The 117588-nt window shown below is 44.9% G+C and overlaps 3 protein-coding genes across 4 annotated transcripts; 1 reads left to right on the top strand and 2 right to left on the bottom strand.

Annotated features, from left to right (window-relative positions):
• The first annotated feature begins 9327 nt into the window (after positions 1-9327).
• LOC119825768 (cactin-like) lies at positions 9328-11541 on the top strand. The gene has a single exon (XM_038346868.1). It carries the CDS (start codon positions 9328-9330, stop codon positions 11539-11541), a length of 2214 nt encoding a protein of 737 aa, XP_038202796.1.
• Positions 11542-17048: 5507 nt separating this feature from the next.
• On the bottom strand, positions 17049-71645 carry Rabgef1 (RAB guanine nucleotide exchange factor 1). 2 transcript variants are annotated; one of them, XM_038346008.1, is made up of 9 exons: positions 71576-71645; positions 49995-50180; positions 45547-45713; positions 36943-37112; positions 26345-26426; positions 25216-25348; positions 24028-24119; positions 21823-22079; positions 17049-20789 (listed from the first exon to the last, which is right to left on the bottom strand). In XM_038346008.1, exons 2-9 carry the CDS (start codon positions 50171-50173, stop codon positions 20391-20393), a joined length of 1479 nt encoding a protein of 492 aa, XP_038201936.1. In that variant the 5' UTR covers positions 50174-50180; positions 71576-71645; the 3' UTR covers positions 17049-20390. The 2 variants fall into 2 exon arrangements, with proteins under 2 accessions (XP_038201936.1, XP_038201937.1); XM_038346009.1 differs by having other exon boundaries at positions 36943-37109.
• Positions 71646-84105: 12460 nt separating this feature from the next.
• Kctd7 (potassium channel tetramerization domain containing 7) lies at positions 84106-98214 on the bottom strand. Its single transcript, XM_038346334.1, is given in 8 exon segments — positions 84106-90276; positions 90709-90887; positions 94839-94855; positions 94857-94886; positions 94888-94962; positions 94964-95011; positions 97804-97885; positions 97887-98214. Coding segments are annotated over 8 exon segments (867 nt in total). The 5' UTR covers positions 97946-98214; the 3' UTR covers positions 84106-89899.
• Positions 98215-117588: the final 19374 nt, after the last annotated feature.

Raw genomic sequence — 117588 nt, 5'->3', positions numbered from 1 at the left:
TAAGACTGTTTCCCTCTGTCCTGTGCGCGCCAAGGGCAGGGTGCTCTCAGATGGAGAATGTGTTTCTTTCTCATTCGAGGGTGTCGGTCACACATAAGGAAGGGGTTTTGTGTATCTAGGAGGTTCAACTCCCTCTAGGGTGGTTCTTTGCACTCCAAACTCAATGCTTCTCTTTATCTATCTCTGACTGACCCCCTCTCAGGTTGGGGTCCTTTGTCAAGTGCTTTGAAGAAACAGGCACATTGGTACAGTCCCCCAGTCAGCACGGTCAGAAACAAGCCTTTATGAAGTCACTAGGGACAGCCATGGATCTTTGGATCTAGACCCTGTCCTCACTTCAAGCCAGAGACACCTTCCACCCTCATCCAAAATCCAGAAAATCCTAGCACCATAGAGCACTCTGCCATAATGCATTTCTTAACTGGATCTGTACACAGACTTTTCTTGGATACCCTGGTGTTTTCTGCTTTGTGAATCCTATCCTAGGATCATTACCAATACCAATTCAAAAGAGTGTCAATCACCTGAGCCCCCGTGGGTCAATGCAACAGAGCCATGGGACACATCTCTCCTAAGGGAGGGAGGGTCTGGGCATTCCCCTAGATGGACTTGAAATGTAAGATAAGCCATCAACTTGTTGGGGAAATAATCTTCGTGTCACATGAAGAAAAACACAAAGTGACAGTGACCCAAAAAAGAAATTTCCTTTTGTAAAAAGGGTACATCCCAGGACCCTAAACCAGGCCAGCAAGCACACCAGGGCAGGAAGTTCACTCAATAAAGATTCGATCTGAAGAAGAAACACCTCTTAATTAGAAGAGATGATAGTTCATCAAACAGCATGGCCATTTAATCTGTACTAACTTATAAAACTAACAAATGCTTTTTCATTTGATCAGTTATAACTTGCCAAAAGAGAATCTCCTCAAAATTAGTGTTGGGTAAGGGTTTTGTTTCTGTATTTTCAGGAGAATAAAGGTATCCAGCTAAAGAATCTAAACACCACCAGACAAATGAGACATCTGAAGAAAACGAGCAAATCATCCAGAAAAAGCATCTCAAAAAAAGAGTAAATTAGCATATTAGTATATCACATTCCCAACAGGATAAAATTTCGTAAATCTTCCCAAATGTTTGTTTCTGCTATTCTCTACAGACATATATGCAAGTGTTCTTGTTACCATCCCAGTCCAGTTAAAGATTGACGCTGGCTTTGTAGCTGGAGTGTGGCTCTCTCCTTCTCTAAAGCCAAGCATGTTTACTAAGTGAAATCTAAAACCTCTGTCTCATGTCAGAAGAACCACCTGATATGGGACAGAAGAAAAACAAAAATGTAAGGACTGTTTCATTGCTACTAATCTCATAATCCTTTGGTTATATACTGACTCTTTAGCAGCTTTTCTTAAGGTATAAAATTTATATATTTTTAATTTTTGTCATGCTATTAATAGTCATATAGAATACTAACTAATTCTAGAAAAAGGTTTCATCTCCCTTCCTGTACATGATTTCAGGTTCAAGTCTCTCTCAGTTTTCTGCAGTGAACCATGAACATACCTCATAGCGACCTTTGAAGTCTCCAAAAGGAGGAAGGGTCCCCCAATGATGATTCCTCCAAGACTAAGATAACACCACTAAGCTGAAAAACACAACCTAAAGATTGACTTTGGACTACAAACTGCTCAGAACGATTTCAAGGTGGCTAGTTGAGATGATCCTGCCTAACAGACTACTCGAGCCAGGATTTGAGACAAGCCCTACAGTTTTACATTATCTAGAGACTGGACCGCAAATGATACAGCTATCTCTCCCAGGACTTGTAAATTAACCCAAATTTTTCTTTACAGAATGTCCTAAAGGTGCTGTCACCGTCAGGCAATAGGAAGTAATTTTAAGAATATGATGCCACATTCCAAAGAGGTGGGGTGGATGATTTTTGATCATTCAATGAGTTATGGATATTTGTCATTGTTTAGGGGACTGGTTACAAGTTGTTATTGGTAATGGTCAGGAAAAAAAGCTAAACAAAAGAAATTTAATTCAAGGTTCTTGTTTTGAGAAAAAAGTGAGGATATACCTATGATAAGATAAAAAGGTAGATTATCAAATCTACTTTTAGAAAGCAACTACTAGCTTTAAAAGTTTTACATTGGATTGGATTTTTGTATATTGTATACAAATTTTGTATATTGATACAAATTTGAGATTCATTTTGTTAGAACAAACTGTACATACATTTCCACTCTTTTTCAAGGTATTGTACCTATACAACTCATTTACCAATGTAATGCAAATTTATAGTCCTTGAAAATTATTATTGTCAACTGTTTAGGATAATAAGGAAATACAGGATAGTAGTTAATCGCCTGTTATAAACAAACTTGTAGTCACATTAGGTATGTTTTCTAGGTCAAATAAAGATATGTTTTAGATAGACAGGTCATCTTCAAACACTTCAGAGATCTACAGAATATAGCATTTAAGATATTTTCATAGCATAGGTTATTTTTTCTTTTTTTCTGACAATGAGACATCTGGTCCTAGCAGCACCAACCTATGATGGAGGTGGGTCTTCTATCAATCTGTTGATTTCATTGGTTAATTAATAAAGAAAACTGCTTGGCCTAATAGGTTAGAACATAGGTGGGTGGAGTAGACAGAACAGGAAGAAGGAAGTGAGGTAGATGGCTCAGTCAGATGCCATGCCTCTCCTAAGTTAGTCAGACTGCCGTGCCTCTCCTCAGGGAGAGAGATGCGATGAAGCCAGCCACCAGGTCAGACATGCTGAATCTTTCCCGGTAAGACACCATTCGTGGTGTTACAAAGATTATTAGATATGGGTTAGTCAAGATGTGAGTAAGAGGCTGAAAATAATGGGCCAGGCAGTGTTTAAAAGAATACAATTTGTGTGATGTTATTTCGGGGTATAAGCTAGCCAGTGGCCAGGAGCTGGGCAGGATGAAAAGCAGGCCTGCCCGCAGCTCCTCACTACAGAATGGTGCCCAGACGTGGTTAATTGAATCCACAGAAAGCTTGAGAAAGCTTGGGAAAGAATAGAGTAAAGCACATTTTCTTGGTCACAGCAATTTCTCGGGTCTGCTCTGCTCATCTAAGAGAGGCTTCCTGACTCAGCTTTAGCTGTAAAACCCTGTAGCTGTTTTAAGAGGTCCTGCCAGGAAACACTTAAATGGTGTTGATGAAAAGCTGAATGTGTGTTTTTCCGTTTTCAGCCGTAGCAGGAATAAAACTACCATTTTAAAATGCCAGCTTTCTGGGCCATTCTGCCAGGGCAAACTCTGACTCTTTCAAGCAGGCGGTCCTGACTATGGAGCTTCTGATTGTTGTTTAACACTGTTGCAGCTTGCTTGCTGGCAGGGACCTTGAAACGCCACAGAATTGTGGTAATAAAAATGGCTCTAGCAGCCGGGCGGTGGTGGTGCACGCCTTTAATCCCAGCACTCGGGAGGCAGAGTCAGGCGGATCTCTGTGAGTTCGAGGCCATCCTGGTCTACAAGAGCTAGTTCCAGGACAGGCTCTAAAAAAAAAGCTGCAGAGAAACCCTGTCTCGAAAAACCAAAAAAAAAAAAAAAAATGGCTCTAGCAAGTACTTCTGCCATGAGGCTGGAAAGCTAAGAAATGGGATGGATCTAGCTGGCAAAGCTGCGGCTTGAATCCTACCCATATTGCTCAGTAATTTAAAGGCTCATGTGGTCAGAAAAAGAGAGAGAGATACAGTAAAGAGAGATTCAAAAACAAAGAAAAGCTCTAAATTGTTTACAATGTGTTAAAAATATATGCAGGCTAAAGGTTAAAGTTTTTAAAAGTAAAAAAGAAAAAGAGAGAAAGAGAGTAGTTTGGGTGTGGTGGTACACACCTTTAATCCCAACACTTGGGAGGAGGAGATAGATTGACCTCTGTGACTTCAAAGTGTGGTAGCACACACCTCTAAGCCCAATGCCTGGGAGGCAGAGACAGATAGATCTCTGTAAGTTCAAGGTGTTGTAGCACACACCTTTAATCCCAGCACTGGGGAGGCAGAGACAGAAGGATCTCTGAGAGTTCAAGGATAGCCTGGTCTATAGAGTTATCCCAGGACAAAGATATAAAGAGAACCTGTCTCAAAAAATAAAAGTAAAAATAAACGAAATAGATGTTAAAACAAAGCTGCACAAAGATGGAAAATACACAGAGAACCTTGATACTGTATACTATTATGCTCTCTTTGAATTGTTTGAATGCTGAGGAAGGAGCAACAAACTTAGATTTTTCATGACAATGAGACATGTCTGCTTCTGGCAGCACCAGTCTACTTCAAGAGGAAGATGGGCATCGAAGAGGCTCCTTATGGAGTTTGATAGCCATTTGGGCAAGAAACTGCTTTTGCCTGGACTGTTGCATAAACTGAACACAAAGAACCCATAGAGAGAGGACTGCTGAACTTACCTAAAGGTGAGATAATTCTTTGGGATTCCTGATTCATGAAAGAGTCTGCAAGACATTCTGCAGGACACAGCAGATACTGACTGAACTGCCTTTGAAATTTCCTGCATCATGGAAATGTCTGCTGGAAACTATGGGCCTTAAGGCCGAAGATGGATGCCCCAATGGTACAGAGGAACTTTGGGTGACTGGCCAGGCAGCGAGATGTCTTTATGATTTCTAGAGTTTTGGAAGTAGCTTACTTCTTGTTCACCTAGGTAATATTATATCCTTCTGGAGTCTTTGATAGAGTTGAAGAATAGATAGTTATATTTTTTCTTAGTTATGATAAAAGATAAAATATATATAAATATTGTAACTAATTCTTAATTGATAACTGTTTTGTTATATGTAATTTTACTATGTTAAAGTGAAAGCCTTTTTGTTTAAACAGAAAAAGGGGAAATGATGGAGGTGGGTCTTCTATCAATCTGTTGATTTCATTGGTTAATTAATAAAGAAAACTGCTTGGCCTAATAGGTTAGAACATAGGTGGGTGGAGTAGACAGAACAGAAAGAAGGAAGTGAGGTAGATGGCTCAGTCAGATGCCACGCTTCTCCTAAGTTAGTCAGACTGCTGTGCCTCTCCTCAGGGAGAGAGATGCGATGAAGCCAGCCACCAGGTCAGACATGCTGAATCTTTCCCGGTAAGACACCATTCGTGGTGTTACAAAGATTATTAGATATGGGTTAGTCAAGATGTGAGTAAGAGGCTGAAAATAATGGGCCAGGCAGTGTTTAAAAGAATACAATTTGTGTGATGTTATTTCGGGGTATAAGCTAGCCAGTGGCCAGGAGCTGGGCAGGATGAAAAGCAGGCCTGCCCGCAGCTCCTCACTACAAACCTACTTCAGAGAAGATGATGGGCACTGAAGAAATGCCACAGGGAGTTTACTTTCTTGATGGCAAAAGTAAGCCACTGGGCAACAAAATGCCCTTTCCTCAACTCATGACAATATGCTGTCCTAATGACAAGAAGGCCACTCTGTGAAATGGCATCAAGTACAGAAACAACCCAGAACCTCAGCATGTTTATCATTCACAGAACAGCAGGAAGCAGGCCAGCCTCAGGCGTGTGCACTTTGCAAACACTAATCAGTCCTTTGTTTTTTTGCACACGCGGTTCACATTCACACTCCAGAGGAAGGCCTTGACATCCCTCTGAGCCTCACCCCATGGAAGACTGCCAAGCCCCATGGGCCTGAGGCACTGGTCCTTGATTCAACAGCGCACACCTGCGCATTACCTCAGGACCTTAACTGCTATTTACACAGCCACACGGGGCTTCCTCAGTTCCCCACAAGAGGTGCTGGGTTGTTGGGTTGGGGGGGTGGGGTGGGCGGGCTTCATCTATGTGAGTATGGGAGCCCTTCTTCCTACTGGGTAAGGCTTTCCAAATGTGGCTCATAAGGAAGGATGGCCCACACCCTGTAATTAAACCCTCACAGATGCTCTGTAAGGAAGTCCGATAAATACTGTACTTGGATTGACCTGTGCATTGGTTTCTGGGGCACCTGGGAGGTAGACAGAGGTAACCTCTCCTCCCAAGAAGAAATGTTAGCAACATAAACTCTAGAAACATTTAAGAACCAGATCAGAGGGGCTGGAGAGATGGCTTGGCAGTTAAGCACACCGGTTGGTCTTCTAGAGGACTAGGGTTCGATTCCCAGCGCTCACATGGCATCTTACACACTACCTGTGACTCTACCTCAGCATCTTACACACTACCTGTGACTCTACCTCAGCATCTTACACACTACCTGTGACTCTACCTCAGCATCTTACACACTACCTGTGACTCTACCTCCAGGGGCTCTGACAGCCTCACACGAACACACATGCAAACAAACCACCAATGCACATGAAGTAAAAATAAATCATCTAATAATATTAAAAAAAAAAATTAGATCGGAGTTCAGACACCCCAAACACTTTTGGCATCTCTGGGCCCTTGGTAAGGATGCAGATGCCAATGGCATCTGGCTTTCACTCAAGAGGAAAACTGGTTGCTTTTCTTTGGGATCTTTTTTACCCTAAACTGCCTACTGCAATCTTACCTCCTGCCTTCTTCTCCCCTCCCTTTCTGAACAGGTAACCTTTCCTGCTATTATGGAGTTGGTGTACTGTTGTAACACAGAGAAACACTGTCTTGAAGAAAAAAAAATGGTTTTTCTCTATTTAAAATGTGTGTGTGAACATGCACAATGTCCATCAGGCTAGAAGAGGGTGTGAGAAAGCCTGGAATTGAGTTCACCAACTACTGAATGGAACCCAGGTCCCCTGAAAGAGCCCCCAGTGTTGTCAGACCCTTAGGTCACCTCCCTAGCCCCCGACTTGATGTTCTGATTGGACAAAATGATAGGTTGATTTGTTAGGAAACAAAGCTCGGCCCCATTCCTACCCCGTCCTATGGGATCATGGGATGGCGTCTTATTTCCATGCATGTTTGGGCTGTTGCTCACATTTGGAGGTCCAAGGACAACTCGCCTTCCACCATGTGTGAACTCAGGTCGTCAGGCTTGGCACCGAGCACTTGTAAGCCGCTGCACCATCTCACCTGTCCTCATGGATGGTTAATAGAGCCAGTGGTTCTCAACCTTCCCAAGACTGCAACACTTTAACATGGTTCCTCATGTTGTGGCGACCCCCCCCACAGAAAACAGAAAGTGAAAGTAAACCAGCCCCCCCCCCCAAATACTTTTGTAAAAAGGGTACATCCCAGGTCCCCAAACCAGGCCTCAAGCACACCAGGGCAGGACGTTCACTTCCTTCTGATTCTATTGCAGGGGGTGCCGCTTCCTTGCACATCTCCATTCTTGATCTGACGGGGGGGGGGGGCATCAGAGGAGCAGTGAGTGGCAATCCAAGTTCCAGGTGTCAGCCCACAGGAAGGAACTCTCTGATGGGCCAATCTTGCCTAGCCAAGGCCATGGGACTGCAGACCCTGAAAGGACTTTTGCTTCTGCTGTGCCTTCACATGTTTGCTGCGCCTCTCTCTCTGGGGTCTAGCCTGGTGTGAGCAGATGTGGGGAGATCTCCACTGCCTGTGATACTGTGTGTTTATCTCCGAAACTTCGCCTTCTATTGGATATCCTTACCTGTGGGTTGTCAAGAAGATGGGGGACCCCTCCCTAAGCTGTCCTGTCTAATTTGATAAGAATAATGAGAACTTTGATGAATACAATAAAATAAAGTAAAAATAAACACAAGAGTATGTTTCACAGCTAATGGCTATGAGTTCCACATTGGGAACTGTTCAGGTTAATGTTTAAATGGAAAGCACCTGAGTCCAGGAGCCAGGCTGGCTCTAATTCTCTTACTGCTGGAAAGAGGCAGTCACATGGCACTGGCTAAGGCAAAGCTTCCAGATAATGTCAGGTTAGACCAGATGCCTTGCTAACAGTTTTCAGAGAAATAACCCCGGAAAATCAGCTACGGTTCACAAGGTCGCACAGCTGAGCTGTCTGACTTACTAAGCTAGGGTCGAGGATAAAAATGGCCTGATTGTGGCTAGCTCCCCTTGCTAGGTCTAGTTAACAAGCTAAGGCTATGATTAATTCCTGATTCCCATTTTTACCCTCAATCTCCTGATATAAAAAACTATTGATGAGTCGGTGTGTGCCCTAAAGTTTTAAAGTAGAGCTGACTGGGGGCTGGAGAGATGGCTCAGTGGTTAAGAGCACTGCCTGCTCTTCCAGAGGTCCTGAGTTCAATTCCCAGCAACCACAGGTGGCTCACAACCATCTGTAATGGGGTCTGGTGCCCTCTTCTGGCCTGCAGGCAGACACACAGACAGAATATTGTATACATAATAAATAAATAAATATTTTAAAAAATACTCTTCATAAGATTACATTGCAAGATAAGTAATAAAGTAATTGGCCCTTTCTTTATGACTTCAAAGTGCTGCCTGCCACTGAAAGACCAGACCAGAACACCTTGTTTGCCAAACGGTTAATTTGTGCCAAGTTGCTTGGCTATGAATGTATGTGGGTTCTTGGTGTAGTGATATTTTGTTTGTAATCTAACAAATAAAACTTGCCTGAATGCCAGGTGGTGGTGGCGCACGCCTTTAATTCAAGCACTCGGGAGGCAGAGGCAGGCAGATCTCTGTGAGTTCGAGGCCAGCCTGGTCTACAAGAGCTAGTTCCAGGACAGGCTCCAAAAGCTACAGAGAAACCCTGTCTAAGAAAACAAGAAAAAACAAAAAAAAACCAAACAACTTGCCTGAAGATCAGTGTGCAGAGCCAAGCCACTAGTTAGCCATAGAAGCAGTGGTGGCACAAGCCTTTAATTCCAGACAGGCTGAGAGATCTTTGTGAGTTCAAGGTCACTCGGGGCTACTTGAGAGTAAATCCGACTACAAGAAAAACAGAGCTCACACCTTTGATCCCAGCATTTAGGGTAACACGCCTTTAATCCCAGGATTCGGGAGGCAGAGGCAGGCAGATCTCTCTGAGTTCAAGGCCACGCCTTTGATCCCAGGATTTGGGATGACACGCCTTCAATCCCAGCACTCGAGAGGACTCTATATAAGGCTGCGCTTCCGCGCAGTCTCCCTGCAGTCCCAGGTTTGGTGGAGACCCTTGCAGTCTGCAGTCACGCCGAGGACAGCATAGCTAGCCCCTTTGTCTGAGCCTTAGTAGAGTTAAGAACTCTCTAGTGATTTGGCTGCTATGTTTTTCTGATCTTCAGCTTTAATTCCAATAACTATCTCTGTGTTTTTTATTAATTGTGCTACCTCGGAGTCTATAAACTTGCTGGAAAAAGTATAGGATAGAAAGAACAAAGAAAGAACCTAGAAAGAACACAAAAGAGCAGAGAATAAAGAAGGTAGCCATCTGCTAAATGGGTCGCAACACTCGCTCGCGCTCAAGGTCCACAGGGCACAGAGGTCGGAGGCAGCAAAGGTGTAACCAGAGCCACAGCCAGAGCCATGGACAGAGCAGCCAGTGGCATCCGGAGGACAAGGGGAGGCATAAAGGCAGGCGGCACAGCCGGGGGCGCAGGTCAGATTTAGAGGGAGACCTGCTGCAAAGGTCTGAGAGGCGAAGCAGGAGCCCTCGGCCACCCCGATGCCAGTCCTCACAGTCTGACTCCAGGGAGGAGCGGGCACGCATCTCCTGGGCCCCGCAGAGTGGCAGGCGCTCGAGGTCCCCAGGGTCATGGGCATCTAGTTCGGAATCCCCGAGATGCTCTCCAAGCCCTGAGACAGCTGACCTGGCCCCGAGCCAGCCAGGGAACCTGCAGCAGGGGCTGCGGCCCCGTGAGAAGCAGAGGCAGCAAGAAGAGCTGCTCAAGGCCTTCGAGACACCAGAGGAGAAGCGTACAAGGCGACTAGCCAAGAAGGAAGCCAAGGAGAGAAAGAAGCGGGAGAGGATGGGCTGGGGTGAGGACTATGTGGGCTACACCAACGCCGACAACCCCTATGGAGACAGCAATCTACTGGGCACCTTCATCTGGCACAAGGCACTGGAGAAGAAGGGCATCAGCCACCTGGACGAGAAAGAGCTGAAGGAACGCAACAAGAGGATCCAGGAGAGCAACCGGCTGGAGCTCCAAAAGGTGAAACAGCTGCGGCTGGAGCGCGAGCATGCGAAGGCCATGCGGGAGCAGGAGCTGGAGCTGCTACAGAGGGAGAAAGAGGCCGAGAACTTCAAGACCTGGGAAGAACAGGAGGACAACTTCCACCTGCAGCAGGCCAAGCTGCGCTCCAAGATTCGCATCCGAGCCGGGCGGGCTAAGCCCATCGACCTGCTGGCCCAGTACATCAGGGCAGAGGACGACGACCTGGCCGTGGAGGTGCATGAGCCCTACACCTTCCTCACTGGCCTCACAGTGGCGGAGATGGAGGACCTGCTGGAGGACATCCAGGTGTACATGGTCCTGGAGCCGGGTAAGAACGTGGACTTCTGGCGGGACATGACAAGCATCACAGAGGATGAGATCTCCAAGCTCCGCAAGCTGGAAGCCTCAGGCAAGGGCCCAGGGGAGCGCCGTGAGGGCATCAACGCCTCGGTCAGCTCCGATGTGCAGTCGGTGTTCAAGGGGAAGACATACAACCAGCTGCGGGTCATCTTCCAGGGCATCCAGGGCAAGATCCGTGCAGGTGGCCCCAACCTGGACATGGCCTACTGGGAGAGCCTGCTACAGCAGCTGCGTGTGCGCATGGCCAGGGCCAGGCTCCGTGAGCGCCACCAGGATGTTCTGAGGCAAAAGATGCTCAAGCTGAAACAGGAGCAGGGGGTGGACAGCGAGACACTATGCTCCATCCTCAAGTCTGATCCAGAAGCCATCCACGGGCCCAGGCCCTCGGCGGACCCAGCAGAAGCCGAGGGGGCTCGGGTACCTGGGGATGGGGAAGCGGACAAGGACATGGACACGGAGGGCAAGGCGGTGCTGATGGAAGAGGACCCGATCCAGGAGAGCCTGGCAGACTACTACGATGCAGGCCTCTACAGCCCGCGGCTGCTCATGGCACACGAGCTGCCGCTGGACGCACACGTGATGGAGCCGCAGGAGGATCTGCAGCGCCTGCAGCATTTACGCCAGCAGCTCCAGGCCACAAGCGATGCGAGCGACAGTGCCGAGGACATCCTCTTCTTGCAGCGCGCTCGAGAGGGCATGGGGCAGGACGAGGCGCAGTTCAGCGTAGAGATGCGGCTGGGCGCGCGCGCCTACCTGTGGGCAGACAAGTACCGGCCGCGCAAGCCGCGCTTCTTCAACCGCGTGCACACAGGCTTCGAGTGGAACAAGTACAACCAGACGCACTACGACTTCGACAACCCGCCGCCCAAGATCGTGCAGGGCTACAAGTTCAACATCTTCTACCCCGACCTCATTTGCAAGCAAGCCACGCCGGAGTACTTCCTGGAGGCTTGCGCGGACAACAGCGACTTCGCCATCCTGCGCTTCCACGCTGGGCCGCCCTACGAAGACATCGCCTTCAAGATCGTCAATGGCGAGTGGGAGTACTCGCAGCGCCATGGCTTCCGCTGCCAGTTCGCCAATGGCATCTTCCAGCTGTGGTTCCACTTCAAGCGCTACCGCTACCGCCGGTGACACCCGAGGGGCAGGGCTGGCCCAGGACAGCTCCTTGGGGTAGGGATATGGGTGGGAGCCTCCGAGCTCAGCATCCTTTGGCGTCAGTCCCAGGCACTATGCCTGCAACAGCCCCCTGGGATCGCAGTCCACCTGGAAAGGATTTTAACTGTTTCTCTGAAAGAACTGCTTCAGCTGGGAAAGAAATCTTGTTCTCGTTTCCACGGACTTGTTCTACCTGCGGGACCCCTTGTGGTTTTGATATGTTTATTAGGAAGCTTCTACTAGGAGGAAAAAAAATAGGAAAGCTTCAAGAGAGTGTATGAGTGTTTCCTTTCCTATAACCCCCTCAGATACAAAAGTTTAACTTAGCGGACTCCTTTGGATGGATTCCTCTCAAAGCCCTGTGCTACGGGAGGCTGCTCCCTACCCTCAGACAGCAGTGTGTCAATGTATAGGATGGTGATGTTTGCATCCCCTAGACCTTCCTGAGTATGACTTTGGATGGATACAGCTTCCTTTGAAAGATGAAAACAAACAGAATCTGGATAGTCTATTTTATTGTGTTGCCGTTGAATTATTAAGACGGCTGAGGGAGGAGCAACAGCTGCTAAAAGGTTTATAAATGCTACTCACTTGATCCAACCTATATATTTTGAAAATGCCTTGACTTCAAATTTTAAGTAAAAGATATGTCAAACAGAAGTTGACTTACTGCTTTCTGCAGGGTAGGGAGCAGCCTCCAGTAGCACAGGGCTTTGAAAGGAATTCAAAGGAGTCCGCTAAGTTAAACTTTTCTATCTGAGGAGGTTTTAGGAAAGGAAACAATCAAAAACTCTCTTAGCCGGGCGGTGGTGGCGCACGCCTTTAATCCTAGCACTCGGGAGGCAGAGGCAGGCAGATCTCTGAGTTCGAGGCCACCTGGTCTACAACAGCTAGTTCCAGGACAGGCTCTAGAAACTACAGGGAAACCCTGTCTCGTAAAACCAACAAAAAAAAAAAAAAAAAAAAACAAAAAAAAAAAACAAAACAAAAAAAAAAAAACAAAAAAAAAAACAAAAAACCTCTCTTGATAGCTTCCCTCTTTTTTTTTCTAGAATAAGCTTCCTATTAAACGTATCAAAACCACGTGTGGTGCTTCAAGTAGAATAAGTCCGTGGAAATAAGAACAAGAACTGTTACTGTGGAGAGTAAGCCCATGGTCCTGCTTTCCCCGCCCCCACAAGGAGGAGTGTCTGATCCATGGGACCTGCCGATGCCATGATGCCATTCTGCACTGAGGGATGCTGAGCTGCTTCCAGACATTAGGGACCCACATGTGACAGGTCCTGCTACAATGGCCGCGATGACTACAGTTTTCTGCAGTCTGAATCCTGTTGGCAGTGGAGCAGGACTAGAGATGCAGGCTGAACATTTGACTGTTTTAATCTTTGGGACACAGAACTCATTGTGATTAAAATACTGGACCTGAGAACTAAGACCTAAACTTTCCCCTCATGAAAAAATGACTCAAAATAAGGAATGACTGAAGCCCTCTTCACTTAAGAAGGGGCAGCCTAAGGGTCTAATTGCTGCTCAGAGACTGGAACTGGTATTTGATAGCAGCAATGTCAATGGACTCTCACCCATCAGAAAAAACTTTTCTTGTCTTTTTATTAGAATGGATTTCAGAAAGCTGTGCTACGTTAAATTGTGGATTTATTGTTAATTCCCATTCTAAAATTATAGTATTGACCTGGTAATGTTTGGAACTGCTTATCAGATGTTGAGAATAGTTTGACATACTCTGTAAATGTTTGGATTTAATGCATGTGTTAAGAGTTCTAGATTTTGATACAGTATAAAATTGTTAAGAGGTTCTCTAGACCAGCTGAAGAAACACTTTCAACTCAAGCGACCTCCTCTCCTTTAAATAGGAGAATATAGTCTTTAGGAGCATGACTATTCTTAAAACATGATCTCTCCAGACAAGAAAGTACAGCTCAAAGGTATTTCTCTCCCTCAATCTCTTTTGTTCACAGAGGTCGGCAGTCAGAGACAGGTTTGAAGCTTCTTCTCCCCAGATACCCAAGACAGGAACTCGCATAATTAGAATGGCTGTTCCAAAAGTGGGTAAGTCTGAGTAAATGAAGGAGTCTTTGTCTAAGACAGACGCGATCATCTGTCCTGTTGCAGAAGCACAGGTGTGTTAAAATTAATAAAAAGAGGGAAGTGTGGAGGCTAAATTATGCAGGCCTGTATTCCACTGTGTCTGGCAGTCGGAGAATTCTGAGCGACCTACAAGGTGCAATTTGCACCTGCCACATAGGAGGTGGCTGCTTGGCTTTTTGATAGTAAAACATTCTGACACCATCCTATGCTAATGCTAACGTTGTTCTGCTCCTTCTCTTGTAAATTAGGAGGTCACCTGGGGAAGAGGTGTTTTCAGTCCATGTGGCAAAAGAGGCATGGACAGGAATGACCTAAGTCATTCCCCCACTACCTAGGAAATAATGCTAAGGAATTTTGTGTTACCTGCCCCCCCAATTTACCTTGATATAAAAACTGTTCAAAAATAAATGCAGGTGATTTCAGGATTATAGATTTTCAGGATTTGAATGATCCCTGAAACTCCCTCCCGATACTGTTGTGTGAACTGTGCCTCATTTATTCACATCTCTGCACTCAGGTATGAGAAATGGTTTATCTTAGGCTGGTCCCTGACATATTATTACCAATTGTTTATGATAATAAGGAAATGCAGGTTAGTAGTTAGTCACCTAGTATAACCAAACTTGTAGTCACATTAGGTATGTTTTTCAAGAGCAGACAAAGATAAATTTTTGATAGACAGGTCATCTTCAAACACAGATCTACACAATATGGCATTTAAGATGTTTTTATAACATAGGTAATTTTTCTATGACAATGAGATGTCTACTCCTGGCAGCATCAATTTACTTCAGAGAAGATAATGGGCACCAAAGAAACAGAGTTTTCTTTCTTTGTGGCAAAAGTAAGCCACTGGGTAAGATGTCCCTGCGTCGATGGCTGCCAGCAAGCTGTCCTAACAAGCAGGACACAAAATATCCTGCTCCACAGAAAAGTCTGTCAGATATGCTAGGCTTGTAGGCTGAAGATGGATGCCCCAACGTTCCACAGGAACTTTGGGTGACTGTCCAGGCAGCCAGCTGTTTCTGTCATCTCTCACATGTTTTAGAAGTTGCTTTCTTGCACTTCCTGCTTATTCAGTCAATATTATTTCCACCTTGGGCTTCTGAGGGAGCTGAAGACTAGATAGTCATAGTTATAGTCTCCCCTGTTTATGAGACACAGAAAAGAGATTCACTAAAGAAATGTAAAAGGATGAGATATCAAAACAGTTTTGGATGGCAATGCAAGTTGTGGTAGAAAGTAAATTAGGTACAAAATTTTGGACTCACCAAGATAGGATAGATGTGGAGTATTTTCTCTGAAATTGTCAAATGCAAATGGACTAGATATTGTTGATTTTTTTTAAACTTTAATTTTATGTATGAGTACTCCGCATGTATACTTGCGTGTCAGATGAGGGTATCAGATCCCGTTGTAGATGGTCATGAGCCACCATGTGGGTGCTGGGAATTGAACTCAGGACCTCTGGAAGAGCAGCCAGTGCTCTTAACCGCTGCGCCATCTCTCCAGCCCCCGATATTGTTGATGTCTATTGCCTCTATAAATTGCATTTAGTTATTGTACATATTGTCTATATTTTTTCTTATATTAGCGCTAGCCTTTTTTATTTTAGACAACAATGGGGAGTGAAATGGCATTTTAGTTGTATTTTAATAAGTAAAACTTGCCTGAGATTCAGAGTAAGACAGCCCCACTGATCAGTCTAACAGACCAGGCAGTGGTAACACACACCTTTAATCCCAGTAGCCACACTAGTTGCCACAGAAACTGGGCGGTGCATGCTTTTAGTCCCAGCCCTAGAGAGGATTATAAAACGGGAGGAAACAGCTCTCAGTCACAGTCTCATTCTGAGATCCTTGGAGGCAAGATGGCCATTTTAGACTGACATAGAAGTTAGAGCCAGTGGCTGGCTGCTTTGCTTTTATGATCTTGAGGATGAAGCCCAATTTCTCTGAGATTTTATTATTATTAATCGCGCTTCAATTACTTTGACAAACAAATGGACACAGGCACAGGAAGTTGGGCCTCCTAGTGGGAAAACTGCAGTAACCTGGAAGCGCCATGTGCTTATGATATAGTCAAACAGGGAGGCAGGGTTATTGCATACAGCTGATCAGGAGGTGTGCACGTGCAAACACACACACACAAACACACACACAGAGGACACAGCATCCAGCTGAGACGTGACCTGACACACACATACCCCAGAGGGCACAGCTGCCAGCTCAGCTGAGACTTGGCCTGACTTAGAGCAAACTTTTCTTTGGGATCTTTTTTGTCCTAAATCGCCTACTCCAATCTTACCTCCTGTTTTCTTCACCCACTTTTCTTTAGTTGTAACCCTAACTGCTATTATGGAGTTGGCATAATGTTGTGGAATAGCATATTTGTTAAGATGTATTAGATTTACATTGCAGAATAATTAACTATGTAAAGTGTGTGGCTTTTGTTTATGATGCATTTGTGTCTTTGTAAAGATGTGTTGCTCTCTCACCTTGCCTAAGGCACCTGATTGGTCTAGTAAAAAGGTGATCGCCCAATAGGTGGACAGTAGAGATACAGGCAGGGCTGGTGGGCAGAGAGAATAAATTCGTAGGAGGAATCTAGGCTGGAGAGAGAATGAAGGAGCGAGGAGGGCAATGCCTGGGGCCAGCCAGCCAGGCAGCCACCAGTCACCCAGACAGAAGCAGGAAATTGGGACATACAGACTGAAAGAAAGGTAAAAAGCCCGAGGCAAAATAAGTGAAGAGAACAGGTTAGTATAAGGTGTAAGAGCTAGTGGAACAAGCTTAAACTAAGGCTAAGCATTTGTAACTAGTAATGTCTCCATGTCATGATTTGGGGGCTGCTGGTCCGAGAAAGCCTCGGACAGTATGCAGCCTACCTCCCCAGGAGGTCTATCTAGAGCCCTGAAAGTACTACTTGTAGCCTTGTGAAGAGGATAGGAAGTCTTTGGTGCCTGGAGAGTTGTAAGGGGGAAATAACAGCCGTGTGAAATGTCCACACAGACAGCTGATGTGTCCAGCCCATGCTGATGGTTTAAGAGATTGTGGAGCCTCTTAGTGTTGGGGGTTCCCCTCGTGGAGTGGTCAGCACTTAGCATTCCAGCTGCTGCTTCCTGGTCTGCTATTATTATTATTATTCCTGGTCCATGTTAGGAGCCTCACTGTGTTTTCCTGTTGCCACAACAGACCAAGACTGAAACCAGAAGCCAAGGTAAACTTGCCCTCCCAGGAGCTGTAATGTTGGGTCTTCTATCATAGAAACAAAAATACAGCTGTCAATCACTGTTTTTGAAACCTCCCCACGTTTATTACAGAACTAAAAATTTAGTAATTATGTGTATTCCTGTAGTAAGGAGCCAAACAGCAATCTACTTGGAAGAAGGATGGATCATAAACTTTTATTGATATGGACATCTTTCCCAACACTTGATTTGAATCACATTCACAATACATAAATACCACACTTTCTTGCTTAGAAAACAATCTCTGGCCGCCGTCCTGATACTGACTGAAGAGAAACATAAGCCTCTATCTGAGGCATGAGACATTATCTCAAGCACTGGACCAACATGACATACCCACAGAAATTCAGTGAACCTGCTAGAAACACAGCCGTCAGCTTTTGTGGGAGGCTGACGGGTACTTCTTCTTCTTCTTTTTTTTTTTTTTTTTACAAGCTGTTATGTAGCCTAGGTTGGCTGTGAGCTCCTAATGTAGCCAAGGCTGACTCCAAACTATTTTTCTGTTTGTTTATACAGTGCTGGGGATCAAACTGAACTTGGACTGTTTTTATCCCACCAGCTTTGATATTATTCTATTTACCAATGTATAACTAAAAGAACTAGATGTTTCCAGGAATTTTAAGACGATGTGGGCCTGGATTAGCACCTAGAAAGGAGAGAAAATAAAGAAAAGGAAAGTGAGTCACTGCAATCACCTGGACTCACGTCACTGAGAGAGAAGATCCCGACTGGTTATATATGTATGTGGAAGCCAGATCAGACTTTTAGTTCCCCTGGACAAATGCTACCCACTTTGCTTTTTGAAAATACAGTATCGCTCATCGGCTTGGAACTCCCCAAGGAGAGTCGGATGGCTAGCCCAGGAGTGCAAGGATCCTCCTGTCTCCACTTCCTCGGGGCTGAGATTACAAGGATGCGCCACCAAGCCAGGTTTTTTAACATGGGTTCCGGGAATTAAAACCAGGGCCTCATGCTTGCAGAGCTAGCATTTCACCTACTGAGCCATTTCCTCAACCCTTTCACAGGCACTGAGTGTAATTCACCGCTTTGTGGTTGAACCTGGGGACAGCTGATTCAGCTGCTCTATGTCTTTAGTGACAGTCGATGTGTCAAATTTGGTATATTTAATACCAGCTTAAATAAAGCATTAAAGTTTTATATTCATGCTGAAGAGATGGCTTAACAGTTAACAGCACACACTATTCCTGCAGAGAATCTGAATTTGATTCTCAGAAATTATCAGGTAGTTCACTACCAACTCTGCCTGTACCCCTAGGTCCAGTGGATCTGATACCCTCTTCTGTCCTCCAGAGGTAACTGCATTCACACGAACATGCACACAGAGACATACACATAATTAAAAACAAATATTTTAAAAGTTATATACTTGTCCTACTTTTATTCCAAAATTATTATACTACATATTTGTAGTAAACATTTAGGAAAATATGTTGAGAAAGGAAGAAAGCCTTTCTCAGCTGCTTGAATGCCATGACACTGTTCAAGAATGGTGTCCTGAGGAATTCCTAATTCCACAAGGGTGCTGATAATAACCACGTAGAAGAGTCATCCATCCATGGTATAACCAGGTTGTAAAAAGTTCCACAGGATTAGAGAAGGTTCCCCACTGAAGGGCCTCTCTGAGGGAGACACCAAGTAGCATGATACTATATAATCAATGCAATATTCTTTGGTTATAGCCTATTAACTAACTAGCAGGAGGATAACCGCCTTGCTTGCAAGAGACTGGTGATTCTTAGCAGGGGTTACTCTGTCCCCCAGGAGACATTTCATAATGCCCAGAGTCAAGTTTATTTTTTCTTTCTTTATTTGAGACGGGATCTCCACAGCCCAGGCTTATCTCAAACTCACTGTGTGTATGAGGATGGCCTGAACTCCTGTCCTCCTGCCTCCACCTCCCGAGTACCAGGATTATAAGCGTGTGTCACCACATGAATGGAGACCATTAGCCCACAAACGTGGGGTGCTGCTGGCATCTACTGGGCACAGAAAGCAGGAATGTTACTCACATATCCCACACTGTGCACAGCAACAGAATTCTCAGGCCACTAAATTGTCAGTTCTGAGGTGGGAATTCTGAAAGGTTTACTTAACCTGTTGCCTACCTACTACCTGTTGACAGTTCATCCCAACTTCCATCAAGACTATCTTTGCATCGCATGACTTAGTGATGATGTGTCTGAACGAGCTGTGTGGTGGTACGTACACAAATCCCAACACTGGAGGTTGAGGTAGGGCGATCAGAAGTTTGAGGCCAGCCTGGGTTACATAGCAACAGCCAGTCTCAGGAAACAAAACAAACAAAAACAACAACAACAACAAAAAACCCCAAAGAACAAAAACAACAAAAAAGCAACAACCACCACGGCAAGTGGAGAAGTTTGTTGGATGATTAAGGGGGAGGATGCTACAAGCACAGTTCAAAGTCAACTGTACTAACTAGCAACTCTGTATGTGATATGTTTATGTGTGTGTGGTACACGTGTGTACAGGTACACAGGCACATATGTGTGCATGTGGGTGTTATTTCTCAGGAGCCAGCCGTCTAGATCTGTTGTTTAGACAGCGTCTCTCACTGGGACCTGGAACTCGATGGTTAGGTGAGGCAAAGCTTGCGAGCCAGCAAGCTCTAGGAACCCGCCTGTCACTGCCTCCGAGCAGCGCCATCGCAGGTACATGTCGCCACGCTGAGCTGCTGACAGGAGTGCTGGACACTGAATTCAGTCCTCACACCGGTGTGGAAACTGCTCACTGAGCCACCTCCCCAAGGTCCCAAGACAATACTTTATGTGACCTAAAAGTTTAATGTGTACCTGAGAGGACCTCAGAGTTAGGGCAGTTAGTGCTAATGTACTGTTAAATGTGAAAGCAGAAAATATTTAGATTATTTTCAGTAGGACAAAAACAAATAAAATTGTGCTAAAGGCAAATATTCAATATATTTCATTTTCACCTAAAAAAAAATCAGCATGTGAAATGCCATGCAGACACCATCCCTCCCCGAGTCCTATTTTTTACATATTTACAATTTTACATATTTACTTATTAATATATCTTCTATCTTTACAATTATAAAATTACTTCACACTGGGAGAGTGTGGGAACATTAAATTCATTTCAACGTAGACTTTGTAGAATCTGTTTATCCTTTAAAAGGCAGTATTTGCCCAAAACCAATAACAGTGTCTATCACAGAGGAAGCCCACGGGAAAATCAGAAAGGACATAGAAGATTGAAACAGAATTCATACAAACTACTTCAGCAACTCCAATAAATAGTGCATTATTATTTACTAACTTCCCCTGCTAGGAAAAAAACAAACAAAACCATCCCTAAAACTGTACCTTAAAAATACTTTGATGTTTTAAGCAGTAACCTGTATTCTGGACCTGAAGAGTGGAACACAGCAGCTCTCTGAAACCAGCCCCAACTGAATATGAGCAAGACATCACCCTGCATACACCTGAGGCTGCAGTGGGGGAGGGAGCTTGTCATTTTCCACATTTTCAGAGTCAATGGCTGCTAATGGTTGGTTTGGAGGCTTAATCTCAAGTGGGTATTTCTCAACAATGTCTTGAACTTCCTTGGCAATTCCATCTGTCCAGTCGATTAAGTCTTTTTCAAGTTTCTTGGCTTCATTCATGATCCTTTCCTGCCGTTCATTCAGCTGAGACAGGAGGTCCAAGTTCTTATACATTTGCTTCACACCTAAGCAGGCTTCGGGGGACCAGCTCTCGGGCTCCTGCTTCCTCGGAGAGGTCTGGCCGGACATGTATCGGTCAAAATCTTCCTGACTTAAATTCAGAGACTGGGCATCTAATTTCTCAATGAAAGCCACAGCACAGCACTGCAGAGGACAGAGAACAGCAGGGTAGTCAAGGCAGAAAGGGTGCAAGAGTTCAGAAAGACTTTTTTTTTTAAACTTTATTTTATGTGAACTGGTGTGAAGGTGTCAGATCCCCTGGAACTGGAGTCACAGACAGCTGCAAGCTGCCATGTGGGTGCTGGGAGTTCAACCTGAGTACTCCAGAAGAGCAGACAGTGCTCTCAAGCAATAAGTCATTTCTCCAGTCCTCAGGCAGATTTTAAACTCTTTCCCCACACCAAGTACTGGGGATTGTACCCAGTGTCTCATGCATGCTAGGCAAGTACTCTGTTACAAGCTATACCCCAAGCCCTTTCTTGTGTTGTTGAGACAGTTGGTAGCCCAGGCAAGCCCTAAACTTACTCTATAGCCATGAATGATCTTGAGTTTCTGATCTGGATCCTCACACTCTGTTTTAGAGTCTGAGATTACGGGCTCGGGCTGCTGGGCTTGCTCTCTTTTTAAGACATGGTCTCACCATGTAACTAAAGCTGGTGATCTACTCACCTCATCTTCTCGGCTGTGGGCATGTGCTAATATGCCCTGTTTTCTAAACACTTGATTTTCCCTTTGTTCAAGAATTTCTTTAGTCCAGTGGCATCGCAGTTCCACGACTTCCTGTTCCCCACCCTGTCATCTCTGTCATCTCTCCCAGCTGTCCCCCATGAGCACTCATAGGCCTGTGCTGTCTGCCTTCAACTCTCCCTTAGCTCCAGTTAATACCTGTGAAACACTTATCCAAAACCAAACATCTCCCACGTCTAGTGAACTTTCCTATCCCAATATCCCTATTCATGTCAGTGGCAATGCTGAACCTCCCCCAGGAAGTCAGTGGCACAGGAATCAGGGGGTTCCTCCTTGCAGCAGATCACGTGGGGCCGCAGTGATGCTGATGCCAAGCAAGCCTCAGATCTCAACTCATGAGATGACCTGCTATGGTGCACTTCTGGAGAAGTGCAGGGGGGCAGAGGATGTACACAGGACTGAGTCACATCCCCCAGGAGTGCACTCTTACCAGGTTGGTGAAGTAGTAGCCGTCCTCGCCCGTCATAAGCCGGCTGGGGTTGCAGAAGCGAGTAATGTACTGGATGTTAGACTGCAGGCGAGGGGGGTTGCCCTTCAGCACGATGTAGATGAGGGTGGGAAGGAAGTCATCAGCAGAGGCCGGCTCATTCTTGGTGATCTTGATGGCGTTGAAGATGTGCTTGCTGCACCTGGTGATGCAGGCTAGCTTGTCCCGAGGCACACGCTTTGAGTCCATCTCAATGATGTCTGTGAAGCAGAGGGACAGCACCACCATGAGGCAGTTACCACACCTGCCACCCTGACATAGGATGCTAAGCAGAAATATACAGTGAGACCTTGTTTTTATCTTAAGGGGTTGGGCAGGACTGGACTCAGTACTTTTAGTCTTTCAGGATTCAGAGTTGCCTCATTACTCACCCCGCCAGCAGTTAACTTAGTACAGGAAGAACTTAGTACCCAAAGCAGTAAAGACAAATTCCTATCCATAGAACAAGCATGAGCCAGGCATGCCACCTCTAAACCATCCATCAGTGGGAATGACACAAGTGTACCCAAGAAGCCCATGGAAAAGCACCCCCGAAAACTAGGCTTGTAGTGATAGTTTATTTGTATTTTAATAAATAAAGCTTCCCTGAAGATCAGAGTGCAAAGCTAAGCCACTAGAGGCCAGGGAGTGGTGGCACACACCTTTAATCCCAGGACTCAGGAGAGCAGACAGATCTCTGTGAGTTCAAGGCTACCCCCAGGCTACACAGATCAATTCAGAAACAGACCCAGGTGGTAGTGGCTCACACCTTTAGTCCCAGCACTAGAAAGGTGGAGACAGGAGCGATACTACTGGGCGGAGGAAGGAATATAAAGGGGAAGAGACAGGAACTCACTGGAGTGTGGAGTCTGCAGTCTGGGCAGTTTGAGCATTGGTAGAGGTACAAGGTCTCTCTAGTGGCTTTATGCTCTGCTTCTGTTCGTTCTTGGGCATTAACCCCTATATCTGTCTTAGAATTTTTATTATTCATGCTACAAAGGCTTTAAAAAATGTTACACCGTTTCTTTCTGTTTGCTTTTTTTTGTTTTTATTTTTGCAACTGGGGCTTATATTTCTATCCCAGTCTGGCCCCAAATTCCCTATGTAGCAAGGATAACCTTGACCTGACCCTTTTATCACTACCTCCCATGTGCTTGAGTGATGGGTGCGCACCACCACACCCGGTTAGTGCAGTACTGGACAGAACTCGGGGTTTTGTCAACTGAGCCCTATCCCCAGCCTCTTCAAACATAACAAGACCCATTCCCAGCCTCTCCTAGATACCGTTAAACTCAGTTTAGAACACCTTTGCTGTGCACATTGCTTTTCAGGGATATGGCTACCAACAAACTATTTCTTAGACAAAGAAGTCAGAAGAGTGGCCTTAAGTGGGTTAGAGTAGTAGCCATTATAATATCTAGTTGTATTTGACTTTAGTTAGGTCAATGATCAAATAATGGACTTTGGGCCAGCAATACTGGTTGGTATGTAAAAGAACTTGGCTGTTACTCCTGACAACCTGAGTTTGATCCCTGTGGCACATATTGTGGAAGGAGAGAACTTGGCCCCCACAAATTGTGCTTTGTCCTTACACTTAAGATGTAGTATGCTGCCCCAAATAAATAAACAAACGAATAAATAAGTCACACTACTTAAAAAAAATTTATCAAAATCATGGGTTGTAGAGAAGGCTCAGCAGTTAAGAGCCCTGGCTGCTCTTCCAAAGGACCCAGGTTCAATTCCCAGCATCCACATGGCAGCTCACAACTGTCTGTGACTTCAGTCACACAGACATACACGCAGGCAAAACACCAATGCACATAAAGTAAAAATAAATAAATCATTTTTTAAATATCAAAAGCAGTTCAAGTAAAAAAGAGAGGACTTGGTCACAAAACAAGAAGGGGAAAGGAGATTACCTGCTGTAGTGTGTAGTACCCAGCACCCAGGGGGCAGAAGCAGGCAGGTCTCTGAATCTGAAGCCAGCCTGGTCTTCCATAGCAAGTTCCAGGCTAGCCAGGGTTATATGAGATTCTGTCTTAAATGAATGAACAGAAGAAAGAAAGAAAGAGGGAGAGAAGGGAGAGGAAAGGAACGATAGATTTTAAAGGGCTTTCCTATGGGTTACTACTGCAGAATCATGCTCATCTATGGCGAAGCCCCACTCACCTGTGATCGCTTTCACCACCATGTCAGACACTTCAGGGATTTCCTCATTGACAGGGACACAGAGCATCTGAGGTGTTACCCAGTGTAGAGCCCTGCAAAGAGAGGAGTGGTCAGGAAAGTCCAAGAACAGAAGGTAGGCTCTAATCTTCTGTAAAAGGAGATGAGATCTACCCTAAATTTCAGTGGTGCCATCCATGGGCTGAGGACTCAAGCTGAAGAAAAGAGCATGGTGGGAATGCCTGTAATTAATTCCTTGGGAGGCAGAAGCAAGAAGAACAGGCGAGTAAGGCTAGCCTCAGTTACATGAGACTCTATATCAAAAGTGGGGGCACTGGAGGGATGGCTCAGAGGTTAAGAACAATCTCTACGCTTGGAGAAGACCTGGGTTCGGTCCTAAGCATCCACATGGAGGCTCACAGCCATTTGTAACTCCAGATTCAGGGATCCAATGCTTCTTCTGACCTCCATGGGTTCCTGTGCATACATGGTACACATAAGATACACTCAAGCACATACACACACACATAAAGTATGTTTTTAAAGGAGGAAAAGAGAAGAGGTTTCCATCAGGAGTCATAAGGAGCCCTAGCTGTATGTTACTGCCACAGGCCTGCCTTCCCCACCATGATGGGCTATAATCTCCTAAACCACAAGCCAAATAATTCCTTCTTTTCACCTGTTTCTAGCAGGCATCCCCAACAATGCACAAGTAACTAACTAAACCAGGTGGCTGGCTAGTAAGCAAGTGTTCCACTGCTGCGGAACTGCAAAGCCTGGGTCACTCCATGGATTCCCTAAGAATGGGTCAGTAATCACAAGTTTCAGACCGGCCAAGATGTGCCTGCAGGGCTGCCTGGAAAATGTAACCCAACAGGGTGGGAAGGAAGAGAAATAACATCCACTGCCTTGAGACAGGCAGTCAGTTTCCCTCCTGATAAGGAAAAAACAAAACAAAACAAGAAATCAAGTCCTCATGTTCCTTGAAAATGTTACAGATCTAGAACAATCTCAACTATCCAACATGGGTCCCATCTGCAGCCAACTGAGTCAGACACAAAAGCAGGTACCATGAGCCTGGCTGAGACGCTCACACGCTGCACTGCTCAAGGTTGGACGCTCACACGCACTATTGCCCACATGCTATCATTCCATTCTAGAAAGCAGATAAAAGACAGACATGCCAGTCACCTGATCCTCTTTTGAATGGCAAGATCTTTCTTCTCATCATCAGTAGTCTCTGGGCAGAACACGAATTTATAGAGACGAGTCATGATGTGCTTTTCGATCTGATCCATTATCTTCTCCACTTTCTCTGGAGGCACTGGAATACACAGATGGGTAGAACAGCTCAGGAAAAGGTTTTTATAGTATTTTCCACACAGAAAAAAAAATAACTTACTATAAACACACCCAGTAAAGAAATTACAAATATGACATTAAAAATCCCCTTTAAATACTGACAATTTTTTTGGGGCTGAGGATATGGTCCAATTGATAGACAGCTTGCCTAGCATGCAGGAAGTCATGGGTTCTACCCCCAGCACTGCATAAACCAGGAATGGTTTAGACATATATAAACCTCTTAAGCACTTGGGAAGTAGAAGCAGGAGGATCAGAACTACAAGATCATCCTTGGCTATAATCAAGTTAGAAGCCAGCCTGAACTATGTGAAACTCTGTCTCAAACAAGATTACAACTTTTTAAACTGCATCTTACAGAATTCCCACCTATTTGTTAAACTGTTTCTCTGGGATCTAACAGGTATTTGCCCTACCAAGTAGGAAGACTTTCTGTGGGTCCCTCTCGATTGCTACATTGCTAAAACACTTGGAATTCCCAAGGCTGCCAAGTGTTCAGAAATTCCCATTCTTCTGAGCTTTCCCACACCCACCATGTTCTCTCTGAAGCACACACATAGCCATCATACATACGTGAAATGCATCCTAAAGTACAGTATTAATGGAAGGCCAGTCCCAGAGAATCTCCACACCCAAAGGTCTAGGATGGTGAGTCTCAATTTTTTTCTGCCTCAACTCCCTTAGGATTACGTCATCATGAACAATGACTCATCGAAATGGCAATTCCAAGGTGGGGAATTCATATAGAAAATTTCCTGAGCACTGTTGATCTTCCTCACTTTACCCATAATATAGGTATTATATTACTCAAAATACCACTCAACTGTCCTGGTCATACATAGGAAGGAAGACATTCAAGGGTGTAGCTAGCTATGAGGCAGCTGCCAACGTCAGACACCAGCCAGGGCAATCAGGGGAGTCGAAGACAGCTACCTTGAGTTGGCTGACAACACATTACCTTTTCCACGAGTCTGCATTCTTTCAGCCACATTCTGGTAAAAGTCCTGAGTACATTCTGACTGCTCCTCGATGCTTAAGTCCTGGAATCAACAGTCAAGAGAATGGTGAGCAGCTGAAAAGTTTCAGGACACTAAATTTTATCAAGTTTCTAAAACACACTCCTTACATTGAGCCAATCCTAAAAGCACTTATAAATCATATATATTCTACAAGAAAAAATTTCCTGTTCATGATTTTTACATTTCACTATATGTACATAAAATTTGTGCACACTCCATTTATTTCACTTAGATCATCACTCTCCTTATATATTACTACTATTGTTGTTCATTTTTTTTGTGACTGGATCTTGCTGTCTAGAATTTTTTTAAAAAATTTATTTATTTATTATATGTACATGTTCTGTCTGCATGTATGCCTGCAGGTCAGAAGAGGGCACCAGATCTCATTACAGATGGTTGTGAGCCACCACGTGGTTGCTGGGATTTAAACTCATGACCTCTGGAAGAGCAGCCAGTGCTCTTAACCTCTGAGCCATCTCTCCAGCCCCCTCCTTTCTAGAATTTAATAGTTGTAACATGTAGGTTTTTGATCCCTTTAAGCTGAATTTTTAAAAATAGTCATTTGTTTATTTTATGAGTATGTGTGTGTCCCTGAGTATACGAGTGTTCACAGAGGCCAGAAATGGTTGTTGCATGGATCTCCTCAAATTGGAGCTACAGATAGATGGTTGTGAGCCACCATGGGGGTGCTGGGAATCGAACCTGGATCCTCTGGGAGAGCAGCCAGTACTCTTAACTGCTGAGTCATTGCTCCAGCCAATTTTTAAAAATTGGTCCTGGGGACTGGTCTTAGGGTATCACAAATAATGAGTGCTTTCCTACATAACTACAATCCCACCCCATTTTAAGTTTTGTACATGCATAAAGAATCCACATTTACTTTTTTAAAAAAATATTTCATTTATTTTGTATATAGTGTTCTGTCTACATGTATGCCTGCTGGTCAGGTGAAGGTGCCAAATCTTATTACAGATGGTTGTGAGTGACCATGTGGTTGCTGGGAATTGAGCTCAGAACCTCTGGAAGAGCAAACAGTGCTCTTAACCACTGAGACAACTCTCCAGCCCCCACATTTCCATTTTTTAAATTTATTTTGGGGTGCTGAAGAGAGGGCTCAGTAGGTGAAGCCCATGCTGCCCCTGCAGAGGACTCAAGTTTGGTTCCCGATACTACCCATCAGGCAGTTCATCACTGCTGCCCTACAACTTCAGCTCCAAGTGATTCAATGCCCTCTTTCAGACTCTGTGGGCAACTCACTCATGTGCACATACCCCCCCCCCCCACACACAATTAAAATAAAATCTTTTTAAGCAAAAGAATTTTTAAGTCTGTGTGTGTGTGTGTGCGCCATCAGAGGCCAAAGAGGATGTTGGACCTGGTGGACCTGTGGAGCTAGAGTTACAGATGGAGGTCCTAACCGTGACGCAGGTGTTAGGAACTGAATTCAGGTCCTCTGGAAAAGCAGTACACTCTCTTAACCTCTGGGCCATCCCCCAGATCCAGGAGGGTCCCACTACTAATCAAGTGTTTTTCTCAGTTGTTCTCTAGGAACTACACATTCATGGGCACCGTGATATTTCTATCCAAGGTGCAGTGAACAGATGGAGGCACCTAGCATGTGATCCTAGACTTGTCAGTGTGCTGGGCCAGGAACATTCCAATTCCTTTCCACTCGTTATTTAGAAAGACACCGTGGATTGTCACAACCACAGTTTTCTACTGTGCTGAAGAACATTAGAGAGGATGAAGAAGGTCATTCAGAGGTTAAGAGCACCTGCTGCTCTTCTAGAGGACCAGAACTAAGTTCTAGCACCCACATCAGATGACTCACAACAGCCTGTAGCTATAGCTCCTGAACTCCCACACCCTCTGCTGACCTCTTTGGGCACCTGCTTGCAAGTACACATACTGACATGCAGACACACACACAAATACATACAAATAAAAAAACAACCCCCCCCAAAAGAACACTGGAGGTTTCAGCTAAGTGCACCTTGTATCCGCTCTCCTTTGCTCACCCCTCTGCCTTGCTGCCCTGTTCTGCACTCTACTTCTACAATATGGGCTTTTTCAGCTTCTGCTTGTAAGTGAGAACACACTGCTTCTAATTTTAAAACTAAGTCTGTACTACTTCCTCCCAACTTCCTCAAGAATTAGAGCTTGTGCTGATGAGTCTCTTTCTTTAAACATACCCCTCTGGCTTCCCACAGTGACCAGGAACGGCAAACTACTGTTTGGATTATAACACTGACATGGGTGTTGGCAATGTGGCTTTGTGAGTAGAGAGCTCAACTAGAATGCAAATGGTCCTGGGATTGATTTCTAGCACAGGGCACACCAGGGGCGAAAACGTGTGATTCAGCACTTGGAAATAGAGGCAGGAGAATCAGGTGTTCAAGACCAGTATAAGCTACATGAGACCCCGTCTCAAATAAATTTATGAGTAAAATGTTCAGTAAAAATTTTTAAGGTACAGGAGGGATGTTATCTTTCCATTTATTCTGTGAAAGTGTAAGTGAATGAAATGCTGCCCCACTTTAAACTATAATCTCTTCATTTAAACAGAAAAATACTTTTTCCATAAGCATTAATACCAAGCGAACTGTAAGTTAATACAAACTAATCGGTAGCAATTATTTTGTTTTGTTTTTGTGAGACAGGATCTCTCTACATAGCCCAGGCTGTCCTGGAACTTCCTATGTATACCAGGCTATCCTCAAACTCAAGTGGTCCACCTGCCTCTCCCTTCCAAGTGCTGGGATTGAAGGTGTGTGTCACCTGGTCTGGCCATAGCAAGTTTTAATAGCAAGACTGTTGGGGGGATGACAATGAAATGGCCAAAAGGTCCTATGTTATGCTTGATTACTTCCTTAGTAAGAAAAGTGAAGCTACACAGTAGCTGCACATACAGAAATTGAGTTTTATTTTTAAAGATTTATTTTTATGAAGCGTTGTCTACAAATATGTATTGTACCACATGCATATGTGGTGCCCTCAGAAGCCAGAAAAGGGTGTCAGATCTGCTGACAGTGGTGAGCAGCCAAGCCCTGAGTGCTGATAACTAAACCTGGGTCTACAAGAGCAGTTAAGTGATCCCTCCTAACCACTGAGCCAGCCCTATGGAAACTGTGTCTTTAAAACCTGAATTAAGGGCTGGAGAGATGGCTCAGAGGTTAAGAGTACTGGCTGATCTTCCGGAGGTCCTGAGTTCAATTCCCAGCAACCACATGGTGGCTCAGAACCATCTGTAATGAGATCTGGTGCCCTCTTCTGGCCTGCAGGCATACAAGGAGGCTAAACACTATGTACACAATAAATAAATAAATCTTAAAAAAAACAAACCCTGAATTAAGCATCTAGAGAGATGGCTGCTCTTAAGGAGGACCTGGGTTCAGTGCCCATCCCCCACATGGCAGCTCCCAGTCCGTCTGTAACTCCAGCTCCAATGCCCTCTTCTGATCTCTGTTAACACAGGGCGATCAAGTGGTGCATAGTACTACATGCAGCCATAGCACACACACACTCAAATAAAAACTTTAAATTAAGAAAAATAATAAAACTTGAACTGAGCAATGAGGTGGAGGTCATCTCTGGCTGGACAGCAAATGCAGGCTATGTGAGACCCTGCTCAAAGAGCAGAGATGGAAACAAGCAAGCAGAGGAAAAACCTCGAATGAGAAACTCAGAAAATAAGCACAATTTCAAAAAGATATTTGGGTTTTACTGCACTATTCAACAGACTAAAAGGCAATGTACACTGAAGGTAGTAAGGATGTAGAGGGCAGGCTGTTCTTTCAGGATAGGGAGAAAGTAAGGACCTATTTTTAACTTTTTGTTTTGTTTTTTGTTTTTCAAGACAGGGTTTCTCTGTGTAGCCTTGGCTGTTGAGGAACTCGCTTTGTAGATCAGGATGCCTCGAACTCATAGAGATCCCCTGCCTCCCAAGCTGTTCCACTAACTCATTCCACCTGTCTTTTAAGTGCTGAGATTAAAGTCATATGACACTATACCCAGCTTGACTTTGGGTTTTGAGACAGGCTCTCCTTGTTTTGTCCAAGCCAGTCTCAGATTTGTGGGGTCAAGTAACCCCCCACCTGGGCCTCCCAAGTGCCGCAGGCTTACACCAACACGCCCAGCCTAATAACATGTTTTCATATGGACAGACTTGAAGAAAACAATTCCTCACCACGTCATGGACGACATAAGATTAGTGTCTCTTTGGATCCCCCATGCCTTTTCTCTTTCTTTCTTTTTGAGATGAGGTCTCACTATGTAGCTCTCGCTAGCTTGGAACTTTACATAGACAAGGCTGGCCAATAACTCAGAGATGCAACCCATCTGCCTTTGCCTCTTGAGTGCAGAGATTAAAGGTATACACCACAATGCCCAACTTTTCACCATGCTTTAAAATTACTGTTGAAGGACTGGAGAGATGGCTCAGCAGTTAAGAGCAGTTGCTGCTCTTCCAGGGGACCCAGTTTTGACTCCCAGCACCTATATGGCAGACCACAATTGTCTCCAACCCCAGTTCCAGAGGATCCAATGCCCTCCTCTGACCTCAGTGGGCCCTGCATGAAGTAGGTATACAAATAAGCATGTAGGCAAAATACCTATAAAGTTATAAAGTACAACAAAGAAAGCTATAGATCCTATACTACACGGGTGACCACACACACACACCCTTGAACCCACAGTCATTGTTTTACCCCATTAAAGCTTGAGTCTCAGCCGGGCGGTGGTGGCGCACGCCTTTAATCCCAGCACTCGGGAGGCAGAGGCAGGCGGATCTCTGTGAGTTCGAGACCAGCCTGGTCTACAAGAGCTAGTTCCAGGACAGGCTCCAAAGCCACAGAGAAACCCTGTCTCGAAAAACAAAAAAAAACAAAAAAAAAAAAAAAAAAAAAAAAGAAAACAAAAAAAAAAAAAAAAAAAAAGCTTGAGTCTCACAGTAAGACTATTTTTCTTAATATTTTATTTTTAATTATGTGTACAAATGCATGTGTGGAGGGGGATGTGCATGAGCACAGAGCTCGCAGAGGCCAGAAGAGGGCAACGGGTCCTCTGGAGCTAGAGTTACCAGCAGTTGTGAACACCCCAACAAGGGTGTTGTGAACTGAACTTCTGGTCCTCAGAAAGTGCAGGACCAGCGTACTCTTGACAGATGAGTCATCTCAAGATAGTCTTTTCTAGTAAGACTGTTCTATTCAAGTAATATTATACAACTAAAAAGTACAAATAAGTCAGGTGGTGGTGACACATACCTTTAATCCTGGTAGGAGGCAGGGGAAGGTGAACCTCTGTGAGTTTGAGGCCAGCCTGATTTACATAGTGAGTTCCAGGACAGCCAAGGCTACACAGAAAACCCTGTTTTGAAAAACCAAAACCAAAGACAAAACAAAATAAAACAAAAAAGGATAAAGAAACCAAGCATAGTAAATTCTAGCTTCTTTTGTAACTCTCCTCCATTGACTTCCCTTTTGCTTTTTTTCTCCCCTTTCTTTAGGTGCTGGAGGCTGAATTCAGAACTCTGTCCATTGAGCCATATCCATGGCCTCTTCTCCACTTTCTGTGGGGGTGAGTTAGTTTTTGTTTTGCTATGTAAATCCCAGTCTTCAGCCTCCATCTTTGGAGACCCTGTCCCTGTGCTCCTTGACCCCAGGTAGCCCGCCAAACTTTGACTCCTCCCCAGAAAAGGAAAAGACCACCCCCAGGCTATTTAGACTGCTCCCCCCCCCCAAATAAACACGTGGTCCCCACGTGCCCCCCCATCATCCTTCCCTCCCCGTGGTCGCGTTGGCAGCTTTCTGGTTCCCCTAGGGGCCACCCAAGAGTGCAGGAGTCCAATTAAACCTGGATATCTTTTAATTTGGTTTGTTTTGATTAGACATGATTGGGATTTTTGTGTTAGCAGAGAGCTCGTGTTAGAAAATATTCTTAACAATTTGCCTTTTTTTTTTTTTTTTAAAGACAGAGTTTCTCTGTGCAGCCCTGACTGTCTGTCCTGGAACTCACTATGTAGACCAGGCTGGCCTCAAACTCAGAGATCTGTCATTGTCTACTTCCTGAGGACTGGGACTAAAGGTATGTACCACCATGCCTGGCAGACCCTTCTCCAATTTCTTTTCACAGCACTGGGAATGTGTGTTAGGCAAGCTCTCTGCCACTGAGATATATTCCCAGACTATCTCCTTTGTTTTCTTAATTTTAAAACATTTTTGTGGCTGGTTTTTTGAGACAGAGTTTCAGGCTTACTAGGAACTCACTATGTAGTTCAGGCAGGCTTTAAGCTTAGTGATTCTCTGGCCTAGACTCCCAAGTGTTGAAGATTACAGGAGTGATTCATGCAAGAATGCTGTGTTAATTATGAGCCTGCTTTTCTCATTGCAATAGAAACATATCATTCTAAAGACTATGAAGAGGTTCGATAATATATATTAAATCAGATAGCTAATAACAGAATCAGATGTGGTGGGACAGAGTTACAACCTCAGTATTCAGGGGATTACAAATTTAAGGCCAGTGTGAACTACATAGCAAGACCCTGCCTCAAATGAAAGAGAACCCAGGAGGTACTAATACAGTTAAAAAGAAAAGGGGGCGGGCTAAAGAGATTGCTCAGAGGTTAAGAGCACTGGCTGCCCTTCCAGCGGTCCTGAGTTCAATTCCCAGCAACCACATGGTGGCTCACAACCATCTGTAATGAGATCTGGCACCCTCGTCTGGCCTGCAAGTATACATGCAGACAAAACACTGTACACATAATACATAAATCTTTTTTTTTTTTTTTTTTTTAAAGAGGGGTTGCTGGAAAAATGGCTCTGAAGTTAAAAGGTACTTGCTGCTCTTGCAGAGGATTTGAATTCTGTTCCCAGCACCCACATGGCAGCTCACAACTGCCTATAACTCATGCACCAGGGGATTCAATACCCTCTTCTGGTCCTGTGCAAATACCCACATAAAGAAAATTAAATCTTAAAGGAGAAAAAAAGAATGACTCTCTAAGAAGAGCCCTCCCCACATACACACTAGGGAGTGTCTTTCTCCTGGAGAGCCCCTCAACCCTCGAGCTTAAAATCTATTTCAAAATATTTTAAATAAACTAATTCTGCTTCTTAAAATGGAGGTAAAATAAAAAGACTTCAGAAAATATTAGCAAAAATTGTTGGGCGGGGGGCTGGAGAGATGCCTTAGTGGTTAAGAGCATTGCCTGTTCTTCCAAAGGTCCTGAGTTCAATTCCCAGCAACCACATGGTGGCTCACAACCATCTGTAATGAGGTCTGGTGCCCTCTTCTGTCCTGCAGGCATACACACAGATAGAATACTGTATACATAATAAATAATAAATAAATATTTTTAAAAAATTGTTGGGCAGTAAGGTATTACCATATAATTCACCTGTAGTGAAATATGTAGGTGCTGAAATTTTAGTCAAAAGGGATAGTGTTTAGGGATGTTTTTAAAAGTCTAAATGCAGATTAAGTATTTCCTAACAAAGATCAAATGTCTGGGAAAGACATTTAATGCAATTCTGAAAACAACTGTCTAATCAGAAGAGGTTGTGCAACCCTCGCATAAACTAGGACTGGAGAAAACAGGAATGATGCAGAGTCAGACAAAAGCAAGAGTGTGCCATTGTTCTACACCAGCAGTTTGGGGAAAGAGTCTGTACAATGCAACAGGAACAAAGATCGATTTATATCAATGGTCAGTGGGGCTGTTTCTACAATAAGAGTTAGTTTTCATGCTGAGTAGGCCCTTAGAGCAATATCAAGAAAGTTTAAGTTGGGTAAAGGTTTGTGAGCACGTTTGAAAAACTCAATACAGAATGCACCTTAATCTACAGTACATTTCAAAATCTCCAGGAACTGTTCCCTATGTAATACTTAATAAATTTATCTAATTAGTGTCTTAAAGCTAGAGTATGTCTTAAAGCTAGAGTATGTGAGTTCAGGCATAAACAGCAAGTTTTATGACTCGGAGTCAAAGGCCAGTAGGGATTCCTTCAAGCCCCTGGTGTTAGATAAAGGTACTTGCTACCAAGTCTGGAGGTCTAAGTTTAATCCCTGGGACCTACATGGTGGAAGGAGAGAACAGCTGCCCACTGGCCTCCATACATGCATGCCTATATACAAGCATACAGATAAATAAATAATAAATAAATGTACATAAAAAATAAATACATAAAAATGTATCAGGTATGTGTTCCATCATGCTAGACACCAAAGATACCCAGGACGCATGCGTAAGACTGGGACCCTTATCACAAAGCAGTTGGTGCTAGTGTAAAACGGAAATTTAGTTGCACAGTAGTTTTTAAAACAGGAGGAATCTGAGTCTTATCATGGTCTCCAGTGTCAATTAGTTGTGCCCTGAACACACAGCATGGTGGCATCTCTAACAGCTGCTTGCTTTTTTTTAACTTTTTAATTTTTATTTGAGACAGGGTCTCACTGTGTATCCCTGGCTAGAGCTAACTAGGTAGACCACACTAGCCTGTCTCTTCTTCCAGGATGCTGATGTTGAAGGCATGCATCACCACGTCAGGGTTAGCTCTTTATTTTCACAGATTCACTAAATGGTTAACTAAATGATTACAGACAAGGGTACATTATGCTTATCGTAAGAAAAACAAACCCAGTTGAGCAGCGTTTCTGTAAATACAATATAATCTACAGCATATATTCTGTACATACTGCAGCATAAATGCAAAGTTAGTAGAGATGTCCTCTTGACCATTCCAGCCCAAGAACAAAAAACCCTCAAACTTCGCTTTTTCCACATTAAACAAGCCTATCATTGCTTCCCTCCCTTCCCCCACACTCAGTCACACTGGTGGTAGCTTGCTTCAACTCTAAATGTCACTGTTTCTTCACAAGTACTTAAAAGAAGAAACAGTCGCCTGCTAACACGGGGTCACAACACTCCTGAAGAGCAAGAAGTAAAGCTTCCCTCTGGAGAACTGAATCTTAGGAACACTAAGAAATGTAGGACACAGATTCACACTTATGAGGCTAGATGTGTCTGAACCAGAGGGCAGTTAGCAGCTCTGCTTCCTGATTACCATTCCCTTCTATGTAAGCTCTCTTCACCACACAGAAGACCTACATTGCTGTGGGACAATGGTCTGGACCCTGTCACTTGTATTGTAAATAAACACTGATTGGACAGTAGCCAGGCAGGAAGTAGAGGTGGGGCAATGAGAACAGGAGAATTCTGGGAAGAGAAAGAGTCAGTCTGCAGTTGTCACCCAGACACAGAGGAAGCAAGATGTGACTGCCTCGCCAAAAAATGTTCCAAGCCACATGGCTAACACAGACAAGAATTATGGGCTAATATAAGCTATAAGAGTTAATAAGAAGCATGAGCTATCTGGCCAACCAGTTTATGACTAATGTAGACCTCTGTGTATTTCTTTGGGACTGAACAACTGCGGGAGTGGGTAGGACAGAAACCTCTGTCAACACTACATGAGTTTAATGCTGCAGAAAATGAAAATACTTCATCTTTACTTACAAAATGAATTCTTTCGCAATTAGTTTTATGAATTATGGAAACTGAAATTACAGATAAGAAATTCTAGACTAAGACACAGGTGTGAATGAGCATGGTGGCATACAATACCTACAAATGACGGCAGCATTCCAGAGGCTGAGGAAGGGGGATCGAGTTCAAGGCCAGTTTCAGTCGTGTGGCAAGTCTGAAGTGGACATAGACTACAAACACTGAGACCATACCTCAAAAATCCACAAAACAACTCCCCTATCAGGCATTGTGGTATGTTCCTATAATTCCAGCACTGTGAAGGCTGAGGCAGGAGGTAAGGAGCTAAATCTAGCCTGGGCTACACAGTGAGATGCATGTGGAAAACAGAGCTGTAGCCAAGCACTGGTGAGAACCCTAACGAGTGACCAGACAGCTCACTCATTCTCTTTGGTTTCATACATCCTGCATCTACAAAGCAAAAGGACTGAAACTGTAGCTGCCAAGCTGACAGCTGTAGCTTTCAATGTCTACACTTCATCGTTTTTTTTTTCTCTAAATGAGCATTAAAAACTTAAATATGCACCAGGCATGGTGGTGTACACCTTTAACCCTGGGAGGCAGAGGCAGGCAGATCTCTGTGAGTTCAAGCTCAACCTGGTATATATAGTGAGTTCCAGGCCAGCCAGGGCTATACTGTGAGACTCTGTCTCAATCAGGGAATACAGGTGGAAAAAGGAATGATTCAAACACAAAAAGTTAAACAAGTAATAACAAAATCTATTTCATGCTACTGGCTGCAGAGTTGAGTTAAAGTTCCGTGGAGGCAGGCTACTCCATTACAAGGTAACTCTCTAACTTCAGAAGTCCACAGAGATCACCAGAGCACGGTGGAAAAGTACTAGCCAGGGAGTCAGGTGTTAGCTGAGCTAAAAGGCTTGTCTTAGGTAAATATCACCTTCTTGTTGTCAGGTGTAAATGACAAGATTACAGTTACCTCTAACCCTCCCTAAAACCACAGCTCTTATTTCCAAGGGGTTAGTCTCAGCCTACCCTTTTGTAATGCATTGCTTCCAAAAACATCTTCGTCTGTTTATAGACTTCTTGGCCTGTCTTGTGGAAGGTCTTGAGAAAGTCTATGAACTCTTTAGTCACCCGATCCGTCTCAATGCTGGTTTGCCGGTTTATGGAGGGACTGGGAGCTTTGGCTTCCTGAATTTCTGCTGAGAAAATTAAACACAGTAAGTTTGTTACCCAGAAAACTGATGAATGGAATTACTCTGTAGTTAACAAGATTACTGAAATTATGTTTAATTAAAGTTAAATTTATATCACTTTATATTTAAACATTTGGATGAGTGTCCTTAAAGTAAGGAAAATTTGAAAGTATAAGCAGATAAAAACTACATGAGCTGAAACATATTCAGCTGGACTGGAAATATGGCTCAGATGGTAGAGTGCTCGCCGTGCATGTAAAAATCCCTGGTTTCCAGGCCCAGCAATGCATAAACTAAGCATGGTGGAGCATAACTATAATCCGTGGGAAGTAGAGGCAGGAGGATCCAGGTCAGTCCAAGGTTATCCTCAGTTACCTAGTGAGTTTGAGGTCAGTCTGGGCTTCATGAGACCCTGTCTCAAAAAAAACTACAGGATGGCCAGATGGATCAGCAGGCAAAAGAGCTGGAAGTACAAGTCTGGTGACCTGAATTCAATCTTCAAGACACACAGAGTGGAAGCAGAGAATGACTCCTGATTATAAGAAGTGAATGAAGGCATAACTATTCTTAAAAAGACAAATACAGGGATGGGCATGGTGGCAACAACCTTTAATCACGGCAGAGGCAGACGCAGAGGCAGAGGCAGGCGAATCTAAATTGAGGCCAGCCTGGTCTGCATAGTGAGTTCCAGGCCAGCCAGAGCTACAAAGTAAGATCCAGAAAATAAACAATCAAATAGTAAAAGCAAATCAAGTAATAACAAAAACTCTCAAATTTGTGCTACCAGCATAACATGTGTTAAAAAGTGAGTTACAGGTGTAGGAAGGCAGGATACTTTAGAAGGTTAACAGGCGAAGGGGGCCTGTGCTCCCTGAAGTCAGAAGTTCCACAGAGATGACCTCTTTGACTGCAGTGGAGAAATACTAGCACACACCCGACCCCAACCTAATAAAACGTAAAAAATAAAAAACAAATACCCATGGGCCAGTAAGATGGCTCAGAAGGAAAGAGAGTTTGCGACACAGGCCTGGAGATGTGTTTTATCTCCAGAACCCATATAAAGTAAAAGGAAAAAACTCCACAATGTGGTAAGAGTATATCCACAGGCGAACAGACATACCCCCAACTCATAAATTTTTAATTTTTTAAACTAACAGAAAACAAATAAAAAATACTCAATAGAAGCTGTTCCTTAGCATTCTTTTAGCCAAAATACACAATGCATTAAGCTGTATCATTAATCACCAATACTGAATTGGTACCCTTTTTTGAACAATTTTCTTGATGATCACCTAAAAATTACCAATCAAAGCCCCCATCAATGGGGGCTGGAGAGATGGCTCAGAGGTTAAGAGCACTGCCTGCTCTTCCAAATTCCCAGCAACCACATGGTGGCTCACAACCATCTGTAATGGGGTCTGGTGCCCTCTTCTGGCCTGAAGGCATACACACAGACAGAATATTGTATACATAATAAACAAACAAACAAACAAATAAATGAATGAATATTTTTTAAAAAAGTAACCATCAATGGGAGCACAAAGGCATCAGGTAACACACAGCGTTAGAGAACTTCCAAATCACACTTCACCTGCCAAATAGACAAAGGCCAATTTATTTCCCTACCACTCAGCTTGCAAGTCACACTGCTCATAGTAAAAAGGCATCCAAGCTGGGTGCAATGGCACATGCCTGTAATTCTAGCACTTTGAGGTAGGAGGATCAAGTCCTAGATCAGCCTGGATTACACAGTATATGTGATACCAGCTTAAGCTTTATAGCAAGATTCTACCACTCTCTCTCACACACATCCCCCAATAGACACTAAGTAAAAGGTTTTGTTTGTATTTTCCTTTTAAGACAGGATCCTCCTGCGTCAGCTTCCTAAATGCCAGGACTACAAGTGTGCACCACCACATTCCACAAGAAAAAGATACTGAAAGGCATTAAAATCGAAAACCAACCAACTTCACACTATTATTTTATTGGTCTTTTTATGAGACAGGGTCTCACTATTTAGCCCTTGCTGGTCTGGAATTTAGTTAGTAGGCCAGGCTGGCCTTGAACTCACAGAGATCCATCTGCCAGAGTTCTACCACCTAAATTCTGGGATTAAAGACATGGAACACCATGCCTATCTCCACATTATTTAGGAGAAAAACCTCTGACCTCCACACATGGGGATATAACCCCCCCTCACAAAACTAGATAGATATAGACAGAAAGAATTATTTATGTATTTTATGCATATGAGTGTTTTGTCTCCATGTGTGCCTGCACAACAGAAGAGGGCATCAGATCCCATTACAGGCCGTTGTGAGCCACCTTGTGAATGCTGAGCCATCTTTTCAGCCCCCAAAATTGATTATTTTATTTTTGATTTTTGAGACAGGATTTTTCTGTGTAGTCCTGGCTTTCCGAGAATTCACTCTGTTGATGAAGCTGACCTCTAACTCAGAGCTCCACCTGTCTCTGCCTCTCGAATGCTAGGATTAAAGGCGTGCGCCACCACTGCTCAGCAAGACCTATAATCTTAACAGGGAAAATGGGTACTTCAAGAATGACAAATACACAAATTAAAACCACAAGAAGATGCCATTCAAAAAGGTAACTTGCTGGGTACATACCTTTAATTCCTATACTTGAGAGGCACAGGCAGGTGGATCTCTGTGAGTTCAAGGTCAGCCTAGTCTACAGAGCTTCAGGACTACACAGGGTGGAAAAGAGGGGAAGAGTGGGGAGGGGAGAGAAGAGAGGGTAGGGGAAGGAAGAGGAGGAAAGGGGAGGGAAGAGAAGGGTAAGAAAGGAAAGGGAAAGGAAGGAAGGAAAGAAGGAAGGAGAGAAAGAAAGGAAAGGAAGAGAGAGGGGAAGGAGAAAAAGAAAAAAGTTAACTTAATGATTTAGTAACAAAATAATAATTAAAATTATAAAAATCTATGGTAGTTTGAATAAGGTGGTCCCCATAAGTTCATATATTTGCATACTTAGTTCCAGTTGGTGAACTGTTTGATCAGGATTAGAAGAATTAGGTGTGGTCTTGTTGGAGTGTGCCACTGGGGGTGGGCTTTGAGTTTCCAAAAGCCCATGCCATGCCCAGTGGCTCTCTGCCTGCTGCCTGTAGATCAGGATGTAAAGTTCTCAGTTATTGCTCCAGCACCATGTCTGCCTGTGTGCCACCATGCTCCCCACCATGAGGAAAATGGACTAATAATAGCCTCTGAACTATAAGCAAGCCCATAATGAAATATTTTCCTTTTTTAAGAGTTGTTTTGGTCACAGCACCTCTCCAGAGGAATAGAAACCCTAACTAAGACAAAATCTGAAATTTGATCTTGACAAGAATGCAACAGCCACTTATACTATGCAGATGGGATACAAGTGACAGAACTTTAAAAGGAGACAGTTTAGGAATAACTACCAAAGTTAAAACCCACATGTCCTGCTGGGCATGGAAGTTGCATAGCAACCCCAACACTCAGAAGGCTGAGGCAAGAGGAATGTGGATTCCAGGCCAGGCTGGGCTACAAAGTGAGACCCCATGTCACAACAACAATAAAGAGGCTAAATTGGGACACTAAGGACAGGAATAAGATAAAGTCAAAGAATCAAAAAGAACTTCCTCCCAACCAACAAGATGGACATTATACTACGAAAAGCCAACTCTCCAAGACACAACAGTCCTAAATACATAATTAAAAACACAGCTTTAAAATGCAAAAGGGAAAAACAGAAATGTAAGGAGTGAGAAACAAATTCACAACTAGAGAGTTCAATCCTCCACTGAGTGACTGACAAAGCAGGAGGTAAGAGAGTTGGTAAGACACAACACTTAGGCTGGCAGGATGGCTAAGCAGGTAAAAGACAAGCCTGCCAAGTCTGACAAACGAGTTTGGAGTCCACACATAAAAGGAGAAAAATAACTCTTATACATTGTCTTCTGACCATCACATACTCACCACAGCCTACACACACATACACACTCATTCACACTCTTCCTATGTTATGTATATATGTGTGTGTAATAAAACACTTTCTTAAAATCCCACAATATTGTGCAATACTGTGGATACACATGCCCAAACTAAAATTTATAGAATGATCTATAACAGAAACACAACATTACTTCCATGTGACAAGATAATAATGGCAATGACTTACAGTGAGTACTACTGTATGCTGAGCACTTCTACAAGACCGCTGTGCAGCCCTCACATACACCAGGCCGTATCCCTACAACTGACAACTGAAGCAGCCAAGGCATGAAGCTCTTTAGAAACTTGAACGATCTTCAGTTGCTTCTGTGGTTAAGGGCAGAACTGAACTAGAGTCTGACTTCTGAGCGTATGCTTCCCTATACTCCCTGGACCCCAGAGGTCCAAGCGGATCCTTCAAAGAACACCAAGCCCTCAGACTGAAAAGCTTCAGGGACCGAAAGCTTCGGGGTTAAAGGCAGGGAAAGCCCAGGTATCTCCTTCACTGTTTCATTTCTGTACATTCCTCTCCAACAAATACTTCTGACTAAACAAAGGGCGGAAAAGTACTCAGCTGAGCAGCCAGGTTCTCAGCACTTTCAAGGTTGAAGCAGGAGGTTTGTTAAGAGTTCAAGGACACCCTGGACCACAAAGTGAGATCTTGTCTAAAAAATCCAGCCTACCTCAAATTCCCCTTTAAAATGTAAGCAGAGGGGGTTGGAGTAGAGCTCAGCACTAAAAAGATAGGGTTGGCTCTACCAGTACTCTCCAGACAACACAAAAAGCTTTCAACACAACAAGAAGGGAGATGGAAAAGAACAATCTAGTCACATTACAGCTAGGGACCAAGCAGCCAGAGTTTGCACATCTACTTATATTCATTTCGAGTTTCTCAAATAGAAACACAATTTGCGGTTCAAGTCCATCCAGTCAAACAGGATTCTCAAGCTGTCTATCACCCAGCTAAGCAGTATACAAGGCTTTCCAGCTGAGCAACCCTGGACCACAAGGAAAGCCGTGGCTCAGCTATCATTCAAGGAGCGCTTAGTAGGTGCCAGGCACTATGCTCATTAACCACTCATTAATTCTTAACAATTTCACAAGGTGGGTGATAGTACCACCTTACAGATGAATCTTAGTGAACTTACCACTTACCTGTCCAATGCCACATGCTAGTAAAAGGAAGATTTAGGATTTGAAACCAGATTGGAATCCCAAGCCCAGGCAGGTTCTTTATAACTACACTGTACCACCCTATTATTATTGCAGAATCTGCTATCTCAACCTAAATAGTCCTGGAGGGGCTCAAAAAATGGATTAGGGACTAAGAGCACACACTGTTCTTCTAGAAGACCCAGTTTAGTTCCCAGCACCCACAATGAATGGTTCACAAGCACCCATTACTCCAGCTCCAGTGGACCCAAGGCCCTCTTCTGGCTCCCTGGGCATGACACTCACATACATACACTCTTACACATTAATAATAACAACACCACCAAAGAGGAGGGTAATGTATGCTGTATGCTGTGAATGCCACTGGTTAATAAAGAAGCTGTTTTGGGCCTGTGCAGGGCAGTACAGAGCTCGGCAGGGAAAACTAAACTGAATGCTGGGAGAAAGAAGGTGGAGTCAAGAGACACCATATAGCCGCCAGAGGGGAAAGATGCGAGCTGCCAGCTAGAACCTTGCTGGTAGGCCATGAGCCTTGTGGTAAAATATAAAATAGAAATGGGTTAACCAAAGATATAAGAGCTAGAAAGCAATAGGCTTTAGGCTTAAGTGATTGGCCAAGCAGTGATCTAAATAATATAGTTTCTGAGGGGTTATTTCAAGTCTGGGTAGCCAGGAACAAATGGGCAGCCTCCGCCAACAGGAGGGCACAAGTGTGCCAGCATGCCAAGACAGTAGGATCACTTAAGTCCAGGAGTTGGAAGCCAGCATGGAGAACACAGTGAGATCTTACCTCAGTCACTCAACTAAGTCAGTGAGTCCCCTGCTATGTATGCTTGTTAGAAGGACAGACCAAATATTATGTCAAACTTAATTTTTGATATATGAAGAGAATAATAGCCTTGCTAATTTGATTTGAATGGTTATAAAGAATAAAGGCAGCTTGAGAAGGTGGGAAGGGCCATGTATTTGTAGAATAATCATGGAAACCTGAATTTGACTCCCAGTACCCACTAAAAAGCCAGGTGAAGTGTTATGTGTCTGTAATCCCAGCAATAGGGATTACACTGCCAGTCAGTCTGTCCAAACTGATGATCTCCAGGTTCACTAAGCGACCCTATCTCAAATAGTAAGGTAAGAATAATGAGGAGCTGGAGAGATGGCTCGGTAGTTAAGAGTACTGGCTGCTCTTCAAGGGAACCTGAGCTAAATTCTCAGCACCCACATGGCAGCTCATAATTGTCTGTAACTCCAGTTCCAGGGGATCTGACACCCTCACACAAATGCACATAAAATAAATTTAAATAAATTATTAAAAAGAATTATGAAAGATACTCAATGTTGACCTATAGTCTTCACACCCACTCACACACAAATGCACATACCCACACAAACATGTACATTTACCACACACACACACAAATTCTTCAAATCCCTTAGAAGATTGTGCTTTGTTTGAACCACACTCTCTTTTGTACTACTAATATAAATAAACTAACAGGAGTGCATATAGAGGAAGTAAAATACAGTCACAGAATAACAAAGTTGACCATGGGTCTAGACTGCAAGTTGAAGCTGCCCCTACTATCAGCTGAGTGTACTCACACAAAGGCCAACAAGCAAGCAGGCTCAAGTGGAAAGCTTGCTTGCACACTTACATAAGTAACCTGTGACCCAATGCCTTCATTTAGAAATGAAGGATTTTTACAGACTTTGAAGATTTCTTATTTTTTCCCCCAGACATGGTTTCTCTGTGTAGCCCTGGCTGTCCTGGAACTCACTCTGTAGACCAGGCTGGTCTTGAACTCACAGAGATCCGCCTGCCTCTGCCTCCCAAGTGCTGGGATTAATGGCCTGCGCCACCATAGCCTGGCTGACTTTGAAGCTTTCTACCCACAAAAACAGCTACAATGTTAAAAGGCTAAAGTCTAACTTCTAACACTGAAAGAGCAAAAGGCAGGTGTGGTGGCTGTGACTCTTACTCCAGCAGGAATAAGGGCAGAAAGTTTAAAGTGAGCCTGAGCCACACTGTGAGTTCAGTAAAGTTCTCTGCTGCACAGCATGAGGATCTCAGTTCAACCCTCAGAGTTCACACAAAAGCTGGGCATGGTGGCACAAGCCTCTAATCCCAAATCTTGGGGGATAGACAAGGACCCCTGGGACTCAATGGCCAGCCAGTCTAGCTAAGTCAGGGAGGTTTGGGTTCATTAAGAGACTCTGCCTCACAAAAATAAGGTGGAAGCCAGAGAGTGGTGGTGGCGGTGCATGCCTTTAATCCAAGCACTTGGGAAGGAGAAGCAGGTGAATCTCTGTGAGATCAAGGCTAACCTGATCTACAGAGTGAGTTCCTGGACAGCCAGAGATGTTACACAGAGAAACCCTGTCTCAAAAAACCAAAAAGAAAAAAAGAAAAAAGAAAAGCATAGAGAACAATCAAAGATATACAATGACAATCTCTAGCCTATACAAGTATACACGCATGTGTATGCACGCGCGCACAACATGCACACGCACACACACACTCTCGAGTAGATGAATGAGGAGTTGGAACAATAGCTCAGTGGTTAAGATCACTGACTGCTCTTCCAGAAGACCCAAGTTTGATTCCCAGAACCTACATGGCACCTCACAAACATTGTAACTTCAATTCCAAAGCATCTGACACACCAGGCACAAAGCGGTTCACAGAGATACAAGTAATAAATAAATAAATAAATAAAAATTTTCAGAATAGATGAAAGAATACAAATCCATCTATAAGAAAATACTTAATATGAGTTACTCAAGAGCCCCAAATGAGCCTTCTCCTATCTGTATGTTCCCTACTAGCATAGGAAATAAACTTTGAGAGAAAAATCTCTCAGGTGACTTTCGATCCCAGAAAGAGCCACTTCTGATAATTTATGAACAGTGGTTATTACACATGGAAAACGGCCAAAAAATAAAGGTACCAAAGAAGGAGGAGGAGGAGGAGGAGGAGGAGGAGGAGGAAGAGGAGGAGGAGGAGGAGGAGGAGAAGGAGAAGGAGAAGAAGAAGAAGAAGAAGAAGAAGAAGAAGAAGAAGAAGAAGAAGAAGAAGAAAGAAAGAAGAAGAAGAAGAAGAAGAAGGCTAAACACTAAATAGCCAATAATAGGTAGACTGAATGAGAATGGAGAGTTTTATAAACAGAACTACACATTTCAACTCCCTTTAGTTCTCCTGTGGAATAAATAGCTTCTTTAAAAGACAATGTCTTTGAGTCAAAGAGAGCATTATTTCATGTACTCTCTGACCATCAAACTAGGAAAGAGAAAATTACCTTTCTTGGATCCCACCCTGGAAGAGGCGCTGAAGAACTTCTTCACTGTGGTGACCTTGCGGGTCTTCTCATTGGTTTTCTTTTCCTCAAACTTGGAGAATGTGAGGGGCTGGGCTCCTTGGCTGCTCTGGCTGCTAGCAAAGGCCTCTTCCTCCTCCCGCTGAAGCCTGAAATTCAGGGAGAGGATTGTGAATGACTGGAGTCTCCTCTCCAAGCTTTCCCAGGGTCTAAGAGATCTTGTTTAAACTACTGAAGAGGAGCCGAAGACTTTATAAATAGGAGCTAAATATACCAAGTGGGTCTGAGCCATTGAGCACATAGCTGTAAGATGAAATTAGATAGCTGCTGAAAATTCAATGTATGGGTTTAACACCAGCACCTCAAATAAATAATAATTAAAAAAAAACAGGTTTTACACTTTTAAAAAAAAGATTTATTTATTATGTATACAACATTCTGCTTCCATGTATATCCACACACCAGAAGAGGGCATCAGATCTCATTACAGATGGTTGTGAGCCATCATGTGGTTGCTGGGAATTGAACTCACGACCTCTGGAAGAGCAGTCAGTGCTCTTAACCACTGAGCCATCTCTCCAGCCCAGGTTTTACACTTTTAATCTCCGCATTTTGGAGGCTAAGGCAAGGCTGCTGAGTTTGAGGTCAGTCTGGGTTATAGACTAGGACCCTGTCTGAAATTTTCATATTAAGAAACAGAGCTATAGTTGGGCAGTAGTGGTGCACACCTTTAATCCCAGCACTTGGGAGGCAGAGGCAGGCAGAGATCTGAGTTCCAGTCCAACCTGGCCTACAAAGTGAGTTGCAGAACAGTCAGGGCTACACAAAAAAACTCAGTCTTGGAAAAAAAAAAGGACAAAAAAAGAAACAGGGCTAAGGGAGGTTGGTGAGATCAATGTAGGAGCTGGACAGGTGGCTCAGTGTCCAAAAGTACTTGCTGCTTGTATAGAGGATCTGGGTTTGGTTTCCAGCACCCACACAGCAGCTCACAACCTCCTATAACTCCAGCTCTAGAGAATCTGACATCCTCCTCTGGTCTCCTCAGACACTGGAAACACATGGTGCACTTACATACATGCAAGCACCCACACACATAAAAATAAATCTAAAAAAATATAGAAGGGGGGGCTGGAGAGATGGCTCAGAGGTTAAGAGCGCTGCCTGCTCTTCCAAAGGTCCTGAGTTCAATTCCCAGCAACCACATGGTGGCTCACAACCATCTGTAATGGGGTCTGGTGCCCTCTTCTGGCCTGCAGGCATACACACAGACAGAATATTGTATACATAATAAATAAATAAATATTTAAAAAATATAGAAGGGAATATAATTTTTAAAATGTATGGCTTAGGATGGCACTCAGTTGACGACTGCTTGCCCAGCGCTCACAAAGCTCTGTGCTCGTCCCTGGCACTGCACGTGGTGGCACATGCTTGGGAGGTAAAGTCCAGGGTCCTCCTTGACACAGTAAGTTTGAGGTCAGCTTGGGAGACAAAGGAAGAGCCTGCCTCAAAACATTGGCCAACAAGATAACTCAGTAGGTCAGGTAAAGGCTGTTGCCACCAAGCCTGAGGACCTGAATTAAATCCCCAAAGCTCATAAAGCAGAAAGAGAGAACCTCTGACCTCTATATGGAGACAACCCCTCTCACAAAACTAGACGGACAGACAGACAGACAGACAGACAGACAGACAATTTTTAAATTATAAAGATTATGAAACGTATGTATGTGATGGAGCTGGAGTGATGTCTCAGCAGTTAAGAACACATACTGCCTTGCAGAAGACCTGAGTACAATTCCTAGCACCCACACTGAGCAGCTCACAGGGAATCTGATAGCCCTGGCATCCTCAGGCGCTTGCTTTCACATGAAAATACACAGAAACACACATACACATATACACATTTATAAAAATAAAAATAAGTATCTCTTTGTGTGTGCATACATCGCATATATCCGTATGTCTGTACATACACACATATACATAAACGTATATATGTAATATATATTATTTAAAAGATAAAAGCAGGCTGGAAAGATGACTCAAAAATTAAGAATACTTGCTGCTCTTGCAAAAGACCCAAATTCAGTTCCCAGAGCCCATGTCAGGAGACTCACATTCACCTGTAACTCCAGCTTCAGGGAATCTGACTCCTGCTTCTGGCTTCTGCAGGTCCCCATACACATGGCATACACACACAAATAAAAACTGAATCCATCAGTGGTGTTGGACAATAGGAGAGATGGCTCAGATGTTTAGAGTACTTTTTCTTTCAGAGAACCTAAATTCAATTCACAGCACCCCACATGGTGGCTCACAAACATCTGTAACTCCAGTTCCAGGGGATCAAATGACCTTTTCTGAACTCCACAGGCACCAGGCATTTGTTACACACATACATACATACATGTAAGCAAAAACTTCATATTAATAAAGCAATAAAATCTTTTTTTAAAAAAGCTTTCATGGTTGGGCGGTGGTAGCTCACACCTTTAATCCCAGCACTCAGGAGGCAGAGGCAGGCGGATCTCTGTGAATTCGAGGCCAGCCTTGTCTACAAAGCAGATGCCAGGACAGCCAGGACTGTTACACAGAGAAACCCTGTCTAGGAAAATCACAATAAATAAAGGAAGGATGGAAGGAAGGAAAGAAGGAAGGAAGGAAGGAAGGAAGGAAGGAAGGAAGGAAGGAAGGAAGCTTTCATAAACAAAGAAGGAAATGGACTTGCTGGGATGGATGCAGCTCAAAGGCAGAGTACATGCCCAGCAAGCATGAAGTCTACCAATGTTTAGTCATCAGCACTGAAAATTAGGGATGGGATGATGTAGCTCTTTTCCCTAATTGAGAGCTATAAGGAACATCACTATCCAGAGGGACACTTCCAAGAGCAGAGTGTTAAGCAAGTGCTCTTGGAACACAGGATGGAAAAACTCCACCAGAGGAAAGGTCTAAGGGTCTACAGTGGTGACACGGGGCAAGTCTACAGGATGACTAGGAGTCTACTAAGCGAAAGGACAGTTTTCAACAGGAAATTATAAACATAAAGTGTGGCTTTTAGACAGGCGCCGTGGCTCACACTTGTAGCCCCAGCACTTGGAAGGCAGAGACAGGAGGATCATTGATGATGAGACTGACTGTGTGCTGGATGTACTGGTGTCCAGATGATGAGGAACTCCGACTATAAACCAACTATCATTCGGGAATTCATTGTGGGGCAAAGAACCCATAAAGATTATAAACCCAAAAGTTACCCTGTTAATATCTATACGTTAGCACTTAATGCAAGTAGCTATGTAAAAGTTAAGAGGCTAGAGATGGCTCCACAATTAAGATCAGAAGCCCTGGAAGTAGAGCACATGCCACAATTCTCTGAGTTCACCACAGACAAGAATGTGAACAGAGCAGTTATTCAACAAGTACCAAGTGACGAGACAAGGAAAAGCAGCAAAAGCCAGCGCTTGGTTTGACCATATCACCACAGTCTGCAGGATGTCATGGCAAAGGATGGGCTTTCCTCCTGACATTTTCCAAGCCCCCGAACACACCAGCACCATCCCTGGCTGTCTTGCAACTCACTCTGTAGACCAGGCCAGCCTTGAACTCACAGAGATCCACCTGCCTCTGCTTCCCAAGTGCTGGGATTAAAGGTGTGCGCCACCACCGTCCGGTACCCACTGAACTCTTTTATAAGCTCTATATGGAGGATGACTGAATTACAAGTGTTACAGACCATTCAGTTTCTAATACAGTTCTCCTTTGCTTTGCTTTTTTCCCCTAATGATTTATTTATTATGTGTATAATGTTCTGCCTGCATGTGTCCCTGCAGGCCAGAAGAGGGCACCAGATCTCATTACAGATGGTTGTGAGCTACCATGTGGTTCTTGGGAATTGAACTCAAGACCTCTGGAAGAGCAGCCAGTGCTCTTAACCTCTGAGCCATCTCTCCAGTCCCTTACCAGCACTTCTATCTTTTAATCTTTGTCAAACTTGTATGAGATGACACAGCTACTTCAGAGTAATCTGGTTTTACAAGCAAAATCAAATGGTCACAATTTCAGGACCATGCACATAAACTAACTAGTACTGACTACTGTGGGTATGTCAGAAGAATGAAGAAAGCAATTCTTGAGAGCCACCTGCCAAACCCTGTATGCAGCATATCACTCATCTTCACCACAAAGGATGCTTGCCTTCAAAAGGGGTAAGAATAGCACACTCAAATGGAAAATCAACAAACACAAAATGAAGAATCCGCTAAAAGAGGTTTAGTAAGTGTTGACCAAAGAGCAGAGAGAATCTTCTCTTGATGATGAGCTGACCTGCTGGCTCCTGATAAAAGAGAAGCATGGCTAGCAACGACAGCACCTTGTAGCTGGTTAAGCCACTGGCGGCCACACCAACCTCCATCGAGCCAGTAAGATCCTTTTACCTTTCTGCCAGTTCCCAGTCCTCTTGGATCTGCTTCTGCCGGGCCTTGTGGTACTCTTCCCTCCAGCACTTGGAACAGAAACCCTGCCAGGCAGGGTTCCCATAGTAACCGCATCCTTTCTTACACAAGAGCTCAGATTGATCCACGTGAATTCCCCGACGTTCAGACTTTAGGCTCATCTTCTTCCTGATAAACAAGAGGTGACAAAGAATGGAAATTAACTTGCTATCATATTACTAAAATACAACACTCATGTAGAAAAATTCAAGTGAGTCAAGATCTTCAAGCCACAGGGGAGAAAGGAAGAAGAGAGGAAAGCCAAAGTTAAACATGGCAAGTTCAAGCAAAGTCACACCAAAGAAAGACTTCAATCTGATGGCCGGGAAACACAGTGCACTCAAGAGACTGACAATGAATGAAAGACCTAAGTGTAAAGCTTTAAACTCCTAGAGGAAAAGCTGGCAAAGACTTCGTCAATAACCAAAGCAGGTAACAGAAGCAACAAAAACAGACTAACGGGATGACAGCAAACTTGAAAACATCTGCACAGCAAACAAAGCAATCAGCAGAGTAAAGGGGCAGCCTACAGAATGAGAGAAGATATTTCTAACCTTTACAGAAAAGGTAAAACCCAGAACACTGACTACCCAACAAGATAGACAAAGAAGTAGAATAGGCAACTCTCCAAATAAAAATGAAATAAAAATGGCCAACAACAAGATCTTGTAACAAAACACACACACACACACACACACACACACACACACACACACACACACACCATCATCATCATCATCATAGGCTGAGAAGATGACCCAGCAGCTAAAGATTCCCGCCACCATGACTGATTACGAGTTTGATCCCTGGGACCTACATAGGAGATGGAGAGACAACTCTCGAAAGTTGTCTACTGGCTTCCTCACAAGTGCTGTGGCACATGCTTACACATAAACAAAACTAATAAAACATACTTTGTATAACGGCCAACAAGCTGGGATGGTAGTACACGCCTTTAACCCTAGCACTCAGAAAACAGAGGCAGGTGGATCTCTGTAAATCCTAGGCCAGCCAGAAATACACAGTAAGACCCTATCTCAAACAAACAAAATTGACTAACAAAGACTGGGCATGTTGGTATATACCTGGAATTCCAGACATTCGAGGCAGGAGGATTGTAGGTTCTAGACCTATAGAAGCCTTATCTCAAAGTATATATTTAGTAGTCAGCAAACACATGAAAGAAACTATTGAAATAAATCAAAACCACAATGAGACATCATTTCATATTAGTAGGAAAGCCCCCTTAAACAATCACACACACACACACACACACACACACACACACACACACACACAAATTGAAGGTGTTGTTGATAGGAATGTAAAGAAATTAGAACCCTTCTGTACTCTCAGTAGGAATGTAAAGAGGTGTAGTCACTAAAGACAACCTGCCCATTATATATAACCTGTTTTCCCAACCAGAAGGCTGGGAATAATCAGAGGTGATTAACAACCTAGTAATCTGTGTTATCTGTAGGGCCAGGTCATATCAAGCTCCCACAACCAGGACCAAAGGTAGCCTATATATATATGTGATATATATATATATATAGCCTAGGGCCTCCCCAAGCTTCCAATCAGGACCGGAGACGGCTAAGAGCCCAAACGACCTGTATGACTGAGACACACCAGATCCTTCCCTAGGCCTAAGCTTGCACGGGTAGCCTATCTCTAGAACCCATCTTCAGGAAAAAATGACATGCACTTTGAGTTGAGTTTCGATATAATTATAGCTCCTTATACACCAGGGATTGTACTACACCAGAAAACTTTTACCCAAACTGTACTGTTACTTGTTTTTCTATGCTGGCAATAAATCACCTGGTACCAGATTCCCAAAGTTTGATCCAGCCTGGCTGAGTAAGTTGGGCTAAACTAAGTTGTCATTTTCATCTCTTTGAGGTTTGTTTCCCTACCTGCCATGACACTTGCAAGGGCCCCCACAAGACCTTATCTAAAAAAAAAAAAAAAAAAGCCAGGTATAGTGGGCAGGCCTGTAATCCCAGCACTAGGGAGGGATAGGCAGGCAAATCTCTTGAGTTTGAGGCCTCTCTGGATCAGTGGACTTGTGTCAGAGAGAGCCACAGTAGCAGACAGTTCTAAGACAGCCACAGCAACAGAGACCTTGTCTGAAAATCAAAAACCAGTAAAATATTTTAGTACATGGGTTGGCAGGATGGCTCCATGGGTAAGGGGCTCACACGGTAGAAGACAATTCCTTAAAGTTGTCCTCTGGCCTCCACAAACAGTGGCATGTGCCCAACGCAACCCTACACACATGCAATTAAGTAAATGAATGAATAAAAATAAATAATTTTTAAATGCTAAAAAGAAATGTAAAGAGAGGGTTAAGGATATACCTCAACAGTAGAGTACTTGCCTAGCATGTGGGAGGTGGTGTTCAATTCACAGTACTAGAAGAACACAAAAGTATATAAACTACTAAAAACAAGTAACAGGGAAGGCGTTCATACCCAGATAAAATTACAACTTTTTCCTACTATACTATCTGCAATTGCTTGCCCAAACTCACACATGTGCACAAAAATTTCGGTGGGATCACTGTTTCCCATACTAATCATGCTTATGCCTCAGCTGAGAACTTTTTAATTTCAAAGGTAGATTTATTAAGACTATATGAAGGAAAATGATGAGTGGGAGGAGCATCAAGGGAAGAATATCCTAGAACCATTAGCTATACCTTTGCTTTTTCAAAGCTGTATCTATTCTAAGGAAACATTGTTTCTACTGCTCCCTTTCCATAGTGAATAAGCTTTTCTTTCCAGACAAAATAAGGGCTACCAAAAGATAGAAAAGTATCTGCATGTGGCTGGAGAGGGGGCTCAGGAGTTAAGAGCACCTGGCTGCTCTTCCAGAGGACCTGGGTTACACTCCCAGCGCCCACGTGGCAACTCTCCATAGCTACCAGGTATACATGTGGTGCACAGACATACATGCAAGCAAAACACCCATACACATAGGAACTTTTTTTTTTCTTTCCAGACAGGGTTTCTCTGTATAACAGCCCTAGCTGTCCTGGAACTCACTTTGTAGACTGGGCTGGCCTTGAACTCACAGAGATCCATCTGCCTCTGCCTCCCAAATGCTGGGACTAAGGCATGTGCCACCACCACCCAGCTCACATAAGAACTTTTTAAAGAAAGATATTTGCCTAATAAATTTAAAAAAATGATTAAACATATTGACAGCCACATAATATCAGAGCCACCTTCAAGGAGAAGCAGTGTAAGCAGGGACACCATGGCTTGGTTGGTACATAGCTAGCCGCCTACCAGCAGAGCCATGTGAAGCATCCACTCACAAGAGTACACCCTCTCTGCAGGGGTGAGGAAGCCTCACAGCACAGCCCTGCTACTGTGGCTCTCTCTGACACAAGTCCACTGATCCGATTCTCAAACTCTCCTCAGAGTTCAGGTAAGTGCTTCTAGAAAGCAGCTATTGGTGCTCTTCTGAGAGATGACCTGATTGGCATATTTTTTAAAAACCCAATGTATGTGTTATTGTCCCCCAAACATGTGACAATTATTATAGCATCACTATAGGGTGGGCATGGTGGTTCAGCAAAAGCCTGATGACCTGAGTTCAATACTAGGAAACCACATGAAAATGGAAGGAATTAACCAATTCTCCATGTTGTTCTCTGAACTCCACAAGCATGATAGGGGTCTCTTCCGTCACACACACACATGCACACACTAATAATAATAAACCTTCAAGCCACTGACGGAGAATGTGTCATTCCATCATTGTAACCAAACAGATGATATAAACAACTTATAAGGACGGGTAGGTTTGTTTGTTTATCCATCCGACAGGACCTTACTATGTAGCTCAGGCAGCATCATACCTGCTATGCTGCCAAGGATGACCTTTAACTTCTGAAGGAACAAGAATATTCAAACTCAGCCGGGCAATGGTGGTGCACACCTTTAATCCCAGCACTCGGGAGGCAGAGGCAGGCGAACTCTGTGAGTTCGAGACCAGCCTGGTCTACAGAGCTAGTTCCAGGACAGTCTCCAAAGCCACAGAGAAACCCTGTCTTGAAACCCCCCCCCCCCCAAAAAAAAGAATATTCAAACTCTACTAAAAATCAGCAACAGAGAAGGGGTTCACACCCAGGTAAGATTACATTTTTCTACTATACTATCTATCTGCAACTGCTTGTCCAAATTCACGTATCTGCATGCATTTTTTTTAAAGCAGAGAAGCTGGCTCAACGGTTAAGAATGTTTGTTTACTGCTTTCGCAGAGACCCAAGTTAGGTTCCTAGCATCCATGTTGGACAGTTCACAACTGCCCGTAACTCCAGTTCCAGAGGATCTGATACCCTTTTTTAGCTTCAGCCAGAATCTGCACTCACATGCGTGCATGTAAGTGTGTGTGCATACACACACACACACACACACACGGAGGGAGGGAGGGAGGGAGGGAGGGAGGGAGGGAGGGAGGGAGGGAGAGAGAGAACGAGAGAGAGAGAGAGAGAGAGAGAGAACCCATATCAGGGGGTTTAAAACTGCCTGGAACCCTGACCCCAGGGGTACAAAGAATCTAGTGTATGTGGGCACCTTCACTCATGTGAAGGTCACACAGACATACAAACATGCAGAAGATAAAAATAACAACAATAAAACAAATAATTTTAAAAAGTTTTTCCTTTTACTATTACCAGTAATTGTGAATGTTAGCTATTTTCCCCAAATGGGTCAAAAGGAAGCTCAGCACAAAGTCAGAAATAGAAAAAACAAGGGCAGAGATCGGGTACTAGCAATGCTTCCACACTCACTCTGTAAATTCTTGACATAAATTCAGGAATATAAACCATCTAAACCAGTCAGAATGTTTCGGGAACCAGTTTCAGCAGTTCAACTCTGAAGTGATCTTATAAAGCTATGACCTCAGTATCTGGGAGGTAGAAGCAGTGGTGTCAAGAGCTCAAGGTCAGCCTAGGCTATATAGAAAGACCCTGTCTGAAGAAATGAATGAACAAACCTACCTTTACTTCTTGTAAGTTCTTATCTCATGTTTTTTTTTTTTTTTTGTTAAAATGGCAGAATACTTATAGCACAATGAAGACAATATTCAAAAACAACTGTAAAGACTGAGTAAAATTGGGGCTGGGGAGATGGATGGCTCAGTAGATAACATAATGTTACACAAGCAGAAAGACCTGAGTTCAATCCCCAGCACCACCTAAAAGTTGGAATGACAATATGCTCTGTACCTGTTATTCAGCGATTGGCATAGAGACAGACTCCTGGGGCTTGCTAGTCAGTCAGATTAGCCAAAATGGTGAGTTCAAGGTTCACCGAGGGACCCTGACTCAAAAGTTAAGGTGGACTGGTGAGATGATTCAGCAGGTAGAGGTGCTCCCGACCCTGATAACCTGAGTTCCATCCCTCTAACCCACATGGTGGAAGGGAAGAACCAACTCCTAAGGTCCTCTGACTTCCACAAGTATATGGTGACAAGCACACTCACCCATACTAATTAACTAATTTTTAAAACTTTGATACTGGGTTGCATTATATAGCTCTGGATGGCGTGTAGACCAGGCTGGCCTCCAATTCAGAGATCTGCCTGCCTCTGCCTCCTAGGTTCTGGAAGCAAAGATGTGTGCTGGCAAATAAAAATATTTTTTTTAAAAAAAAATAAGGAGAACAGCAATTGAAGAAGGTGGTCTACCCGACTTTGACCTCTGACTTCCACACACGTGTACCTATCTGCACACTCATATGAACATATACATCCACCATACACAAACAGAGACAAAACTCCCACCCGACTAGTGGATCTGTGTATGTGCCAAAGTATGCACTCAGATTTCAGATCCACGTCATGTTGTCTATATACACGGGTTCTGCCCCTCAGAACCAAAGCCCTACTAGCCAGAGAGGTTTGAGCACAACCTCACCCTCTGGTTGAATATTTAGGTATGCAGACACAAGGTAAACCTCAGAAGGAAGTCAGGTATAACCCAAAACCAAAAGCAGACCACAGAGATGACTGGATGCAGAGAAAAAGACCTGACTGACAAGTGAGCTGTAAACATAGAGAGGGCACACTGAACACTCTTCTGGGGATGCTCAGTGTGTGTGTGTGTGTGTGTGTGTGTGTGTGAGAGAGAGAGAGAGAGAGAGAGAGAGAGAGAGAGAGAGAGAGAGACACACAGACAGAGAGAGACAGAGACAGAGAGAGACAGAGACAGAATATGAATATGAATGAATATGTAAGGGAGAAGACCAGAACTCAGAATGTCACCAAACCCTCAGTGAGATCGCCATTTCCCTCCAGCATCAGACACTGGTCCTGAAACACAGGAAAAGTTCAAGTTCTGGCTAAGCAGGAGAAAGGCACAAGGGAAACCCTTTTCCTCTACTGTGTCTGGTGGTGGGTGGGTGTGTAGGGGGTATGTGCATGTGCTCACATGGAGGCCAGAGGTCAACCTCAAGTGTCATCCTTCAGGATTCTGCCCCCCCAAAAAAGGCAGGGTCTCTCACTCACCAATTAGGCTAGGTTGACTGGCCACTGAGCCTCAGGGGCCCTTCTACTTCCTCAGTGCTGAGATCACAAGTCTGCCTCCCCAGGTACTTTCCTGACTGAGCACTCTCTTCAGCCCCTACTTTACTGCCATTCCCTTCTCTTAAGCCACAGGGACAAACAACCCTGTGCATTTGCAGCAATGGCTAGAGTAGGAGCCAAACTCAGGTTCTTGTGGCTGTGCTTCTCCTAGGTAGTGCCAATGTGGGGATACTTGTGGAAGTGTATCACAGAGCAGAACAACTAAATCCAGTCTCCTGGACAGAAAAAAGGAAAGACAAGCCCCTAGAAAACAAAAATTACAGGAAAAAGTGCTGAAGCAAAACTCTCAAGAACGAACTTTCTAAGCTGGGCAGTGGTGGTACACACCTTTAATCCCAGCATTCAGGAGGCAAAGGCAGGTGGATCTCTATGAGTTTGAGGCCAGCCTGAACTACAAAGTGTCTTCCAGAACAGTCAGAGCTGTTACACAGAGAAAAAAACAAAAAAAGAAAAAGAAAAGAATTTTCTGTCCAGGTATTGGGGTCATCCAAGTACTGGACAGACTGAGACAGTAGGATCATGGACTCAAGGGCAGCCTGGGCTACACAGTAGGTTTCAGGCCAACCTGAGCTACTTAATGAGACTCTGTATGGGCTAGGGCTGGCAAGATGACTCAGCAGGTAGAGCTTGCTGCCCTGGGTCTGAAATGGTGGAAAAAGAGAATGAACTCCAAGTTGTCCACTGACCTCCACACATACAGTATGATATAGATGCACCCACAAACATATGCAAAATATAACTGGAAATGTAAAAAGAGATCAAGTGTTCTTTTTCAGAACAAGGGGAGAGGCTATTTACCATGTAGTCAAATGAGTACACCATGTCCATCCCCGTAAAAAGTCAATAAGCTAATAAAAGTCATGAAATCAGAGTTCCTTAATCTTGAACCCCTTAGCTGTGACTCTGCCTTCATGGGACTGTGGGGCAAAGGTAATCACTGTGACATAAAGCCTATTCTGCTGATATCCTGAGTGGTGGGTTCCTCTGTTCCTGATACAGGAGTCTCAGATCTTCTGCCTGCATCCGTCAACTTTGGCAGGCTTATTTGCTACTTACAAGCAGGGCAAACGCTCCAGTCCTTCACTGTCCTTAACATTTCCAGCAAGCAGTACACAGAAAGCCATTCCCATCCGTAGTCAGGAGACAATACAAATAGAATTCATCAGATGAGGCTAGGGGTGTAGCTCAGTGGTAGAACACTTGCCTAATTTGCTCAAGGTCCTGGGCTTGATCCCCAGCAGTGTCAAAAACAAACAAAAGCTCCACCAGCGTGAGGCACCACTCGCACCTATCAGAGTGACACAAACAATACCGACACTACCAACAGCATCCTGTACATTCCAGGGGATGTGAAATAGTACAGTTCAGAGTCGATAGCTTCTTTATCGTTGTTTTAGTTTTCTGACATACGGTCCCACTCTGAGGTCCATACTGATGTTAAACTCATAGCAATTCTCCTGCCTCAAGCTCCTGAGTACCGGCATTATAGGTGTGAACCACCATATCCACCCACATGCTCACTGGATCAACAAATATTCTTAATACTGACAGACACCTGGGCTACTACCATAAGCAAAAGCTCTGTGGATCTTAGTGCTTAACACAGACAGTATATAGCTCAGAGTCTGAATGAAGAACACTATTGAGTATTTTTTTTTCTCTTTTGGTTTTTCTAGACAGGATTTCTCTATGTAGCCCTGACTGTCCTGGAACTCTGTAGACTAACTCAGAGATCCGCCTACCTCAGTATCCTAAGTACTGAAACTAAAGGCCTGTGCCACCATCTCCCTACTTAATAAATTAATCTTAAAACAACTAAATTTTATAAACCCATGTTTAAGAAACAATCCAGATATGTATATATGAAATCTATGGAACTCTAGTAATTGCTGAATAACAAGATATATAATGAGCTATATAAGATATATTATTAATATATATTATATAATATATAAAATCTCACAGTAATGTTAATATGCAAAAACACGTAGGAAATATCATAATAAAAAAGTTCTGTGGCTGGTATAAAAATTACTGATATATAAGAGATGATCACAGGCACGCCTATACTCCTTGCACTTAAGAGCTTGAGGTAGGAGGCGTCCACATTCAAGATCAGCCTGAACTACAAAAGATAAAAATAGAAATGAAGAAAGCTTTAATGGTAAAGCTATAACTAGTAAGAGACACTGAATAAAATACATATTAGTAATGACATAGGTTCCAAAATCTATAAATTTACTACAAATGAAAATAAAATTCTTAAAACATTTTGGAACTTGGAAAATGATTCTGTATTTCGCCAGAAATAATAAATAGGACAATTTTGCTGGGTGATAGTGGCACAAGTCTTTAATCCCAGCACAGAGGAAGCAGAGGCAGAGGGATCTCTGAGTTTGAGTCTAGCCTGGTCTATAGAGTGAGTTCCAGGACAGCCACAGGGAGAGAGAAATCCTCTCCTGAAAAACAAAAACCAAAACAAAACAAAAAACCCACAGGACAATTTTTAATTTTCTAATTTTTTTCCTACATATTAGTTAAAACAACACAGACAAATCACTAAAAAGTACAAAACCTCCAAATGAATCCTAATATGCCATAAAAATAATATTAAAGAGAGAAGGAGAAAGGAATGCTTTAGATAAACGGTTGTAAATAACTGGCCAGCAATCTGACATCCCTCAAAATAACTGGAAAGACCTGTTAAAGAGGCTGGAGAGATGGTTCAGTGGTTAAGATCACTGGCTGCTCAGCAATGTGGCAGGATACAAGATTAACTAAAAAAAAAAAAAATCAGTAGCCCTCCTGTACACAGATGATAAAGGGGCTGGGGAAGAAATCAGAGAATCACACCCTTCACAATAGCCACAAATAGCATAAAATATCTCGGAGTAACTCTAACCAAACAAGTGGAAGACTTGTATGACAAGAACTTTAAATCTTTGAAGAAAGAAATTGAAGAAGACACTAGAAAGCGCAAAGATCTCCCATGCTCTTGGGTAGGCAGAATTAATATAGTAAAAACGGCAATCTTACCAAAAGCAATCTACAGATTCAACGCAATGCCCATCAAAATCCCAGCAAAATTCTTCAAAGACCTCGAAAGAACAGTACTTAACTTCATATGGAAAAGCAAAAAAACAAAACAAAAACTGGGACCTCCTGAAACTAAAAAGCTTCTGCAAAGCAAAGGACACGGTCAACAAGACAAAACGACAGCCTACAGAATGGGAAAAGATCTTCACTAACCCCATATCAGACAGAGGTCTGATCTCCAAAATATACAAAGAACTCAAGAAATTGGACACCAAAAGATTACATAATCCAATAAAAAAATGGAGTACAGATCTAAACACAGAACTCTCAAAAGAGGAATTTAAAATGGCTGAAAGACACTTAAGGAAATGTTCAACATTCTTAGTCATCAGAGAAATGCAAATCAAAACAACTCTGAGATTCCATCTTACACCTGTAAGAACGGCCAATATCAAAAACACTGATGACAACTTATGCAGGAGAGGTTATGGGGAAAGGGGAACACTTCTGCATTGCTGGTGGGAATGCAAGCTGGTACAACCCCTTTGATGTCAGTGTGGCGATTTCTCAGAAAATTAGAAAACAACCTTCCTCAAGATCCAGTAATAAACTTTTGGGTATATATCTAAAGGATGCTCAATCGTGCCACAAGGACATGTGCTCAACTTTGTTTGTCATAGCCAGAACCTGGAAACAACCTAATGCACCTTGACCAAAGAAAAAGACAATTATCACATGTACTCACTCATAGGTGGTTTTTAAACATAACACAAAGAAAGCCAGCATACAAACCACAATCTCAGAGAACTTAGACAACAATGAGGACACTAAGAGAGACTTACATAGATCTAATCTACATGGGAAGTAGAAAGTAGAAAAAGACAAGATCTCCAGAGTAAATTGGGAGCATGGGGACCTTGGGGGAGGGTTGAAGGGGAGAGGGGAGAGGCAGGGAGGGGAGCAGAGAAAAATGTAGACCTCAATAAATATCAGTAAAAAAAAATCACTGGCTGCTCTTGCTGAGACCTGGTTTCGATTCCCAGCAGGCACATGGCAACTTGCAACCACCAGTTCCAGTTCCAGGGGATCTAATACCCACTTCTGGCCTCCACAGGCACACATGCAAGTTGTGACATATGCTGGCAAAACACCCACACACATGAAACCCAACAATAGCAACATCCATGTTGGACTGGGTCATATAAAAACTTCTCATAAAATTAAAAACAAGCCGGTGGTGCTGGCACAAATCTTTAATCCCAGTACTTGGAAGGCAGAGGCAAACACATCTCTGTGAGTTCCAGGAGAGCCTGGTCTACAGAGCAAGTTCCAGGGCTGTTACACAGAAAACCTGTCTCCAAACACCATAAATAAATGGATGGATGGATGGACGAATGGATGATAAATAAAAATAAGAGGCTTCAGAGAGGGCTCAATGGTTATGTTCTTGCTGCTACTGCAGAGGACCTGAATTTGGTCCCCCAAATCCACAATATTTGGCTTAAAAATGCTTATAACTCCAGCTCCAGGGGATCTGGTGCCCTCTGGACTCCATGGGCACCTGCACCCATGGGTACAGATAAAAATATATGCACATAACTAATGAACTCATAGGGATCCACCTGCCTCTGCTGGACTAAATGTGTGCACCACCACATCCAACTTTTTTTTCTTTTATAATGAGGGAAGAGATGACAAAGCTTCCAATTTGTCACACTATGTAACCCAAGCTGCCCTGCAGTCCTCCTAACTTAGTTCCCCATGACAGGACTAAAGATGTCCACCATCACACCTGATACAACTTTAAAACTTTCAAGAGAAACAGAAAGATGAAAGACATTATACATTTATGGAACGTCTATACCTAGAAGCTACAGGAAAATCAAAAAGGAAGTAAAATTTGAATATACAAATTCAAACGTCCATCTAGTTTTTAAAAGACCTCACCTGTGACCGAAATAGATGGGCAAAAACAGAGTGGAAAATAGCATTTACATGTGACAATGAGGCATATTCTTATAGAGAGAGACAGTACTAATAAAAAGCCTGAGACTGGTTGGCAGCTGGCAGGACAAGGACACGGGCAGATTCTCTGCAAACTCTGAGCAGCCTTCTTGACACAAGTGGAAAGTCCCAGTGCATGCACCTGACATTCTGACACAGGCCTCCAAGTGGGCCTCAGAAAAGGCGCCTGCCGTCCCACTCCCGGGGTAAGGAAACCTACTTCCCACAGCCTCCGACACAGCGTTAGAAAACTTTAATTTTTGCTAGCCAACAGGTAACCAATGTTATTGATATTTGTCTATAAATATTTTATTTTTAACTACATGATACATGTGCGGGGGCGGGGGATGTCCTACGCACACGTGCGTGCAGGTGCTCAAGAAGGTTACCAGGTCCCAGGGGGCTGGAGCTACAAGGTTCTCTGTGATGGCGGTGTGCGCTCTTAACCGCTGAGTCCTTTCCTCAGCACCCTACAGGTTATTGGTATTCGTTACCACCCGTACTTTTTTTTTTTTTCAAATAAATTAACCACTGATATTCACTGATTTTATGTCTCTATCTCTAAATTTTCCCTTTGATTCGCAAGAGCTCTTTTTGAATGATCGTTTAGCCTTCTTTTATGTTATGAAGGCACCATCTATATATATATAAGACATGGCATTTCAAATCTGTATGCAGGTTTTATCAACTTCCCTGCCTGAACGCACTCCTTCTAAAAGCAGTACTTCTTGTATACAACTGACATCAGGTTTCCATTTCACTGTTACCAAACAAAGTATGTAAACACTGCTCTGTCCAAAGATAATCAATCCCGGGGGACACAATTTAGAGGGAGCTGAGCCAGTGCAGCGGCATTCTTCAGGACTTCCAGGCAGCCACATCCTCCTCACGTGAACAAAGTTAGAGCTCAGAGAACGCCATTTCTAAGGCTCAAATAATGCAGCTGTGCTAGCCCAGTCAGCACCCTCTTCTCTCAATACTCTCCAGAGGAGCAGCCAGCACTCAGATGGGCAACTGCTCGCCAAGTGCGTAAGCAAACAGACTTGGCTCCACCCGAGTAGCAGTACTTTGTGATACATAAAGCATCTCCACCCCAGGGTTGTTTTCAGTTCTATCTGACTCAGTTCTGCTTCAGCCATTTCACCTTTTCTCATATACTTGAGTCACAAGTGTGAGGATCTGAGTTTATCTAGGTCCTAAGTGATGCTACTGGGAGCCACCTTGGATACCACGGCTATAAAGAAAGCACCACAGGTATGAGGCCACTCATCTCTCCTCCTGACCCCAGGAGGAGGTGGCTTTTCTTTTTTTCAATTATTTTTTTTTGTCCATATTGGTGTTTTGTTTGCATGTATGTCTACATACCACATATGTGCCTGGTGCCCACAGAGGCCACAAGACGACAGGCTCTCTGGAACTGCAGTTACAGGTGGTTGTGAGCCACCATATGAGGGCTGGGAATTGAACCCAAGTCATTGAAGATCAACAAGTCCTCGTACAGGCTGAGATGCCCTTTTCTGAGTACGACAGAAGCCTGCCAATCTCCAGCTAGGAAATGGAAATCTAGAAACAGTGTGAACTGCTGGTGTTTAAGGCACTATCCCAAATGCACCAAAGAGCTTCTCAAGTACTTCACCAGGAGGGTCCAGATCCTGGAAAACGGGGAACAGTATTATAAAAGGAGGTGACTCCAGCAAAAGGCAGAACCCAGAATGTGCTGATGGAGGAATAGAGGGAAATTTGGGAAGAGATAAAAATCAAAGCTTGGTGCTTGGAAGGCAGCAGTCGACGAGTGCTTGCCTAGCGTGGAAGAGCCCAAGGTTCCGTATCACATAAACTACAAATGCCTAAGATTCTAGCACCCAGGAGGTGGAGACAGGATCAGGAGTTCAAGGTCATCTTCAGCTACGCAGTGAATGGAGACTAACCTGAGATACATAAGACCCAGTCTCAAAAAAAAAAAAAAAAAAAAAAAAGAAAAGAACAAAAGAGGGAAGAAAGAAAAAAAGCCACACAAGCCTATATATAAGCCTAACACTCAGGAGGCCAAGGCAGGAAAATATAAGTTTAAGGGCAGCTTGATTTAGCTAGCAAAACTCTTGTCAAAAAAAAAAGAAAGGCTGGCAGTGGTAATGAACACATTTAATCTCAGCATGCCAGAAGTAGAGGCAGGCAGATCTCTGTGAGTTCAAGGTCAGCCTGGTCTATAGAGTGAGTTCAAGGACAGCCAAGGCTACACAGAGAAACCCTGTCCCCACAAAAAACATCAAAAACAAATGATATAAAAGAAGTCATTAGAGGCTAGTGAGACAGCTCAGTGGGTAAAGGCACTTGCTGCACAAGCCTGATGACTTCAGTTCAATTCCTGGAACCTACATAAAGGTGGAAAAGAGAACCAACTTCAAAAAGTTGTCCTCTGATCTTCATATGCATGTATGTGCAATGTGTGTGTAAGCACACACACACTCGCAAATACACACATACAAATACAGTTTGTATTTTAGAGAAGTTACTGGAAGGCTTGAGTGATGGCTTAGTGGAGCCATCCTGATGGCAAGAGCACTACCTGATCTTGCAGAGGACCTGGGTTCTGTTCCCAGCACTCATATGGCAGTTCACAACTGCTTGTAACCCCAACTCCAGAGGATCTTCTGACCTCCTCAGGCACTGCATGCACATACATGCAGGCAAGACACCCATACACACACAATAAACTTATTTTTTTTTAAAAAAAAAGAAATTACAGGGAAAACGGAATAAATGTGACTCTAATGTGTGTGTGGCTGGGGTGTAGTGCAGCACCTGCCTTAAAAGTATGAGGTACTGGGTCTGATCCCTAGCACCACAAAATATGCATGGCTAAATATATATGGCTAAAATATGCTATTTCAATGCTGTCTCTGTCACAAAGCATGTTATTTTGTGGGGCAGGTAACAACAAAGTTTTGCAGAAGAGTCAGTGGTTAGCATCTGGGTGTGAAAGCAATTCTGCTATCTGAATCTCTTCAATAGTATTAAAGGTGATATAGTCATGACTAGACAATATTTGAGCTCCACAAACTACACAATGCCACATTAGGTTCCAACTGTAGTGGCTAGAAAATGTTTGAAGACTGACACATAATTAATCTGCTACATAGAAGCCAAGCACATTATCTCAAGACACTAATAATAAAGAACTTTAGCGGTTTTTTTCCCTGTCTTTCTTTTCTTCCATGGACTGCTGCAGATGAAGGCCAGAGGTCTGTGTACGCTATGAACATACAGCATCACTGCACTGCACACCAGACCCTGTGATATATTTTAGTTAATCTATCTTATTAGCTTTCAGTCCTGTTTCTAGAATTCTCACTTGTTTTATCCTTATTTTAGTTAAATCTTCAGTCACTGGTCCAACTCATTCTTCAGGACACATTTAAAAAACAATGTCAAAAGTTGATGGAAATGCAATTAGGGAGGCACAACATTACACAACTATATTTAGGCAAGGATGGTCCCATCTACTGTTACTAAGGGTAAATAAGAACAGTCTCCTGGCCACACCAACCATGCTGGCACTCTAGAAATCCTAACTATTATTACTGAAAGAACAACTTTTCAGTGACTTACTGGCTATGTACCTAAGATGAATGGCTATGTTCCCACCTTAAACATAAATCCCACGAGTGGGCTTTTCAGGCTAACAATCTCTATGCTGAAGCTGGTATTTCAAAACTTCTAGAAATGAATCCTCACTCTGGTTTTGCTATCCTTTCAGTCCATCTCACATTCCTGTCAGCCTTTTCTATATAGCACACACACACCAGAGAGAGAGAGAGAGAGAGAGAGAGAGAGTTCTGACTGCCCAACAACAAGAAACAGATCTACTCAAGGTGCTTTCCAGACAGCACAAAAGCAGAGCAAAAACTGATTTTTACTTCTGAGGGTAGTTTGGAGACTGGATCATGTGAAAACAGACCCTTGATTGAAGGGTAAGATCAAAACACTTGGATCACATGAGGCCAGAAGTAATTCAGCTAAGACAGAAGAGAGCACACGGAAATTAAAGGGCAGAGCTGAGGAGTTTCTGATATCTTTCAAGGTCACTAAACCTTTCTATTTCCTTTCTCAACTGGCTGCTAAGGAGCACAACCATCTCTGTAGCCTTCAGCCAGAAACTTCAGACTTCAGCCCAAGCACTAGGTACAGAGCTGCTCCTTGACCCCACCTTAACTCTCCATCTACTCCAAATCACTCACCACTCACTCATCTCGCTTGCTATGTTAGCAATAGCAGGTTGGGCAAGTCTTCACAAGTCATTAAGAATCCTTTCTGGAACAAGATGTGGTACCAGAGACAGGGTCTACTTAAGAAAATTATGGCATAATACAAAGAGAGTGTCATCCATTAATAAATGTTTTGAGTCCAATCTCTAAAAGCATCTTTTAACTGTGCTCCAAAGTGCCATCTAAATGCGGGGGGGGGGGGGGGGGGGGGAAGGGGGAACAACTGCTCTAGCAAACAGCATGCCTAAAATTAGAAAATTCTATATACACTGCTATAGAGAAACTACAAAAATAAAATATTGTCATTATGTATTTTTAGCTTGAAAACATACAGAAAATAATAAATGTATCCTAAGCAAAAATACCCCAAATTATGAGACATGTATGGTAAGGTCATATGAAATGTATTACTTTTACACTTAAAAAGGTATATGGTGGCATATACCTTTAATCCCAGTGAGGCAGAGGCAGGCAGATTACTGTGAGTTTGAGGCCAGTCTGTTCTACACAGTGAGTTCCAGGACAGCCAGAGACACAGAGAGCCCCTGTCTCCAAAAACAAAACAAACAAAACACTTTACTCAGCTCACTCATAGCGCCACTCCCTAAGGTTAGAGCCCTCAAGGCTCTGGCTATATTCCTGCTTCAGGTCCTTTAATAATCTCCTCTGTACCATTTGGGAAAAAGTAAAAAGCTTACCACTCAGAAGGTAAATCAGTGGTACAGTACTCGCAGAGCATGTGCTCCAGGTGACCCCAATACCCCCTGCCAAGAACACCAGCCAAAGAACCCCCACCTCAATATGTAGGGTCCTATGGTTCCTACTCAGAGAACAATGCTTGTCCCTCTGATCATAACTTAGGACTCTGTTACATCTAATTAACTGATCATAATCACAATTATCGGCTGCCCTGAAGAACAAAAGTCTGTAAAGTATGTTACCAGAAACAAGGAAAAAGTATTCTCCTTTACCATCGAAGTTATACTTCCCACTCCAGTGGGAAGAGCTTCATTAAAAACAGAAATCTTGCTGGGCGGTGGTGGCTCTCGCCTTTAATCCCAGCACTCAGGAAGCAGTGGCAGGCAGATCTCTGTGAATGAGTTCCAGAACAGGCACCAAAGCTACAGAGAAACCCTGTCTTGTTAAAACAAAACAACAAAAACCAAACAAACACAAAAACAAAACCCAGAAATATCTAAAAACAGACATGGTGCTAGAGAGACAGCTCAGGGGTTAAGAGCAAGTACTGCTCTTGCAGAGGACCTCCTCTGGTCTCCAAGGGCACATGGTGTGCACATACTCACATCCACACACATAACTGAAAAAATAAATGCAGCCATCAGAGTCTCCGCATGTCAGCCAAGTGCCCCATCACTGAGTGACAAGGCAGGTCTTCTTTTGCTATTCTGACAGAGTCTCACTAAGCTGCCAGGCTGTCCTGCTCACGGAATCCTCTGCACAGCCTCTTCTTACAGCATTTTAGGAACTTTATTCAAACATTAGAAAATACCAGTTAAGCCAGGCATGGTGGCACATGCCTTTAATTCCAACACCTGAAAGGAAGAGGCAGGCAGATCTCTATGAGTTCAAGGCCAGCCTGGTCTACAGAGTGAGTTCCAGGACAGCCAGGGCTACAAAGAAACCCTGCCCCCCCAAAAACAAAACAAAACAAAACAACAAAAAACACTGTCTCAAAAGAAAAAAACTAAACAAAAAAAACCCATAACAAAAACAAATTAGTCAGTGTGATAGAAGTCAATTTCCTTGTACATACTACTTCTCAGTGTTGCTTGCTAAAGGTGATTACAGGTTAAGATTCGCAAACCATTCCATTTCCACGAAACTCTCCTTTTTAGCGCTGTAACTTTTATTAGACTAAGAAAGCCACTTAGCAGCATTTCTGCTGACACGCAAGTGTTGTCAGCATAGATAACCTCTGCTAGAGATGCTTATCTCACGGCCAATAAAAATGAGTGCCAGGATTTAACTGCACACAGTCAAGATTTAAAATTCTATAGTATCTAGCCAAAGACTGGGAGAAGTTCATGGAGTGTTCTCATGCAGTCAGCAAGTACTTATGGAACCAATAAATGTCCACTATAAATTGAGAGTGGAGAGATAAAAGTAGATTTCCCATTATTGGAAATTTATAATGGAGCCAATCTTAGTAAATGAGTTCACAATTCAACCCAAATACTTAATAACCAGAAAAGACAGCTACGCAAAACAGTACCTAACCCAGCACTACACTGGAAACAATCACCCACACAGCAAGAGCCTTTGTGTGAGAGCTGCTGCTTAAAGTTTATCTTAACCGCAGGATGACCTTGCTTCATGCCCTCGCTGGCCCTGTCACCAGCACAGAAAAGCTCCAACTGGCATCTCTGCCCTGCACATCCCGTCAACACCCCGCTCCATTTAGTTGGGTGGCCTCTTCTCCTAGTCCCTGCTCCCCCAACACTTATACATTCACCTGCTTCCAAAATTCCTGCTCCAGCTTGTTGGTCTGAATTGTTACACATTCTTCAAGACACTAGGGAGGTATTCCCTGATCCTTTCTTCCACCTTCCACACTTGACAAGGCTGACCTGTGTTTTAATCCTCAGTGCTCCATGATAAAATTATACTGAAATATTTTTGTTATTTTTGTTTCTTTGAAGTGCTGGGGAATCACACCCTGGACCTTGCTGCAAACTAGGCAAGCACTCTACACTCTCAAGTATTTTTACTGTTCACCTTTGTAATTTTTTTTTTGTTTTTGTTTTTTGATTTTCGAGACAGGGTTTCTCTGTAGCGTTGGAGCCTGTCCTGGAGCTAGCTCTTGTAGACCAGGCTGGCCTAAAACTCACAGAGATCAGCCTGCCTCTGCCTCCTGAGTGCTGGGATTAAAGGCATGCGCTACCACCACCCGGTGATTTTTAATATTTTTTCTTTAGGGGCTGGAGAGATGGCTCAGTGGTTAAGAGCATTGCCTGCTCTTCCAAAGGTCCCGAGTTCAATTCCCAGCAACCACATGGTGGCTCACAACCATCTGTAATGAAGTGCCCTCTTCTGGCCTGCAGACATACACACAGACAGAATATTGTATACATAATAAATAAATAAAAATAAATATTTAAATTTTTTAAAAAAATTTTCATGTATGAGTATTTGCTTGCATACATGCATGTGCACCATGTTTGTGCCAGGTGCCCTTGGAGGCCAGAGAAGGATCTGGAGTTACTGACAGTTGTGAACCACCATATGGGTGCAGGGAACCAGACTAGCATCTCCTGCAAGAGCAGTCAGATCTCTTAACCACTGGGCCAACTATCTAATCTAATTTTTTTTTTTCTTTTTTCTTTTTTTGGTTTTTCGAGACAGGGTTTCTCTGCAGCTTTCTTAGAGCCTGTCCTGGAACTAGCTCTTGTAGACCAGGCTGGCCTCGAACTCACAGAGATCCGCCTGCCTCTGCCTCCCGAGTGCTGGGATTAAAGGCGTGCGCCACCACCGCCCGGCTCTAATTTTTTTTTAAGCAAGTAAAAATTCAAATCCTGACTACATCTTAACTGTCTGATTAAGAATCAGTAAATTGCCAGAAGGAATAAATAAAGGTGCCAGGAGCACCTTTATTTCCAGAACTGAGGGCAGAGGCAGGCAGATCTCTGTGAATTTGAGGCCAGTCTGGTCTACAGAGCAAGATCAGGACAGTAAAGGCTACAGAGAAACCCGGTCTTAAAAAACAAATCAGTAAATCTTGGAGACTCTCTTGAGATGTCCACACCCGTGCCCTGCAGGTGTACTGTCCTTTTAAGTGTCTCTCCCTTTCCCTAAACACCTGAGCCTAAATCTATAATAAAACTGTTTCTTAATAAACTCCAACTTCATTTTGGGGTGGGGGGGAAGCAGGGCTGGGAAAACAGTTAAATCTACAAAGCACTTGCCACACAAGCATGAGACCCAGTTCCTCAGGACCTACTTAAAAAAAGTGTGCTTCGTCAGTAACCCCAGCACTTGCAGGCAGGGACTGGGAGATCCTGTAGCTTTCCCGCCTGCTATGGGTCTAGCCAAACTCTGTTCCAGGTTCACTGAGAGACCTGTCTCAAAAACCAGGGTTAGTAAGAAACTGAAGAAGATATACAACATTAGCCTCTGGCCTCTATGTTCACACACCGTGAACACACATACCCAAAGAAAAGGACAGCAGGCACTGGCCCACACTTGTAATCCCAGCACTTGAGAGGTACAGGCAGGAGGATTGCTCTAAGTTCTGAGTCTTGCCTGGTCTACATATGGAATTCCAAGCCAACCAGGACTGCATTATGAGACTCCGCCTCTTCCCAAAAATAAATAAATAAGCAAATAAATACACAACCTAGATAGACAGACAGACAGGCAGACTATCCCCCAACAGTACTTCCTAAAGACTGAAAGGAAACTGGTTAAACTGGTCCTATCAAGCACGCGTCTTCTTTTTTTTATTCCGAGACAGGGTTTCTCTGTAGCTTGGGGTCTGTCCTGAAACTAGCTTTTGCAGACCAGGCTGGCCTCGAACTCACAGAGATCCGCCTGCCTCTGCCTTCCTCCCGAGTGCTGGGATTGAAGCCGTGTGCCTCCACCGCCGGGCTATACCAAGCCTCTGGACAAGCCAATTTTATTTGATACTCTTTATCTTTTAACTGCAACTGGAGGGCGGGGGTGGAATTTCACTGGGTAACCTAGGCTGGGTTCAAACTCACTAAGTGGCCTCGAACTCCCGAGGCTGTTCCTGCCTCAATTCCCTAATACTGAGAAAACTGAAGTGGGTCTTTCTTTTAAAAGTAGTTTTAGGTTTGTAGGTTAAAAGGCCCAACTGTTAACTTCCAGGTGGGGCGGGGGGGGGGGAATTTCTTAACACAAAACCAGGTGATGCTGTGAACTTCTGCTGCCCAACCGTCCCATCTAAAACTCCACAGGCTGACGGAGCCTACCGCATCCAGCCCCACATTTCCCAACCACAGAGATTGGTCATCAGCTCTGAGACACAGCCAGCTGCCAATGACCTAGTCTCCAAGACGCTTCCCTCTTTGGAGTGAACTTCCGCGAGGGGATGGAGGGACATCCCCTCGGCTCTTCTCTTAGACAGTTCGGCACCAGGGGCTGCCTTAATTCATTTTTTTTTTTTTTTTGGCCCCAGAAAAGGCTCTTGCTATGTGGCGGGGACTGACCTCAAAATCGCGGCAATCCCCCTGCCTCAGCTTCAGGACTTCTCATTCAGCGACACACATAACCTCGGCCACTACCACCTAGTAGAAGTATTCAAAACCCCGCGCCACAGCAGCCCGCACCATCCCCGAGAACCCACGCGGGGTCCGAATCTGACCCTCCCGCAACCCCAGCTCCGAACTCGACTGGACGAGAGCGGCGGTAGACGACGGGGAACCGCGTCCTCCCGTGAGCCCGAGTCCCGCCGAGCTGGGACGAACTCGGCCGAGGCGGAGAGGCCGAGCGCGGAGCTCCGGCGGCCTGACCCTCCGCACCCGCCCTCCCGCCTAAGTGGCGGACCCGAGCGGCCCGGGGTCAGCGCGCGGCCGGACGCCACCGCAGCCACCCCGCTCCGAGGGGGAACGCGCCTACGTGGCCCCCGTCCCTCCGAACCTGGTCCGCGGCTCCGCCGGCGTCCGACAGCCGCTCCCAGCGCCGCTTCAGTCAGTCGGCTTTCTGCCCCGCCCCTGCCCCCGCACGCCCCGCCCCCGGCACCACCGGCACGCGCGCGTTGCGTACGTGTTGCGTCACTTCCGTGACGCTTCGGATTTCCGGGTTCTGGATGGTGCTGGCCGGAAAGGATTATTGGTGACCCGAAAGATTGTGGAGACAACGCTTGGGCTTGGCACAGCGAGTGTCCGCCACTCGCGAGAAGTCTCTGTTTCCCCTGTCATTCCTTACTCCGTGCTTTCATCTTCTGCTTGCCCTAGCCTGAGGGCAACAGGAAGCCCTGAGGACAGTCGTAGCGAGGAATGGGACCTCCGAGTCCAAGAGGAACCCCTAGTCCAAGAGACACGTCCCGGCACGTAACGAAGGCGGCCGCCAGACGAAAATAAAAACACACCCTTCTCCTTGTGAGGAGTTAGCAGGGACCAGGTAGTCAGAGAAGAAGAGCTCGGGGGAGAGAGAACGCCGGGCTGCCGGACCGGAAAGATAGATAACAATCCCACTCTACAGTTGAGACGCAACCTCGCCGCCTTCGTTATCTTCCCGGGCCAAGAACCGTCCGGATGGAGGAGATAAGTAATAGAAACGGGGAGGAAAGAAAAGAGAAAGATAAGAAGATGAGAGCCCGTGAGCCCTACAAATGATCAACCCAGAAAGTCTTCCAGCTCTGGAAAAAACACCCTTCCCGACTGGCTGAATACTTTTTTCTGTCTATATTTATGCTTATCATCTCTTCTGAGTCTTTGTTGTTGTTGTTTCTGGGCACTCGGTTCTTGTTCACCTCGAGGAAGAACAAGGGCAGCTGGGCAGGTGACCCACAGAACTGACACTCCCGGTTTGCCTTCACAAATCTCAGGACTTTAAATGGAAGGGAATTAATCCAAAAGCAACCAGGCTGTAATGCCAGCACTAGGGAGGTGGACACAGGATCAAGAGTTCTCATCCCAGGTATCTTGACCTGGGCGACTCAGACCCTGTCTGGGAATTAAAAAGTGAAAAAAAGCCAGATGTGGTAACGTATTACTCTAATGTCAAGTAACCCTGTATCAAAAAAAAAAAAAAAAAGGAAAGGAAGGCTGTGGGTATACCTTCCTCGCCAGAGCACATGTGGATGATGTAGGAGTTTTGTGTGCTATTGATGGTCCAGCTGTAGTTGACAAGGACCTAGGGTACCAGACATGATCAAATTAGCCTGGGAAAATGGCTCCAAGCCAGATGGGTTGTTTTGTTTTGTTTTGTTTTGTTTCTGTTTAGTTTTTGGAGACAGGGTTTCTCTATGTAACAACCCTAGCTGTCCTGGAACACGCTTTTGTAGAACAGGCTGGCCTCGATCTCACAGAGATCCGCCTGCCTCTGTCTCCCTATGCTGGGATTAAAGGCGTGCACCACCACCACCTGGTTTCCAAGCTGGATGTTTAAGGTCAATGAAGATTAAAGACATAGGCACTTGCAGGAGTGAGATGAAGGCAACTTTTATTAAAGAGGATGACAAGTAAGATAGAGAGCCAAAGAGACGGCTCAGTGAGGAAAGACTGGCCGTTCAGGCTTGGCAACCTGAATCCAAATACTGGAACCATCATAAGGATGGAAGGAAAGAACCAACTCACAAAGTGGTCCTCTGACCTCCATGCAAGTATGGCACATGTATCCACACACAAAAAAATCATGATTTCTAAAAGTTTAAAAGAGGCAAAAATGAGGGAGACTCCCTATTTACTCCCCATTTACTAGAGCAGAAAAATAACACGGCATCAGGAAAGCAGGGCAGGATTGTTAGAAGCCATCCTACAATTTAGTCTGCTATGATTAGCTGCATTAGAGAGGGGGGAAGGGCAAGCTAGGCAGTGGTTGTGCACACCTTTAGTCCCAGCACACAAGAGGCAGATACAGGAGGATCTCTGTGAGTTTGAAGCCCAGCTGGTCTACAGCACAAGTTATGGGATAGCCAGGGCTACACAGGGAAACACTGTCTTGAAAAACCAAAGCGGGGGGAGTAATAATGACTAGCATTATATATTGTATATCCATCAGGCCAGCTGACACTGGCTTGGCTTCATCAGGTCCCTAGGCTATCTCATACCTGATTTCAAACTTCCTCGTTTCTCATCCCTAGTGTTCTTGGCTTGCCTGCTTAAACTAATCTCTCTGTCTCGCTCGCTCGCTCGCTCACTCTCCCTTTCCCTCCTTCTCCCCCCTCCCCCCACTTGTCTTGTTTGTTTTTTGGGACAGTTTCTCAGTGTAGATCAGGCTGGCCTTGAATTCATCGAGATCCATCTGCTTTGCCTCCCAAATGCTGGGATTATAAACGTGTGCTACCACCACCCGGCTGGTGCTTGAACTCTTAACAGTCTTTTAAACCTTAGCTCCATTTTCACTACAAAATGTGTGAACAACTCGCAGTTATCACCACAAACCCCTTTCCTTCCCTAGCTTTTATAGAAGACTAGCTTCTGCCTGCAGAGGTCATAGGTTCAAGCCTTAGAATTAAAAAAAAAAAGATCAGAGTATAACTGAGACCTAAGAGTTAAATAAGTTAGCCAGTGTTATACAGCATTAATAGTGGGGGCACAAACAGAACCTAGTCTCAGTTCCCATTTCAGGAATGTCAGAGGCAACAGAGCAGTGTTGTCTGCCTTGTAATGTGTTCTGAAAAGCTACACTCGCGTTAAAGATCCTGTAGACTGATTTTGGAGAGTTGGAATGTTGTAGATCATATCTCAGATCTGATCTGATCACATCTCAGACCGACTGTCCTTTGGTCTGCTTAACAGCCATTTATGACTCGCTCTGTCTCTGGCTCCTTTTGACCGCCGGGTAAACTCTTTGGAATGTATTTGCACATTCCAATCATAGCTTCCACCAGTCCAAAAGCTGGAAATGTCAACAGATGTTTAGGCACCAGAAGCCTAAAGCAGAGATTTTCCTCACTGTGCTCTTAACTCCCTACCCGGTATCCCCACCAGTGTGTGTGGCAAATGCATTCATGTATGACTTACTCACTGACTATGAAAAGTTCACATATAATGATGGTGCGTGCCTATAATCCCAATACATGGGAGGCTGAGGCAGGAAGATTAGAAGTTTAAGTTCATCATCAGCTACGTGGTGAGTCTGAGGCCAGTCTTCTCTACATATCTTTAAAAAAAAAGTTAATGTAACCACCACCATAGTGGATAAATGCATCATCTGGGACAATCTGAAGGCGCTAGAAGGGCCATGGTCACTCACATTTGACTGCAAGCACACTCCTTTCCTGTGGAGTGATCGCTGTCCTGTGTCCACAGGCTCACTACAAGATGCTACGTGTGGTGCATCCGAGTGCAGTCACCAAACGCCAACGTGAGCTGCAGTCCTGCTTTCAGGCTAATCATTTTTCTCACCGTTTACCTAGTGGGGGTTCCCGGACTCCCCCTCAGGTTTTCCTTAAGTGCCTATTGTTCGACAGATTATAGAACAAAGGTCCCTCTGCTGAGGACTTCAGTTCTAAGGGACAGGGACAAGGAGATGGCTAACTTGGTAAACACACTCTACCAAGCCAGATGACCTGAGCTCAAACCCTGAGGCCCAGACGGTAGGAGAAAACTGGTTCCTGCAAGTTGTCCTCTGCCCTCAGTGTGTGGTGTGACATGCACACGTGCAAGTACAAACGTGTGTGCACACATAGAAATGTACTGTCTTTAAAAAAAACAGCTGGGCATGGTGGTAAACACCTTTCATCTAAGCACTCAGGAGGAAGAAGCAGGAGGATTTCTCCAAGTTTGAAGCCAGGCTGGTCTACCTGGATATTTTTCCAGGACAGCCAGAGAAATGGTGAGACTCTGTCTCAAATTAAATAAAATTTTATTTTAAAATTAAAAATAAGCCAGGCATGGCAGCACATGCTTTTAATCCTAGCAGTTGGGAGGCAGAGGCAGGATCTATATGAGTTCAAGGCCAGCCTGGTCTACAGAGAGAGTTGCAGAACAGCCAGAGCTACACAGAGAAACCCTGTCTCAAAATGTTTAAAAAAAACTGTTAAATTCTAGGTTGTGGAGCCAAAAAGAAATTTACATTCGCTGGTGATGTGTGCAGGGAAATGATGCAGGGAAGGGGAAGTAATGCAATGGAAAAATTGGCATCTGAGGCTGGCATCATAGCCCAAGCTGGTAACACTTGGTGGCTGAAGCAGGAGAATTGTGAGTTGGAGTCCAGCCTTGACTGCAAAACAAGACTGTAGGAAGGAAGGGCGGGCAGGCAAGTGGACAAGACCAAGGTCAGCATGGGAAGGAACTAGCTGGAGCATGGGCCCTGGAAGCTCTGACTCATTGAAGCCATTAGTGGAACAATCTACCCTCGTGTCTTATCGCTCCTCTGCCAATTCTGATGTTGCTTATTGATTTAAAGGGGAAATTATCACACTAAGTACCTTTTGCTCCAGTCACGAATGGAAACCTGTTACTAAGTTACTATTTTTTAAAAAATATTTATTACGTATACAATATTCTGTCTGTATGCCTGCAGGCCAGAAGAGGGCACCAGACCTTATTACAGACGGTTGTGAGCCCCCATGTGGTTGTTGGGAATTGAACTCAGGACCTTTGGAAGAGCAGGCAATGCTCTTCACCACTGAGTCACCTCTCCAGCCTCCTGCCCCAGCTTGTCATTGGCGATTACGATGTCTGAAGCTCCACATAGTCATGTTTCATCTTACACCAGTGTCCCCTGGCCTCTTTTGTCTCCAAATTTGTGTTGGTCTGAAACACAAGCTGGGTAGGAGGGAAGGGAATAGAGAATTATCTTGGAAAGAAGGGCCTGTGGAGTTGGTTTCATGACTTTTTCTGGGAAGGCATGAACAAATGTCTCTTCCCCACAGATGGACACAGAAAACAGACCAAGGACACCGTCCCGCCTAAGCCTGCCTTCCTGTACCCCTGTTTAATTAGGAATCCCTACATAGAAACAGTAGCATGGACAATTTGTGGACAGCATGACACTGAAGAGCAGACCTCACAACACACCCTCAAGCATGGTTTTTTTTTTTTTTTTTTTTTTTTTTTTTTTTTTTTTTTTTTTTTTTTTTTTTTTTTTTTAAGACAGCATCTCTGATACCCAGGCTAACCCCAAGCTCATTATGTAGCAGAGATTGGCTATGAACTTCTGATCCTCCTGCCTCCACCTCTCTTGTGTTGGGACTCCAGGCACGGATGGGCCACCACACCTGGCTCGAGGCCTGTCCTGACTGTGGTTGACATATTGTATTCAGTACAATGCACTATTTCTTCCAAAGCCAGAATTCAGGGTCTTGGGAATTAAGGGGACAGAATGCAGAATGTGGGTCACTAAAGTTTTGCTTCTTGTTGCCATGACACCAAAACTGGTTTTTTACTATTTTGGATTTTGCCTGAGCTCTTTACTTCTCGGTGCCTAACTTGCAGCCCGTTCCTGTCCTGAGATCGCCCTTTAAGGCACACAGCTGTGCAGAGGGACACTTACCCTCACAGGCCAGCTCAGTTAGGTCTGTAGGAATTCTGCCCGGCTTCTCTCCTGCACACACATTACTCCAGGGGTTTGATGTGGACCTCAGACCAGCAGAGCTCAAGTGTAGATGATGGATTCTCAGGTTTCCCTGGTGGTCTCACCCGGTCTGCTCTCAGAACATCAACTCCTGCTTCCTGTGTCCTCGGAATTGCCACAAGCTTCTGCTCGAAGTCGAGGCTTCCCTAGCCCTTCCTTCCGCTCACTCTTCAGACTGCATTTGTATCATGCCAGCTCTGTCTCTCTCGGTGCTGTGATGGAGGGGACACAGTGGAGAGGCACGCAAGTGTCGGTTTTAGGGTACTGTTTTGTTTATAAGAGGCGATGATGAGTCAGAGAAGTCTCCAGATTCGGGTGAGGAATACCATTTGCTAGGCAAGGCAGGGAGTTGGGAATTGGCCTGAGGCTTTGCTGTGTCGTGTCTACAGTTTGCCTGGATCACTGAGTGAAAGTGGAGCCATATGAAGACAGACCGCTCAAGAGCAGAGTTCACAGGGTGCTTGGGGGTGAACTAGAGAAACTCAAACTGATTTCAAAACCTCTGGGAGGACCATGGCTGAAAAGGTAGGCCAGTGATTAAGAGCACTTTGTTATTCTTGCTGAAGACCTGGGTTCCCAGCATCCAGCAGATCCAGCACCTTCTGGTCTTCCTGGGAATGGCATGTGTGTATTTATGTGCACTGCCTGGCATCTGTGGAGGGCAGAAGAGGGTGTCAGATCCTCTGAAACAGGAGTTATGGAAAGTTGTTGGTCTTCATGTGGGCACTGGGAACCAAACATCCTCTTCTGGCTTCTGGAGGTCTGAGGTATACATGCAGTACATAGATGGACATGCAGGCAAAACTCATCTGCATAAAAACATTTTTTAAAAAGGAAAATAAAAGCCAGGTGGTGGTGGTGTGCTTTAATCCCAGCACCCAGGAGGCAGAGGCAGGTGGATCTCTTGAGTTTGAGGCCAGCCTGATCTATAGAGTGAGTTTCAGGACATTGAGGGCTATACAGAGAAACCCTGTCTTGAAACAACCCCCCTCAAATAACAACAACAACAAAAAACCAGAAAAAAACCACCTGGAATCAGGCATGATGGTGCACATCTGTGATTCCAGCATGCAGGGGTTGGGGAGTAGAGGCAGGAGAAGCCCTGCAAGTTTAAGGCTAGCCTGATCTATATAGAGTTCAGCCCAGCTAGGACTATACAGCAAGACCCTCCGCCCTCTGAACTGACTGATGAACTACACTTTGCCCGAGATGAGACAAAACAAGCCATTCCTCCTGTAAGGTGTTCCTGGCAGGTATTTGGTTGCAGAATTCCTCTTTGTCGGTAGTGGGCGCTGGTGAGCCACAGAAGAGTTCAGGCATTTGTTTGCCTTCGTGGAAATGCAGGGTCCAGCAACAGCACCCTTAGCCACCACACTTCTCCCGTAGTTTTATTCTCAAGTGCCCCCCAAGCAAGCATCCAGGGACTTCTCTGTCACTCTGTAAGCCATGGGCGTGACTTCTCCAACAAGAACTGGGCCTCAGTTTGGAGGGAGAAAGAAATTTTTCCTTTGACCTCTAACCCAACTCTTTACAGTCCTGACCCCTAAGGATAGGCTTGACATTTTATATGACTGGGAATACGGGTATGTGAAATAGGTACACACGTCAAACACTTCCTGAAAATAAATCATTAAAGAATTTATTTTAGGGTAATCCTTTGGTGCAGATATACAATTTATCATCATTTATAAAAGATGAAGGCAAATTTGCATTCTAGTAATATGAACAAAGAACTAAACCTTAGCTGAATATTCGATGCTGCAAGACAGAGCATCTCCAGCGGCGTTTCAGAGCTAATCCGTTTTGTATAATCCTCAGTGCTGAGAACGCTGCTTCACATGCATACATAGTACAGAATGGCGGGATGCACAGGTTTGTTTAAGAAATTGTATCAGGGACAGTGAGAGGGTCCTCCTGAGAACCCCAGCATGCTGTCTTCAGGCTGCCCTGACCCCCACATGCTGTGGTGCAAGTGTGCCCCACCGCACCCAGTGAATGAAGTCAAAGCAAAACCCAACGGCATCGGGGTCTTAGATGCGTGTGGTGGCACATCCCTGCAATCCCAGCTACGTGGGAGGCTAGCCTAGGCTACATGAGGTAGGGAGAAGGCTGCGGCTGCGACACAGTAGTACTGGCCTATCATTCGGAAGCCACATGTTCTGTCCCCAGCACTATATAAACTAGGAAGGTGGTTCATGTCTGTAACCCAGAAAGGAAGCAGAGGTGGGACATTAGGAGGTTTGCTTTTGCTTTTTTTTTTTTTTTGGAGGAGGCTATGTCCTTTTTTTTGAGACAGGGTTTCTCTGTGTAACAGTCCTGGCTGTCCTAGAACTCGCTCTGGCCTCGAAGTCACAGAGCTACATCTGCCTTTTAAAAGTGTGCACCACCACCGCCCACAAAAGAATAGGAGTTACTGATCATCCTTGGCTACCCAGTGAGCTTCAGCCCCGCCTGGGATACATGAGACCCTGTCTAAAAACAAATTAATGGTGAGGTATGATGGCTCATAACTGTAATTCCAGCCCTCAGAAGGCTGAGGCAGGAGGATCGCCATGAGTTCCAAGCCAGTCAGGGAATGTGAACCTGTATCATCAAAAATAAATATAAGATAGAGCAAGGCATAGTGACACATACTGTAATCCCAGTGCCCGGAATATGGAGGTAGGAATATCAGGAGCTCGAAGTTACCCTTGGCTATACAGCAAGTCTGAGGCCAGGCGAGGCTACAGGAGAGCAGCTCAAAACTAAAACAAAACCTGAACTCAAAGTCACAGGCTCTGACACAGCAGGACACTCCTCTAAGTCATGCTCTGTGGAAGGGTGAATCCTATCGTGGAGGGCAGAAAACTCTGGAAAATTTGCATGGAATCTCCTTCCAGTTTCCACCCTCGAGGCATGAAGTATTTCTGGATGGTTCCAAGTCTTTCACACAGTTGGCTGGATTTTCCTCTGGCACACAAATGCCCTGTTTCCATTTGGTGACAGGTGGGAGAAGATTTTTAATGATACGCCTTGGACCTTAGGTGTCTGTTAGTGACGGCTGGAGGCAGGCCTGGTCCCTGGCCGGGTATGTGGCATGCAGTCACAATCCCACTGTCTCGAAAGGCTGGAGCAAGAAGAGTGTTCGATCCCACAGGTTCAAAGCTAGCTGGGAGACATGAGACCCTGTCTCCAGCTTGGCACTATTGAGCGGTAACAGAGCCTTTCAGAGGTGGGGCCTACAGAGGGGCGTTAGGTTCTCAGCCTTCCTAACCCTGTGACCCTGTAATGCAGTTCCTCAAGATGTGGTGGCCCTCCCCGCACCCAACCATAAAATTATTTTTGTTGCTACTTCATAACTGTAATTTTGCTACTGTTATGACTTGTAATGTGTTATGAATCGTAATGTGTTTTGTACTGTTATGAATCGTATCTGTGTTTTCCGCTGGTCTTGGGCAATCCCTGTGAAAGGGTCATTTACCCTCAAAGGGGTTGAGACCCACAGGTTAAGAACCCCTGTTTTAGATCCCTCAAGACAGGTTCTGGGGCCCTGATCTCTTCTCCTTCCCAATCACGTAGTGAATGGCTTTGCTCCACCACAGGCTCAAAATCAATCTTTTCTCTCTATGAATTCATTATCTCTGATAGTTTTTACATTTTTCATTCATTTATTCATTCATTCATCCATCCATCCATCCATTTGAGTGTGGACATGTGCAGTGCATGTGAATGCAGGGGCCCAGAGAGGCCAGTACCCAAGATCAGATCCCCTGAAGCTAGAGTCACAGGTGGGTGGGATCCGCCTGACATCTGCGCTGGGACCCACTCAGGTCCTCTGGGAGAGCACGATGCACTCGACCCTGGTCGTTTTTGCAGAATAGGAAGTTGATGCAGGAGGATCCCAAGATCTTCGGATGCTTTTCCTGAACAACTGTGTTCGGGCGGAAATCCTTGCCATTCAGTCGTTAAGCCAATCCAAAGGCTACTCTGGCTGTGATTTTATGTTGGGGAGTGTGGGATTTTGGAAGAGGAAGTACAGTTCTGGCTACTGGATGGAGTGGCTACCCCCAATGTATGAATTCTACAGGAGCACTGTCTGTTTCCTAGACTTTAGAAGCCGGTCTTCACTGAAGGCAGAAATGAGGCGTATAAGTCCCCAGAGAATAAAAGCCCTCCAAAATGACTGGGGAGAAGCAGCTGCTGCAGGTTAACAACCTTCATCTGCCTCCTTCTCACACGTGGGCTTCGTTTCGAGGTCACATGAGAGGAAGGTGGCACGTGTCTGTCATTCCAGCACTTACAAGGCAGAGGCAGGGGGATTGTTGCAAGTGTGAGGTTGGCCTGGGCTCCACAGGAAGCTCCTTTCTCAAACAAAACACCTGTCAAGCAGGGATATAGAGAAGGGAAATAGGAAGAAGGAAAAGGAGGGAGGTGAGGAGAACGAGCGAAAGAACATGACAGGATACAAAGAAGGGGTCCTGCTGTAAATACGACAAACCCAAAACGAACTGGTAGGTAAATTTAGTCAAGACGCCTTCATTATGCCAGAGGTCCGCACAGGAGGGTAGAAAGCCTGGGTCTAAGGGCACGAGCCGAAGCCAGACCTGGAGCAACTGCGCATGGAGCTTGGCTCTTCCAGCCCCACAGGTCCCTGGAAGAGAGGCCATATCCTGAGGATAGCCCCTCACCTGTGAAATGTCCAGTGTGTGTGTGTGTGTGTGTGTGTGTGTGTGTGTGTGTGTGTATGTGTGTGTGTGTGCAGTTAGCTCCAGAAGGCTGCAGTTCCACTAGCGCAGGCTTTCCCAGACCCAGGGCCCAGCCAGCACACCATCACTGACCATGGAGGACATCCTGACCTCGCCGTCCCAGGAGCAAGGCCTTCCTCCACCTCACAGACACTTATCTCGGTCACAAGGACAATCAATGTCAAGGTGGGACCTACAAGTGACCCCAGAACTCAGGAGGCCAAAGCAGTGGAATTCCAAGGTTAAGGCCACATTAAGCTCCATGCTTCAAAAGAGAAAGAGAAAAATAAAAAAAAAATGGCTATAAATTGAGGGGGCCCTTTAATGTTCTGAGCTTAAGATTTCTTTCAATTAAGAGTCAGGGTTTTCAGAGGCCTTGAACCCTACCAAGTAAAGCTGATTGAGCAAAAGAGAATGTATACTGTGTAACACATCTTGGCTCCCAATGCCAGTAGGATGAATGAAGAGGTGTGGGAGAGGTGGAAAAGATGGAGCGAAGAGGGGTGTGTGTGTGTGTGTGTGTGTGTGTGTTTGGCGGAGGCACTGCAGAGGGTGGGAGGATATGGAGGGACTGGGAGGTGAGTGGAATTAGTTTGCATGATGTAAAATTCCCACGGGTTCCTGGATCAAAGAAGCTGTCATGTGTGCCTTTCAAGGTTCCCTGCTTAGGCCCCAGAGGCAGCTACTGATCTGCACGAGGGAGCCTGGCTCTGCTCTGTGGGTTCACCAGGAAGCCCATTTCCAGTGGCTAAGGTGTTCCATCACCAGCAGGCCAGGGAAAACCCCCAGCAAGGGTGAAACACAGCTTTAGTTAACATATGGACCAATCAGAGATTTGAGGGAAGCCGAGATTAGTGGTTCTCAATCTTCCCAATGCTCCAACCCTTCAGTTCATGTTGTGATCCCTAACCATAAAATGTTCATTGCTACTTCATAACTGTAATTTTGCTACTGTTATGAACTGTAATGCCAACATCTGATACATTCATGATCCAGGTGAAAGGGTTGGTTGACTCCCCCAAGGGGTCGCGACCCACAAGTTGAGAACCATTGTAGTAGACAGTTGTGCAGCCCTAGAAACTTCAGAACTCATCTGCATGGTTAATCCAGGAAATGATTCCAAGGAGTGTCCTGATGAGGTTAGCCAGGGAGGTGAATTCCACTCACTTCCTCGGGGGTCTTGGACTTAAAACACTGAGGCTCATACATGCTTAGAGCTACTACTTCTCCCTTGAGAAGGAAGTGGTGAATGGCCTGAGCGTTCTCCCTGGGCACTTTCAATAGGGACTGAGCAGTGCTTGTGCTGACGTGGGCACGCTCCTGGCTGAGCTCCCATAGGGGGCCTTCTCAGGGTGACTTCCCCTTGACTTGTTTAGCCCAGAAGTCCAGCACTGGTATTTATTTTATTGTGGCATCTCCAAACACCAGACCTAAAGCAGTGGTCAAGATATTTGCTGGCAAAGCGGAGATGACCTAAGTCAGTAACGCAAGACACATCACCCAGGTTCTAGTTCTTGATTTTAATGTCATCCAATGGAACCGAGGCTCTACACGCAAGTAGTATTGAACACAGGGAGTGTTATACTCAGTACACAAAAAACAAAATTATGCAAATGAAGACAATAAATCCAGCTGACCTCCCACACTCAGAAGGCCATGTCTGTTCTGTCATCCAATCTATTCCCATATTCCCAATCTAACCCTCTCCACTACAGACACATTTTTCCCCAAAATTGACCCCCCAAATGTCTCTTCCATCCCAGTTCCCAACATCCTGCCTTTAGATAACGGGCATCCCGTCCAGGCAAGAGCCTGCACCGAAGCCCTAGAGAGCTTAACTGTTTATGTTACAATCAAATATGGTTTAAAAATATGCAGAAGGACACTTGACATTCTTCCTAGGATCAAAATGCTTTGTGGGAAAAGTGTGTTGGGTGACATCTGTCTCAGGACTCAGCCCAGCATCACACGACACCCTGCCCCCTGCCTCCCTCCTCCCCCCCCCCGCTGGCTCTGTATTGCAGGTGTGTGGTAATTCTCCAGGGAGCAACTCAGAATTTGATCAGTTCAAGACAAAGAGCTCAGGCAGTTAGTTCCCAGACAGCCCAAACCCCAAGAGAAATGAATAGGAGGGTCCAGAGTATTGTTGGCTTTCAGCGTTGGAAGTACTGGGCAGCCAGGTGAACACACAGAGAAAGGTTATGGATAGTGATGGTTCCTTTATTAGATCAGTAACAATGAACCCCCCCCCCCCCACACACACACAAACACACCTTGGAATATTTTGTTTCAATGTGGCTCTCCCTCAGTCTTCTCTGCCTCAACTCTAACATTACACCATGTGCTGCTATCAAATCTCTCACTGTCCCGACCAGTGAGCATGTCACCCAGGAGAAAAAGTGCCCAGAGTCAAACAGGAGGGAAGCTCAAGGCTAGGCACTTGGGTCTGCTTCAGCAACAACTGGTCTCACTTACACCGCGAGAGGCATTGACACAGCGCACAAATCATTTTGAGAAGGACTTCCTGTGGATCAAGGAAAAGCTTTCCTTGCAAATCTTTTGGTCTGGGTCTAAGCAATTGCAAGTGGAAAGGGATCAAACGGACAGACGGAGGTAATTTCCACAGACACGACCCCTTCATTTGGAAGCCATCCGCAGCCACCACACACAATAGCGTATTTCGGAATGAGCTCAGCTTCTCATTAGAGAGGGCCAGAATAGGCTGATGAATTCTTTTATTCCCTTTAAGAAAAGCTCCAAGAGAGTAGAAAGTGAATGTAGAGCCCCAAATAGCAAAGATACAGTTTGACATGATGCTTGTCTTTTTTTTTTTTTTTTCTTTTTCTTTTTTGGTGGTGCTGAGGAGGGAACCCGGGGCCTTGTGCATAGTAGGTAGGTGTGTTCTCTTATGAAACCACACCCCAGATCCCAATATATATTGCTTTATTTCATATTTCACTAGTCAAGGGAAAATTATAATAAATATACTTTATAGTACAAAGAAAAGTTTCTGTGCTGCAAGAAAGTAAAGAAGTCACTGGCTTAAAAAGGATTTGTTATTTAAAAAAACACACACACACACACACAAGAAGATTCGGCATATGGTCTGCTCTAATATTGCAAACATCAAGTCAACTATTCAAAAAAATAGTAAAGGAATTGAAAGGGGAGGGGAGGGAATTCTGAGCTGGTTATCTAGTGCCCCTCCTCTGCCTGCTCCAGTGGCCTGGAATATTCTCTTGCCACAACGGTACAAAACCTATCATCCTGAGAATAAAAAAGGAGACGGAGAAACTGTCTCCAGTGAAGTACAGAGACAATGTCTTTCCCCAGCATCTTTGTATTAAGCAATCAGTCTGGGCCTGGTTTTGAGCAGATCAGTTTTCCCTCTGTCTTATATTTGTGGACTCTAAATTTCCAAGCATTGAAGGACTCTCTAGCAGGAAGAGAAAGGGTCCCAGGCCTAGTTACTCAAAGTCCCAAGCTTAAATGTCAGCTCTCTGCTGATATGGACATCATCCTCAAGAGTGTGCTTCACTAGATAGTTTTAAAATGGGACGATTAAGATCTTCATTCCATCGAGCATTGGCATTAACACTGACTGCTGCTAGTGTTTGAACTTTCACTTCCAGTCAGGTTTAAGATGCATCCTTGACACGGCAAAATCGAAACCGTTTGGGGGCAGATCCCACTTCTCATTCTCCAACCCAAGAGAACTTCGAGCTGCATAGCATATTCAACTTCAGGACGCAACCAGTGGAATCCTTCACACCGGGCCCCAGAACCCACTGAACTATGCCCACAGATAATCCACGCTATACAGGCGGGGGTTGAATTAGGGGACTTATTGGACAGCTGCCTGTTGACTTTGCGCACCCAGCATCCCTAAGAAGGAAACTCGGGGAATTTTGAGCAAAGGACAGCCAGACGTTATCTTGAACGACACGGACTAGTTTTCCACATCATAGAAAATAAGACAACCAGCAACTTGACTAAATTTTGTCTTGACACAGGGCTTGGCAGCTGAACACAACAAGCCCTCTTAGCTCTTGCCAACAACCATAATGAACATTGGAAAGTAGGGCAATTTCTTTCTTTTTGTAGCCTGTTTTTTTACTGAAGCTAGTTGTAGGTGAGAGGCATGCCTGGAAAAAGTTCAGTGCCAAATAACCGTTCATTCTGAGCAGGGCCTAATACATCCCCAGGGTTGGAACACTCTCGGATTCATGATGGTTACCTCTGGGATCATGCGGGCCAGCTTTACCTTCAAATTCATGTTGACCCATCAAGGAACCAATGTGGAAGCTGGGCATGACTCTGCTATCAGCATTTCCAATTCTTTAGCCCAAGGAAGATGCTCAGGTCTCTTGACAGTTACGACTGTTTTAGACCACATCTTCCGCAAAGAAGGAAATCAGATCACTCTCTACTCTTGTCTGGACAGTAATGGTTCGAGCAGAGGTTGACAGTTTCAAGCTCGCACTGCAGGGGCTGGCCAAGAATAAGCTCCGTTCGCACGGAGTCTCAACCTCTGAGGAGTCAACAGCCTGGAACATGGACTGTTTCCCCAGTTGTCAGCTGTTGCATTGGGCACAGCTACAGCTCATGGTGGCACTCTAGTGGGTGTTACTGTTGTAGAACAATACCAGCAACTCTGGGAAGCTGCCAGTGAGGCTGAGAGACGCCCAAAGAAGCATGCTGAAGAGCAAGAGATAGACCAACTAGACCTTGATCATGCTGAACAGGGAATCCTGGTGGACTTCCATACCAAAAAAACAAACAAAAAAAACCCCCCAAAACCCCATAACATTGGACATCAAGGCAGAGATGACGCTTGCAGCAAAGTGGGGGGAAAAATCCAACAACTTGCAGCTTCGGTTCACACTGCAGATCAAGGGAGCCCAACACCTCAAGGCTCTTCTATGAGCACCCCAGCAGTCCGCCCCTTCGAATACTTCTACTAGGGGCCCAGATGATCAGGAAACCAGTGCCAGGGAGCAAGGCCTCCAACACCTGGATGATTTAGCTGCAGGAGGTAAAGATCCAATAATAACCCATGGCAGCGATGTGCATGACCAGGATTCATCTTCTCAGATCTTAGATGCAAGCTCAGATGATGAGTATGAAGAGGACTACAGCCCACTCATTGCCACTCCTGATTTTCTGGTTGGACCTTACTGGTCACGCAAAAGCCCAGTAGATGAGACTAAGCAACCTGAAGAAAAAAGCTCCCAAAACGACTCAGTGGACACTAGTCAGCAGACACCCCAAGATCAGGCTTTTCCTATGAGACAACAGCAACAACCTTGGGGTTGTAGGAAAAGCCCAGATGCTTCAGGGCAAAAGCTTCCACCTGCTTTAACCAGGGAAAACCTCACTGCAATTCCTGAGCCCGGGTAGAGTTGGACCTATTCCTACTTCACTGAGCCACCACCTCCCCCAGTCTATCCTTCTTCGGACAGTGACAAGGAAACACCTCAATCACCCCAAGTAGATCCTTTAGAAATACCACTGAAGTCCCCACTGGTGCTGCCACAGTAACACCCAACTTGACAACTGAGCAGATCAGCAGAACTGAACAGGAGCATCAGAACATAACTGCCAATGAAGGCCTCTGGGCAGGGCAACTGTTTTACCACAGGCCAACTGGTAGACCCAAGGATTTCCCCACTGCAAATGGAGCCATTATCCAGTTCCCAACAAGCCTAATGGGCCACTGCTCCAATAAACAATCAAGAGGGGTGGCACTTTTGGACAGATGGGACCATCGCCATGGATGGGCAAATGCCTTGATGGTGTGACCTTGACCTGCAGTCACGACTTGTGTATATTGCATTTGATTATTCATAAATTCCCACAAAAGGAACTTAACTACCTCCATATTAATTGGTCTTATAAGGTGAGTCCATTTCTCAGGGATAATTTTGCAACCTCAGGGACAGAAAACCAGAGTTGCAAATATGTTTCTTGCCCTGTTTTTGTCATGAAGTTAATGGTTTAAAGTTAAATTTGTATATTCTGAGTGAGTTAAGCATGAGTAGTGTGTTGTAATGCAGACAGCTGGCTACTCTGCAAACTCTGTTTATGTTATTAAGAAAAAAATGAACACAAGAGCCAGGTGTGGTGGGACATGCCTATGTCCCCCAGAGCTTTGGAGGTAGAGGCAGGAAGGTCAAGAGTATAAGGTTGTCCTTAGCTATAGAGCGAATCTGAGGCCAATCTGGGCTACATGAGACCCTGTCCACAAAATAAAATTAAAACCTATTTAAACAAAGAACTTCTTTGCTAAGACAAGGCCAGAGCCACGGTGTTGGGCTAAGAGCCAAGCAGGGGCTTCATCACCCCAGAAGATCCTACTGTTTGCTGAGGACCACAGAGAGAACACTGTCCTGGAGGACGGCTGCTGCTCCCTCCCTCTTGGACCTCAGCCTCTACCTCTGTTACACTAAGAGTGAAGCACAAAATCAAAACCATGTATTCTCCCAGGAGCCCCGGAAAGCTACCCCCTCCACCTGCACCGGGGAGTTCAGCTCAGAGCCCAGGACTTGGCCTTCTGGTCCTCTTGAGGCTCATGGATGCCTCTAACCCTCAAGTGTCTGATTGGACCACGCTTAAACCTTTCAGGATTAATATTGGGGGGTGCTGCCAATTCCTTATATTTTTTTAAAAAGTTTAATTAAAAAAATACTATCCAGAAACGGTCAAGGATACCTACGATTACATAGAACCCATTGTGCAGTGTGGACATGTGATGCTCTCGGAAGAGAGCTACACATCTCTCTCTTTGGGGGCTACATGCTACACCCCGACCGCTGAGCAAGAAATTACTGTGGACTGTTTTCTCCTTTTGAAGCAGGAAGTAGAACACACACATTTACTACAATCATCTTCAGCTCCTAGGATGGCAGTGCCCTCCACCTGGGACTTATTTTCCTCTCCCTCAAGCCCAAACAGTAGCTTCCGAAGAAAGACAGTGTCCGTGCCAAAGAGGTTCACCACACTGGATCCTAACACAAGACTTGGCAGCAAGCCATGATCTTGGCCTCTGAAGGGTTGCTACATGTCAAGAGATCCTAGACTCCCTGTCTGCCTAACTTGGGGAATCTTTGGAGAGAACCTTTGAAACCTTCCAGTCCTATGAAAAGTGTAACTCTGGGCCGGGCGGTGGTGGCGCACGCCTTTAATCCCAGCACTCGGGAGGCAGAGGCGGGCGGATCTCTGAGTTCGAGGCCAGCCTGGTCTACAAGAGCTAGCTCCAGGACAGGCTCTAGAAACTACAGGGAAACCCTGTCTCGAAAAACCAAAAAAAGAAAAAAGAAAAAAAAAAGTGTAACTCTGCAAAGAATGTAAAGCCAAAGCCCCGGGGCACGGCTGTAAACATTGTGGTTTTTCTAAGGCCCAACTGGTACATGGCTTTGGCAGCTGTGGTTAATCTCAAAGAGAAGGTGACAGGCATGTTCTGGAAGTGCGGGACATAGGTTTCTACATCATAAGACAAGGTGCTATAGTCACTGGAAGAGCAAGGAGCACATTGGGGAGCAAAGGACTCTTTCTTCTTTGGCCAGGGCTACAGGGTGGACACTTGGGTAAATCCCCTACCACACTCCTTATTCTGACACACTGAGCACAGGAATGTTCAAACAGGGTGAGGAAGTGATTGACACCTTCATCAGCGACGGCTCTAAAATGGGCAGGTGCTCTCTTGCAAGGTGTCAAGAAGGTATCAAACCTCTCCGGACTTCCGATGACATCCCCACTAAACCTGTGGCCTCCAGGCCACGCCTCGAGGAAAAGATGGGGTGAGTGCAGATTGAGTCCCCAAGGTAGACGAGCCAGGGGGGCTGCAGCAGCACCCGTGCCTTTGCATCTGTGCCTCAGCACACTGTCCTCACCTCAGGAGGTTCGGGGACAGTCAGCAGCTCCTCTGGGGATCAGATTCCCAGAGCCGGCCAAGAGGATGGACACCTCTTTCATGGGACTCGGCTACTGGTACTCACCACCACGTGATTTTGAACTCATAGATGGGGCGTTTGCAGTAGTAGTGGTTGACAAGGTGCTTGTCACACACCCCGATGCACTGGTGATCCACTGTGAGGCCTTGGGCTGAGAGGTCTGTGACCAGACAATGTAACAGGTCGTACACATCAGCCACCGCCTCCCAGGGCCCGAAAGACACATCTACTTCACAGTGGTGCTCAAAGAGCTGTCCGTCACTCTCGCTCCGCTCAAAGCGAAGAGAGTTGAGGAGGGGACACTCATAGGGGGTGATGGGCATCTCTTCCTTGAAGACACAGACTTTTAGCTTGGCAAAGCGGGCTTTCCGCTGTACTGCGCGCAGCCGGGCAATCTCCACAATCCGCTCCAAATGGTCTACAGAGTTTAACACAACAGCCGTCAAGGGGCAGGGTGGAATAGGAGGGGGAGCAGAGATACAGGCAAACAAAAGGGGACAGACACCCAGTGACAAGATGCAGAGGGGAAAAGGCTGATTTCATGAGGGGACTCCATGGGCTCAGCATGGGCACATGTCAACAAGGCCCATGGTATTCCAAAGCTAGGAACCCCACACAGGGTGAGGGCTATCCTCTTGAAATGTTATCTGCTGGCTGTCCTGGGAGGACTGTGGGAGTGTACGGGAGATGTCCCTCCCAAACTTGAAAAATCCCAGTGTTACTGAAAGAGGGGAACATTTTCTCCTAATCTGAATGACTTCTGGACCCACCCACTTTTGGGAAAGACCTGGGAGCTGAAAGATGCCTTTGTAACCCCTTTCCCCGGTGTGTAGGGCAGCTGACCCCTTACCTTTGTAATAGGGCATGAGCCCCAGAAAGGCCTGGCGCACTTTCTCGCCCTTCAGCGGCTGCATGTTCTCCAGCTGCTCCAAGAGGGGCCCAATGGCATAGTACTGGGCCTCTTTGTGCACGGCTCTCACATGCTCCCTGGGTGGCAGATCCCCTGAGCGCAGGAAGTTCAGCACATCTCTGTGCAGGAAAAAGGGTGAGAAGGAGATAAGGACCATGGGGTGGGGGTGGGCGGGGCTGTCAAGGTGGCTGGAGCAGAATCTGGGCCACATTGTCAGCTGTATAACTTTGGTACGTGAACTTGGCCTTTGTGTGCCTTGGGTGTCATCACGTACAAGATGAAAGAAAATAAGTACCTCACAGGATTGTGGTGGTGCACACCTTTATTCTCAGCACTTGGAAGGCAGAGGCAGGAGGATCCCCTTGAGTTTGAGGCCAGCCTGGTCTACAGAATGAGTTCCAGGATACAGTGAGAAAACCTGTCTTTTGAGCAACAGCAAAAAGTTCACTCATAACGTAAGTGCAGGTATAATAGAGTAACTGTAGCTTTAAACGCCAAACAACAACAAACAACAAACAGTACAACAACAAACTCTACTTGTCCCACACCCTCACCATTAGTGTTATTCTGTAGCTCTATGGAGAAGACAAAATACCTAACAACATGGGAATTAACTGGTTTTAAAACTAAGAAAAGTCAAATATAGTTTCTTAGACAGGGTTTCTCTGTGTAGCTCTGTGGCTGTCCCGGAACTAGCTCTTGTAGACCAGGCTGGCCTTGAGCCTCTGCCTCCCAAGTGCTGGGATTAAAGACATGTGCCACCACCACCCAGCCATATATAGTTTCTTAAAGTACATATTCAGTCCTTTTATTTGTTTTTTGTTTTTTTTTTGATTTTTTGAGACAGAGTTTCTCTGTGTAGCTATCCTGGCTATCCTGGAACTTGCTTTTAGACCAGGATGACCTCAACTTCACAGAGATCCCGCCTGCCTCTGCCTCCCTAGTGCTGGGTTTAAAATTGTGACCAGCACTTGCCCGGTATATTCAGTCCTTCTGATCCTCTTCAGACTCTCTAGCTAGTGCTGAGAGTATATTAGTCAGGCCTATTTGCCAGTGGTTATGGAAGACAGTAAGGAAACCCTTAAATAAGTCTGTTACATCAATAGTTAATCTGAATTATAATATGACAAGAGCTAACACCATTTTTTTTGTTGTTTTTTGTTTTGTTTTTTCAATACAGGGTCTCTCTCTATAGCCCTGGCTGACCTGGAAACCACTCTATAGACCAGGCTGGCCTCAACTCAGAGATCCACCTGCCTCTGCCTCCTGAGTGCTGGGATTAAAGGTGTGCACCACCACCGCCCAGCTTAACACCAAGTATTAATCTGCATTAGCCACTATTCACATGCCACCCATTTGATCCTTTTAATGACATGTTAGGGCAGGGTCTCTCTTAGTTCCCGTCTGTAAGTGGGGCCCCAGCTGGGACCCTAAAGGTTATGGAAGACACTGTTGAAGGAGCCACGCTGGCAAAGGCTCAGCTCTGGACACAACTGACTCTGAGCCTGCAACAATGGCCCTGACTTCATTAGAAGCAGCCAAACCAAAGTGCTGTCTGCACAAGGAGGGACTCCTCCCCAGGCCTAAGCAGTCCCCATGATGGTAGTGTCGATGCATGAACTCCACCAGCAAAGATGTGTGTACCCTTCCTAATACCCTGGCCTCATACTGTGAATCTTTGAAGAACTCCATCTTCTGCTGATAAACCAGACTACTGGAGTCCAGCAGCCCAAGCACCAATGCCTACATCTTGCTTTCTGCTATATTTTGGCCACTTTCTAGCCAAGGCCAACAGGGCACTGGCATATAAGCCTTAATTTGGATCCTCTTCTTCCTCCCCACAGCCCTTTTAAAGATTTTTATTATTTTTCACTGTCTGGTGTATGGGAATGGATACGTGCACGGAGTGCAGGCGCCCTGAGGAGGGTAAAGGCGCCAGATCCCCGGGAACTCAAGCCACCTGACATGGGTGCTGGGGCCTGAACTCAGGTCCCCTGCAAGAGCAGTGCACACAATCTCTGAGCATCTCTCTAGCCACTCCCACCCCCTGAAATTCAGTCCTCTGGGATCGTCAATAAACCCTTATGCACTCTGACAAACAGAACCCTGGGCCAAGCCCAGCTAAGAGCTGCCAGCTGGGGCCAGCACTTTCCTCCCCAAATGCCTGCAAACAAAAATCTTTTTATAGTTACAGGGTGATGTGACACTTTGTTTCCTCACCACCAGAGGCAGCTGATAGCCCACTGGGGAGAACCAGACACTGCAAAACAAGAATTCCGCAGAGGCTCCTTTCTAAGGACAAAAATGGCCCTTGTAGGCAAGCCTTACTGGAGGGTCAACACAAGATGTATAGATCAGTTGAAGGGTTTCCACTTCCCAGCCCATTGGTTCAAGGTCAAAGGCCATGCCAATTTCCCTAGTCATCTCTACAGCTAGACCAAAGGAGCAGAGGACTCCAGCCGTGTGCTCTGAAGATGTGACCTAGCTGAGGCCACATACACGTTCTTTACTTAACCCTCTCTGACAAGTCCACCAGACAGCTACCATTATTTCTCATATCACCAAGGAAATAGATGGATAAGATGTTAAGAGCACTTGCTGTTCTTCCAGAAAACCCAAGTTCAGTCCCTTACCACCCACAATGGCAGCTCATGACTGTTTGTGACTCCAGCTCTAGGGGATCCAACATTTTTACTCTGGCCTCTGAGGGTATCCACACACAAGAGAGACACATGCATAAATAAAAATAAATCTTAAAAAACAAAAAATGCAATGAGCCAGGTGGTGGTGGCGCACGCCTTTAATCCCGGCACTTGGGAGGCAGAGGCAGGTGGATCTCTGTGAGTTTGAGGCCAGCCTGGTCCACAGTGCGAGTTCCAGGGACAGGCTCCAAAGCTACACAGAGAAAACCCTATCTCAAAAAACAAACAATGAAGCAATGAAGTCGAGACAGTCTTTATAAAGTTTGCCAGAAGGTTTTCATAGGAAGGTGTAATAAATCACACATTCATTTCTTTAGAATATATATATTATATCCAATACACTGAGTCTGTGGGGTGTGTTGTGTGTTATGTGTGTGTGTGTTGTTAAAAATCTCAGGAAACAACACAAGGTTTCTTTTTAAGGGTTTCTTAGCAAGATTAAAGGGGTAGCAATCCGGCACCAGCCTTCCCTCACCTATTTTGTTTTGAGCCACTGCAAGCCTCAGAACCACTGGTACAGACCAGGCCTCCTCCATGTTGCGGTAGGTGTTGTTTGTTGGGAGTGTTAAGGGTCTCCTTAGTAACCCAAGCTGCCCCTAGAAACAACTTGCAATCCTTTCTGTTTACACCTCTCCAAGAGCTGGGATTATAGCTGAGTGCCGCATACCCAACTTGCATGGTATTACTGAGCCCAGAATCTAAATGTACCGGTAATTCTCCAAGATGCTTTTTGACATTCTCTGACTCCAAATGCATTCTTCTCCATAGAGATAACCTCCCCAAGTATCAAACTGAATGGGATGGGAAAAGTTCCATAAAATCCTGCCAGTATTAGAATTTATTGGCTAGGCAGTGGTGGCTCATGCCTTTAATCCTAGCACTCAGGAGGCAGACGGATCTCCGAGTTCAAGGCTAGCCTGGTCTACAGAATGAGTTCCAGGACAGCCAGGGCTACACAGAAAAACCCTGTCTCCAAATAGTTAATTTTTTTTCCCTCAGAGCTGGAGAGATGGCTCAGCAGTTTAAGCACTGGCTGCTCTTCCAGAGGTCCTAAGCACAATTACCAGCAACCACATAGTGGCTTACAATCATGTATAATGAGATCTGGTGCCCTCTTCTGCCCTGCAGGCATACATACAGGCAGAACACTGTATAGATAATAAATATTTAAAAAATGTTTTTCTCTTGCTTTCTTCACCTCCTCTGGCAAAGCAACTAAGTGTTTTAGTCTAAGTCAATAAGAACATTTATTAAATCCCACCACCAGACTATCTCCTCTGGTAAATAGAATATGGCAACACTCAAGACCGAATCCCAGGCTACTTGCTTGCTATGACTATGGAGCTGATTGCAGAGGAAGAGACATACCCAAAGTGCGTGCCATCCTCGGTCAATGAAGTACCGGCCCTCAGAGTCCTGTAGGGATGTAATGTCGCCCGCTGAACATGGCAGCCAACATGGTGTCTTCATAGCGCCGCAGGGTAGACAGGCGTTGTGGTAAAGTGAGCCCCTCCAATGTTAAGGGGGACGACCTCAGGAAACTGGAAGGAACCCGCACAGCTTTCAGACTGGCAAAGGTAACGAGAGCAGGGCTCCTGCACAGCAGTCTGCCTAGGCTCGTTAATGTCACACCACTCAATCACCCCAAACTTGGGGACCATGTGAATACTCTCTTCTCTGAAGTATCAATCACCCTGTCCTGCTCATTCCCACCTGACAGCTCTTACATCAGGTCCCTCTTCAGTAAAGCCCCACAACCGCTCAGCGTTCATCCTCGTCCCCTTCCTGAACGTATCACCCCGATGTCCTTGTCCATGCAATCTCCTTGGCCACAAACGCTCTTACTAGCCCTCCTTCCGTCCAGCCAGCCAATGAACTTGCCCAAAGTGGTGGTATAGCTGTTCACAGTGTAAGCACCTGGATGAGCATCGCCTGCCAACCCAGGTTGTGGCCCTTTTCTAATTCACACCAAGGCATGAGGTCAACTGGCAGCACTGGTTTATTCTCTAAGGTTCTGTGGCCACTACTGCCTCTGTCCTCCCTCACAGGTCCCCAGGACAGAATTTCTGTATCTAGTCCTCCATTATGCCTTCCCTGCATGCCATGCTCTCCTCTGTTACAGCACCTGGAACAATGCAATGGCAATCTTTTTCTCTGTCACACCCATTTTACCAGATGCCAGGCATCCTAACGCGCATCCTAAATGTGCAGAGACTGTGTGTGCTTGCCGGTGGTTACCAGGGACCCAGCTGTGCTCCAATGGCCCGAGGCATCCGGTTCTCATCCCTTTCTACCGGAGACCCTCACATAGGCAGGCCGTTCTACGGCTGAGCTTCTCTCTCAGCTCCCCCTCCTCACCATCCACTGCACTCCACTCCTCTCCAACCAGAGGGACTTATTGGTCTCCAAGTCCCCTAAGGTTTGCATGGCAAGGGCTAAGTGACGACAGGAAAATGACGGTAAAGGTTAGCCGTGGGACCCTCCACAAGGGTCCCTTCCTGAAATGCTTGAGAATTTAAAAAAAATATTTTTCAACGCTCTATTTCTCTAAACTATATATGAAGAACTGTTCCGAATCTAACTTTCCATAGACTGCCTCCAAATCAACTAACATTTTACCCCAGCATAACTGTTATTTTTCAATGTGATAACATCACTCTAGCTATGGTGAAAGTCTAAGGTCTATATATTTTATGCAAACAGTCCTTTCCCCCAGTTTTCACAAGTCCTTTGGAAAAAAAAATAAAGGGCACAGCTAGGCATGGTGGTGCAAACCTTTAATCCCGACACTTGGAGGCAGAGGAAGGAGGATCTCTTTGAGGCCAGCCGGGGTCTACAAAGTGAGGACAGGCTAATCAGGGTGCTGCATGGAGAAGGCCCTTGTCTCCATGGAAGCCAAGAATGCAAGTGATGAAGGAAAACTTATTTAAGACCCTGCCTTAGAGTAAAACCTGAAATTCACAAAACCAATTATGAGACACAACAGGATGTACAATTCTAAGTATGAACTCAACTCTTTTTTTTTTTTTTTTTTTTGAGACAGAGTCTCACTATGTAGCCCTCGCTGTCCTAGAACTCACAAAAATCCATCTGCCCCTACCTCTGGAGTGTGGATTCAAGGTGTGCACCACATGCCCAGCAAATTTCAACCCTCACAGTGGCAAAATGCATTCTACTTTCTACAGAAACTCTAAACCCATTCTGCGTGCTGTGCCAAGGACTCAAGGTCCGTCCCCTTGGTACAAACGCTTTGCACTTCGGGAGGCTGTGTTAGAGGGGTAGTATACTCATCCACTTCTTTTGAACCATATGTGAGAGTCGTGCCCTTTCCTTCCAAACCCACATCTTTTATATCCAATGACAGTGCGTGCACACCACACACAAACACACCAGCAACACAACACGCTCCAATGCAGCTCTATTGCCTTTCCTTTCCCTGACTGAGTTATGTCCTAAAATGTTTGCTTATTTTCACCAGTTTCCCCACGATGTGGCAACTGGGGACTTCTACCCAGAACGCAATACTGGCTGCTGACCTGAGGAGCCTCACCCAGGCCGGCCCCTTCAGAACAACTCTGTGGGCTGAAGAGTCTCCACTTCTGTATCCATCTGCCTGCTTGTCTCGAGGGGTCACGACAGGTGCAAAGTGTCACACACATCGAAGGACTACTAACGAAGCCGACCGTGTGCCACAATACAGTGGCAGATGACTGAGGAGGCCAGTCCCACCCATCTCTGCTCTCGAGTTTAAGCCTTCAGTGCCCCCCTGCTAGTTCCCGAATTTTATCACCTTTACAGCCCTTGTCGTGCTGTTTTCTTTGCCCCCGATGCTCTACCCACTCATTTCTGTCCATCCAGCAAAATGAAATTGCCCCGTGCGGTGATGCAGATTGGTCACTGCATGAAAGCAAACTGGATTGGTAGAGGTCGCTCCGCGCGGAGGGTGTCCTTCCCCCCCAAAAATCATAACCAGGCACCATGTAGGTTATCTGAGCACAGCTTCCTACACCACTGTCCTGGACTGCTGGAGAATACACCTGGGCAACCCAGGGCCTCCCTTTTGGATTGTGTGGAACGCCTATGTGTTGAAAAGTCCTGAGTCCTCCTCTAGCTGATAAAGGGGAAATAGGATACAGGAGTGGAACTGGACGTTCTGGTAGCTACTGCTTATGGGAAGGAGGCACACGGGGTGCAGGTGACCCCGGGCAGGAGGACACACCTCGTGCAGGAGTGGCATCAGTGGTGGATAGATCCTTTGGAGGCTCACCTCCCCAAGGTCAGTTCTACAAGCATCAGTCCTCCCTTCCCCCCTCCATCGCTCGGTCCCAGGTACCTCCTGGGGCAGCAGGGGCAGCCCGTGCCCCGCTTGCGTGGCCGTCGGAGTGGCCGGCTCCAGGAATCGTCCTCGGCTTCGGAGCTGACATGGCACCGTCCGAGTGACGGCTGGTCTGGCTCCCGCCGGTGACTACCACCATCCCTCTGGGCTCTGGGCGGTGGCGCGGCTTCGGTAGGCGGGTGGCGGAAGCCTGGAGAACTAAAGCCAAGCAGCGCCTGACATGACGGGATTGGGACGCCGGCGGGCGCCAGACGCCGAGAGCCAGCACGCAGCAGCAGGCAGGACGTCCGTGCGCTGCCTTCCAACCGTCTAACGACCACCGCGTCTACAGTTAGTCCGTTGGTCTGACCTGGCCGCCTCCTGCTATGGCCGAGCCACCGCTAGCTCCGCCTTGATTGTCGGGAGGCTCGTCCAATCACAGAGAAAAAACAGTTCGGAGCGGCCGCCGGCCTGCCCAGCTCTGATTGGCTCGCTGACGGACGGGCGCGCGCGACGCCGGCTTGCTCGAGGGTTTGGCCAAGGGGAGGCGATCTTCAGGCGCCGACCTCGATCGGCCACCACCGCGTGGACCCTACGCCGCAAATCGGAACCAGGCGACTTCTTACTATTGGCCGAGATTTCACTGGCTTCCTGCTGTGAATGGCAGGGGACTCGTCCAATCAGAGCGGAATACGTTTGGCCTCGAGGCGGGGTCGCGGGTTCGGCTTGTTCCACTCTGATTGGCTCGCTGACTAACGGAGCGCTGCCCTCCCCTGGTCCAGGCCGCTTACCTAGCGACCGAGGCGCTGGTAGCATCTCTGGCCCAACCCCTGCCGCCTCCCGCGTTGGCGGAGTTGTGATTAGCCCCGCCCTGACCGATAAAGGTCTGGTCCGACCTTAGAGGAAACACGTTCGAGCCTTGAGCTAGAGTGACAGCTGACAGCCGGCTTGCCGATCGCCCCGCTCTTTTTGGCCATCTAACTAACGGGCACGAAGCTCGCTCATAGGGGCAGCGCCTTGGTCCGGCTGGCATTGGCTCTCTGACTAGGGGGCGCGAAGCTCCAAGCCACCTTGTCTTCAACCGGCCGCAAGCATCCAGTACTGACTGCTTTGTCCTCCATAGTACAGAGAGGCCAGGGCAGGCTGTCTTCTGAGGATGCGTTAAGGAGGGCTGAGGGCACCGGCGGTGTTAGAAGATGGAAGTTGAGCCCTGCGACAATGCGGTTGGCCCTTCTTGAACCGCAAGGGCATGGCTGCTGTGCTAGGCTTTTTCCGTGACTCACACAGAAATCTGAAAGAAGGAAAAAAAAAAAAAAACAGGTTTAGTGGCTTACACTTTTAATCGCAGCGACTTGGGATTTCTGAGAATTCAACTCGTCTCTAATAATAATAATAATAATAACAATAACAATAATAGAGTTGGGCATGGTGACTCACACTGTAATCCCAGTACTTGGAGAGACTTGGGAGTCAAGGCCAGCCTCGGCTACGTAGCATGTTTGAGTCCACCTTGGCTGCATGATGAAAAAAGATACTTAAAAGGAAAAAATAAAAATCATGGAGGAAAAAAAAGAAAGAAAAGCCAAAATAGGATCCACTGAGATCAATGAATGATAGCTTCTCCTGACAGGTTGGCAAGGAGCCCTATAGGTAGACAAGTGGCAAACAGAGCAGGTGCTTCACCAAGAGCCACCCCCTACCACCCTACCCTACCCCCCCCCCCCCCCCCCCCCCCCGCCAACAGGGTTTCCCCCTCTCTCTTAGACCTGTCCAGATGTAACTCAGCTTTCCATAACGGTATGGGTTATCAGCCTCCCTTCTGTGTGTTTAAATTAACCAATCAGAACTAAGGGGATGGAGATCCACCCTATACCACGAAAAGACTTCAAGCACACCTTAGGATGATTTCTGATCCTTCTCCACTGGCAGGGAGTGTGTGTTTTTTGCTGTGTGTATGGCTTCAGTGAAACTTGGCTGACTGCTGAGTCCTTGCCGTCCCTGCTGTGTCATTCTCTTGGACCAGACAGAGAAAAAGAACCTATACCTGCGCTTCTAGATGACCTCACCATGATGGCATCATGACCTCTGCACCAGGGCGCAGTTGGAAACAGGCTCTTCCAGAAAGATCGTCCCAGCTAGCCAGATGACCTATTGATGCAACACACCTCAGTCACTCAGTGACTGTGTGACCTGTTGGGGAGGCTCCTTCGGAAAAAAAAAAAAACAAAAAACCCAAAAACCAACCAACCAACCAAAAAAAAAACCTGTACCTTCAGCAGCTCCAACAGGCTTTGTCGCCTGTTTCAGTAAACCACTGAGAGAAAACCAGAGAGTTAATCAACACGGCCACACTGGGAAGAGAAAATGATAAAGGACTCCTGTTACCTCCAAGTTCATCTGATAATCGACATGAACTTTGGGTTTAAGTAGATGATGAATTGGGGCAGAGGAGACAAGATATGCAAATTAAGCAGCCCCAGTCAAGTGGGTTGTCTTGGTTTTGATTCTGTAAGGTGGCCCAAAGAAATCCTTTCAGCTGGAGACAAGCTGATTAGGATCACCCCTTCTTCCCCTGTGGCCTTGCCATCATGGACAATGGCCCCTAGGGGGTTGTGGGTGGGTGTCTTTGCTGTGAGTCTCTTCTGTTTCGAGAATCCACCTGGAAGAGGACAGTGTCAAGAGTGGACAGTAAGATGCCTCAGCCATTCGTCTTTTTTGCCCATCCTGAAGGGATAGGTTCAGGCAGATGATAAGCATACCTGCATAGAATCAACCAGGACTTTGACACAGAGAAAACCAGGACAGAGAAGTCAGTCAGGTTTTTGTCCTGCTTTGTGTGTGAGTATGTGCAGGCGCCCTTGGAGGCCAGAAGAGGACATCAGGTCCCTGGAGTTGGAGTGAAGGTGGATCTAAGCTGCCCAGTGTGGCTGCTGGGATCAGAACTCAGGTCTTCTGGAAGAGCAGTAAGTGCTCTCAACCACTTAGTCTTTTCTCCAGCCCAGACTTCAGATTTTAAACTACTTTCTCACTGAGTTCCTCGTATACTCTCATACCATTGACAGAAATGGAAAATGAAGCCAGGGCGTAGGGGCATAGACCTGTAATGTCAGCACCTGGGAGATGGACACAGAAGGTCATCCTCAGATACATAATAAGGTAAAGGCCAGCCTAAGTTCCCTGAAATCCTGTCAGGGGAGCATAAACTAGCAAAAGCGGCCAACTCAAACAATTTCCTCTCTTCCTTACGACAGAGTGCTTCATTGCAACAGAAATTGCAACCAGATTTTGGTTTCGGCAACAGAAGAATTTTATCATACATAATAAGAAATCTGAGCAGGCCCAAGGTTGGTTCGCTGGATCGATTTTCTTCATTTATCCACTCTACCAGAGGGCCTCTCCCCCTTTAGGAGTCTGCGTGAGAAAGTCACGTGGCTAAGGAGACATGGAGAAGACATTCTGAAAGGCTGATGATAATCCGAGAGGGGTGGCAGTCACCTACATCACTGCCCTGGGGAAGACTGAGGCAAGGAAGACTTCGAGGCCAGACGGGATACACAGTGAGACCTAAAAAACACAGTGTTGACGCTGTAGTTTAGTTGCTAGAGTCCACAATGCATGAAACCCTCCCTGGGTTCCACCCCCAGAATATATTAACTGGATACTGGGACAATGATTAAAATAAAACTCAGACTGATGAGGTGGGTCATCGGGTCAAGGCACTTGCCATCACCTGTGTGCAAACACTGAAGCCCATTGCGGTGGGAGAGAACCAACTCCTGGAAACTGTCCTCTAACCTCTGCACCTACACCATGGCAGCCATGTGAGCATGTACACAAAAACACACAAAGAAATACAAAATAAGACTTATACTACTCCCAGCCCATGGAGGTAGAAACAGGAGGATCAGAAGTTGAAGGTTATTCTCAGCTAGACAGCGGGTTTGCAGCCAGGTTGAGCTGTGTGAGACACTGTCTCAAAAATGAAAGTGGACTGGGCAGTGGTGGCATAGGCCTTTAATCCCAGCACTTGGGAGGCAGAGGCAGGAGGATCTCTGTGAGGCCAGCCTGGTCTACAGAGTGAATTCCAGGACAGTTAAGGCTACACAGAGAAAACAGAGAAACCCTGTCTCAAAAGAACAAAAAACAAACAAAAAAATCTAACAACAAAAAGGTGGGAATGGGGGAGAGAAAGAAAGAAGAAAGGAAAGAAAAGACAGAGAGAGCACCAAAATGTCAGGCGGGACAATACCTACGTAATCATTTTTATGTGCTGGAGCTTTCTTCTATTTTCTGCCAAGAATTTCCCTTAGGAATGTACTTTCCCACTTGGTTTTGTTTATACGGTTTGGGAAATCCAAGGTCAGCAGCCTGGAGTGAGAGCTGTTGGGAAAGTAGGAAGGCCTAAAGGAGGCCTCTGGGAGGGACAGTTTGCTTGCTGACCCTCCACACCACTCCCAGCAGCTCCCAGAGGCTGTGCAGAAGGGTCAGGGAGCACTGAGGATGGGCAGTCGGGTCTCCTCTCAGAGAACAGAGACTGTTAGGCCCTGGAACTCCCCCAAGAATCAGCTAAACAAGTCATATAACATTAAGCCCTGAAATTAGGCACTCACTGCTATTGTTTGCCGACTCTCCACAAAGAAAAAAATTTTAATAATTTATTTTTACTTTACATACATTGGTGTTTTGCCTACATGTATGTCTGTGTGAGGGTGTCAGATCCCCTGGAACTGGAATTGCAGACAGTTGTGAGCTCTCATGTGTGTGTTGTGTGTAGAACTGAACCCGGTTCCTTTGGAAAGAGCAGCCAGTGCTCTTAAATGTTGAACCGTCTCTCCAGTCTTTATTTTGAGAGAGGGCCTTACATATCCCAGGACTGGCCTAGAACTCCTTTAGCAGCTGAGGATGACTTTGAACTTCTAATCCTCCTGCCTCCACCACAGGCATACACCATCACACCTGATTTACTAGCTCTTAAGTTCTGGTGTTTATTTGGAACTGAATTCAGCTGAACTCTTTAGGTTGGCTAGAAACCTTCAGGCACTGGGAAATACTAGTCCCAAGGCGATATAGGATTAAAATATCAAGAGTATAGGTTGGCCAGGCTTTCCTGCCCAGGCCACAGAGCCAAGGTTTCTAGGCTTGGCAAGCCTTTTGGTATCTGTCATCATAGCAGGAGAGCAGCTACAGACAAGACCGAAATGAGTGAGTGTGTGGCCAGACTTGGCTCCCTGGCCAGTATTTACCACCGCTGTAAAAGGAAACCATGAATCTTAGCCTCCCTATGATCTCTCCAAGCCAGCTCCATCTGTGTTACGGACAGGAGATGTTTCAACCTTAAGTCACATTTCAAGATCTAGTTGTGAAGATGGAAAAGGAGCCACATCTTGATAGCATCAATATTGCTAATCTTAGCTCAAAGGGGCAGGTTAAGTAATAAGTCATTAGAAATAAATGTGTTGCCCGTGGTGGTGGTGGCGCACACCTTGAATCCAGCATTTGGGAGGCAGAGGCAGGCGGGTCTCTGTGAGTTCGAGGGCCAACCTAATCTACAGGTGATTAGAGCCACAGAGAAACTTTGTCTCGGAAAAACAAAAACCAAAAACCAAAAAACGCCACTCCCCCACCCCAACCCCACCCGAACCCCGAAAAAAAAAGAGGCTCATCGCAGTGGGACTCTTTTGTAGGACAAACTTTCTCCTTTTGATATTTTTTAAAATTTTTTAAAGATTGTTTTTCTGAATGGTCTGGCCCGTCTGTATGTTATGTATAAGCACTGAATGTCTGCCTAGCGCCCGCCCGAAGAATTGAAAAGAGGGCGCCGGATCCCGGAACTGGAGCTGCAGACAGTTGTGAGACAGAAGGTACGTGCAGAAGACGGTGGGGTCCTCTGCAGGAGCAACAAGTGTTCCCGACCCCTGCCTGAGCCGTAGCTCCAGCCCCGCTTCCTCTTTTTAAAAACAATCCCTTTCATCTCTTATTTGAGGACAACACGCAGGATTCAGTTCTGTCGCTCACCACGTGAGGTCCTGGGACAGAACTCAAGAGGCCAGGCTGGACAGCAGCTGCCTTTACTCACGAGCCGGCTTACTGGGTGCAAAGTAGACACAGCTTCCGATACTTTCTGGTTGGTCTATCTCTGAAAACCATTTTTAGATCCCACAGTCATTCCATGTTTAGCCAACAGAGGGCACTTTAGGCTTTTCCACCAAAGCCCGCCATGAGGTCATTTCTACACTATGTAACAACAAAACAGAGGCTTCGCTGTGAAAATGAACCAACGTTAGATCTTTAGTAATAACCCTGGAGTGAATGAGACTCGTTTAACAAGATAGGGCCAGGCATGGTAGTGAACTCCTGACACCTAACACCTGGGAAGCGGAGGGTAAGAGGATGGAAAAGTCAAAGGCATCCTTGACTACACAGAGAGTGACCACCTCAGAGAAACAAAAACAAAAATATTAAACATAAGCCTCATTCAAGTGCCCCCGCCCCCCACCGCGCGCGCTCAAAGTCACAAACTATTTTGTTATAATTTAAACTTTATGGAGCAAAAATTAAATCAACCAAACCTTAAGGAGAAAAGAAATTATGAGTTCTAAAGGAATAAAATTACCTCTCTCACAGTTCCACCTAAGATAGTGTTCTCTTTGCAAAGACACAAAGTCCTGGAAATTGCAGGGAACAATGACAATGTAGCAGAAGCCACTCAACCCGAGAGGCAGCTCAGCCAGGCCACAGCTTTCAGTTCTTTCCAAATACAGATGTTAGGTGGCATGTTTGCAATCCCAGCACTCAGGAAACTGGGGCCAGCCTGGGCTACACAGTGAATCCTGTTTCAAAAAAACAAACACTGCTCTTACAGAGAACCAGACTTTGACTCCTATTTTATGTATCCAGGGGCTCACAAACAGCTTAATTTTGGCTTTAAGGGATCTGATGCCCCCTTCTGGCCTCCATGGGCACTGAACTCATGTGTGCATGCACACACACAGACACACACAATTACAAATTACAACCTTTAGAGGCTCCGGAGATGGCTCAGGGGTTAAGAATGTTTGCTGATCTTCCAGAGGATCTGGGTTTAATGGTTGGCTCACAAACTATCTGGAACTTCAAGTGGATCCGACACCCTCTGCTAGCCGTTATGGCACCAGACATACAAGCAGTATGAATACAGGCGAAAATTAAGACGAGTCTTTAAAAACAAAAAAGACTCAAAAAAACAAAAAACAACCAAAAACCCAGCCTGATTTTGAAGCAAAAAGGGATGTCTTGCCTGGCCCATCACCTGCCAGCCAGTTTTTGAGAGCTAATACTCTTGAGTTAAGCTTTGGCACCAATCTGCTTACAGTGGGTGGCCAGTTAGGCCCCCCCCCCCCATTGCTAGAAGTCTTAGTTAGGGTCATCTTTGTGGGTCCCTGGCAAAAGCCCCCCATCAAGATGTCGCTTTTGTTCTTCTCCCCCTTCATCCTACCTTCAACCCACATCTTGCACTCAGCCCACCCAACCTGCTCCCTCTTGTTCCCATCATTCCAGCCCCCCAGTCCCCGCCAATCACGTAGCTTTGTCTCTCTCTCTTTAAGAATTATTACGTAACAATGTTCTGCCACCATGTGCGCCTGCGGACCAGAAGAGGGCGCCAGATCAGGACCTCCGGAGGAGCAGCCTCTTAACCTCTGAGCCATCTCTCCAGCCCAGTAAGGCTTCCAACCATGAGAGCAGGGCCTCTCCCTGGCTCTTAGCTGGTTTCTGGTAACCTGTTCCCCAGGTTGGATTACCAGGCCCCGCCCCAAAGTCGGGGGAGGAGCTTGGTCCTGCCTCAACTAGAAGCGCCTGGCTCTCTACCGGCCAGTGGGGGGCCTGTCCCTTTCTGGATGGAGATGGAGGAGGAGTGGATGGGGACGGGGACGGGGGGGGGGGGGGGGGGGGGGAGGGGCCAGAAGGGATAGGGAAGGGATTGGAGGAGAGCAGGGAGGGGAAACTGGTAGTTAGGTAAAATAATTGAAAAAAAGTTATTTAAATAAGAAAAAGAAAAAAAAGAAATACGGGTTTACATATGTTTTTCTTGATTTTCACACTGTCTTGAAGTCCTAAAGACAGTAATCTACCTAAAGCTCTTAGTACGCAATCATGGCTGTCAAATTACTAAGTCTAGGGTGGTATTTAAAAAGTCCTCGGCCGGGCGGTGGTGGCGCACGCCTTTAATCCCAGCACTCGGGAGGCAGAGGCAGGCGGATCTCTGTGAGTTCGAGGCCAGCCTGGTCTACAAGAGCTAGTTCCAGGACAGGCTCTAAAAAAGCTGCAGAGAAACCCTGTCTCGAAAAACAAAAACAAACAAACAAACAAACAAACAAACAAAAAGTCCTCGAAAGTACTAATGATGAGTAAGGAAAAAAGTCTTGTTTAAAGATGGTCACTGGAAGGTGATGATTAAGACCCAGACTCTGGGTCCAGGCTGCCTGGATTTGTGCTCCACCCCAACAGTTATTCAGTGGGCAGCGTTGGGCAAGATACTTTATTTCCCCGAACTTATTAATTATCTTGACAAACATAGGTCTCAGCACAGCACTTATCCACTGAGAGATCAATCATTCAGGCCCCAGCTCCAGGCAAAGTGTCTCCCGCTGGGCCTTGAAGGAACTCGGTAATCCTCCTCAGAATGCCTGGTTAAGGCATTGCTATATTTTTCTCCTTCCTTTCTTTCTGCTTTTATTGTTAAAAACTATTTTTAAATTTTATATGTATTAATGTTTTGCCTGTATGTTTGCATGTACACCATCTGTGCTGTGCTGGATGATGTCAGAAAGGGTGACAGCTGGGAGTCATCTCATGGGTGCTGGGAACTGAACTTGGGCTCTGAAAAAGCAGTAAGTATTCTTAACCAGTGAGCCATTTCCCCAGTCCTTTTGTAGTTTGACAAAGGTCTCATGTAGCCCAGGATGGCCTCTAATTCCGAATACTCCTTGACTGACCTCCCAAGTGATGGAATTACAGGCATGGATTACCACCCATGAGATGGAACTACAGGCATGTATTCCGAAGAGATGAAATTATGGGCATATATTACCAAGAGATGGAATTATAAGCACGTATTCCTACCCATGAGATGGAATTAGAGGCATGCATTACCATCCATGAGATGGAATTACAGTCATGTATTACTATCAACGAGATGGAATTATGTTTTCCTCAGGGGGTCTTTATTACCCCCATTTTGTTTATTAAGCATTTCTTTTTTTCTTTTCTTTTTTTTTAACCGATATTTATTGAGGTCTACATTTTTCTCTGCTCCCTTCCCTGCCTCTGCCCTCCCCCTTCAACCCTCCCCCAAGGACCCCAAGCTCCCAATTTACACAGGAGATCTTGTCTTTTTCTACTTTCTACTTCCCATGTAGATTAGATCTATGTAAGTCTCTCTTAGTGCCTGTATTGTCTAAGTTTTCTGGTATTGTGGTTTGTAAGCTGGCTTTCTTTGCTTTATGTTTAAAAACCACCTATGAGTGAGTACATGTGATAATTGTCTTTCTGTGTTTGGGTTACCTCACTCAAAATAATGTTTTCTAGTTCCTTCCATTTTCCTGCAAAATTCAAGCTGTCGTTATTTTTTCTGCTGTGTAGTACTCCATTGTGTAAATGTACCACATTTTCCTTATCCATTTTTCGATTGAGGGGCATTTAGATTATTTCCAGGTTCTGGCTATGACAAAGCTGCTATGAACATAGTTGAGCACATGTCCTTGTGGCATGATTGAGCATCCTTTGGATATATACTGAAAAGTGGTATTACTGGGTCTTGAGGAAAGTTGTTTCCTAATTTTCTGAGAAATCGTCACACTGACATCCAAAGGGGTTGTACCAGCTTGCATTCCCACCAGCAATGCAAAAGTGTTTTCTTTTCCCCACAACCTCTCCTGCATAAGTTGTTATCAATGTTTTTGATATTGGCCGTTCTTACAGGTGTAAGATGGAATCTCAGAGTTGTTTTGATTTGCATTTCTCTGATGACTAAGGATGTTGAACATTTCCTTAAGTGTCTTTCAGCCATTTTAGATTCCTCTGTTGAGAGTTCTCTGTTTAAGGTTTGCACTCCAATTTTTATTGGATTATTGGTTCTTTGGATGACTAATTTCTTGAGTTCTTTGGATATTTTGGAGATTAGACCTCTATCTGATATGGGGCTAGTGAAGATCTTTTCCCATTCTGTAGGCTATTATTTTGTCTTGTTGATCATGTCCTTTGCTTTACAGAAGCTTTTCAGTTTCAGGAGGTCCCTGTTCTTATTGCCAGTACCAGGCTGTTTTCAGTACTGTAGTTCTGTAGTAGAGCTTGAAGTCAGGGATTGTGATGCCTACAGAAGTTCTTTTATTGCACAGGATTGTTTTGGCTATCCTGTGTTTTTTGCTTTTCCAAATGAAGTTGAGTACCATTCTTTCTAGGTCTTTGAAGAATTTTTCTGGGATTTTGATGGGCATTGCGTTGAATCTGTAGATTGCTTTCAGTAAAATTGCCATTTTTACTATATTAATTCTGCCTATCCAAAAGCATGGGAGATTTTTCCACTTTCTGGTGTCTTCTTCAATTTCTTTCTTCAAAGATTTAAAGTTCTTGTCATACAAGTCTTCCACTTGTTTGGTTAGAGTTATTCTGAGATATTTTATGCTATTTGTGGCTATTGTGAAGGGTGTTGATTCTCTGATTTCTTCCCCCAGCCCTTTTATCATCTGTGTACAGGAGGGCTACTGATTTTTTTGAGTTAATCTTGTATCCTGCCACAATGCTGAAAGTGTTTATGAATTGTAGAAGTTCCTTGGTAGAATTTTTGGGGTCACTTATATAAACTATCATATCATCAGCAAACAGTGAGAGTTTGACTTCTTTTTTTTTTAAAGATTTATTTATTATGTATACAAAATTCTGCCTCCATGTATGCCCGCACACCAGAGGAGGGTGCCAGATCTCAGAACTGATGATTCAGGTAAGCATTGTTTAATTTCCATGTGTTTGTGGATTTTCTGGAATTGGTATTGCTGTTGACTTCTAGTTTTATTTATTTTTTTTTCTTTTCTTTTTTTTTATTTAAAAAATTTCCATCTCCTCCCCTCTTCCTCCCCCTTCCCTCCCCTCCCCTCCCCCCATACCCTCCCTCCCTCCCTTTTCAGGCCAAGGAGCCATCGGGGTTCCCTACTCTATGTTAAGACCAAGGTCCTCCCAACTCCCCACTGGTCCAGGAAGGTGATCAACCAAGCTGAGAAGGCTCCCACAAAGCCTGTCCATGCAGAATAGTCAAAGATCAGCGCCTTTGTCCTTGGCTTCTCCGTCAGCCTCCACCGTCGGCCACATTCAGAGAGTCTGGTTTGGTCTCATGTTCCATCAGTCCCAATCCAACTGGAGTTGGTGGTCTCCCGTAAGTTCTGTCCCACCTTCTCCATGGGTGAACACACCCATCATGGTCCTGACTTTCTTTCTCATGTTCTCTCTCCTTCTGCTCCTCATCAGGACCTTGGGAGCTCAGTCCGGTGCTCCAATGTGGGGCTCTCTCATTTTCTTCATCTATCGCCTGGTGGAGGTTCTATGGTGATATGCAAGAAATTCATCAGTATGGCTATAGGAACTGGCTTTTTCAGGCTCCCTCTCCTCAGCCGCCCAAGGAACTAACTGGGGGCGTCTCCCTGGAAACCTGGGAACCCCTCTAGGGTCAAGTCTCTTGACAACTTTCAGGTGGCTCCCTAAATTAAGATATATGCTTCCCTGCTCCCATATCCACCTTTCCTGTATCCCAAGCATCCCATTCCTCCGAGCTCCCCCCATTCTCCCCTGCACGCTTTTCTCTCCCCATCTTCCTTTGGCCGCGTCTCACCCAACCCTCAAGTTCCCAATTTTGCCTGGCGATCGTGTCTACTTCCAATATCCAGGGGGATTACTATATCTTTTTTGGGGGGTTCACCTTCTTATTATCTTCTCAAGGATCCCAAATTTATAGGCTCGATGTCCTTTAATTATGGCTAGAAACCGATTATGAGTGAGTACATCCCATATTCATCTTTTTGGGTCTGGGTTACCTCACTCAGAATAGTGTTTTCTATTTCCATCCATTTGCATGCAAAATTCAAGATGTCATTGTTTTTTACCGGTGAGTAGTATTCTAGCATGTATATATTCCACACTTTCTTCATCCATTCTTCCACTGAAGGGCATCTAGGTTGTTTCCAGGATCTGGCTATTACAAATAATGCTGCTATGAACATAGATGAGCAAATGCTTTTGTAGTATGATTGGGCATCTCTTGGGTAGATTCCCAATAGTGGAATTGCTGGGTCCTGGGGTAGGTTGATCCCGAATTTCCTGAGAAACCGCCACACTGCTTTCCAAAGTGGTTGCAAAAGTGTGCATTCCCACCAGCAATGGATGAGTGTACCCCTTACCCCACAACCTCTCCAGCAAAGGTTGTTATTATTGGTGTTTTGGATTTTAGCCAATCTGACAGGTGTAAGATGATATCTCAAAGTTGTTTTGATTTGCATTTCCCTGATAGCTAGGGAGGTTGAGCATGACCTTAAGTGTCTTTTGGCCATTTGAACTTCTTCTGTTGAGAATTCTCTGTTCAGTTCAGCGCCCCATTTTTTAATTGGGTTAATTAGCATTTTAAAGTCTAGTCTCTTGAGTTCCTTATATATTTTAGAGATCAGACCTTTGTCAGTTGTGGGGTTGGTGAAGATCTTTTCCCAGTCAGTAGGCTGCCTTTGTGTCTTAGTGACAATGTCCTTTGCTTTACAGAAGCTGCTCAACTTCAGGAGGTCCCATTTATTCAATGTTGCCCTTAATGTCTGTGCAGCTGGGGTTATGCGTAGGAAACGGTCCCCTGAGCCCATTTGTTGTAGAGTACTTCCCACTTTCTCCTCTATCAAGCTCAGTGTGTTCAGTTAATATTGAGGTCTTTAATCCATTTGGACTTGAGTTTTGTGCATGGTGATAGATATGGATCTACTTTCTTTTTTTTTTCTCATGGTTTATTTTTTTTATATTTAAAAATTTCCATCTCCTTCCCTCCTCCTCCCCCCTCCCTCCCCTCCTTCTCCCCCTTCCCTCCCCTCCTTCTCCCCCTTCCCTCCCCTCCCCTCCACCCATACCTCCCCTCCCTCCCTCTCAAGGCCAAGGAGCCATCAGGGTTCCCCACTCTATGCTAAGACCAAGGTCCTCCCAACTCCCCCCAGGTCCAGGAAGGTGATCGACCAAGCTGAGAAGGCTCCCACAGAGCCCGTCCATGCAGAAGAATCAGAGCCCAGAGCCATTGTCCTTTGCTTCTCAGTCAGCCCCCTCTGTTGGCCACACTCAGAGAGACGGGTTTGGTCGCATGATCCATCAGTCCCATTCCAACTGGAGTTGGTGTGGATCTACTTTCATTCTTCTACAGGTTGACATCCAGTTATGCCAGCACCATTTGTTGAAGATGCCCTCTTTCTTCCATTGTGTACTTTTGGCTCCTTTATCAAAAATCAGGTGTTCGTAGGTTTGTGGTTTAAGATCCGGGTCTTCTATACGATTGCATTGGTCAACTTCTCTGTTTTTATGCCAATACCAAGCTGTTTTCAATACTGTATCTTTGTAATAGAGTTTGCAGTCAGGGATGGTAATGCCTCCAGAAGAACCTTTATTGTATAAGATTTTTTTTGGCTATCCTGGGTTTCTTCTTTTTCCATATAAAGTTGATTATTGTCCTCTCAAGATCTGTGAAGAATTTTGATGGGACCTTGATTGGGATTGCATTGAATCTATAGATTGCTTTTGGTAGAATTGCCATTTTTACTATGTTGATCCTCCCAATCCACGAGCAGGGGAGATCCTTCCATTTTCTGGTATCCTCTTCAATTTCTTTCTTCAAAGACTTAAAGTTCTTGTCAAATAGGTCTTTCACTTCCTTGGTTAGAGTTACCCCAAGATATCTTATGCTATTTGTGACTATTGTGAAAGGTGATACTTCTCTGATTTCCCTCTCTGCTTCCTTATCCTTCGTGTATAGGAGGGCGACTGATTTTTTGGAGTTGATCTTGTAGCCTGCCACATTACTGAAGGAGTTTATCAGCTGTAGGAGTTCTTTGGTGGAGTTTTTGGGGTCGCTTATGTACACTATCATATCATCTGCAAATAACGAAAGTTTAACTTCTTCCTTTCCAAATCGAATCCCCTTGATTCCCTTATGTTGTCTTATTGCTATTGCTAAAACTTCAAGCACTATATTGAAGAGATAAGGAGAGAGTGGACAGCCTTGGCGTGTTCCTGAGTTTAGTGGGATAGCCTTGAGTTTTTCTCCGTTTAATTTGATGTTAGCTGTTGGCTTGCTGTAAATAGCTTTTATTACATTTAGGAATGACCCTTGTATTCCTAATCTCTCCAGGACCTTTATCATAAAAGGGTGCTGAATTTTGTCAAATGCTTTTTCAGCATCTAATGAGATGACCATATGGTTTTTTTCCTTCAGTTTATTTATATGATGGATTACATTGATAGATTTTCATATGTTGAACCAGCCCTGCATCTCTGGGATGAAGCCTACTTGATCGTAATGGATAATTTTTCTAATGTGTTCTTGGATTCGGTTTGCCAGTATTTTATTGAGAATTTTTGCGTCAATGTTCATGAGTGAGATTGGCCTGTAATTCTCTTTCTTGGTTGAGTCTTTGTGTGGTTTAGGTATCAGGGTAACTGTAGCTTCATAGAAGGAATTTGGCAGTGACTCTTGTGTTTCTATATTATGAAATACCTTAAGGAGTATAGGTATTAGGTCTTCTTGGAAGTTCTGGTAGAATTCCGCATTGAAACCATCTGGTCCTGGGCTCTTTTTTGGTAGGGAGGTTTCTGATAACAGTTTCTAATTCTTCGCGACTAACAGGACGATTTAGAGCATTTACCTGGTCCTGGTTTAACTTTGGTATATGGTATTTATCTAAAAACTGTCCATTTCTTTTACATTTTCCAATTTTGTGGCATACAGGCTTTTGTAGTAAGATCTAATGATTCTCTGAATTTCCTCTGTGTCTGTGGTTATGTCCCCCTTTTCATTTCTGATCTTATTAATTTGCGTGTTCTCTCTCTGCCGTTTGATTAGTTTGGCTAAGGGTTTGTCAATCTTGTTGATTTTCTCCAAGAACCAGCTTTTTGTTTCATTGATTCTTTGGATTGTTTTCTGTGTTTCTATTTTGTTGATTTCTGCCCTCAGTTTGATTATTTCCAGTCTTCTACTTCTCCTAGGTGAGTCTGCTTCTTTTTTTTCCAGAGCTTTCAGGTGTGCTGTTAAGTCACCAATGAGCGCTTTCTCCGTTTTCTTTAAGTGGGCACTTAGTGCTATGAACTTTCCTCTTAGCACTGCTTTTATTGTGTCCCATAGGTTTGAGTATGTTGTGTTTTTGTTTTCATTAAATTCAAGAAAGACTTTAATTTCTTTCTTTATTTCTTCCTTGACCCAGGTGTGGTTCAGTAGTTGACTGTTCAGTTTCCATGACTTTGTGGGCTTTCTGGGGGTAGCATTGTTGTTGAATTCTAATTTTAATCCATGGTGATCCGATAAGACACAGATGGTTACTAATATGTTTTTGTAACTGTGGAAGTTTGCTTTGTTGCCGAGTATGTGGTCAATTTTCGAAAAGGTTCCATGAGCCGCAGAGAAGAAGGTATATTCTTTCCTATTTGGGTGGAATGTTCTATAGATGTCTGTTAAGTCCATTTGGTTCATTACCTCCATTAAGTCTTTCAATTCTCTGTTAGGTTTCTGTCTGATTGACCTGTCCATTGGTGAGAGAGGAGTGTTGAAGTCTCCAACTATTAATGTGTGTGGTTTGATGGCTGCCTTGAGTTCTAGAAGTGTTTCTTTTACATAAGTGGGAGCTTTTATATTAGGGGCATAGATATTCAGGATTGAGACTTCATTCTGAATGATTTTTCCTGTTATGAGTATAAAGTGTCCCTTTCCATCTCTTCTGATTGATTTTAGTTTGAAGTCAACTTTGTTGGAAATTAGTATGGCCACACCCACTTGTTTCTTTCTTTCTTGCTTTCTTTTTTTTTTTTACAGTCAGAGATTGGATATTTATTTGTAATGGAACATGTGAATAAATTACTCCTTACAATTTAAATAAAGATAGAAATGATGGTGATTTTGTTTATTCAAACCTCTCTCTGATAACTGTGAGTTTATTTATGTCATTAAATTTTCATAAATTTCAATTAACCTCTGTCATAATTACTTTTTTACAGAGCTTCTAAATTGCATTGACATTTATCAATCTTTTCTAAAGATAATCACTCTTCCAGGAAAATAATGATTGGGGACCTTTTACAGAAAACAATCTTTTGACACTATGAATGACTCTTGACAGAAGAAAAGGAGCTAAATAAATGATGATCAGATAGCTATTGACACAGATATATAGCTAGGCATTTGAGTTTAAGCCAAGTGTTATTTTTTTTTCTCATGGTTTATTTTTCTTATATTTAAAAATTTCCATCTCCTTCCCTCCTCCTCCCCCCTCCCTCCCCTCCTCCTCCCCCTTCCCTCCCCTCCTTCTCCCCCTTCCCTCCCCTCCCCTCCACCCATACCTCCCCTCCCTCCCTCTCAAGGCCAAGGAGCCATCAGGGTTCCCCACTCTATGCTAAGACCAAGGTCCTCCCAACTCCCCCCAGGTCCAGGAAGGTGATCGACCAAGCTGAGAAGGCTCCCACAGAGCCCGTCCATGCAGAAGAATCAGAGCCCAGAGCCATTGTCCTTTGCTTCTCAGTCAGCCCCCGCTGTTGGCCACATTCAGAGAGACGGGTTTGGTCGCATGATCCATCAGTCCCATTCCAACTGGAGTTGGTGATCTCCCATTAGTTCTGTCCCACCGTCTCCATGAGTGAACGCACCCCTCTCGTTCCTGACTTTCTCCCTCATGTTCTCGCTCCTTCTGCTCCTCATCAGGACCTTGGGAGCTCAGTCCAGTGCTCCCATGTGGGGCTCAGTCACCTTCCCCATCTGTCGCCAGCTGGAGGTTGCCTCACGGTCCTGACTTTCTTTCTCATGTTCTCTCTCCTTCTGCTCCTCATCAGGACCTTGGGAGCTCAGTCCAGTGCTCCCATGTGGGGCTCAGTCACCTTCCCCATCTGTCGCCAGCTGGAGGTTCCCTCACGGTCCTGACTTTCTTTCTCATGTTCTCTCTCCTTCTGCTCCTCATCAGGACCTTGGGAGCTCAGTCCAGTGCTCCAATGTGGGGCTCTGTCATTTTCTTCATCTATCGTCAGGTGGAGGTTCTATGGTGATATGCAAGAAATTCATCAGTATGGCTATAGGAACTGGCCTTTTCAGGCTCCCTCTCCTCAGCTGCCCAAGGAACTAACTGGGGGCGTCTCCCTGGAAACCTGGGAACCCATCTAGGGTCAAGTCTCTTGACAAACCTCAGGTAGCTCCTTAAATTAAGATATATGCTTCCCTGCTCCCATATCCACCCTTCCTATATCCCAAGCACCCCATTCCTCCAAGCTCCCCCCGTTATCCCCTTCACACTTTTCTCTCCCCATCTTCCCTTGGCCCAGTCTTGCCCAACCCTCAGGTTCCCAATTTTCCTGGCGATCGTGTCTACTTCCAATATCCAGGAGGATTACTATATCTTTTTTTGGGAGTTCACCTTCTTATTATCTTCTCAAGGATCCCAAATTTATAGGCTTGATGTCTTTTAATTATGGCTAGAAACCGATTATGAGTGAGTACATCCCATGTTCATCTTTTTGGGTCTGGGTTACCTCACTCAGAATAGTGTTTTCTATTTCCATCCATTTGCATGCAAAATTCAAGATATCATTGTTTTTTACCGCTGAGTAGTGTTCTAGCATGTATATATTCCACACTTTCTTCATCCATTCTTCCACTGAAGGGCATCTAGGTTGTTTCCAGGATCTGGCTATTACAAATAATGCTGCTATGAACATAGATGAGCATATGCTTTTGTAGAATGATTGGGCATCTCTTGGGTAGATTCCCAATAGTGGAATTGCTGGGTCCTGGGGTAGGTTGATCCCGAATTTCCTGAGAAACCGCCACACTGCTTTCCAAAGTGGTTGCACAAGTTTGCATTCCCACCAGCAATGGATGAGTGTACCCCTTACCCCACAACCTCTCCAGCAAAGGTTGTTATTATTGGTGTTTTGGATTTTAGCCAATCTGACAGGTGTAAGATGATATCTCAAAGTTGTTTTGATTTGCATTTCCCTGATAGCTAGGGAGGTTGAGCATGACCTTAAGTGTCTTTTGGCCATTCGAACTTCTTCTGTTGAGAATTCTCTGTTCAGTTCATCGCCCCATTTTTTAATTGGGTTAATTGGCATTTTACCGTCTAGTCTCTTGAGTTCCTTATATATTTTAGAGATCAGACCTTTGTCAGTTGCAGGGTTGGTGAAGATCTTTTCCCAGTCAGTAGGCTGCCTTTTTGTCTTAGTGACAATGTCCTTTGCTTTACAGAAGCTGCTCAACTTCAGGAGGTCCCATTTATTCAATGTTGCCCTTAAAGTCTGTGCAGCTGGGGTTATGCGTAGGAAACGGTTCCCTGTGCCCATTTGTTGTAGAGTACTTCCCACTTTCTCCTCTATCAAGCTCAATGTGTTCAATTAATATTGAGGTCTTTAATCCATTTGGACTTGAGTTTTGTGCATGGTGATAGATATGGATCTACTTTCATTCTTCTACAGGTTGACATCCAGTTATGCCAGCACCATTTGTTGAAGATGCCCTCTTTCTTCCATTGTGTACTTTTGGCTCCTTTATCAAAAATCAGGTGTTCATAGGTTTGTGGTTTAAGATCCGGGTCTTCTATACGATTCCATTGGTCAACTTCTCTGTTTTTATGCCAATACCAAGCTGTTTTCAATACTGTAGCTCTGTAATAGAGTTTGCAGTCAGGGATGGTAATGCCTCCAGAAGAACCTTTATTGTATAAGATTTTTTTGGCTATCCTGGGTTTCTTGTTTTTCCATATAAAGTTGATTATTGTCCTCTCAATCTCTGTGAAGAATTTTAATGGGACCTTGATTGGGATTGCATTGAATCTATAGATTGCTTTTGGTAGAATTGCCATTTTTACTATGTTGATCCTCCCAATCCACGAGCAGGGGAGATCCTTCCATTTTCTGGTATCCTCTTCAATTTCTTTCTTCAAAGACTTAAAGTTCTTGTCAAATAAATCCTTCACTTCCTTGGTTAGAGATACTCCCAGATATCTTATGCTATTTGTGGCTATTGTGAAAGGTGATACTTCTCTGATTTCCCTCTCTGCTTCCTTATCCTTTGTGTATAGGAGGGCGACTGATTTTTTGGAGTTGATCTTGTATCCTGCCACGTTACTGAAGGAGTTTATCAGCTGTAGGAGTTCTTTGGTGGAGTTTTTGGGGTCGCTTATGTATACTATCATATCATCTGCAAATAATGAAAGTTTAACTTCTTCTTTTCCAAATTGAATCCCCTTGATTCCCTTATGTTGTCTTATTGCTATTGCTAGAACTTCAAGCACTATATTGAAGAGATAAGGAGAGAGTGGACAGCCTTGTCGTGTTCCTGAATTTAGTGGGATAGCCTTGAGTTTCTCTCCGTTTAATTTGATGTTAGCTGTCGGCTTGCTGTAATAGCTTTTATTATATTTAGGAATGACCCTTGTATCCCTAATCTCTCCAAAACCTTTATCATAAAGGGTTGCTGAATTTTGTCAAATGCTTTTTCAGCATCTAATGAGATGACCATATGGTTTTTTTCCTTCAGTTTGTTTATATGATGGATTACATTGATAGATT

The sequence above is a fragment of the Arvicola amphibius genome, chromosome 10 (genome assembly GCF_903992535.2).
Source record: "Arvicola amphibius chromosome 10, mArvAmp1.2, whole genome shotgun sequence".
NCBI classification, from domain to species: Eukaryota; Metazoa; Chordata; class Mammalia; order Rodentia; family Cricetidae; genus Arvicola; species Arvicola amphibius.
Note: the sequence above shows the minus strand (reverse complement) of the source record. Positions and strands in the feature narration are given on the sequence as shown.

What these genes read in the sequence shown, in the direction of transcription:
- LOC119825768 (XM_038346868.1), top strand. Translation starts at nt 9,328, where the DNA reads ATGGGTCGCAACACTCGCTCGCGCTCAAGGTCCACAGGGCACAGAGGT.
- Rabgef1 (XM_038346008.1), bottom strand. Translation starts at nt 50,173, where the DNA reads ATGAGCCTAAAGTCTGAACGTCGGGGAATTCACGTGGATCAATCTGAG. An exon ending in AAGCAATGCATTACAAAAGG is followed by an intron (nt 26,427 to 36,942) that starts GTAGGCTGAGAC and finishes TGTTGATTCCAG; the next exon opens with GACTTAAGCATCGAGGAGCA. An exon ending in AATGCAGACTCGTGGAAAAG is followed by an intron (nt 25,349 to 26,344) that starts GTAATGTGTTGT and finishes TGTGTATTCCAG; the next exon opens with TGCCTCCAGAGAAAGTGGAG.